This window comes from Diceros bicornis, chromosome 20 (genome assembly GCF_020826845.1).
Source record: "Diceros bicornis minor isolate mBicDic1 chromosome 20, mDicBic1.mat.cur, whole genome shotgun sequence".
NCBI lineage: Eukaryota > Metazoa > Chordata > Mammalia > Perissodactyla > Rhinocerotidae > Diceros > Diceros bicornis.
Genome location: NC_080759.1, coordinates 57,795,973 through 57,940,151, shown reverse-complemented (window position 1 = coordinate 57,940,151; position 144,179 = coordinate 57,795,973). Strand labels below are relative to the sequence as shown.

The 144,179-nt window shown below is 42.7% G+C and overlaps 1 protein-coding gene across 1 annotated transcript; it reads left to right on the top strand.

The window, feature by feature from the left end:
• The first annotated feature begins 29,795 nt into the window (after window positions 1-29,795).
• ICE1 (interactor of little elongation complex ELL subunit 1) lies at window positions 29,796-91,103 on the top strand. Its single transcript, XM_058564378.1, has 19 exons — window positions 29,796-30,090; window positions 43,705-43,763; window positions 44,366-44,400; window positions 46,959-46,977; window positions 47,750-47,861; window positions 49,660-49,736; window positions 50,715-50,752; window positions 52,712-52,794; window positions 53,012-53,051; window positions 53,136-53,192; window positions 59,911-59,997; window positions 63,136-63,545; window positions 66,008-70,822; window positions 72,049-72,217; window positions 75,411-75,571; window positions 78,242-78,432; window positions 80,341-80,447; window positions 87,360-87,458; window positions 89,676-91,103. Exons 1-19 carry the CDS (start codon window positions 30,007-30,009, stop codon window positions 89,855-89,857), a joined length of 6,825 nt encoding a protein of 2,274 aa, XP_058420361.1. The 5' UTR covers window positions 29,796-30,006; the 3' UTR covers window positions 89,858-91,103.
• Window positions 91,104-144,179: the final 53,076 nt, after the last annotated feature.

Sequence of the window (144,179 nt, the reverse complement as noted above, 5' to 3'; positions counted from 1 at the left end):
AGGAGACTTGAACAGACAGTCCAAAAGCTGGCTCTCCTATACAGGGACTCACCTCTGAGTAGTAGGACTTAAAAACGATGAATTATTCAACAAGTGGAGTCAAGAAAACTGGATAACTCTTTGGGGAAAAAAGTTATATCTCCATTTCTCATCTTATTTGAACATGAGCTGCAAATGGAATACAAATTTAAGTATAAAATAATAACCTCTAAATATACTAGAAGAAAGCATAGATAAATATTTAATCTAGGGTTAGGAAAGGACTTTTCAACATAAGCCCAGAGTGAAACCATAAAGAAAAATATTGATGGACTTGACTATATATATAGATTTCTATACTAAAGAAAAACTAAATGAAAAGGCAAAAGACAATTTAGAAAAAATATTTCTAACGTTTACAAAAGACAAATGATTAGTATTCTGAATATAGAAATGAATTAGAAATGACTGAGAAAAAGCTGAATTCCCTAAAAGGAAACTATCAAAGGGCATGAAGAGGCAAAGTAAACTAGAGCTTAAGTAGCCAATAAAAATGTGAAAACATATTTGACCTCGCCAGTAGTGAAATAAATGGAAACAAAGTAATGAGATGCACATCCATTAGGACATAATAAAAAAGAATGAGAATCCCCCATGCTCCATATGGTCGTGGGAGCTGGGTGGATCCAAGGCAGAGTAAATTTCACGAAGGCGATGTTAAGAGAAAAAAAAAAAATCAAAACTCAGCAATAAGCAAAAGGATGACTGTCTTTTCAAGGATAAACTGGGGGGTTGTCTAACAGTCACCTAAAGTCTGTCTGATTCACTAGGAGTAACCACCTTTGGTTGACATTATTTTCTATTGATTAGGATATTTCACGATTCTGTAAGAGTCCATGTTAACATATAACAAACTGATAACAATGCAAATGATTCTTGTCCAGTGGCAATATAGATGAACAATGTCCAGTAGACTTGGAAAGGATTACAGCCCAAGATTAGAGCTGCATGTGCACATGACTGAAGACCCTCCTTCCAGGGTTTTGCAATGCTTTTGGGCAGTCTCTCCACTTCCTTCTGTACCAGCCTTCCCATCTTGCTGGTTGTCTCACTAAATGAGACGTCTTTCACATAGGCTCGCTGTATATTTGTATGAGAATTGTGTTTTTAACTTTTAAAAAAATGATACTTTGACAGAAATTTGGCAAAAATATATCAAAGTTCTCCAATGGATGCCTCTTCTCCGCAATAGGTAATTTAGCATGTAGGAATTTACCCTCTGGATGTAATTGGATAGAGGTGGAGAGACAGCTATAAGGAAGTTCAGGCAGCTTTGTCTAATGATAGTCAAAAAAAAGGAAACAACTTACATCACTTGTTCTCAACCTAGGGCAATTCTGCCCCCCAGGGGACATACAGCTACGTCTGGAGACAGTTTTGATTGTCATAAGTAGAAGAGGCTTCTACTGGCACCTAGTGGGCAGAGGCCAGGGATGCTGCTCAACATCCTACAGTGCACAGGACAGCGCCACCAGAGAATGACCCGGCCCAAAATGGCAATAGTGCTGAGGTTGAGAAACCCTAACCTAAATGTCCAATGGTGGGGATTAATTAGGTTGAATCAATTAAAGTGTAATGTTTTGCAATCATAAAAAAAAACTATGATATTTTCAGTATATAGTCACATTTATGTTTAGAACTTAGGTGAAAAAATAATTATAAAATTCTATTTGTAGTGGTCATATGGCTAGAAAAAATATAAATATATTAATAAAATACATGCATATTTATAGAATATATCTTTTATGTTTTCTATAGAAAGAATACATTTTTATATATCTCTATAGAAAGTAGCATATAAATGAAATATATATGTATACACATATTATATATACACATATTATGGTATTTATTCTATGCTTTTCTCAATTTATAGATATATGTCTGTGCTTTCTTCTATCATGCTCTGAGGTCTGAAGTTCTGTCATGAGAGTATTGTCTCTAAGTGAAGAAGCTGTTCTAATCTGTTATAAATCTGTTATAATGCATGTGCCTAGAGGAGATGGGGTGTTGACCCCTTATCAGCTGTGTACCCTGCCTATGAGTTTTTTGACTGGATCAAGTGGCCTGCCTGTCACTCAGCTCCTCCCTGAGGAGCAGACAGCTTTGGTGATGAGGCAGGGACTGGCAGCTCCAGTCTGGGACTGCTTCTCAGAAGGGTCCATCCCTGAGCAGTGCAGGGAAGGGATGGGGATGGGTGTCAACACAAGTCCTGTTGCCTTCCCTCAGGCCAGCCCTGTGGGTCTACTCTCTGAGTCAGCCTGAGAGCAGAAGGCGCAGAGAGATGGGAAGACGCAGGACTGTCTATCCCAAATCCAGCCTCCAATCCTGGCTCTGCCTCTGACCCCTGGTTCCTCATCTGGGGAATGAGTGTGTTGAACTAGCAGTCTCCAGGGATTTTTCACTGCTCTGATCTCTGAATTCCTCATCCTGGATCTATCCCCAAGATTTCGCAATGAATGAATGGTTTCCATTCTCACCACTGACGTGCCTCTTGAAATTTCTCCCTTGGTTTGATGACTTTCTTCTGTTACTTTCGAATGATCACTGGCTCCAGGGAGGAGAGTTGAGGTAAAGCTCTCTCCAACCACTGAATCCCAAAGGTCCCAAAGAAATTTCTTCCTACAAAGCATTCTCAAGGTCTGGGATGTGTGACCGCAGAAATCCAGAGGGTCAGCCAGCCCTGCTGCTGCCGTGGGAAGGAGGCGGCGGAGGAGGTTGGCTCTGTTCTCGAGTTTTTTAATCTTTAGTTGGTTCCGATCCTTCACTTGATAACATAATTTTCCCCTTATTCCTTAAAGCCCAATCAATCTTTTCCACTCTCCAGCACTTTATTCTGGAGCAATATGATTTTTGCCAGATCTGTTAGTGCCTGCAAATGTCTACCTAAGACAACTATGTGATTTAAAAAATGCTGAATTCTGTAGATGCTTTGAAACCAGGTGTCTTTCACTCCTTATTTACATTGGGTTGAGCTGTGAGGTATGATTGAGAGAGAAAGGAACACCTTTGTGAATAACCAAAAAACCCCACAATATCTTTGGCTTCACGTTCTTGTGTAAGGATTGAGACCAGGGCTTCTCAGCCTTGGCACTGTTGATGTTTGAGGCCGGACAACTCTGAATGCGAAGGGTCTGTCCTGTGCATTGTAGGACATTTCACAGTGGTCCTAGTCTCTACCTACTAGATGCCAGTAGCACTCCCCTACCCTGAGCAATGTGACAATCAAAACTTCAGAGATGTCACCTCATAGGCCACATGGGGTTCTATCGGCACAGTTGGCCAATGGCCTCCACTGTTAGGTGGAGAAGGAGCTCTAGAAGCTCCTCTCTCTCCACTGAGAGTGAGTACTCTACAAGAATGTGGTTGGGCCCAGACCATATTTCTAAAGAGGCATCAGTCACGTTGAGCAGTAAATCATGATGGAAGGAAGCTGCGATGGTATGAAAACCCTGGGTCCAATGCGCATTTAAATATTGTAAGTCATCATCTCTTCTTGGCAGAAATAGTAACAATTAGGACTGATTTTATTTTTCTCTTTTTATTTATTCACGTAACTTAATTTTCTATATTTATTCTTTTGTAATTTTTAAACACTTAAGAAATGGAAGAATTTATACAGATGTTTAACACACTCTTGGGTGATGTGGCAGACACACCCTAAGGTGACCCCTCCCCAATGATTTATGTTCTGTATAATGCCTTCTCCTTGAGTGTGAGTGGGTGACTTACTTTTGGATGATAGACTGTGGCAAAGGTGATGGGCTGTCACATCCATGGTTATATGTCATGTAAGACTCTGGGGAAGAGAGACTCTCCCTTGCTGACTTTGAAGAAGTGAGCTCCCATCTCATGAGATCACCTGTGAGAGGGCCATATGATGGAACTGTGGTGGCCTCTAGGAGCTGAGAATGGTCCCCCAGCTGACAGCCAGCAACAAGACGGGGGCACTACCACCTCAGGGAACTAAATTCAGCCAATAGCCTGAGAGAGCTTGGAAGTGGACCTTTCCCCACTTGAGCCTCAGATGAAACCACCACCCTGCCCACAACCTGATTGCAGCCTGGTGAGACCCAAAGCAGAGGACCCAGCCGGCTGTGCCTGGACCTTTGACCTACAGAAAGCATGAGATCATTAATGTGTGTTGTTTTAAGTCACTAAGTTTGTGGCGATTGGTTACGCAGCAATAGATAACTAATATGGGCAGCTTCTCACTCCTTTGAGAACACATGAGTCAAATAACTTTCATAAGTATTGCAGCTATCTCTATAGTAAGGGAATAGTGAGCCCTTAGTTATCGTAGATCTGAAGGATCAGAACTTATAAATACGTTACAAGAAAAAAGCAGCCTCCAGGAGCTGGAAGCTGGCCTGGCACTCATAACTATGCATGGTGCGCTCCTATTGAATTTAATGCCACAGAACAGCAACATCACAGAAGGCCACTCTGGGAGCATGATGGAGTAGGCAAAGTAAGGAGTCCTCCGTCATCACGTCTGAACACAAACGCAAACAAGAATATTGTCAAAACCACAAATTCGACTAAACATCCCTCTATCTTGGCTAATAGGCATGACTGTCACTTTGTTTTTAACCAGTTACAGCATTAGCCTCACACCCTTCTTTTCATCTTCTAGATGAGAATTCTGAAGACATCCAATCATAGAATTACGCCCCGCTCCCACTTCCAGACAGTATTCAGTCCTGAGGATTCCTTGCACCTTCTCCAAAATCACCCAACACAAGGCAAATCCTACAAGTTTTTGCCGGCTCCCTCTAACTAAGATGCTCCATGGTCCCCACAGCTTCCAGTCTCCCTCGCTGTAATGAGGCAAAGGAGCCACCTGTGTTTGAGTCCAGGTGTGTTCCTGGTGGTCTTTGGATGACAGCATTACTATACTATAACCAAAATAATTCTGATGCATTCCAGTTTTAACATAAAAATTAGCAAAAAATAATAATTTAAAAATAGCCCACACCAGAGATTTCACAAAATAAAAGTAAAATCCAAGGCAATTTGTAGTTAGTTCTGTGATCTACCTTGTTGGTATTTGCTATCATCATTGATTTTTGTAATAAACCAACGAACTAAAACTGAAACTAATGAACTTCAAAGTCTTGAAACATCAAGAACCATTTAATATTCTATATTTATATATATACTGTGTATACTATAATTACATTATAATTACTATATACTATAAAGCAGGAAATTGTAATTGTGCATTTTAGAAAGATTTTGGCCAAAAAAGGAGGAAGAGTAGAGGATTTTATCTTGATAATCAATTGCCCAAACATTTTGGTAAATTAGGAACTTGCTGCACTAAACAGAAACAGTAGATAGGTTTTTACCTCAATTCCACTCATCATTTCCCACCGGAATTCTCTGAAGTGGTGACAATAAACTGTGCCCTAGAACTTCAGCAAAGAAGAGCCTTCTGTAACTGCTTTGGGGTGTCACACATTCCAAGGATGCCCCCAAGGCCAGCCTGCCCAGTGCCAGCGCTTCCCAGGCTGCAGTGGACAGTGATCACCATCCATGCCAAGTCTGTGCCACCTCTCAGCCGTCGGAACATTGATCATCCAGCCTGATCCAGCTGCTCAGACTGTCCGCGCTCCTTTCCTCCACTCTGCTACCAGTCAGTGACTGCTGAGTCAAGTGGTTTCCAGTTCTGGCGTCTTGCTGTCTGTCTCAAGCCTGGCCCATCATTGTTTTGTGTCTCTATTGCATGCAATGCCTGGGGGGGTGGGGCTCAGAACTACTCACTGCCAGAAGAGAATGGGTACCCAGAGAAGGAGCCTGGCACACCTGAGGGATGAGGGCTGCCACTGCTGCAATTTAGAAGGAGCCCCTTCGCGCAGGGGCATCGGGGGCGGGTGGCTGACCAGGTGAGGGCTGCCTGCAGTGTTAGCGGAAGACTTTCCTAATGATGGCTCCATGAGTTCCCTAAAGATTTTTAAATGTCACTTGTTCTTACAGTGAAGGGAAACCACTCTCTTATTGTGTAGGAGAGGAAATACGTCTCATTACAGCGCTATAACAGAATTCTGGAAACCTGCTTTGAAGAATGTCTTTTTTTTAATAGAAATATAATTAACATATAACATTATGTTAGCTTCAGGTGTACAACATAATGATTCATATTTGTATATATTGTGAAATAATCACAACAATAAGTCTAGTTAACATCATCACTACACAGTTACAAATCTTTTTTCTTCTGATGAGGACTTTTAAGATTTACTCTCTTAGCAGCTTTCAAATATACAATACAGTGTCGTTAACTGCGGTCACCAGGCTGTATGTTACATCCCAGGTCTTATTTATTTTATAACTGGGCGTTTATACCTTTTGACCTCCTTCACCTATTTCACCCACCCTCCCACTCCCTGCATCTGGCCAATCTGTGTATCTATGAGCTCATTTTTTTAATTTTTAGATTTCACATGCAAGTGAAATCATACAGTATTTGTCTTTCTCTGTCTGACTGATTTCACTTAGCATAATGCCTTCAAGGCCCATCTATGTTGTCATGAATGGCAAGATTTCATTCTTCTTTATGGCTGAATAGTATTCCATTGTATAAATATATACCACATTTTCTTTATCCATTCATCCTTTGATGAACACTTAGGTTGTTTCCGTGTCTTGGCTATTGTATATAATGCTGCAATGAACATGGGGGTGCAAATATCTTTTCAAGTTAATGTTTTCATTTCCTTTATATAAATTCCCAGAAGTGGAATTGCTGGATCATATGGTAGTTCTATTTTAAATATTTGAGGAACCTCCATACCGTTTTCCATAGTGGCCGAAATAATTTACAATCCCACCAACAGTGGGATTTTTTTCCCCTTTTTTCCACATCCTCACCAACACTGATTATTTCTTGTCTTTTTGATAATAGCCAAGAATGTCTTTTCTTAATTAAATACCCTAAGTAATTAGGACAAATTACTTTAGTCTGGAATAATTTAGATCTTCAAAAAATTTTTCAAAAGTTTCTGAAAACTAAGGAAAAAGGTAAGGATCAAAATCAGATTTTATAGAAATGGCTCATTAAGAAAGCTTTTGTAGAAAATTTTCTAAATAAAGTAGAACATTTTGACAGAAAAAAATATAGCACAAAAATTCCATAATTCCATGCATCCTCAGACGTCATTTAAAACTATTAACACATCTGGGGCACATTTGAGAAAACAGGTGTTACATAGAAGAGGATCTTAAGCACAGAAAATTTGAGCTAAACCATTGGGATGATGCAGTATAACCTTGTAAAGAACTACTGTCTTCATACAGATGGCCAATAAAGACCAAGATCTCCATTTATCTCAAGTCCTGTGAACCTCATTGGTGTGAAGATGAAAACCACCTTCAAAAGTGATTTAGACTAGCCAGGCTGCATTCCTTATGTGTGCATCCCTTATGCAATTCCTAAATATCTAAAAATGTAAATTAATTGTATTCAAGAGGCACTTGGTGGCAGTCTATAAGATGTGTGAGGAAAGCCTGTGGTGAATTGTTTTGAGTATTAGGCTGGCTTCCCCTAAGCCATCTCTTTTGTTTGTTTATAGTGGATTTTCATGGGTCCCAATCTAGCTGACTAACGAATGTAAGAAATAGGTAAGTTTTCTCTTACTACTTTTGGGGCTTGTGATGACTAACTTCATGTGTCAACTTGGCAAGGCTACGGTGCCCAGCTGTTTGGTCAAACAGTAGTCAAGATGGTGCTGTGAATATTTTTTTATATGTGATTAATGTTTACAATGAGTTGACTTTAAGTAAAGCAGATTACCCTCCACAATGTGGTGGGTCTCATTCAATCAGTTGAAGGACTTAAGAGCAAAGACTGAAGTTTCCCTAGAAGAAGGCATTCTGCATCAGTACTCTAACAGAGAAACCCTGCCTGCACTTCCAGTCTGCTGGCCTGTGGAATGTGGACTCAAGCAGCAACATCAACTCTTACCTGAATTCCCAGCCTGCTGGCCCATCCTGCAAATTTCAGCCTTGCTGGTCTGCATAATCCTTAAAGTCTCTCTCTCTCCCAATGACATCTATCTATCTATGTATCTGTCTACCTATGTATCTATTATCTATCTTTATCTCTATCTATCTATCTGTCTATCTATGTCTATCATCTATCTATCTATCTATCTATCTATCTATCTATCTATCTATCATCTATCTATCTATCTATCTATCTATCTATCTATCATCTATCTATCTATCTATCTATCTATCATTTATCTATCTATCTATCTATCTATCTATCTATCTATCTATCTATCTATCTCCTATTGGTTTTGTTTTTCTGGAGAACCCTGACGAATACAGGGCCTGTAGGTCATTTCACGACTAAAGGTAGGACGGTTCAGTACTCTCATTTTCCATTACATTCAGCTAAGTGTTCATATCCGGCTCCTTCCCTTCCTCACTTCCTCTGGCCCCTTCTACTCATTACAAACTCAGACCATTTCTTCTGTCTTTGGGTTACATATCCAGGGATAATGAATTATGTAAGACTAAGACATAATGAGGAAGATCACTCTACTGCCATTAACATTATGTAATTAATTTAAAAGCCAAATAAAAATAACTTTGGGGCTTTTTACTGTTTGGAATCGTCTGTTCAATTGCTTTCTTTCACTGACGAAGCATTTTAAGACCAGAATATCTGGCATGGTAGAAAAGCTGTCTCTCATTCATTGAGCTGATAGTCAACACATCATCATGGAGGCCCTGCTGAGCGCTCAGCACTGTGCTCACCTCTGTGTCCCAAACAGAGTTGAAACAGACAGATAGCCTGCCCATATGCAGTTTTGTAGACAAAATGCAATACCCAGTATTAGGTAGAGATATGATAATAATAATACTAGTGCTTACTGACTGCTTATTATATGTCTGACACTGATCTAAGTGCTTTATATGAATTGACTCACTTAACCTTTGTAAAAACCCTAGGCAATAGGTTCTGTTTCTATATGTACTTTAAAGATGAGAAAACTGAATTTATTAGCTTCCTGTTGCTGCTGCAACAAATTACCACAAACTTGGTGGCTTGAAACAACACACATTTATTCTATTACAGTTCTGGAGGTCAGAAGTCCAAAATCAGTCTCACTAGGCTCAAATCAAGGTGTCAGCAGGACTGGCTCTTTCCAGAGGCTCCAGAGGAGAATTCATTTTGTTGCCTTTATTGGCTTCTATGGGACACCTGTATTCCTGGGCTCGTGGCCCCTTCCTCCCTCTTCAAAATGCCTCTCTCCAAGTTCTGCCCTACCTTCACATGGCCTTCTCCTTATCAAACCTCCCTCTGCCTCCCTCTCATAAGAATACCTGGGATTACATTTAGCGCCCTCCTGGATAACCAAGGAAAATCTCCCATGGCAAGATCCTTGACTTAAGCCCATCTGTCAAGTCCCTTTTGCCATACAAGGTACAGAGATGGGAGGTGGATAACTCTAGGAGCCATTCCTCAGCCCACCACACCAAGAGGACACTGAAAGACTAGGTGCTTGGCCAGGATGACAGCATGGTAATTGGTGGAGTCTGGATCCATAGCCAACACTTTTAATCCCCCTGTATGTGGCTTCTAATGGTCCTCAGAGACACATGTGTTCAACACAGAAGACAGAGAGGTGACTGAAAGGACTCGGGCATTGTGGCATTCATGCTGCTGAATGCTGGTTCCCTGAAAATCCCACCAGCATAGGCTGTTCACAGAACAAATCTGACTTCGTGGCTCACACGGTACAGGTGGGCACTACCTTGACAGTCTCAGATCTGCCTTGGAGGAGGTGGGACAAAGGTGGGATATTTATGAGGTTTCTGGTATCTGGTTTAAGGCAGGCCTTTCAAAGGGGAGTGGGGCGTGATTAGGATTGGTTAAAGTTCCTGATATAGCAGTTTGGGAGAGGTAGACTTAGCAAGTCCTGAGAGCATGTAGTCACCCAATGTTATCTATTGTAAATATCCATTGCAGCCTAATGTCCATTTAAATTAATACTGGGGAAGTTCCTGAAATTAGCAATAAAATTATTTGCAAGTTTTATTTTCCTGGGCAAGAGTCATCTCGAGTAGTAAAGTCAGGTTGATTAAGACAGTGGAATAGTAAATTGATGTTAATGTACACAGTCAGTCATCTGGGTATAAATGGTTCTCAATATTTGGCCCACAAAAAATAGCCAAATGAATCCGATTAAAGCAGAGCTTGCCAAGGTGTGAGCCTTTTACCTCTAGGAGGCCCCCACTTCATAGAAAACCCAGAAGTCATCCCTAAAAACTGAGACAGACCAATGGTGAGGGCAGGAGGGGGTCACCTGGGTAATTTGCAAAGAAGGCAGCTGTCAGAGCAGAACATTTTCTCCGCATGACTTCCAAAACTCACACCCCAGATGGCTTCCAAGGGTGTGTTCAAATGACAGAAAGTGTGGAAATGGAGACGAGAAGGGAGAAGAATTCCTTAAGTGACAACTGCAGGTGCTCCAAGTGGTCAGCCACAGGGCTGGGCTGCACACCCCCTCACTGTGTGGGAATGTCTTGTTGCCCCGGAGAAGCTGGTGTGCCTGGTGCGAACGCTAGGGCAAATTCTCATGCAGGCAACATGTGAGTATTTCTTTTTTAACTTAAAAAAAAAAAAACTAGGAGAGTATTTTGTTAACCTTGTAGACCTGCTTCCAATGAAAGCTCAGCCTGTGGCAAAGGACTAGAGAGACATCTACAACTACTGAATTTATGAACATGTTGTGTCTTCATATTTTAACATCTGTTCCTTACTAAGCATCTATTTGTTGGTCAGGTACATTAGATATGCAACTGACTAGACACAAAGGAAAGTCTTGTTGCCCCCATCTTATAGATGTGTGAATAAAGACCCTCCCAGAGGTCAAGTGTTTGGCCACGACCACACCGTGAGTGACCGTGTCCTAAGATTCTAAGTCTTTGCATGGTACCATACTGCCCCCTGGCATTTCTGGAAGCTGCTGTTTGTTTCCTGTTGTATTCTGTAGGGTTTGCACAATGTCTACCTATAAATGTACATGTTGACATAAATCCTCCATTGTACTGTATGTGTTTTTATTTCTGTCCCACGGAAAAGAGAAGAAATCCATCCCGAGACAGCCCTCTTCCTTGGAAGTACAGATTGTTATACAAACTCTTCTCTGCCCTAAATTCCCACAACATACAGTGTCCTTGGTGCTCAAACTCTGTTTCTGGAACTTAAAGACCCCATAACCTACCTTTTTTTTTTTTTTTTAATTTTTTATTTCCATCTGCCTCCTTTGCTTCTTTTTTTTTTTTTTTGTGAGGAAGATCAGCCCTGAGCTAACATCCATGCCAATCCTCCTCTTTTTGCTGAGGAAGACTGGCCCTGAGCTAACATCTATTGCCAATCCTCCTCATTTTTCTCCCCAAAGCCCCAGTAGATAGTTGTATGTCATAGTTGTACATCCTTCTAGCTGCCGTATGTGGGAAGCCGCCTCAGCATGGGCGGACTAGCAGTGCATCGGTGCACGCCTGGGATCCGAACCCGGGCTGCCAGTAGCTGAGCGTGCGCACTTAACCGCTAAGCTACGGGGTCGGCCCCACTCACCTTTTGTTTAATATTTTCTCATTTTTCCCTATACAGCCTTCCCTCTAGCCATGTGCTATTACTCTTCTCCCCTCATTGGGCCAACGCTTTTACGCTGGGTACCTTTGCCAAAGCTGCTCCCTCTGCCAGGAATGCCCTAGTCCTAATGGCTCTGCTCTGGCAAAATTCTTTCTCACTGTCCAGCTTACAATTCTAGGCTTATCTCTTTTGTATAACATTCCCGGATATCCGGCAAAACTCCTGCCTCCAACCTCTCTGCCTATTACTGCCTCTGCACCTCTCTGTTCCTCTAGCACAGTGCTCACTGCAGAGCATCTCAACATGCGAGGTGCTTACCAGGCCAGAAAGTGCATCTCCTCCATCTCTATGTCCCAGAGCAGTGCCTGGCCTGGAGCAGATGCTCAGTCCATGCTGTTTGATGAACAAAAGTGGGGCAGGCACGTGTTGATTTTTAATGCAAACTCTTACTTTTCTGGGGAGATGTTCAGATGAGGCAATCTTGCATTCTATTCCTATAACATATGGGAGTTTTATCAAGACTAGTGAAAAATACGAATTTCCCCTCAAAAAGAATAGGCAAGACTTTTGGATGAGCAAATTGGAAACATAAACTCTGGCAGGAACAAGAATTTTTTGGCTGCTTCTTTGCTAAATTAGTACCACTTGGTTCAGACAATAGATCATATTTGTCAAGCTTAAAATTTATTGGATTCCTTTTGCTTCTTTCAAATTTTAAATCGATGACTTAAACATACTTCATAAAGAAAATTACACTGTCCTCTTCACCTTGTTATTTATCAATGAGAAACAAGGTGCTTTACAAATAACACTGCACTTTGCAGGATTTCTGTTAAGTGAATCAATATACATACTCCCACTTTTTGGGCAGAAAATATGAAAACATAAGCAAAAAAAATATTTTTAAGCACACAAAAAATGCATAGCAAAGTTGATATTAGAACATAAAGTATTTAACATCATCCTCCACGGTTGATGGCATGAGCTATACTTTCCCGTCCATTATTCCCACGTGTTCATTTCCATTAAGTGATTAAGGATTAAAGCCTGCTCTATGAATGGATTTGTGATGTGCATTGTGGAAGACAGTGATGGCACATGGCTCTAAGCCTAGATGCCCTACCCATTAAAGGGTGTAGAGGGGCTCAAGACAACACACAAGGCAGTGTGATATTTAGTGCATGACTCAGTTGTCTTCCAAATCCTGTAGGAGTTCATAGAACAGAGCACGGAGAAGGCGGGACTTGGGCAGGAAGTCAAAAGTGGCAGTCCTTGGATAGAAGAAGTCACGGGCAGGCAGCACTCTCCATGAGGGAGACGTTTGGAATGAGGGCACAAGGTGAGATGGTCCAAGGAGCGATTGGCAGACTGAGGGTGGACTTAAGGTACTCATTGGTAATAAAGCTTCAAAGAGCTTCTGTAACACTGGCGGGGGGGGGGGGTAATGTTAACCCCATAGGGACTGGGACTTTGTCTTGTAGGTTACCTTAGTGACAGAGGCAAGAGAATAACTTGGTTTTAAAAAAAAACTGCTTTAAGAGAACTAATGTGTAATGCTCTAAAAGATGAGTGGAATGAGATGAGTTTGAGGCTGTATGAGTTTGAACAGATGGTAGAGCTCCTTGCCTTCTCGTGCTTCAAGTTTCCCTCAAAGTTGATAGGCTTTCAAGTTACTCAATAAATGGGTCAGAACAGTACACCCAAATGTGGTACACTCTACCTACAAAAAAAAAAAATCTGTCCAAGCATTGATCTTCTTGTTTGGTGGTAGGATCTCAAAGACCAAGAAATTGTCTTTTACTATCCCATGTTGGGATAGACCTATAGAACCTTCACTGGGTGGGTAGTGGTCCCTGCAGATTTTTATAGGTTTTATCTCACTTGCCCTATCATGCATGTGATGGGATATTTCTAGCTCACCAAGTTCAGTAAGCATGACGCCGTCAATAGATTGAACCAATATGGTGCCCTGTAGGATGGTAAGATAAATTCTCTGTGACTAAATTGTGATAGAGAACGAAAATGATGATGTAGCTCAAAGGTAAGAGTCCAGAATATCTGACACATTTTGCTCAAACTAAGCTTATATTCTTTTTGCCCTAGTTTAGCATGTTCATAATTAATTCATTCCAAAACATATTACCCAGGCTTCTTCTCATGTAATCAAATATAAGCAAATTTTAATTATTTTGATGAGTTAAGTCTTCTCCTCCTGGGTCAGATTCTATACTTTGCCTCTAAGGCATGCGGAGATCAGATTCTAATTATAGGTCTAGAGGCAATGGTGGGAGGTAGGAACAGGCTTGGGGGGAAGTAGCATTCTTTTCAAGGTAACTGTGTCAGATGTGGATGACAGTGACCTCATCAGACAAAGAAAGAGGAACTTCTTTTAGCAAGGGACTCTCCCCATTCTAATCCTCTAGTTTTCAAGAGACACACCAGAAAGAAGATGAAAGGTGCTGCTGTCAGTCACCTCTGCCACACTAAGTCATGGTTAAACAATAACATAATATCTACTTTAATTTTATGCAGCCTTTTTTCTTGGATGTGATTTGAATTTATTTACCATATGTATCATTTTTCTTTCAAATATAAAGGTTTGCAAACTCAGTACCACTGGAGAAGTTTGTTGTTGTTTTCTTCTCTGCTATTTTGTCTACAATTTGATTTAATTGCCTGGTTATAGCTACTTAATCAGAACAACTAATCTTCAGCTGGGCACTTAACTAAATGAGTGCTAAGCAAGCATTTTTGCTCATCCATTTAAAATAATTACTTGTATTGGGCCAAATTCTTTGTTTCTATATGATATTCATATAAAGCTCTTTAAATAAGTATCCAGGTATAATTCAATCAATTTCCCAGTGATATTTGACTTTTAGGCTTTTTTAGGTCTTCCTTCTTGCTCTTTTATAGCTTCAATGACAGACACTCTTAGCTCCTAACTCTTGGTTACCTGACTCAGAAGTGTCTGAGTCTTTGAGGCTTAGCTGTGGCTCACCTCTAAGGCTCTACCAGGAGACTTGGTGAGCTTGTACCACTACGTCCCAGCACAGGGCCTGGCATGGAGGAGAATAGTGGCCCAGAAAATATGCCCAATGAATGAGCAAATTAAAGAAATCTGCCTTCATGCTCACTCTCCCAAATCTGGTTTCCTTTACAGCCTCCACTATGATCAGTCAACTTAGCAATAAAGGGAGCCATTGACCACCCATGGGCTGCTCCTCTGTCCTTTCCACAGAGCAGAAATCACAAATGGGCAGTGTAGTCACAGACAGAGTCCACTGGAATGGCCACTTGTGTGAGAAGCACACTCAGCATGCAGTCTTCTACCTTGCCTAGAAGCACCTGATTCCATTTAGGTATCTGGCCCTTTCCCTGGGGGAGATACCTGTGCTCCTGGCTGTCTGACAGAGCATGTGACCCAGCTCCAAGCTTCTTCCAGCCACGGAGGCCAGTTCAGGTATGAGCACCTGACCTAAGTGAGCCAGGATTTTGTTTGCTAGGAGTAGGAACAGATATTCTCTTTCCTAGTGGATGAGAACCCAGAGAAGTGCAGAGCGAGGAGCTGCTATAATCCATCATGTGACTGTGCAGAGAAGGTCTGTCTGATCACTGAAACAGAGTTGAAAGGTCAGATCCATTGAGCCCTGGATCTGACAAGTTACCTGAGCCAACACATTCCTTCTAAATAAAATGAGGTTGGATTTTCTGTTTCTTACGACTGAATCATTTCTAAGTGATAAAACTACTGGGCTTCAACAGAACCTTAAATAATTCTGCCTACTCAAAAGTTCCCATGATTGTTAATATTTTTGCAAAGAAAAAGGAAGCGTCATCATCATTTCCCCTTTCCACTTCCCTTCCACATACCCTTTGAATTTCTTAGTTCTTGAAAACAAGGATAGACTTGACAACCTGCAATTTGTCCTTTCAGAGCTTAAGCGGGATGTGCTCTGTCTTCAAAAAGTCCTTCTCAGGTCTTACTTCTGAATTTTCAGAGAGATTTCATCTCATGCTTAAACAGATATTAATTTTTTTTCCTCAAAACCCATAAAGTTCCTTACTGGACAGAAAAGCTCTTCTTTTAATAGAAATTCAGAATATAACAACCAATTTAACAGGATACAACCAAGAGACATTTGGGGTTCATACTTTCCTATCTTTTTCTTTCAGTGAAGAACGTTAAGCTATTTTTTTCACTTTAGTATACGTTGAATGATTGTCTACAAGTCTTAGAGCTTCCACCACATATTTGGAACGTATTGTTCAAGTTGAGTACCATTTTTCTTTATGTCAGGGCTTGAGGATGAGGCCAAAAGAAAATTTCTGGCCGAAGATGTTTGATATCATTTTATCTAAAATTCAAACAATTGCTAGACATTTATTCTAAATGAAAGACTTTTTTTCCCTCCTTGGCAATAATTTTCTGCCTGGATAAATTACAAAATGTGCTATATTCTCATGATTTTAGAATAAAACAATCCAACTCACAATCTGAACACTTCATTTTAGAAATAAGGAAGTTTTGAGAATCATGGCTTCTTAAGACCAGTAAGAAATTCAAAACATTACCTTTCAAAAACTTTTGTCATTCTGGGGTCCAGATAATTTTGTTGTGTGATCTTTCCTTGTTAAATCCAGAAAGGAAATAAACAACCTCTTTCAAGTTATGTACATCTTTGAAGCAACACATCCTTGATTTCCTGCCACAGTTGATTCTTCTTTCCCAGCTCAGGAAATGACAGCCAGTATGCCAGTGTATTTCCATATGACAGCCAGAATGAAAGTTTTTAATGTAAATTAGATAAGCCCACTCCATTTCTTAAAACTCTTTAATGGCTGCCCACTGCACTTAAAATCAAAAACATTTCCATCTCACAAGCTTACAAGACCCCATGTGATCTGGTCTGTGCCCACCCCCTCACCTCAATTAATCAACACCAAGTGGCTCCTCATTCACTACACTCCAGAGACTGAGCTGATTTTCATGCTTTAATATGTCAAATTTACTTCCGACTTGGAGACTTTCTATTGTTATTCCCAATGCCTGCAATTTTTTGTTCTTTTATTTTTTTAATAGACTTTATTTCTTTAGAGCAGTTTTAGGTTCACAGAAAAATAGAGTGAAAAGTACAGAAACTTCCCATATACCTCCTGCCCCCACACATGCACAGCCTCCGCCATTATCAACACCCCACACCAGAATGGTACATTTGTTACAACTGGTGAACCTACATTGACACATCATTATCACCCAAAGTCCATAGTTTACACTAAAGTTCACTCTTGGTATTGTACATTCTATGGGTTTGGATAAATGTATAATGACATGTATCCATCATTACGGTATCATACAGAGTATTTTCACTGCCCTAAAAATCCTCTGTGCTCTGCTTATTCATCCCTCCCTCCTCCCAACCCCTGGTAACCACTGATCTTTTTACTGTCTCCATAGTTCTGCCTTTTCCAGAATGTCATAGAGTTGAAATTATACAGTATGTAGCCTTTTTAGACTGGCTTCTTTCACTTAGTAATATGCATTTAACATTCTCCCATGCCTTTTCATGGCTTGATAGCTCATTTCTTTTTAGCGCTTAGTAATATTCTACTGTCTGGTTGTATCACAGTTTATTTATCCATTCAGCTACCGAAAGACATCTTGGTTGCTTCCAAGTTTTGCTAATTATGAACAAAGCTGCTATAAACATCCATGTGCAGATTTTTGTGTGGACATGTTTTCAGTTCCTTTGGGTAGATACCAAAGAGTGCAATTGTGAGAGTTCTTGGTTTTCAATCTTACTAGGTCACACTTTTATTCAGATAAATATTCATTTATTCATTCATTCATTCATTGTTCCAGTAGTCATTTGTTGAATAACTGCCATGTCGAGGCCTGATCTGGGACCCGGGGACATGGAAGAAACAGAAAGCAGGTCTCTCCACTATGAGACATCTATTCTGGCAGAGGGAGGCCGCCAACAAGCAGACGGAGGATGCCAGGTGGTGATGAGAGCTCAGCGGACAAGGAAGCAGGGAAAGGGCAGGTTGACAAAATTTGCTGCTCTGGACAGAATTGTCAGGCAGGCCCCTCTGGTCGGGTGGCAATGGAGCAGAAATGTGAATGAGGTGAGGGAGAGAGATGCTGGGGAGAAGAGCATCTTCAAGAAGGAAGAGTGACCTTGAGGTGGGAGGGTGCTGCCACCACGCTGCAGCCAGGAGCCCCCCGCACTTGGTTGGGGCGCACAGAAGAGGGGTGGGAATGAGAACAGAGAGGCCACAGGTCTTCTAAGACCCCTTTATTCTCTCTTGGTCCAAAGAGGAATCTGATCTGACTTATGTCTGAAAACATTATTTGGACAAGTACTGGGGACAGACGGGGGGCGCACAGATGGGAGGTGGACGGTGTGCATGATGCAGAGACATGGGAGCTGCACGTGCTTTGACTGTACACCCACCCAGCTGCCCACGAGCTGGATGAGGGGTGAGGGAGGAGAGGAGTAAAGGATCCTCCTTGGCTTTGGGCCTGCTATTAACCAGGATGGAGACATTTAGGATGCCCACCCTACACTGCCAGGAGAGAGCACACAGGCAGATGAACACAAACCTCTAATGTTTAGGCCAGAGGCCCAGGCTGGAGCCTGTTAGCTGGGACTTAAAGCCACACAACTGGAGGAAATTGCCCTGGCAGTGAAAATGAAGGAGGAAGAGACAATGGAGGACAGAGGTCCAGGGCACACCCACCTGTAGAGCTGGAAATGTGGGAGGTGCAGAGGGTCCAACAAGAGAGATGGAGAAGGAGCAGCCTGTAGGTGGGGAGCATCCAGAGAGAGGGGCATCCGGAGGCCTGGTGAAGACGTGTGGTCAAGCAGGAAAGGGTGATGGATAGCTGTGACAAATGCTGCTGGAAGTTGTGCACGACGAGGACTCAATGTTGCGATGTGTATCCTCCATCTTTAAAAATCTCTCCCCTGACTCTACATTTCCCCTTCCAACCATCAAGAAAATTAAAGAAGCAACTACCGTGATGGAGAGCAGTGGTTCTCAACTGGGGATAACTTTGTAGGCTCCCCCAGCCCCGGGGACATTGGGCAAGGTCTGGAGAGAGTTCTGATGATCACAACGGGGTTGGTGGTGGAGTGCCACTAGCATCTAGTGCAGAGTGGAGGGATGCCACCAACCATCCCACAGTGCACAGGACAGCCCCACAACAAAGAGTTTCCCGGTTCCAAACAGCAGCAGTGCTGGGGCTGGGAAACCCCTATGTGGAGTCAGAATTTGCAGTTTGTGAATTTTGATGCCAAGCGACTCACTTTCGGAGTAGCCATTCCCTTCAGGTCCTTCTAGCAGACCCGAGATGGAAAACACGCCTAGGGCCAAGCTCACAAATGCACGAAAATATTTCCTTGGATGAGACCAACAGGGCATTTTGTGCGAAATCTTGAATAGAGTTCATCAGACTTCATGTTTAATAATCATAAAAACTTGATGGTGAGATGCTGTTTAATCTGAAAGCCAGTTTAGGAGATGTTTTGGTTAAATGAGCAAAGACAGTCATCTTAAGATGGTGACAAGCAGCGATTCTATGAGAGAGACAGATCACAGGAATTAGAGGCATCAGAGAAACAGAAATCATTTCCAGAGTCGGTCCTCAGAGAGCGTGAGGATGTAGGACAGGCAGGCAAAGGCTGCGGGACTTAAACCCCTTTGGTGCAGAGGGCACAGAAGCTGCAGGGGGTGGGGCAGGACAGCCAGGGTGGGGCAGGACGGCACAATACCTATGCCGAGAGAAGGATGCGAAGTAGTCACTGTCTCCAAAAAGTAGTAGAGCAAAGAATGACTTGAACTCATTTGAAAATCATGGCTAGAGGTTAGCAAAGGGTTAGACTATCTGCTGAACCTAATGAGGTGGCGGCAGGACACTGGGGTGGCATTAAGCTATTGGGAAGCTCTGCATGGGCTGGCTAGGGGCTGAGGAGACAGGGAAGGAGATAGGCAGGAGTCCCAGCAGGGAGGACAGCCACCCGGGACCCGACGATGCTGCTTCTCACCAGAGGCTTTGATTCTCGGGAAGTGGAACAAGGAAGTCCAGCTCAAGAGGAGCAGCACCTTCCTTGGGCAATGTCCCTTAGAGACCCCTCCTTCAGGCTTGCCTAAAAGGATCAGGGATCAGAAGATCTACACCTCCAGGCAGGTGCCAGTGGACTGGCCTACGGTGCCATCTGTTCCGGATCTCTTACCCGTGGATCCCTTGTGGAGGTCTGCCTTGCTCCTGTCACCCTGTGCTAGAACTCATTCTCTTGGCCTTGAGGTGGTAAGAGTGGAAGGTCACTTACAAAGCATCTGACTCAGACATGCCCTGGTGGGTTTCCCAGGGGCCGAGCCCCCCTGGACAGGCCTTGGCTCAGGCTCCGGCAGAGCCATGGCTCTGGGAAAGAGGTCTCCAAACTTCTTTTGGGAGTGAAGTCCTTCCTTTAGATGATATCTTGGAGGAATCCTAGTAGCAGACTTGCTCTGGCTGAAGTGGGGATGGGGGGACCAGATCCCCACGAGAGAAGCTGCCTCTTGTCCTGACAGTCTCTCCTTGACCAGGCCCTGGTCAGGCTCTTCTGAACTCTCTTCTCCATAGGCCCTGACTTCTGGGCTTCTATGTTCATCTCTGCATTGTCCAGTTTAAGCAAGAGTCCCGCTAAGTCAGTTTAACCAGAATCCCCCATCCACAATACCTGACCCTCCTCAATATCTAATCCACCACCCCCAGGAGATGTCTGGTTGCCCTGGCTTGTCTTCAGCAAGAATCCTCTTAGGTCCATTTAGCTGGAATCCGCCTTACCCCTGATGTTTTCTCTTCATAGTTTTCATCCACTGACCCCCATCCTGCTCCTTGGCCATAAATCCCCACTTCTCCCTGTTGTATTCAGAGTTGAGCCCAGTCTCTCTCTCCCACTGCAAGACGTCACTGCAGTGGTCCCCATACCTATCACGATGGTCCTGAATAAAGTGTGCCTTCCCGTTCTTTATTAAGTGCCAGGAATAATTTTTTCTTTAACAGTTAGAAACATATTTTGTCTTTAGCAGTTTCTCAGAATACCCCAGGGTTCTCTGGATTCTTATAACCATGGCTCCAGGAGAGAGGAGTAATGGACAACACGGGTGGGAGAGGTCATGTGTAACCAGAACTGTGAAAGGCTTAAACAGACAGACAGAAAGGAGAGGCGCAAGACCTAGAATTATGGAGTCTGGTGAAGGCAAGAAGTCAATCAGTCAATGCCTTTGGATGGGCCGAATGGTAGTGGCTTCTTAGAACAGAAAAGGAGGCGCTGGACTAAAGGGGATATGCCATCCTCTGGTATGTTGAGTCTGAAAGTGATGGTGAATCAGCCCTGTGACTCTGGCTCAGAGGTGGTGGGACCACATGGTGTAAGGAGGGCTGGGAGCAGGTCTGGTTGGAAAGAGGGCAGCTGGCAGGGCTGCTTCCTGGGTGTGCAATCCACGCTCACAAGGGCCCTGCAATTGTTTTGATGCTTTGCTGTTGGCATCTTAAAAGTCTTAATAAGTTTTGAACAAGGGGCCTGGCATTTTCATTTTGCACTGAGCCCCCAAAGTTATGTAGCTGATCCTGGTGCTGGAAGGAGCTGGAAGCTAGCTGGGCCTGTAGTGTAGGTACTTTTCAGAAGCAAGCCTGGCGATGAGCATCCAGGCAGACAAAGGGGCTGTGTAGGAAGCTGGGGAGCAAGCTGTGTGAGGGCAGGGAGGTGCAGCTCATCTCCCCCTCCCTGAGGTTCCCCAGGTGCCTGCAACAGTGCCTGGCACACATTTCTCATTCAATCAACATTTACTGATGATGAATGAATGCTGGGGAGAATTTAAAAAAAAAGGTAAATAAAATGTGGTCTCTGGTCTCAATGATCACATAGGTGAGCAGGGTAGGCAGACCCACATTAACTTATAACTGTAGCATAACACGTAAGTGCTAGAAGACCCTACTGGAAAGCCCTAGATTCTAGGTGGATGTAGGGATAGGCAGGAGGAAACCAGGTGGGGTGAAGGTGAGGGGGAGTCTGAGGAATCTTCAGAGGAGAGGTGACATTTCAGGCAAGTTTTGGAGAAAATAGGGATTCTCCAAACAGACAAGGGAGAGACAGTTCCCCAGACAAAGGACAGGAGGTGTGAAGCCACACGTGTCCACAGGGCTGTAACCTCAGGGACACACTAGAAAGGGGCATTTCTTTCCATGTCACTGAATACTTTTTGCAAGCCTACTGTGTGCAGAGTATATGCTGGTTTCCGAGAGACGGTAGAAAATTATAAAACCGGTGGAGGCCAAGACGGGACACAGAGTGGTGCAGCGGCCCCTGCATGCCCCTGGGGCTCGAGGGTACATCCAGCTCTGCCACTTCCTCCATGACACGGGAGACAAGCCACTCAGTCACTCTGTGTCTTGTCAAAATTGACCATAGTGGAGCCATTTCTAAACGGAGTCGGAGCTGCCTTTCCAGAGAAACTGCCTTGCTGTCTTGAACCTTGCACTGGGCCAAACCTTTGGACTGGGCCAAAATGGCTACTGTTTTACAAGCCATTATTTGAGACGTCAGCAGGAGAACGGACATCTTGATCACAAAACCTGCAGATTGTGGGCTTTTTGAAGATAGCATCAACAGTTGATCAATGTTTAGCTAAGACTAGCTCTCTGCCTCCAACTCCAATTAACATTCTTTATAATACAACCTCCATTCTTTGCCTTTAAAAGCCCCTGACTTTTACGCCCTAGCAGGGCGTAAAAAACCCACTGTTTGGGTTTCTATCTAAATCTCTCCTCCCCGAATTGCAATTCTTTGATCCCAAACACACAAACACCTCTTAACCTGGTTTCTGTTTTTGAAGGTTGACAGTCTCAGATACTCAGTTGTAAATCAGCATCCACTTAGAGTTGTTGGAAGAAGCGCATTCATCCACTCACAGAACACACACTCACTGCGAGCCTGCAACGCGCCCAGCGCTGCTCTGGGCTCCGAGCTTCAGGAGCTTCGGGAAAGACAAGCTGGACGAGTGCCCGCTCTGCCCTGCTCACATTCTAGAGGGACAAGTACAATGCCTGCATAAAACAAGGCACTGCAGATCCTTTACATTTGTTTATTTTCTTCCTGGGAGCAATGTGATACTAATCTGAAGGAAGTATAAGCATAATATTTCTGGGGTCTCAGGTTTGGAAGGTCTGACCAGGTCACATTTGGGCTGAGACTTGAATGATGAGAACCGGCCAGCCACAGAAGATTCAGAGGATGGTAGGGGCATGTGCACAAAGCCTGGAATGGACCAGATCCAATGGAACCTTTTACTGTCCGTGGAAGGGAGTCTGACTTTGTTTCTGCTGGCAGGGGAGACAATGCATTTGGATCCTGAGCCAGTCCACCTCTCTCCTCTCCACTGCGTCACCCTCGTGAGCAGCCAGGCACCGCTCAAGGCTGGGTGGCCAAGGCAGCAGCCGAGCAGGAGCAGCAGCTTACTGCAGTGAGGGGCTCCTGGGGCGATGCAGGAGCTGGTGGTCCTGGGATGGTAGTGATGGCTGTGGAGGGAGAGGCGGGCGGCTGTAGAGACAGCACCAAAAAGACTCGGTGATGCTGAGATGTGCGGAGGGGTGAAGCGAAGGAAGAGAAGGATCAGGAATGATATCAAAATAAGACAATAAAATGAGACATGCAAAACAATACCAAGGAGATTTTCCAGAGGAGGTGACTTCAATGGGCCTTGAACCAGTAGGATATAGTACCTGGGATGGCAGGTGGGTGTCACCTGCAGGCTAAGTGCAACCACTCAGAGTGGCTGCACAGAGTGGTGCACTGCACAGGGTAAGCCAGGCATATACTAAATGACTGGTCTCCACTGAGAGGCATGTCATGAGGGAATAGGAGGCCGGGTGGTGAACGTAAGAGGCAGACGTCTGTAATTGGGAAGGGCAGCCCCAAGCAGGGGCCATCATAGTCACTCCACTGATTGATTTTTCAATCCCTGTTCCTTACAAAACTTGCTCTCCAGGGTCTCTCTTACCCTAGACAACATCTTGGGCACGTAGCCTTTATGGTCGCTGTCAGACAACACAGAGTCCAGTACAATTTACTGGTCTCTTATCTCTTATCTTCAATTTGAAGCTCCTCCCCTCCACCGAGCTAGGGTCTGTTCTCAGATGCCAGCAGGAAGGGCAGGGGTGGGAAAGGCCTGAGAGGCTTTTCTTTGCTCCAACATCACTGGCTCATCTGTGATCCCTCCAGGGTTGGGCTGGAACGACAGGATTAGGAGGAAAAGGTAGTTTCTCATGGCTAGTGTTGTTGTGACTTGGGTTCATGAACTGCTCAAATCATAGTGAGAGGCAGGTGGGTGGGTTGATGAGGCAGGTCCCTCTGTGCAGCTCTGCAGGGAACTTCTAGGCTGCAAGAAGCTCCTGCCAGCCCTTGGGCTGGAGAGAACCAAGGGAAAAAGATGGAATGTGCAAAATTTAGACACTTAGAGGACATGCCCCCAGAGCTCAAATTCAGACACTGGAGGAAGTGTCCTGCTGGGCTGGTGATGGGGTCTCTGCGTTTGGAGGCGGTGAACCCAAATTTTGCTGGTGTCTCAGAGGGGATGCTATGAGGCTGGTTCTGCCAGTGTTAGAGAAAGTGCAGACTGGAATCAGATGCTGCTAGGTGGACGAACTGCCCCTGTCAAGGTACAAAAGCAAGGATGGGTGACCCTGACAGGGCCAGAAACAAACAGGACAGAAAAGGGAGGCATAGGTCCCTTCTCCCTCCTCTCACCTTCTGAAGATCAGTGGGACTGTCTACTGGCAGAGCCTGACAGACAGGCAAGGCAGCCACGTGGCTCCGCAGCCCCAGCATCACAAGGTAGAGTGCAGAAAGGCAGCTTTGGGGTTGAGAGACAGTAGCTTAATCCTGGGCTCAGCGCCTGGGGTTTGTAATAAAGAAAGTCACAGGTCCCAAGTGGCGTCTCTCCTGCTAAAGCCCATGATACCAAACCTAGATTTGATACCTCATCTAACTGCAGTTTCAGCCTCTCCCAGAAATGTAATCTTATCAACCAGTTCGGTATTTTCTGGTCAAGGACAATCTGTCACATGGGCCCTCTCCACCCCCCAGAGGAAGACGAGGAAATCTGCTTGATAAAACTCTTACCATTCCCTTCCCCCCAAAATAAGATGTCCTGGCCTAAAAATAACCCTTGCTTTCTTTTCTTTTGCTCATAGCTCCCTTGCCCCACTCTTCTTCCTATAAAAACTTTCCACTTTGTACAATCCCTCGGAGCACCCTTCTAGATGGGATGGCGCCCGATTCAGGAATCGTCAAAATAAAGCCAATTAGATCTTCAAATTTACTTGGCTGAATTTTCTTTTTTAACAAGTTCTTCTCTACTCCCGTCGGCAGGAGGTGAAAAGAGTGTGGCAGGGTCTCTTGCTGTTGACATTCAATCAGCAGAACTTAGTCGCACCCCAGTCACAAGGAGATTGTGGAACTCCTGGATGCCTAGGAACACCGGACACAGGTTTCGGCGAGCAGCTGACACAGTCTGCCGCTGGTGCAGGACACAGGAGGCGGCCGTGGGACTCCTCCAGCCGCGGACATCCCATTGCAGTTCTTCTGATGGTGGAGGTAGGAGCAACACTTTACTCCCAGCTGCCTGCTTCCTCTTTGCTTTGGCCCTGGGCATCTAGAACACCTACTAGGCATCTTTCCTCCCTCCTGGCTGTCCTCTTGGGTCCCTGGACAGCTCCCATTGAGAGGCCCACGGTATCTAGTGCACAGAAAACCCTACCTGTGTTCAAGGCTGGTGAAAGGGCAGCTGGCTCCCTTTCTACAGCCTCAGGCATCCCCCATCTCCTTCAGCCTTCCCACGGTCCCCTTGGAATCAGTCCAGGGCACATACGTAGCTCTGAGTGGATCACTTCACAGCCCCCTCACTGGCCTAAGATGAAGAAGAGACACTTCCCCTCCCTTTCCTTCCCTTTTCTCTGGGGTGGGTGGGATGTGCCCTGGCACACCAAGCCCCCCTACCACCTTCTCTGAGCCCCCACCTCCCTTCTCCAAATCCCAGAGACCACAGGAAGTGTCTCCTGGAACAATCTCTTACAGCTGCCCCATGTTCACAAAATAGCCCACAAGGCAGAGTGAACCTGTGCTCCCTGAAGAGCCATTGCAACCATGAAAGTCCTTTAAAATTGTGCTTCGTCTTTACCAATCATGTCAGTTTGCATTCTATTGCAGACTATGCTTGTTTCAAAATAAAAATGGATTCTTCCGATTTCTGAGTAAACTCAATCTTCCATGAAGAAGCAACGTTTACCCCCGACTTTGCATCACTTGAAGGGTGAGAGCTGGGGCTGTCAGCAAAGGCACAGGGCCTCCTGCTGATCCCTGGGGACAAATCAAAACACCGTAACCCAGAATGGTAAGAAACACTGGAGCAGAGGCAGCTCAGGAGCAAGCAGAGTGGACCACGAACAGGAAGATGGTTCCCACGAAGTGCCTTCTACCCTACGATGCCTCAGAAGACGGCCTCGCTACTCCCCTATCAAGGGGCTGATGTGTCATAAATATGGCTGGAAATTCTCTTTATGTCTAAAACACACACATGGAAAGACTGACATCTTGTGGGCACATGTTAGCATTACATCACAGGTCTGGAAATAATTATAACTCAATCAGATAATACCACTGAATTGTAGACTGCTAGAGTTGCAAACTACTCCATTAAACATCTCTCAGGGTTTTAAAAGAAAGAAGAAAAAATAGTTTATTTTTCTTATGGGTAAATGCATCAAATGAACGGAAAGCTCTTCATAAAGCAAAATACAGAAACTTCCAAAGGACAAATAGCTTTCCATCTTGAGTTCATAGGATAAAAACCTCCTTGGCTTCTAGACCAAATTTATTAGCCATTTCTGCAGAAGCACATGTTATTAAATTAACCAGTTTAATTAACCTCCTAGTTATGTTATATTCCAAAGCTTTAGTTTGGAGATGTTATCTGCAAGGTGATGATGAGCGCATGGGGCCAGAATTGAGACTTTTACAGCCAGATCCTCTAAACAACTGCCTGGACTCCACAGGCACAGGGAAGCCCCCAAATCAGAGGCCAGAATCTAGATATCCCTCCAGGTCTCAGGACACTGATTAAAAAACACAAAGTTTTCCTTGGAAGTTTGACAACAAAAATGCTAAAAAATCCCCCTATTTTTCTATGAGTAGGTTGACGATGTGTTTGTTTTCCAAAACAAATAATGCCATCAATAAATTGTCAATAACTACTCTCTGATAGTAGATCCCACCGATCGGCTCTGTCCTTGTTACTCTTCATTTTACAGCTAATCCTCTGGAAGGAAATACCAGCTCACACAGGGCACTTGCTCGAGAATTTAAAGCCAGGTGTGAGGTTCTAAAGTCATTGTTCACCACCTTCTGTAGTGTAGACATTTGCTTGTTTGTTTCCATCACAATGACAAAACAGGTGTGGCCCAATACGTGGGAAAGCAGAAAAATGTAATTTTCAGCATTCCTCAACTAGAGGCCTACATCAATTTCCATTATTACCTATAATTACACTTGTTTTTGTGCAGCCGCAAAGAATGATTTTTACATTTTTAAAGTGTTCTTACCAAAACAAAAAAAATGACAATGACAAATATGCAGCAAAGACCTGTATGGCCCAAAAGGCCTAGAATATTTACTACGCGGCCCGTTACAGAGAGTTCGCTCACTCTGCATTGCACAAACAAGACTTGTGTTTCTTTTTTCAAATGTTTTAAGAACTGATTTTGAGAAAGGCAATAGAAACAAATGCACGTTCATTCCTGAACAGAAAAGTGCTTATTCTTTTATTTTCAATTAGTTGCAGCAAATTTGATTCACTCTGACATTCATTGAGCACCTACTGTGTACAACACTTCACAGGGATGAAAAGGAAAACTCACCTCTAAGACATAAAAATCACTGTAACCCAAGACAAAATGTGACGTTATAAAAAATTACTGAGGGATACAGGGCAAAAACGGAGGTAGGCGTTACTTGGGGTTGTGGAGGTAAAATGTGGGGCCTGGAGGAGTAGGTAGGTTACAATGTGCAGAGCTGGAAGGAGCGTGTTCCAAGTGTTAAAAGCAAGAAAACAGGCCCGAATGGAGTCACTTATGCTTAGCCCCACATCATCAAGCCGAGATTTAATACTTAATTACAATTTCAGCTTTCCCGGAAATGGATCTTAAACTGGTTAATCAGGAACCACATGATCAGCACTAGTGAGGTCATCTGCCTGCTTGACCCTTGCCCTCCCCTAATGGAAAGTGACCTTGGTACACCAATCCACTTTTTGCTAGTATAACTTCCTCCTTCCTGCTCCCTTCTCCCTACGAGAGTCTTTCATTTTGTACAGCATCTCGGAGCTCCTTTCCACTTGCTAAATAGGCTGCTGCCTGAGTCATGAATCATTGAATAAAGCCAATAAGATCTTTAAAATTTACTCAGTTGAATTTTGTTTTTTTATCACAGGCAAGGGGAAATCAAGGGCAGGGGTGCAAAGGTAGTAGTGAGAGTCCCAAGTTCAGGCCAGGTAGGTGTGCTGTAGTTGTGGGTGGATAGTGCAGAGAGAGATAACTCTCAACGGTAAGCCTCCTCCACTCAGGTACTCTCCTGAGTGAAAAACATGCCTTTGGGAAACCTTAAATAAAAGGGAAATTACTGTGAAAACATATTTGTCTGGGATCAAGCCAGAAATGGACAGTTACCAGGACCCACACAGGTTTGCTCTCTCCTTTCTCTAATGGGTCACATGGCCTGTCTTCCAAGGTGCCTCTGCTCCAGAGCTGGGGATCTTCTCACTTCTCCTCTCTCTTTTAACTGTACTCTTGTTTTCTGCTCACGGGTGAATGGATCAGTCAGAGCACTTCCTCGAGTCAGGTATAGGGCTGCCTTTGGTGTCCACGACAGGAAATCTGGCTGTTGGGGCTGGATACCTGGTCCCTCCACTCCACAGCAAGTGTCAGCCACAACACATGTAAGCAAGGGTAGGGACGCGATATTTGGAGAGGAATCCAGAGTTCTTTCTTGGAACGGATGTTTCCAGTTGCAATTTCCATACTGAGGATTTAGGAAGTTGGTCATGTCTGGACATAAACTAAACACACACAATGCTTGTACTGAATGCTAAGAATTTGGACTTTTTAACCAGACGTCGGGAAGCCACAGGAGGTTTCTGAGTAAGGTACTGATGGCAACCAGCTGTGATTATTAAAAAGATGATTCTGGTGGCGGTGGATACGGCGAAACACTTCGGTTTAAGCGGAGGATCAGGGCCTGGATTTATCCAGTAATGGCAGCCAGAGAGATGATTTTTCTTGTTTTCCTTCCCAAGAGGTATTATAATGGACTCGGTAGAGTCTGGCTGTTGACCGTGGGCGGCGGCGGGTGGCTGAGGATTCGGCCAGGCGGGGCGCTTTGCACGCAGTGGGTGGCGGGGCTCACAGCCACGGCTCCTGGGGCGCCGCGGGGATGGGTCTGGGGACGAGAGCCGGGAGCGCGGGGTAGAACGACAAGGGGACCCCAGCAAGCGGCGGGAGCCGCCGGGAGGAAAGACGTGCCCGGAGGAAGGCCCGGCCACCAGCGCCGGAGGCCACGACGAGGCGCTGAAATACACCAGGCGCGGCTGCAGCAACCGCTCGGTGTCCACTCGCCGCGCGGGACGTCGGGAACGGCAGCACTCTTCTCGTCCGCTGACCGGACGGACTCGCACGACCACGTTCCTCCTGGTCGTAATCCCGCACTTACCAGTCCCGGTACAGGGTCCTTTCAGTCCTGGAGGCGCCCGGAGTGACGTCATCGCGGGTCACCTGCCCTTCGTTGAAGGTTTTAGGTGTCTATGGAAAGTCTATCAGGCAGAAAGCCGGCAATAAAAGAGTAACCCCTAAACACTGGAAGGAGTGCACCTCTGATGCCTCATTCTTCCTGATATTTCCTAGTGGGCGGCTCCCCCGCCGCAGCGGAGAGGTTCCTCTCCCCATTTTGATCAGGCAACGCCTCAGACAGCCCCGCACCGCGGCGAGGGGCGGGGCGAGACAGGGCGGGGTGGGGGCCTGGCTGGGCTGCGTCGCGCTCGGGGGCCGCGCCGGGTAGTGCTTCTCTCTGGTGCCCGAGGCGGCTCTGGCTCCGAGAGCCTTCGGCAGCTCCACGGGGACTTCTGTGCACGGATGGACCCGCCCGGACTCGGCGGGAAGCGGCCTGGCAGGCGGCGGCCCCGGCGGCGTCAGCAGAGGCAGGACAGGGCCGAGGCCGCCGGTCCCTGAGGCGTGCGGGCCCACCGGGCCCGGCGGCGGCACCATGATGCCGGGCGAGACCCACTCGGCAGCGCCCGGGACGGCGGCGGACCTCTCCCGGTGCCAGGGCTGCGCCTCCCTGCAGCAGGTGCGGCGCGTGCCCGGGCCCGAGGGCGCGGAGTGGCTCGGCCGACCTCCCGGGGCTCGGGGCTGCAGGGTGCGGCCGCGCTCTGCGCGCTGCTCCCGCTCCCCTGCAGAAGCTCCCCCTCCTTCCCTTACTGCCCCGTTTTCCCCTGCGGTTGTTTTGGGAACGGTTTCCTTTGCTTTATTTGGGCTTGGAACCCAGATTCATTTACTGGGATGCGGTGGTGGTAGGGGTGGGGTGAGCGAGTTCTGCAGGGATCCCTCCTTCCCTGACTCAGCCTCAGGGCTCCCCAGGGCTGACTTTTAGGTTGGTGAGGGATGGGCGAAATGCTGAGGGTAATTACTTCTTTGAGGACAAGGTTTCTGATTGTTCTGGTGCATCCTTAAATAGTTCATCCCTGGAGGCAGGATCTTAGGCGACTTGTGGGTTGGCTGGAAGGGCCATTCATCAATTAAAGGCATGCAGATCCTGGAAATTTTTAACAGCAGCGTGGAGTGTTGTCTACAGTGAAAGACAAGGAGTTACTGGTGTCTGGCGCCCGGTCTTGTGCAGTAGTGGAAGTAGTCCCAAGTACTCTTTACAGCCAGGGCCTCCTAGTTGTTTGATGTTGGGAGTCTAACTTATAAATATCAGTGTCTACACCCCCCCCACCCCGCCCCAGGAAGATCAGTGCTGAGCTAACATCCCCGCCAATCCTCCTCTTTTTGCTGAAGAAGACCCGTTATGAGCTAACATCTATTGCCAATCCTCTTCCTTTTTTCCCCAAAGCCCCAGCAGATAGTTGTATATCATAGTTGCACATCATTCTAGTTGCTGTATGTGGGATGCAGCCTCCGCATGGCTAGAGAAGCGGTGCGTCCGTGGGCACCTAGGATCCGAACCCCAGGCTGACCAGTAGCGGAGCCTGTGCACTTAACTGCTAAGCCATAGGGCTGGGCCCAAATATCAGTGTCTTTAATGGTAAAGAGGAACTCTCCACCACCTTGCCTACTAAATGTAATTATCACATAGTCTATCTAGTATTCTAGGCACGAGGGACATAGTGGTGAACAATATAGATAAAATCTGTTCTCATAAGTAATATATATATCTACAAATAAGACTTTAGAATGTTCTAAGTGTTAGGAAGAAAATAAAAGAGGAGTTGGAATGGTGGTCTTGTCTCCAGCCAGGGCATTTTTGAGGGGGTGAAGTTGGGAGATCCGCATGATGAGAAGGAGCAGGCTGGAAGAGGTGTGGGAGGAGATTTCTAGATAGAGGGGTTAACAGGTGGAAAGGTTCCTGAGGTGAGAAGGAGCAAGATGTCTTTGAGGAGCAGAACAAGGGCTGGCTGGTATGAGCATAGTGCAGAGGGGAGAGGAGCTGAGGAAATGAGACCAGAAAGCAAAGGAATGTAGGCCAGATAGGCCATCAGAAGAAGCTTTTTTCTTTTTAAGTGTTAAGATCAGGGAAGAGAGAAAAGGGAGTCATATGCTGGCACTCTGGAGTAGAAGGAGAACTTATAGTAAAATCGTTGTCTGAGTTGAGCTGCATTGTTTTAGCATTTATAATGTGCTTTTATTTTTTTCCCTCAAAACCCCAGGAACATAAGTGAAATTCTCTTCAATCTTTAATAGCTTATATTTATTCTTTAGGCTAGTTGATCCTTTCAACAAATATTTATTGATCACCTGCTGTGTTTTAGGCAGTGCCGTTACAACCGTGGGGAAAAAAGAGAAATATCCTTGATCTTTTGGAGCTTCCATTCTAGGAGGTGGGGGGAGGAGACAAATTAAACAGGTTATGTGAAAAGGTAATAAAAACATTGGAGATAAATTAAGCAGAGAAGTGAGGGTGGGGGCAAATGGGTGAGGAAGGGGCCAATGGCTGGTGCAGTTTAAATAGGGAGTCCTGGGAAGGCGTCACAGAGAAGGTTATATTTGAGGTGAGGGGGTGAGAGAATAAGCTCTATAGATACATTGAGAGAAAAGCCTCCCAGCCTGTGGAAGGATCAGGTGTGGAGGCCTGACATAGGTACTCTGCTTGGAGTGCTTGGAAAGAGCAAGGAGGCCATTGTGGCTTGGGGTGGCGTTTGAATGTTGTCTTAGTCTGCTCCAGGCTGCTAAACAAAGTACCATAAACTGAGGGGCTTATAAGCAGCAGAAATGTATTTCTCACAGTTCTGGTGGCTGGGAAGTCCAAGATCAAGGCAGTGGCAGATTTGGTGTCTGGTGATGGCTTGATTCTTGGTTCATTGTTGTCTTCTTGCTACGTCCTCCCATGGCAGAAGGGAGAAGAGAGCTCTCTGGATCTCTTTTAGAAGGGCACCAATTTCATTCATGAAGACTCTGCCCCTCATGACCTGATCACCTCCCAAAGACCCCTCTGCAAACACCATCACATTGGGGATTAGATTCAGCATATGAGTTTTGGGAGGTATATAAACAGCCTATAACGGGGAATCTGATGACGTCAGAGGAGGACCTGATTGTGTGGACCCTTATAGATCATTGTAAGGATTTTGGCTTGTGCTTTGAAAGAATAGTGAGTCATTGGATGCTTTTGTGCAGAAGAACAACTGGTGTGAATTATGGTTTTCAGTTGTGGATCTGATCTTTCAAAAATCTGGTCTACACATAGTAGTCCCCATCTTAAAGAAGTTAGAAGGAGCAACTGTATCCTTCTAGTTGCTTAGGCTAGAAACTAGATGTCTTGCTTAGTTTCTCTCTCTCACAACCTGCATCCAATCCATGCTCTGATTCTATTGGCTCCACTTGTGTTATCCATGCACGTCTCACCATCCCCAGTGCTTCCACCCTGTGTGACCCGCTGTAACCTCGGCCTAGAGACGATTGCAGGAGCCCCCTAATGAGTCTCCCTCCTTCCACCCTTGCCGTGTTCCACTGTTGGTTTTCAAAACAGCAAGAGGAGTAATCCTGTTAAATCTCTAAATCCAGGGGTCCGCAGACTTTTTCTGTAAGGGGCAAGATCATAAAAATTTAGGTGCTGTGGTCTTTTTCCCAGCTACTCAACTCTGCCATTCTAGTGTACAAGCAGCCACACACAATACTAAAGGAATGGGTGTGGTTGTGTTCCATGGGAACTTAATTTACAGAAACAGGCCCAGGGCCTTAGTTTGCAGACCTCTTCCTTAGATCCAGACGCTCCATTGCATTTGGGTGTTCCATTGCCTGGAATACCTTTATAGGGGAAGAGGGTGTTTAGTTGTGAGTAGAGTCTAAGAAACAAGTCTTTAATATTGCAAAATAAGGCTGGAAAAATAGGTTCATGGCAGATTATAGAGGACCTTGAATGGTAACCACTTTAAAGTTTTGTGCTTATTTCTGTCAGCATTATGGGGTGGTGAAGGGTTTTGCGTAGTGACCATGGAAGAGCGGTGCTTGTAGTAACAGTAATAGGTGGTGGTGCAGGGTGGATTGGAGGACGTGCAGCCAGCTATGATCAGTTATTTTACTAATGCATACTAGTGATCATAAAAGCCTGGATTAATTGAGGTTTCCTGGGAATGGGAATAGAGAAGAAAAAGGTTCTAGGTAGGAGAAACTGTGCAAAGAGTGGACGTATCTCCAGTCAGGGAAATAGAAAATGAGAGATTTAAAACCTGAGTGACTATGATAACTGTGGTAGAGGTAGCAGAAAGCAAAACCAAGACAGAAAAGATGCTGGAAATATGGGACTGAAGTTTTGGAATGACCTCAGAACTGGGGGTGTTCACCTGTTTTGGCATTTGTTGTTTGTGGAGCGCCATGCCTCCAAGGTACCTTAGTATACTTCCAAGAAAATAGGAAAGAGGCCAGGTTATACGAGTGCTAAGTTCATTGTGAGAGTTTTGTTTGTGGGGGATGGGGACAGGAGAATGGAGGAGTATGTTCTGTCAGTTAGAAGAAACTTGGAAGACCTTTGCGGCAATTCACGGGGCTGCATGCCATCGTGAGGAGTCAGTGAAGAAAAAGTAGCTGGCTGATGAGGAAGGCGAACATGGAACTGTGGGAAAAGGAGAAACAGAGAGAGTTAGAGAGTTCAGCAGGGAGTGTGTAGGAATCAAGCTTGGAAAGAGTGTGAGTTGAGAACAGGCGGTGGCGTTTGTCAGTTAGTGGATCAATGACCACCCTTAGGCAAGACCTTTCTGCATGTGTTACATAGTTCCTTAGCAGGTTCTGTCCTTCCGTTAACTTGTGCGAGAGAGAAACCAAAGAGGGTCCGTGCAGAGGGAAGATATGCTGCTGTGTAGTTTTAACACACTGAAACTTCTGGATCTTGCAGAAAATTGACAAGCATGTTACAGGCGCCTTCCCTACAGGAGGCACACACGTCGGCGCCATGACTTCATTCTGAACCATAAAGGGAGCCTGTCTCTGTCCTGAATTGAACAGTGTGTGCCGGCACTGGAAATCTTCCTTCATGTCTTCCCCCTCCCTGCCCTCCTTTCTGTAGTGGATGAAGAGATACAGTGCCTGTGCTGAGATGATTGCATGATTCAGAAGTGTACAGATTGACCACATTTTATGTACCCTTTGTTTTGTAGTCTCACACATTAGTTTATCTCTGTTTTCTCACCCTCATTGATTATAATGGTTTATCGCTTGTCTCTAGCCCAGTGTTCATATGGATTGCCGAGCTTGGGTAGTCATAAACCAGTGTGGATCCTTATTGTGGTGGTATTATGTACAATTAAAGAAGTCTTAAGTTGAGTGGTTTTAGGTCAGGCTGGCATAAGTTGCTTTATTCTGGTGAAGGAGAGGCCCCCCGTTTTTTTTCTTTTACCAGTTTCATTCACTGCAGAGCAAAATAATTTAACTCTCTTGGGAATCCAGGTGAGCGTTTGAGGCACATGGTTATACTGTTTAGCTCATGTAACTAGAATAGATTCAGAACAGATGGGGTATTTGGCTCTCCTGGGAGCAGATTTGAGCCTATTATTTACATAAACTTGTGCTAGACTCCCATTGATAATTGCTAGTGGTTTGAACTTCATTATTTGGAACTTGAAACATATTTTCCCTTAGACATATTGATTTGTAAATGGTTATATTACAAGGAATGCTCATAAAATTGTAATTCATTCATTTAGCAAACTATTGAGCATGACTGTGTCTGTGCTGCCATGGTACGTTTTGGAATACAGTCATGAGCAGAGGAGGCATGGAGTTCATGTTCTAGTTGAGGGTACAGATGAGTGAGAAAACAATCACAGGATAAGTATGAGGTGAAAAATACCTTCTTGGGGGACGTACACAGTACCCTGGGAGCATCTAAGGGGGCAACTGAAGTCTTCGTAGAAGAAGTGAATCTAAATTGAGGTCTGAAGGATGATTTGTAGCTAAATAAGAGGGAAGAGATGGAGGAAGAGTGTTGTGGACAGAGGGGACGTCGTGTGCAAAGACGTGGAGGGGAGCAAATAGTTTGTGATAGATCAAGCACAAAGTGAAAGGTAAGGGCAGCTAAGAATGCGGCTAGAGAGCCTGGGATCTGCCTTCCCATGAATCAGAGCCACTCAGCTGGTGTTGGTGGATGAGTGTGCAGGGAGCATAGTTGGAGAGGCTTGGGCAGTCCCACCGTCCTGCCTGGTTCCACTGCACACTGTGCCAGAGGAAAGCACATGGGGGTCCTAGCTAACAACTCAGGAAGCACACTCAGCTCGGACAGAGATCGGTGTAGATTTTAATTTTGTGTGTGTGTGTGTGTGAGGAGATCAGCCCTGTGCTAACATCTGCCAGTCCTCCTCTTTTTTTTTGCTGAGAAAGACTGGCCCTGGGCCAACATCTGTGCCCATCCTCCTCCACCCTATATGGGATGCCGCCACAGCATGGCTTGCTAAGCAGTGCGTTGGTGTGCGCCAGGGATCCGAACCGGCGAACCCCATGCTGCCGCACCGGAGTGCGCGCATCTACCTGCTTGTGCCACCGGGCCAGCCCCAAGATTTTAGTTTTTAAATAAGAGCAGTTAATAAAAAGTTAGCAAACAGGATGAGGAAATGTGGCTTATCCGAGAGGATTCAAGCCGAACAATTAGCCACATCTCCCCCAGCAAAGTAATTAATGTGATTAGTGTGATTTTTAAAAATAATTTATTTTGAAATAATTTAGAACTTGCAAGAAAGTCGCCAGAACAGTGCAAAGAATTCTGGTATTCTCTTCACCCCATTCACGATTTGTTAAGATGTTTCTGCCTTTGCTTCATCATTGGTGTCCACACACAGACAGTTTCTCTCCCCTTCACACTCCAGGGTGTGCTTCCCTGAAATCCAAACACTTTCAACATAATCAGCCCACAGCCGTCTAAATCAGGATATTAATGTTGGTATGGCAGTTCCGTCCAATCCGTGGACCCATATAGATTTTGCTTACTGGCCCAGGAATAGCTGTTTCCCTTGTGGTTCAAGGTCCTGTCAGGAATATGTGTTGTATATCATTGTCATATCTCTTCAGCCTCCTTTATTTAGTCTTTCCCTGTCTTTCATGCTCATGAAAGTTTAAAGAGTAGAGCCATGTATTCTCTGGAGAATGTTGGGCAAGGTCTGGAGACATTTTTGGTGGTTATACTGTGTTAGGGATCCCCAAGACCACACCCAGGTTCAATGATTTGCTACGAGGACTCAGCATATAGTCCTGCTCTCAGGTGTGGTTTATTACAGTGAAAGGATGCAAAGCAAAATCAGTGAAGAGCAGGGCGCGTGGGGTGAAATCGGAAGAAACCGGTGAGAGTGACTCAACTCCATGAATTCCTGCAGCAGTGCCTTGTGACACACCTGTGAAGTGTTGTCTACCAGGGACGCTCATTAGACACCCGGGGCCCAAAGATTCTGTTGGGTGCGGTTATGTGGGCACCCTCTGCCTGGCAATTACCAGGGTTCCAGAATCCCAGAAGGAGGGCAAGTTTCAGCATTAACACATCGCACAGTGTAGGCACAGGGAACCACTCTTACCAGTTTGGGGAATGGTGGGAACCCTCCAGAAATCCAAGTTCCCAGATGCCAGCTAAGGGCCTGTCTTGCAAGCAGGCCTTTCTAAGGACTGCAGTCACAGGTATGCTATATTAACTCTTTTCTGCACACATACCTTGCGGGGGGGAGTGGTCTGGCCACCTAGTGAGTAGAGGCCAGGAATGCTCCCAAACGTCCACAGTGCACAGGACAGCCCCAACAGAATCTTCCAGCCTGCAATGTTAGTAGCATTGAGGTCGATAACAGGCAATTTACCTATCCAATTATCATCTTTATGTTTACTTATTTGCTGTGTATCTATATGTTTTACTTATTTGTTTAGTATTACTATTTTCCTAACTACACTGGCCATCTCCTCTGTCCACCTCTGTCAGCCTCAGGCCTGCTGGCTTGCTCTCTGCCACCCCCTCGTAGCTCACCCTGCGTGCTCAGCCGCTGTGTTGATTCCACTTCCGCAAGAAGGAAGGGGAAGATAGGAAGCACAGAGTGGATTTCTTTTCTTTTTCTCAAGTGCTAGATGTTCACAGTGACATTTAGGAGGATATTGTCTGGGTAAAATTAAAAATGTGCTATAGAAAAGGAGTAAATGGGAACAGAAAGTCTGAGTAAGAGAATGGGCTGTGCTGGGGACAGTATTAGTGAACAGGTGAAATAGTGTCAAGTAGAGCTTGAGGAACCGACCAGAGGGCAGAGAAAAGCAGAGGATGGTAGTTAGAAGAGAGAATTGGGAGTAAATCTAAGCTTTTCAATAGATGTAATAGAAGTTCCAGAAGAAGAGAGCAAGACTTCTGGAGAAAAGCGATCATCAAAGAAACTGCACCACCTGACCTTTCCTGGAGAGGAAGAACACCCAGGAGCTCCTTCCTTCCCTAGAGGCTAGACAGTAGTAGCCCACAGTGCGTGCCCATGTAAGCGAAGATGGGTCAGGGGCCCTAAGTGCCCTCCACCTAGACATAGCCTGCTGAACGGTCACAGTTCTGAGACTCATTAGAGACCTTGGTTGCAACCAGCATAAGTGACATTTGACTAAGATTGGAGGAAAACAAAAGAATGTGTTTGTGTGTGTGTGTGTGTGTGTGAGGAAGATTAGCCCTGAGCTAACCTCCCTTGCCAATCCTCCTCTTTTTCCTGAGGAAGATTGGCCCTGAGCTAACATCTATGCCCATCTTCCTCTATTTTTTATACGTGGGACGCCTGCCACAGCATGGCTTGATAAGCGGTGCGTAGGGCCACATCCTGGATCTGAACCCACAAACCCCAGGCCACTGAAGTGGAGCGCGTGAACTTAACCATTGCACCACCTGGCCAGCCCCAAGAAGAATGTTTTATTAGGGTACTGCAGCATCTGACCGTATTTGAGCTGCCACACAACCAGGCCTTAGAAAAAAAATTAGTCACGGAGTAGAGTGCTGTAGGAAACCAAGAAGTTGCCTTCACTTAGTCTTTTTTTTTTCCCCTGTGTAATGGTATGTTTTGTGATTTTAAATTTTTATTTTTATTAGAGTTACATGAACATAGATTAGAGAGACAGCTAGATATACAGAATTTGTCAAGACAGCCAGCAGCCCCCACCCCCTTGTATCCCCCTTCCCAAGAGACGCCACTTTTAATTGTTTGTGTTTCGTAATGAACTTGCACGTCATGGGATAATAGACTTGTATTTCTACTTCTTGTTTTCCAGTTTTAGGCATATCGTTCGATTTCTGACTTTGGAAAGTGAAGATTGGGGTCTTTTTGCCCTGTACCCTATTACACCTGAGCCTCATCGACCACCCCCCCCCACCCCCCCATCTCGTTGTAGTTATGATTTCGGTTCGGTCAGTATTCAGAGTTGACATTATTACATTATTATGTTATTCAGAGCTAAACTCTGGAGTAAATTACGATTACTTTTCCTTTCCTGTGTGTTTTCTTGTTTCCCTTGATTAATGATTACTTCCTTAATCCAACTTACTCATCTTGAAAATGTTAATGAGTGCTTACTATATGCCAGGAACTGGGTTAACACACTTTAATAGGCTCATCCTATTTAATCCTGATAGCAAGCCAGTTATGTGACCTCCCAGTTCCTCCTTATCTATGAAATTGGAAATGGTACTGAGGCAGGGAGGTTAAGTAAATTTGCCCAAGGTCACTCAGCCAGAAAGTGGTGGAACAGGAATTTGTATCCAGCTGTGTGTGACTCTAGACCCTGAGGTTTCTGGAATGTCTCTGGCATAGTAATTGACGTTACATAATGGCATCTGGAAGCAGAGCGGGGAAGATGAGATGACTAGCAAAGAACTCCAAAGAGAATGGGAAGAAAAGAGGAAGAGACTTCTGTTTAAGAAAGTCATAATTTAAATGCATGACGAAAACCTACATTCACTTGCAGTTCTCTGCCAGTTAGGTAGAAATATCTTCTTAACGTTTTCATTCCACCAGATATTCTGTGGTTTTCTTAAGGGAAAAATTCCCTCCTGAGCCTTCAGACCTGCTGTCATCTGGTGCACAGCTGCCTTCCTAGACGCCCTTTTCCTCTGTTCTGTGTCCCACATTGTCCTCTCTCAGTTTACTCCATGATTTGGGTGGAGCATGTTCACATCCTTCAGAACCTCCCTGAGCGAGGATGTCTGGGAAGTAAGCTTGTGGAGACTTCGTAGATTTGAAAATGCCTATTTTACTGTCACGATTGGTATCTTGTGCAAAATTGGACCTTGGAATTCATTTTCCTTAAATTTTGAAGGCTTGCTTTCTAGATCTCTTTTGAAGGCTGGATTTCTAGGTCTCTAGATTGTTGAAGTCTGAAGCCATTCTGATGCCAGCCAGATTCTTTGTATATGGCTTTTTTCATTTTATTTTTCTCTCAGGATTCTTATAGGATCTTTGCGGTGTCTCTGATGGTCTGAAATTTTCTGCTGATGTTTCATGGTTTGGATCCTATTTGTATTCCACATAGTGGACCCTTTCAATTTGGAAACTTCTAGCTTCAGTTCTGGGTTTTTTTCCCTTGAATATCAGTGTTTCTTTCATTATCTCTGCATCTTCCATTATTCTCTCTGGAACTTGCTGTTGGGCTTGTGGGACCTCGGGCACTAACTCTGTTTCTTTCTTGATTCGTTCCCATCTCTGTGTTTTGCTTTATTTGGGGAGAGTTTTTTTCAACTTTACTATCTAATCTTTTGAGTCTTTCATTTTGCTTTCCTGTTTTTAATTTAGTTATAACAGTTTTATTGAGATATAATTCACATACCATAAAAGTCATCTTTTTAATGTGTACAGTTCAGTGGTTTTTAGTATATTCACAGTTATGCAACCATTAACCACTATGTGATTGTAAAACATGTTCCTTGCGCTCCCACCAAGAAACCCTTTAAGCATTAGCAGTGATTCCCTGTGTTTCCTCCCACCCCCACCTCCCACCCCCTAAGCCCTGGCAGCCACTAATCTACTTTCTGTCTCTGGGTTTGCCTATAATGGACAGTTCATATGAATAGAATCATTCAGCATGTAGCCTTTTGTGACTGGCTTCTTTCACTTAGTGTAATGTTTTCAAGGTTTGTCCATGGTGTAGCATGTATCATTCATTCCTTTTCATTGCCAAATAATCATGGTGTATGGCTGTGTGACATTTTGTTTATCCATGCATCAGTTGATATACGTTTAGTATTTCCATTTTTTGGCTAGTGTGAATAATGCTGCTATAAATAAGAGTGTATAAGTTTGGCATGGACATATGTTTTCAGTTCTCTTGGGTATATACGTAGGAGTGGAGTTGCTGGATCATATGGTTAACTCTGTTTAACATTTTGAGGAACTGCCAAACAATTTTCCACAGCAGCTGCACCATTTCATATTCCACCAGCAATGTTTGAGGGTTCCAATTTCTCTGCATCCTCACCATCACTTGTTATTGTCTGTCATTTTGATTTTGGCCATCCTAGTGGGCGTTTATGTTTTTAATTTTTAAGAGCTTTCTTTAAAAATTCCTAAGAGCTCTAAATATTTTTAGATATAGCTTCTTGTTCTTATTTCATGAATATAACATCATTTATATAAGATTATATTAATATTTTTGAAGTTTTGTCAGTTTTTGTTTACTACCGGTTGCTTTGGCTTGTTTTGTTTTGGTCTCTTTCATGTGATGAATTTTTCTCTGATGTTTGGAAATCGTTGATCGTTTGTTCATATTAGAGCAGAAACTGATATGCTGGCTGGAAATGCTGAGTGTTTGGGGCTTCTGGACCCTGAGCTTCATTGCAGTAGGTCTGGGTGGACCATTTATTGATGGAAGAATATGTCCTGTCAGTACCTTTAGATCTTATCTCTAGGCTGGTCAGATTTCCTCAGAGAAAGTGCTTCTAGTCTCCTGCCTGGAGGCCAAAAGGATTGGCTGCCACTGTCTGGGAGCTTAATGGAAGAGAAGGAGGCGGCCAGTCTCCAGTCACTGTGAATTGGTGTACCTGGGCCCTCTGTTTTTGGTTCAGTCCCCCTGCCCCAAGTGTTCACAGTGTCCCAGGCAGAGACTTCTTCAAAAAGCAAACCTCCTTCTGCTGGATGGGAGAGGAGCAATTTCCTGGAGGCATGGCAGAGAGGGGGGAATTGGAGGATTAAATGCTTATCAGAAAGCTTGCAACCAGTTCTCATTTTGGCGCCATCCCTGTTCTCCTGTCTCTCAGAGGAACCGGGAGTCACTGATCCCCAAGTTTGTTGAAGTTTTGCAGTGTGAATTGAGTTTTTTCTCACTTTTCCCCACTGCTGGCTCTCTTGGGTCTGTAAATCAGTGCCCTGAATCTGCTTTCTAGTGTCTATTTGTCTTTTGTCCTGTTCTTGTACTTGTGGGTTTTGCCTTTGGGGGAAAAAAAAATCTCTTGACTGTAGTTTTAGCTAGTTTTAGGGAAGGAGTAAAAGCAGATGCGTTATCTTCTGCTCAGAAATCTGTTGCTCTGTAGATTTTATTTTGTATTTAATGAAAGATTTTTTTTAATGTGGAAAGCCAAATACACTAATGCTATTGAATAGTCCCTTCATTGTTCTTTTGATTTACAATGTTTGGAGTCTCCACTATATACAATAATAAATTTCAGAGTAGTTAAAGATATAAATACACAAAGTAAAGGCATAAAAGTACTAGAATAACATGTAGAAGAATCCTTTTATTTTAGCATTTTAGGTGGGATAGAGCCTTCTAAATATATCAGGAAACTAAAATTTCTAAAAAGTGACAGATTTAACTGAATATTTAAAACTTCTGTATGCTATGTGGTTATATTTTAATGATCAGTTGGCAAACATATACATGTATATATTTATAACATGTGATGGGAGGTTACTGTCTCTCAAATATTGCAGCCCATAAGGAAAGTGTACCCACACCAATAAGCAAACAATATTGAGTCTATTAATAAAAGGAAAACTATGAATGGCCAGAAGAGATAAAAAAATTTCTTGATATCACTCATAAAGAAATGTAAATGAGAAAGAAATATGACTCTAAGATTATCAGAGCTCACAGACTATCACTAATGCAGAGAGCCTATTTGGACTTTATCCTAAGGAAAAATAAAAGTGTCTCATGGAGGAACAGGCAAGGACATTCATTGCCTGCTGTTAGCAAAGACTGAAAGGGGCCCAAATGTCCTTCAGTGAAAAATTGGTTGAACTGAGTACATCCAAATATATTTTACATATGCAGTAACAGTTCTGAAAGGATATACACAGAAAGTCACAGTGATTTTTGATAGGTGGTGAGATGACAAGAGAACCGATACTATTTATATATTTTAATGTGTAAAAATTTTATTTTAACAAATATGTTACACGTATGACTGCAAAGGAAATGCACATGTTACCATAAAGGAAAATGTTACTGTAATTTTTAAAATCATTTGTATTATCTAGAAAAAGACACTTTGGGGATAATCAGTGAAAATTGAGCACAGTCTGGATGTTATTATTGAATTATTACTTGGGTGTGAAAAGGCTATTGTGGTTATGTTTAAAAATAAGTTCTTATTTCTGAAGTGTTTACCAAAGATAAAAGGAGACATTAAAGGCGAAGTCATTTAAAAGAAAAAAAATCTGCGTATTTTAAATCTTAGGGACATTGTGAACAGTGTAACTAATGTTGTTTTCCCTCTCAAGTTGGTAGCAATAATTTAGAACCAAATTTGTAGTTGGTCCCTAAAGTTGAGTAATATAGATCCTTATAAAATGAACTTTTCACTTAATCTCCACCTCATTTTAATATTCCTTTTTGTCCTTCCCGTGGTATTTTTTTTATTTTTTGCTATTTTTTATAATTTATGTGTCTTTTTGGGTTATCTTAAATCCTTTCAGAAACAATGTAGAGTACAGTGTAGACTGATGATTAACAGTAATCAGTGAACTAAACTAGTGACTTTTTATTGAGCCCTCCCTGTGACTAAGCGCACACAGTCAAAGCGTCTCTTCAGATCCTTGGCTGTTAAAGGGGCACCAGCATTCGGACAGAGAAAGACATTCAGGGGGAGAGAGCATGGGCTCACAGAGTATGTCTGTGTGTTTATACACAGTGTAAATAATAGATGTACACACTTCTGTGTTAATGTAATATATTAAACAATAGGTTTATATTTTATACTAAATTACAGGAAAAATTGTTTAATTATATGCTATAAAAACAAGTAGCTGACTGTAGCTTTTTTTTCTTTCAGAATTTAAATGAATATGTCGAAGCATTAATTACCTTGAAGCAAAAAATTATTAATACAGAGTGAGTATGTGTTCATTTGTTTGGGCTGAATTTTGTGAACCTGACAAACGAGTTGGAGCAGGTGGTGGTGGTAGACCCCTTTGGCTGAAAGGAGAACTTGAGTTTCTCAGTCTGGTGCCAGCGTGGTGTTGATTATAGTGCAGCTTCTTGTGAGCCCTGCCTGCAGCAGGAACCTTCTCTTACTGGTCCACAGGCCTTTACAGTTAAGGCTCATGGGTTGGGAAGTGATTTTTGCTGTTGAAGCTGTTTTCTGTCCTCAGAGCCTTCTTAGCCTTAGGGCTGGACCTCAGACACAGTATTCCATGGCCGTGCTGTGAGAGTTAATTGATTGTTTTTAAATTCTGTAAAAGTCTTATGACTTCATAGGCTAAGATATTACTTAAATCAAAGGAATTTTTAAATTAAAAGCTCATATCAGCACAGTGCTTTTAAGGAATGTAAGGTATATTTACGTGTGTGTGTGTATGCATATATATAATTAATTAAGCATAAATTTGTTATAGGAAACCTAGGAAGAAAGGGTGCCCTGCATATTTGGAAACATGATTTTAACATTGTATGTTTTTTAGATATAAACAAGTAACTTCTTTTCTTTGTTGCAGTAATTTGTTAACAGAATATCAGAAGAAATGTGATGATATCCTTTTACTGGCTTTTTCCTTTGAATTTTTGAATTTGCTTATTTATAATTTCTTAAAGAGATGTGAGAATTTCTTTTCATAGTTATATTTTGGAAGGCAATATTTATAGGCTCCATTGGGGGTACTTCTAACAAGCATAGTAAACAGCTAGGTTTTACTCTCAATACGTGTTTAATGATAAGTTCTAAAATAAGGAGACTAAGTCTTTATTTTGTTTTTGTTATCAATTTTGATTTTCTTAAGGTCTCATAAGCTTTTTAATGAGTAGGTCTTGCATTTGTACTGAGGACGTGATATATGTTCTTTAGATTTAGGAGGAATGTGAAGCTGAATATGATACCATCAGAATGTCATTTTGGAATTTCTGCAAGAGGGGCACTATAGGAATATTCAGAGTGTGGGAAATTGATTTGTTAATTATTTTTGTGATTTGTAGAGAATTACTGTATATTAATACATTAATATGTTAATATAGTGTAATTTTGTAATCACAGATAGTTCTTGGGCTTATAGTCACCATTTGTTCAGTAACCATTTAGAGCGCCTGTAGTTAGTTGGCCTCTGATTAAATATTTTCTTGGCAGGGTGAAAATAGTGTGTATAACTTTGATCCTTCTGCATCGTGTGATAATACTTACCTGAATTAAATCTTTCTCAGAAAAACATAAATTTCTCCCATAAAAATAAAGACGTATATACTTTTAGAGGTTTACTGAAGTGCAGCTTCAGTGTCAAGATTGGGACAGATTCTGCTATTTAACTTTGTCAGTAACTTGAGGCCTGCTTCAATGTTATTTCTAGGATCCCTGAACTTATACGTGGTCACCAATTCTTTGTTTGTGTTGGTACCATCATATCTAATTTGTGTGATTAGAGTAATAAAATCAGGGCAGAGCATTTAGATTTATTTTTAGTATCTGAATTTTTACATTCAAAACTATAGGTTGTTGAAAATTTCTTGTGCTTTAATTGTTGAAACTATCAGTCTGTTTACCTATAAATGTATATTACTGCAAAAGTGATATCTTTGATTATGAATGTTGTGTAGAAATAATTATTACAACTACTTGTAGTTAGGTAAATAGGGAAATAGGAAATTAATTCCAATATTAGGAGAGCAATGTGTTCATTATATGCTTTTTTGGAAGAAATGGCATAACGTTTTGAGGTAATTACAGGTAACCTAACAGGGAGATTATTGATTTAGTTTTCTAAAATTTGACTACAAAATTTTTTAAATCAAATTATTAAAATAATTTATTAAAAATTGATAAAATTTTAAATTATTCTTGAATTCCCATTCTGTGATGTGATAATGAGCTTCAGCCTCAGCTACACGTAAATATTGATATTTAAAAAAAAAACACATTTGCATTTGTCCAAAATATATATTTGTTGTACCTCAATATGCAGCAGTTTGCCCTACAGCCTGAGGTACCAATGTTGCAGGTTTAATCTGGGTTTCTATAGAACTTGATTCCTTATGTTTTTTTGGTAATTCTGACTGTTTTGTTGTTTATCAGTTCCTCTTACTACAGGGCAGAGAGTATATTTTATTTCCTCAGATGTTTTTTGAACTCTTCTTTTATGCAAAGACTGCAGTAATTTATTTTTATTTTTTAATAATTTTTTTTTTTATTTTATTATTATTTTTTTTCTTTTTCCCCAAAGCCCCAGTAGATAGTTGTATGTCATAGCTGCACATCCTTCTAGTTGCTGTATGTGGGACGCCGCCTCAGCATGGTGGGAGAAGCGGTGCGTTGGTGCGCGCCTGGGATCCGAACCCAGGCCGCCAGCAACGGAGCGCGCGCACTTAACCGCTAAGCCACAGGGCCGGCCCAAGACTGCAGTAATTTAGAATGAATAAAATATACTCCTTAATCTTGAGAAGCTTACGTTCTAATGGAGGAGGACACAGATGTGTTGTGACAAACACACATTTGCTATATTGTGATATGAGTAGGAATTTACAGGAGATGAAAGTTAAAGGAATTATTTTTTGCTATTCTGGAACATTTTACTGTCACCATGAGATGGAAAATGAAGTTATCAAATTGTGTAAATTGTAAAGGTGAGGGGTTATCTAGATTTTATGTTTGCCCTGTATTTCTTCTCTCATTACTCATTAAGTATAGTTATCTATGGTATTAGTTAAGTACATAACTCTGGTTTGCTGAAATTATGCTCTTACTATTTGAGGAATGAAAGGTTGTTTGGGAATTCAGATATATACCGGATTCAAGGTATTTTCCGTTAGTTGCATATTGCTTTGTCTTTATTCTTGGAATTTAATCAGTTATATATTTAAGCAATTACCTTTTTAATTTAGAGAAGCAGATATTTGACTTTTGGTACATGTTATGGTAAATAGGAACAACTCGGTAAAAAGCTTTATCACTATGTTACGGATGGAACTTTGAGTATTGTTTTCTAGGAATTATGATCTTGCCTGTATACATATAACACGGATTATTCAGATAGTTTTAAAGTGAGTTTTATTTTCAGACAAGTATCAGTAGATAAAATTCTCAGAGTTTTCTTTAACAAGTTTTACAGCTGCAGTTTGCAAGAAGGTAAGCTAACTGTTTTCATGGTGGATTTGGGGTAGACATTTATCAGACTCAATTTTTAAACAGATTCAAACAAAGCACCACATAGGACTGATCCATTTTTATGGAATGTTGCGTTGATGCTCATAATAAAAGACGATTCACATGTTCCTTACTATTAAATTGTTCAAATGAATGTCTTACTAAGGTCTTAAATCACGGCCTGGTGTTTGACTTGAGTTTTCAGTAACTTTTACTGACCATGTTACCATTGAGATGAAGCTTATTGCTATCAAATTATTGTTGTCTCTGTGAATTGGACTATTTAATGTGGTTGTTGATCTTGTATGTCTTAATCTAAAATAGACTTACGTAAAAATTTAGCAATGTTTCATACTCGGATTACATATATCACTTAGAAGAAGGCAAAATGTGGTTATAAACTAAATCACAAAATTACCTATCATTTAATTTGAATAAACAGAGATGAGTTCAAGATTGGAAGAGCCAAAGTATTTGGCATATTGTCCTTTAATATATTCTCCAACAGATTGAGAATCTGGTGTAGTTCTCAAGTAGCTTTTTGATATAGTTTTATTAGAAATAGATTAAATGCCAAAGAAATAAAAAGCAATATGAAGATTATGTTGGTATAAATAGAATGCATTTAAAAAGAGAGATTGTTTTGCTCCTTTGTTGTTTGTTAGGAATAAAATCGAAAATCACCAGTAGATATATTTAATAATTCACTATAGATACTTTTTTATGCTAATATTAATGCATTGTCCATTTTTAGAGAGAATAGTACTCTGCATCACCAAGTGGAACAGATGCTTCAAAAAATTTCTCCTCTGCAGAAATGTCAAGAAGAACTGGGATCTTTAAAAGCAGAGTTAGAAGAGAAAAAGGTAACTAAAGTAATTTTCCTACAAAGATTTATCTTCAGTAAATTAAGATCTGTTTATTTACTGAAATTGGGATAAATGGACATTTTATGTCTTAACAAAGGAAATAAATGCTAGTCAAGACTCTTTAAGTGTGTTACTACACTTAGAGGCCATTGAAGTAGTTGATGAATGGCTTGGTCCTTACAGTAATTATTAACTCTGTAATGCTGTGTTAGTTGCTCATGCTTTTTGAGAGATTCAGTAGAGACGCCTTCTAGCTGTCAATTTTTATGGCTCTATGTGTCCTGCATTGATTGCTTTTTTACGTTTTTCTTGCTTTTTTTTTTTTTTGTGAGGAATATCAGCTCTGAGCTAACATCCATGCTAATCCTCCTCTTTTTGCTGAGGAAGACCGGCTCTGAGCTAGCATCTATTGCCAATCCTCCTCCTTTTTTCCCCCAAAGCCCCAGTAGATAGTTGTATGTCATAGTTGCACATCTTTCTAGTTGCTGTATGTGGGACGCGGCCTCAGCATGGCCGGAGAAGTGGTGCGTTGGTGCGCGCCCGGGATCCGAACCTGGGCTGCCAGTAGTGGAGTGCGCGCACGTAACCGCTAAGCCACGGGGCCTGCCCACGTTTTTCTTGCTTGAAGCATAAAATAACATGCAAAAATTCAAACTTAAAGATAGAGAAATCATGTTCTTTGTTTCAAAATCAAGTTGCAGTAAAACACTTTGTTTAAAATGCTATAAACTTGCTTTGCTATATAAATTTTGTTTTACTTTTTACAGGAATCTTAGAAGATAATTCGTGGCTTTTACAGTTAAAAAAAAAACTCAAGCCAACAAAGTTAGCTGGTTTGCATGTGGCAAGTCGTAGCCAAGCTGCAATGATTCTTGGCTTCTCGACCTGTTCTGTCATTTCTTTTCATGATAGTATTTGTGCCTCTCAGTCTTCCAAGTATGCCATTTTAGTAATGCCATGCACCTATCTGAATGAAGTCTTACATACTTTAACAGTGACAGATTTTCCAATTTCTATAGAAAGTCTCTTATGTATTTAACTGTGCAGTGAAAGTTAAACAAACAACTGTGACATTGAATTTTGTCTAACTGTGATTATATAATAATCTCATCAGCCATATCTGAGAGGAAACATGAACATTGGAGTCAGACCTGAATGATAAAACCTAATTAGTCACTCATTCACTGTGACTTTGGAAGAATAAGTTAGCTTGTGGATCCTCTGACCCCTCATGTATAAAAAGGGGTCATAAAATCCATCTCTCTGAGCTCTGGCAATTAAAGAATTATCATAAACACATTATACTATGGTGTAATGCTCAATAACAGTTTCTTTCCCATTCCAGTGCCATCAAGGTTTATATATTGATTGGTATTAACACATTTTTCCCAGTTAACATTAAATATAATGATTTGTTTTATATTTTGTCTAGTAGTAATGATAGCTTGTATTTATTAAGCTCTAAAACTGCTTTAGGTTTTGTTGAATGTTAATTGGTTGAGACAAAAATATTAGCTATTCAATATTACGAAGATTTGGAGTTACCTTAAAATTAGTATATTTTAAATTTTATAGCTTTGATTAGACTATTAATCATATGACAGCTATAAAGGATCTGGTTATATCCACAAAAATGTTCAATGAATTGTACTTTTGTTTCTTGCCTAATATATTTATTCATTTGGTTAGTTTCATACTGTTAAATGATAATAATTTAGCTTATCATGGTCAGACTGTGCTATCACTGATGGTTTATAACTTTCAAATTGACAATATATATCTATTTCTTCTTTAGAGTTCTCTAAAGTTGTATCAAGATACTCATCAGGAATATACTCGTGTAAAAGAAGAATGCTTGAAGACTGATGCTCAGTAAGTGGTGTTAAAATTACTGTGCAAATAGGGTTTTCATCTTTGAAAATAGCTAATCCTTAAATCAGTACTGTTTCTTTTTTTTCTGTCTTTGGGTTTGTTGGCTTTAATTAACTGTGTGATATTGAACTAGTTAGTCTCTCAGTCTTAGTTTCCATATCTGTAAAATGGAAATTATACCTACCTTGAAAGATTATAAGGAGGGTTAAATAAGCCATTGTATGTTAAAGGGCTGCATGGAGGAAGAACTTAGAAAGTCTGTAATACGTGCATGCATGCGTATCTGTGTGTAAGAAAACATAATTATCAACTCCTTTCTTTGTACCAGTACTTTCACAAGTATCATATGGAATGGGTGTTTTTGTTAGCATTAATAAAAATGGCTATTCAGAAGCATCCGCTTGATTATTTTGAAGTTGAATATTATGTTCACATTATTCACAAAACTTGAGAACTACACATACAATGATTTAGTGTATATGTGATATGGCAGTAATTCAGACTCTTTCTCAGAGAGTTACCTGCCTTCTCTGACTCAGAAATCCATCTTAAAACAAGTAAAGTTCTCCAGCCACTGCCTCCTGTAAAGTGGTGTTGTGAACACTCCTGCCCTATGTGCTGCTAAAAGGAACATTGTCTAATTAGACACTGGACTGACTCTGGGAGACTATCTGGACACACCAGCTTGCCTCATAGGTGAGGCCAGTGCAGTTCCGGGAAACTGCCAGACGTGGCGTGGCAGAACAAGACAGCTTTCTGTAATCCGTTTTACAACTATTACACACTAAGTGGCATACTGTTCTTAGGTTCACTCTGCCTTCAGAACAGTCACTGGTAATGTCAGTGGTTGACGGTAGATGCTTGTGACTGACATTTTCTTTGTTATATAAATCTCAGTAATTAAAAAAAATATGTACCAGACATTGTAAATATATTTGTTTTTTTTTACCATTTTAATTTGTAAAATTGTATTATTAGGAAGAAGAAACTAGAAGCCAAGGTGAAGAAGCTGGAAGGTAATTGGCACTGTTGTTTCTAGCTAATAGAAGTCATTGGTTATTATACAAATCAATGGTAACTGTACATTGCTGTAGTATTTGATCAAATAGTTGAGTTGTCATAGTTTTTGATGGTGGATCCCTGGATGACTGCATCAAGGGTACCACTGGGAAGAATTTTGAATGTTACACTCTTTTAGGTTACCAGATGGTAATGTGGAAATGGAATGTGTTAACTCCTTGAAATGTTGTTGCACTCAAAATAAAAGCAGTCCATACTTTTACTATAAAAAGTAGCATCAGTAAAAGGATTTAATTTTGAAAGTTGACTCTCTTGGGGCTTTCTCATTTTGTCCTAATGAAGTAAGTGGTTAGTAGAAAAGCTTACTACTTTTAGTACCAAAAAACTTGATGTATTTAACTAGTTAGGACATACCCATGGAGCGATTTCCATGAGCTTCCCTACAGTGGGGATTGTCAACTTTCTCCCTGGTCTCTCCTCACTCCATCTTCTGGTTAGGGGCTCTGGTCTACACTGAGTAGGCAGAGTGCAGATGTGGCATGTGAGGATCTGGTATGTCCTCACATGGCAGCTAATAACGCTTTCAGGAATTGAACTCAAGATCTTTTCTTTTGTTTTTTACCTCTTCTTTGGGTGATTGAGACATGGAAATAATATCAAGTAGAGATAAGACGGGCTCTGCCAGACCCAGGCCTGCTGCGTGTTCCTCCTTCCATGCCAGTGTGGGCTTTAGCGGTCTTCCACCTGCTCTGGCTCACTGCCTCTACTCTTGCTCTTTCATCATGCTGATAGTGCTCTGCCCCAGAGGATGGCTTATTTTTCACTTAGAGTGTGAAGTAAGAATTTAAATTTAGTTGGGCATACAGAATAGAAGTTGCTGAAAATATTTCGAGTTGTTAATTCACCTACATGGAGTCCAGTTTTTTAGACTTAAACTATAAATATTTTGGTAACAATTTTCCTCTGATTTAGTTGTTGCACAAACATTGACAGTATGGCAGTAAGTACAACACCACTGTGTTCTTTCTAAGTATTGCCTTCTCTTTCTAGTGTGGAGATAAGTGTCTTGAAGGAAATGTTTTTAAAGAGATCTGAAATGCCTGTGTGACTGTATGCAGCTTTTAGAACAAAATTCCTTTGAAGCAAAAGTGTGGCCTTTATTTTCCATGTGACAAAAATATCTTTCCTTAGTAAGTGATATGGCATAATAATTGGATAAAGAAACAGTCAAGCTTATTAGAGGAATCAGCAAAAGATTGTTACTATGGTAATTTATGAGATTTTACATTTTATAGCAATTGTGTATGAACATGCTCAGGTAAAGTCAATGCTGGTCAGATTCTTAATCGTATATATGAACCATTTGGTGCTTTAGCACCAAAAACTGGAATGTAGAATTTGCTGAGGATCCAGAGAAGAGCTATAAAAATACCTTGAAAGTATATCTATAATAAAGATATTAGCACTTAGAACTATTAATGTGTTAAAGAGAATTTGAGGAAAGAGTAACAGTTTAGTAGGCCTTGAGAAGATTGGCCCTGCCCCCAAATAACGAGAATGGTATTAACTATATTCTGAGATAAAACCACAGTTCTGAATCTCTAAAATTTAAATGTTGCTGATTGTTGAAGAACACAGGGAACCGTGGCCTCTGCCTCTCCAAAGGTCTCGTGTGTTGAATTCTTATCTCACTAGAGGGTTTGGGTTGGCTTATGCTGGGATTGGAAAGGATTCTTAGGTTTTATAAATAGTTTAAACAAAAAGTTTTCCTACGTTTATCCCTGACTGATACACTACTGAAGGAACAGTAACTTAAAATTTTATAAAATTTGTTTCCAAGTTTTAAGAAATGAGAAAAACTCTCAATAGATTAGATTTTGAGTATTTCATCAATGGCAGTTGTAAAGTTGGTAAATTATTTTTCTCTCTTACTTCATTGCACTCTTAAAATAAAGAGGCTGCCGTCAAGCAAACTCAGGACTTCAAGCAACTGAAGAATGAAAAGAAAATACTTGAAAAGGAATTTAAGAAGACACAGGTAATAAACAACAACAGTGCACACACGTGTTAAATTCCTAGCTTCAGGGCTCCTTAGCATCCTCCGTCCATGTAGTGTGTCCTAATCACACGGAGTCAGGATGAGGCCACCCAATGACAGCAGTCAGGGGTGCCTGTCAGGTCGCCCTCTTGTGTGAGGTCTAGAGTGGCTGCACTCCGTATCCATTACAGACACTCTTAGTGTTTTGTTTTCACAGGAAAGGCTTGATGAATTTTCTAAACAGAAAAATGAAAAGGGTGAGTATTCAGTTAATGTTTACTTAAAAATTCTGTTTTGACATGCAATATTCCTTTTTAACTGTTTTTTCCCCACGTTTTTAGAGTTGAGACACATTGGAACACAAATTTCAAGTGATTCTTATGGAAGCATAGATAAAAGTGAGTACATTAGAAGTTTTGTTTTAATTTTTATCCATTACTGTTAGTGGTTTGGGAGGTTGCTTGTCGCTCTTACCTATAATTGTGGAAATTCCAGGGCTTGGTAGATGTTTCATCTTAGAAGCAGCCATCTCCTATATCATGTCTTCATTAGATCTGTGTGTTAGATCAGCTTGCTGTCTGCTAAGACAATACAGTGAATGAGAGTCAAAAAGCAATGTTATTTTGATAAAGGAAAAACTGGTTAGAGATATAATTTCTATACTTTTCAATAAATAAGTATAGTTGTCTCATGAGGTTACAACTCATCAAGTTAATTTATTAAATTTCTTAGATGCCAAATATATAAGCATTGTTAAAGTCAGGCAGGGACACTGTGGAGTCAAAGCCCTATGGTGTATTTTTGGAAGACAGAGGAGTTTAGGGAAGGTCAAAAGTTAGAGGGAGAAGTCAAGCAGTAGTCATGGAATGCGGGGAGCACACATGTCTAAGTGCACGTTGTATCACTGAGTGTGTCATTGTAGATGACTCCCTTCTCTGTTTACTTTCCCTTGTGTTTTCCTTCTCCATTTTTGAAAAGGAGATTATGAATTTCTGTTCTGCCTATCTCACATTTTTTGGTAGTGATAAATTTAAAATGGTAAATAAGTAAATAATGGTATTTTTATGTCACTAATGTGTTATTTTTCCTCCAAATGGAAATTATGAAAACCACTCACATTGTTTTGTGCAAGTATACAGTGTTTCTTCAGAAGTCTCCTTTACCTTTTTTTTTTCCTTTAAATTTTTTTTTTTTTAATTCAGAGCGAAAGGTCATCTTTTTCTTGGCTTAAGGCTTTAATAGTTCATACCTTTCAGTTGCCTGGGCACTCATTTTCTTGTTTATAACTATTACTAATATGTAATTCTCTGTGCTTTTGACTCTTCTTCCTACTCTTAGGTGTGGACAGTGAGACTTTGAGAATAGATATTGCTAAAAGGAACAGAGGACTTGGCCACACTTGCTTGCCCAGCTCATAGGCAACTGTTGAATTTAAACATCTTCCCTTTTGGACTGACAGATTTGTTTTAGGATTTGGCTAGTCTCAGGCCTTACCATTTAAAACAGACCCTTCCGAAACCCTCCCCTTAGTTGCTCTCTAGTCTGACATTCTGTTTTATTTTCTTCAAAGAACTTGTTACAATCTCAAGTAAGATTATTATTTTTTTTTAATCTACCCTCACTGTGAGGGCAGGGATATTGTCTGTACATTTTACTTTTTCCAAATAAATGAAGTCTTCAGGAATCTGCTGATTATTTAGCTGTGGACCTTGGTGGGTTTAATTCCTAATTCTTAAGTATATCTTTAACACTTTTTTCTGTTAATATTTGACTTCTGAAAGAGATTTACAAGTTAGAAAGAGTATTAAGTTCACTTCACTTTATAAAAGATTGCCTGAGTGCCACATTTGCCTTTCACGGTCACATTGCAATAAAAATGGTAGAAAGTGAAAAATAGTTAAAAAGTTTACCGCCAGTGGAGGAAATGAATGAAGATGTAAGGCAGATGGTATCAATTGGTGATGAAACCCAAAATTACAGAGAAAATAGCAGCTGTCAAAAAACAAGTTTTTATTGCAGAAGCCCTGTGTTTCCCCAGATCACAGTTGACAGGGAGAGGGAGGAGGAGCAGGACAGTAGCATTCTACCAGGTAATTGATTAAGGGGTGAAAAGTGTGCATCCTTCTGGTTTCAGAAACAGTTTCTGGCATTTGTCCACGGGCTGTGGCTCAAAGTATAGTTCTCCGAAGTGTTATTTATGACACGAGAGGAACCCAGAGTAGATGTGGATATCAGAAAATTGGGTAATTTTGGCTGCTTTGAAGGATAACCCCTCCTGTTCCCAGAAAATGAGATATTTATGTACTCCCTGTAAATCCTCATGACTGTATCCACTCTGCCTCCCCTCCTCCTAAAGGCAGGGTCCTGCAGGTTCATAAAAGGAGAACTTATGTTTATTGCTAGAGGAACAGGACTAACAATGTAGGCTGAAGAAGTATACTCTGGCTATCAAAGATGTCCTGCCTAAACTTTCATCTAAAACTGAGAGAAAACAGTGACAGGAAAGAAGAGCACGAAACTCAAGGAGAACAGGTAGTGCCTGAGGAAACAGTATTAAATCATGAACAAGAAGAAAATGTTAGAAGTTGAATTAGTATCCTTAGAGAAAGTCTAAGAACATATCCATAGGCTGTTGCTATGAAGTCAGAGTTGAGGTTCTTGAATATCAATTCAAGATTGTAGAAATAAACCCACTAAAAAGGCTAAAGTGTTGAATGGACAAATAGAAGGTTGATCTAATTAACTAAGAGATTTAATTGTGGACATCTCTGAGACTGTGGTGCAGAAGGACAAGGAAGTTAAAAGTTTTAGGGAAAATGAAAGAATCTGGAGGATAGAGCCAGACGTCATAATAGTCATCTGTTAGGACTTCTTAGAGAGGAGAACAGAGGCGTAAGGAGAGAAGGTGATCAAGAAATAATAGATGGAAACTTCCCGGAGCAGAATACAAATGTCATATTTATATTAGAAAGGCCTCCCAAGTGTTGAGCGTGATTTTTGTGTATGATCTCCACTTCTTGACATGTTCATAGGAAATGCATTTAAAATCAAATGAAGCAAAAGATTGAATTTTCTATGGATAGAGAAATTCCAAGCAAATGCTAACTTGAAAGCAGTAATATAAGGCAAAAAATAATTCAAGCCTAGAAATGAATTTACATGGATTAAAAGGGCGTATCTAGATTGATTAAAGGTACAGTTCACCAAGAAGATGTTACTATCATGGACCTAAGAGCATGAAACTGTGTCAGATAAAACACATGGAAATTCTAGGGGGGAGCAGCCAAATCTGTTCAGCATGGAAAACTTTAATACGTTTCTCTGAAATAAAAGAGAATAAAAGCAGACAAAATAGGAGATAGAATTAGAATCATGATCAAAACCTATCTGGTAACTGAACACAAATAAACCTATCTGGTAACTGAACACAAATAAACACAGGCAAATCCCTCTGGGTTATGGAGAAAATAAAAACTGAAATACTAAACTGTTTTGGAAATGAACAACAATAGAGCAGTATTTATTAAAATCTTTGAGATATTGCCAATATGGTATTCAAAGGACTGATTTGTGGTCTTAAGTGATTATTTTAGAAAGTAAGAATTACAGAAAATGAAGCAAGAATTACAGAAGAATGAATGACTAAGGAGGTAAGAAAATACAACGGAAACCTAAGAAAAATAAAAGGAAGGAATTGATGAAGATGAAAACATAAGTTGATGAACTAGAAAACAAAGCAATTGATTTGGGACCATTAAAGCTACTAGCTGGATCTTTGCAATGCTGGTGAAACTGACAGCTCTTTGGGAAGTGTGATCAAGAAAGGAAGGAACAAAAACTCAATAGCACCAAGACTGAGAAAGCTATAAAACTGCAGTTGGAGAATTTGTTAATTCACAAATTTATATTCAAATTTGATCATGTTCATGAAATGGACCATTTTCTAGGAAAACATAGTCAGACTGATTCAAATTAGTTGTTGCAAACCTGAACAGAAAAATAACCAGAAGAAATTTTTAAAAATAGTTAAAAGATCTAACACCATAAAAGATCCAGAGGGCTTACAGGTGAGCTCTATAAGTCCTTCAATGAAAAACTGACATCTTTATTATTATTTTGTTTTATTTATTTATTTATTTATTTTTTTGTGAGGAAGATTAGCCCCGAGCGTCGCCAATCCTCCCCTTATTTTTGTTGAGGAAGACTGGCCCTGGGCTAACATCTGTGCCCATCTTACTCCACTTTATATGGGATGCCGCCACAGCATGGCTTGACAAGCGGTATGTCGGTGCACGCCTGGGATCTGAACCTCGGGCCGCCGCGGCGGAGCACGCGCACTTAACCGCTACGCCACTGGGCCGGCTCCATGTTTGTTTTAGAACTTAGAAAAATATGATGCTTTCTGTCTCATTCTCTTAGACTAGCGTAACCCTGTACCAATTAATGATAACGTGCACGCACATCCTCAAGACTCAGAACTCTGTCATTTAGGAATATAGCTGCAAAAATACTGAATAAAATTTTAAGAACTCAAATCGAGTCATTTAGAATACAGACTAATTGTGACTTAAGGATTTATCTCAGGAGTGCTACAACAGCTAGTTAAGAGAAAAATGATATGATCGTCTCAGTTCAGCACCCGTTCCTCATAAAGAATATTTCATGAGGTAATAATAGAAAAAGAATCTTGAACTTGAGAATAATGAATCATTAAGAGCATAGTTATTACTGTCAGAAAGAAGGCAATCATGCTTTTTTGTTACCTTCATTCTGTTTATACTGGAGGCCCTAAGCAGTGCAGCAGAGCAGACACAAAAGAATAGGAACTATAAATACTATTAAAGAAGAGTCAAAATTGTCATAATTTTCAAATGATATGACTATCTATGTAGAACATTGGAAAGACTCAGCTGGAGAACAGAAGTATGGGAGCTTGGGAAAATGGTGATATATACAGTGAACACACACAAGGTACCATTATTAGCCTATTGGAACAACGGTGGAGTAAGAACAACCCATTCATTCTCAAATGGCAGCAGAACCGTCAGATATCAGGAAAAGACCTAAAAGCAGTGTGTCATGCCTCTGTGAGGAAAATACAAAACACTCTTGAGAGCATTAAAGAAGACCTGAACACGTAAGTGAACATTATGTTCCTGGATTGAAAGACTCAAATACAAGGATGTAAATTTTCCCCAAATGTATTTATAACTATACAGTCTCACTCAGAATCCCATTGAGATTTTATATGGGAAAGGAGAAGCAGATGGTGAAGGCTTATCAGGAAGAATAGATGTTCAGAATAGTAAAATTTTTGAAAAGGAAAAACCTGAGCAAGACTCAGGGCCTGCACAGATATTAAAACAAAATTCTAGAGCTGTCGTGATTAAAGGAGCATAAGCATGGTATTCATGTGGACACTGACAAATCAGTGGAGTAGAAAAGTCTGGAAATACTCATAGATGCCTTAGATTTTGATAAAGGAAGCGTTTTAAATGATTGGAGAAGGTGTGCAGTTCACCTTAACTAAGGTTTCTCTTCACGACTAAGTGATGAAGCCACACTGAAGACTTTTTTCTGCTTTGCTGGAAATGTATTTTTTTTTTTTTTTTGGCACGTTAGAAGTAATGAATGAGTGCTCAATTAGAATAGACATAGCTCTGGTTAATCTTCATAAGAATAGAAAAGTAACTTTTTTTCTTTTTTTTTAAGGTTCCTTGTTTGCTGCTTGAGGTATTCGTAATAAGCAGGGATCCTGGTCAGGTCATTAAGCAAAGGGGATTACAGTATTTGGAAGCAGGCTTTTGGGTAGGTTAAATCACGATGTAGACAAGCCGCTTGGTCACAGAAGTTTGAAACCAAAAGTGGATGTGCTCTCACACGGTGAGAGGTGGATTTGGCTCAGGAAAGGTTGGAAATGTCCTGCTTTTCAAACTTATCTGTTACTCTGCCCCCATTTGTCCTGGTCCCTTCTGTGGACTTCATCTTTTGGGGTGATGCAGTTTACTAGCTGAAATAGGGCTGACCTGTTTCAAAATTTGTGATTCCTTGGGAATATTTTGGTTTAAAAGGTTGATCTTTTTAGTCTCTCTAGAACTAAAGATTTCAGTATTTTCAATAAATACTTCATGTTAATTTAGGAACTTTGAGGTGGCCTGAAATTGCCTAATACTTAATGCTTATTTTAGATGAATTTTAATTAGTGTGGGTTGTCTTTTTATGCATATTTGACCGCAAGCTATTCATGCTTATATTTTTCGCTTTGGAGGGTTTTTGAGAATTTGTATACTTATTAATGTTAAACTCACTTTAAAACCATGGTATAATATTCTTAATGTTATGTGAATTTCATTAGGCCTGTCTTATTGACAACTAACTACCCTTGGCCTTTCAACTTGGACCGGTGGTTCTTAACCATTTTAGGAATCCAGACCCGTTTGAAAATTTATAAAAATTCCAAAGCTTTCACTTTCTTTATAAAAGCATTTGCTTCTCTCTGTGTGTCTGCTCATGTGTGTGATTCTCTCTCCCTATCCATATGTTTATATACACATTTTTGTCTCCCACCCCATTTCCCCTTAAGACTGTTCATGGATTTTCTACCATCCCTGAAGCCCCAGGTTAATTACAGCAAGGTCAACTGATGGCTTTTCAGATTACCTCATGTAACTGAGGGGGTACCTCTCTACTGTTCTTCATAGAATACAGAGAGCCAACATCTCTTGTATAGGTCATTATATTTGTGCTTCCTTCCCCCATCTCACATCTCTCTCTGTAGAAAATGTATAGACCAAAGATTTATTTGTTTCATGCATACATACAGGTGATTAAGGCCTTTTAACAAGTAGATGTAGTCCTTTGAGTCCCCTCCTCAAGCCCCCCCCCCCAAAAAAAACACCCCAAGCCTGTATTTAGCCTTCTGTGGTGTTAGCTAAAGCATTGCAGACCTTCCCTTCAGTAGCTAACTGAATCATGCGCAATGGTTGAATTTGGGGAAGATGTTTAAATTACCTAGTTTTCCAAATCCCTAATAAATCCTAATTTCACAGGGGTATGTTTTCTCCTTGTATACATTGAGTCAATGACATGACTTTAATACTTTACTCTTTTTCACAGGAAAAGTAAAACTACTTCTGAAGGAACTTTGGCTCTGTATAAACACAACACACAGACTACCTGGTGAAGGCAGCAGGTGTGTCCCAGGTGAGAGAGAAGCTTGCAGAATTACATTTCATATGTGAAAGTAGAAATGTTTACCATGGGCATTGTATGCCTTGAGTTTTTAATATCTCCTGAATCTAACATTAAAAGAATGAAATAAACTATAATGGGTACTTTTAATTACACAAAGCTTGTTTTCCTTCAGTGTGACTTATAATCTCAGTAAATGCATTTGGCATTTAATTTTTTAATAGCAGCTTTCATCAGGGAATATTCGTGGAAGGAAACTTAGTGGAGGCATATACGGCAGATGTTTGTGGAAGACTGAGGAGGCACAGTTTTTTCTAAATCATTTCATGAGTTTTGTCGATCTACCAGCAGTTTAGCTTAATCTGTTTTTCATGTACCAGTTTCTTTGGTTGAACTTGTAGTATATAATTAAGTGTATATCCGTAGTCTCCTTTAGGATACTGATAACTGTCAGATAAAAACTGTCTCCTTTCATGCCAACTATCATGTCAGATTACTGTTGCACAGCACAATTAGCTAATGCATTTTCAGAGATTTGACTTCCTCTGTGGTCTGTCTTGATTTGCAGTGAAAAGTCCTAGAGACATTTTACCATGTACTCAGTTATACTCCATTCAGTATTTAAGAATTGGAAATAGATACTGGTCATCCTGGAGTGAATGGGGAGAAAATAGCCATCTTACATAAGATTAAAGTGCTTCTTACTTAACATATTTTTAAGTTTAAAATTCTAATTTAATTCTAATTCTATAGAATTAGAATTCTATATAATATATAGATATAGTTATTAATATGTAATTAATAATTAGTATATAATTCTAATTCTATATATTCTAATTCTATAATTCTAATTCTAATTTAATTATAAATTAAATTTATAATTTAATTTCTTATGATTAGCTGCTATGAATTCACAGATCACTGAGTATATAACACTATAGAAACGTGCACCTAGTTTTTCCTCTCAGGCTTCTGAAGACAAAGTTCTCTCAGGAAAATGTTAATAGACAAGTTACTGGTTCTTATTTATGCTATATTCAGAACTTGTGGAGTATGTTTGATGGGGTTTTTTCAAATAGATTTTCTCTTTTAGATAGACTTCTAATGGATTTTCTGTCCACTTCACCTACTGTATAGTAGCACTGATAATATAACCAGGTGGTGCCTGCACCTCCCACATTAGTCTTCAGTTTAGAATTTGTCTGTCCATGCATTCAGGCAGAAGCAGCCTGGATTCTTTTCAGGCCTCTGTATCAGTCAATAGTCTTATTTTATTATAGGCACTTAATTTCATGTTGTTCAAGATGTTATTAAAAGGGCTGTCCTTCATTTACTAATGTGATGTGCTTACTTAAAAACAAACTGTTTTGAAGGATAAGCCTATTACTGTTAACTTTTTTAAGTATAACGGAAAACACGGCATCTTTGGAATCTTGTACCATAAAACACTTATTTTTTAACCTTTTGTTTTCATTTGAGCAAGTTACAAAAATAGTGCAGAGAACTCCCTTAGACCCCTCCTCTAGATTCCCCTACAGTTAACATTTTCTGTCACCAATAATCAAAACCTGAACACTTGGTACAATACTATTAACTAAACTAAACCTTGTGTGCATTTCACCAGTTTTCCCACTAATGTCATTTTTCCATTCCAGGCTCCCATATTGCCTTTAGCAGTCATTCTTTCTTTAATCTCTCCCAGTCTGTCAGTTATCTGTCTTTCCTTGTCTCGTGTCTCTGACACTTTTGGAGAGTACGAATCATTTTGTAGAAAGCCCATTGTCTGATGGGCTTGTCTGATGTTTTCTCGTTAGAGTGAGGCTGTGTATTTTTGACAAGAATTCCACAGCAGTGATGTTGTGCTCTGCTCAGGGCGTTGTACCAGGGGAGAGGGGATGTGGATATGCATTAGCACGGGGATGTTAACCTTGATTGCTTGTTTAAGATGGTGTTTACCAGGGTTCTCCATTGTAAAGTTACTGTTTTTTCCTTATTAATTATCTTGAGGGAGATACTTGGACGCTATGCAAATATTCTGTTTCTCTCCATCTGTAGCCCACTAGTTTTAGCATCCATCAATGAATCTTGTCTGCTACAATTACTACTTTGTCTAATAGTGATTTTTGTATTTCCCTCATTCCTTCTACATTTATCAATTGGAATTCTTCTGTAAGGAAGAGCTATCCCTTCTCCACCATCTGTTTATTCATTCACTTATTTATTTCTGTCAGCATAGTCTCGTAGATATTTATTTTATTCTATGCTTTATAATTCAGTACTATCATTATTTATTTTATTGTTCAAATTGCTCCAGATTTGGTTATTGGCACCATCTTCAGGTTGGCTTCTGGGCCCTTTAGGTGGATCCCATCCTGTTTTGAGTACTTCTTTGCTGTTTGGCACTGCAAGATGTTTCAGGCTCAACTTGTATTTTCCCCTGTCCAGCCCTGTAATCAACCACTTCTCCAAGGAGCCCTGAGTCCTCTGTGACGCATTTTTACAGCTTTCAAATAATACAAATGGTTATTTCTAGTTATTTCCCAGGAGGCACATGGCTTTACTAATAGCACCACTGTAGTTCACCAAAATCGGAATCAAGACTCAAAAAGCACTAGCTTTTTATAGTAACTTTTCTGTTGCATTATAATATATTTGTATGATCTAGTCAAGTCTGTTAATTAGAGCATTGTACAAATATGGTCATGGGAGAGGCTTGATATTGGTTGAGTTTAGATAACTTTTCAGACAGAGAAAATGATGTTCCCTGTCTTGCTATATGTACAAAGCTATTTCTTCCAAATACTGCTGGTTGTATGGAAAGATTCACCGAGAGAATGAGTGAATCCTCAAGGCCCATTACTGCTGCTGTGAATGCCTTCCACCTGTGCATCCTGCTGTTGATGGTCGCAGGGGCATCTCACCCATCCATCTCCCTGTCTTCTCGTCTTGCTTGTTGTGAGGAAAGCATACTTACGAGAAATATGTTCAGGTCTTTCAGGATAATCTTTTTGAAGGGATTGGTTGCCTTTTGAAAAATGTTTCTACTTGGACTTAACAGTGCAAGCATTTTGGACTGTTAGAAGATTTTTATTTTTTACTTTTTCAGTATGGTATTGTAAATATTTGATATTTACTTTTTGTTTCCCACAGAAAAACTTGCCAAAGAAAACCCCACCTCCAGAGAGTCTAGGGAAGATGACGTTTCCCCTCCAGTAGGAGGCAGTCCTCTCAGAGCCTCAGCGGTGCAGACCTGCCTGGCAGAACTGTCCATGGAGATAGAGGGCAACTTCTCAGCGTGTAAAAATGTGGGAAAAGAGGGGCCTGGTGGGGCAGTTTACCGTAATGACCGTGTTTTGAATGAGGACCAGAATCCTGAGGTTTTAATGCAGAGGAATGATGACGACAGTACTGACTTTTCTGATCCTGATCATTTTTTTGATGAAGATCTTCAAGCCGCAGTTGATTTCTTCAAACTACCGCCTCCTCTTCTGTCTCCAGTGCCATCACCCCCTCTGGTGTCCTTACCACACCTGGGCGCATTACCTTCTTCGCTAGCACCTGTGAGTTTGCACTTTGGATTTGAATTACCAAGTGGTCACATTTTCCATCCTAATATATTAGCCAGACTCAAAGAACGTTTGTGGTCCTCAGACCAGATTTTATTAGGAAGTAACGTGAGAATTTAACAAGGCATGCTAGTGCCCTTTGGATCAACATATATAGTAAACTTTTTTCAGTTTATATTGTGGTTGCATTTTTATTTTATCCACAGCCAAATCATCAGTCTCCTGTGGGAGGACTGTGTCTTAATTGTTTGTTCTTATCTCTGGTGCCTGGCCCATAACAGATATGAAATGAACGAATTGAAAACATATTTGTAGGAATGGAGTTTTCTAGAGATGGGGAAATCCATGTGGATAGCATGCATGTCCATTAACCTATGTTGTTGAATTCCCCACTTTCAGTTGAGGAATTCATCTTTTTATGTGTTTGCAGAATGGTTTATTGTAATTTTAATTTCTTAGGAAGTTAGTTTCGATGAAGCAAATTTTGGCTTCAGGAGCAGATAACTGACTCCTTTAAGTCACTTCCTTCATTCAGGAAACATCTTGCATGTCTGTTATGTTCCAGACATGGTGCTGGGCACCGGGAACTCAGGTAGCATAGGCTGTGGTTGCTGCTTGGTTGTATCTTCTTGTGTGTTGGTGGGACCGTAAGGGGGCAGGTGATGACACAGCTGTGGTAGAGCACCACAGTGCTGGGAAACACATCCTGTGGAGAGGATCTAGAGGGGAGCTGGTCCTGAGTGGAGGCCAGGCGGAGAGGGAGGGTAGGAAATGCTGCAGAAAGATAGGATCCCAGCCGAGTGTTAAAGAGGAGGGGGGTGTTGGAGGTGGAGAAGCTGTTTATACAGAGGTACAGAGCTGAGGGTGAACTTGATGCTTGGGAACATTCACACAGAACAGGTCCACAAGGACCCTGTGTGTCTTAAGGACTTTCCATTTTATCCTGAATGCAGTGGGCAATCCTTGATGGATCCAAAAATGTGGACCCAAGGATAGATTTTCTTTTGAAAGTTTTAGTTTAGTCACAGTATGAATAGATAGGGCCTGAGGATAGTCAGGAAAGAGGCAAAACCATAGACAGGGAACTTATTTATCAGCAGTTTCCTTAATTCGTGACAGCGGAACCCAGCAGTAGCGTTGGGGTTAAAGAGGTGGGGAGGTTTGAAAGGCATTATGAGGTCGAGTAAGCAGCGTTTGGTGAGGTGTTCAGTGTGGTTGTTAGGGGACGTAGAGGAGGCAAGGGTGGTGGAAAATAACAAATGTAAGAAGAAACCTTAGTGGGTGGGAAGATAATGTGTAAAATGTCAGATATGAGGTGTGCATGAGGTTTCTAAGGGGATATATGCAGTATGCATTTTAGATCCACGGGCATGTTCTTGGAGGGAGGCTGTGGTGGGACACACGTGTTTAGGACGCATCAGAATTGGGGTGCAGCAGAAACCCTGGGACTGTGTCATGTAATTCAGTAAGAGTGTGCGGAAGAGGATGGGGTCCCAGACAGGATCCTGGGGAACTATCAAATCCATACATGATGAGGTAGAAGAGGAGGAAGAGGAAAGGAAGTTGAAAACAAGTGTTAGGGCGGTGGAGACAACCAGGAGATGATGGTACTCTAGAGTTCAAGGGAGGAAAGAATTTTTATAGTAGGAGTAAGTTTATGTCAGCAGTTGTTGCTCTTTACCAGTCCACCATTTCCCTTACACAACGGGGAGGTAAGGCAGTTGATGAGTTAGCCTGCCTGGTGGGCCACATGATAGGGGCAGTTAACACAGACAGGTGGGGGCTGGTTGGGGGTCACACAGGGTATCTGGAGCAGATATGGAGAACAGGACTGTGCAGGAGGGAGAGTCGTCGGTGCATAAGCTGTTGAAGGGGGGAAACAGGTCTGGTTGATAACATCCAAGATGCGGCATGAGGCGTGAGGAAATGTGTGGCAAAATCTGTCTACAAGATGTCAGCTGGAGGGATGGCCAGGCTTGGTGTGGAGCAGGCGCCTCCCGTGCTGGAGTCAGACACACGTGGAGGAGTGACTTGGAGGTAGAGGGAAAGAGAGGGTTGTGCATCTCGAGTCGGAACCCTTTACCAGAAAATGGGGAAGTAAGAGTTGAGAAGTAGGAATGTTTAGAAGTTAGGAGACCAAACCTTACCCCAAAATGTGTGTGGAGGAGAACTTGGAAGGATCTCTGTTATGGGAGAAGCAGCCTAGTGAGGGAACTCTGGGGAGAGATGGGCGTCTTTAAGGAAAGGGCGACAAAATGTTGTACCCCTAACATTGTAGTTGAGACTCACCCATTAATAGAAATTACAAAGAAACTACCCTTTTCTCAGATGTGTTTTAAAGGATTCTTCAGAAAGCAAGTTTTTTTTTTTTTCCCAATGCATTTAATTGATAGTTATGTTTAGTTGGTTGAATTAGTGTTTAATTAACTAACTAGTATAACTCATTTATTTTTAAGGAAACCTACTTTGGAGAGTATACAGATTCCAGTGATAATGACTCGGCCCAGCATAGAAATTCTGCCAAGTCTGTGTCAGAAGATGAAACACCTGAATCACAGGGTTGTTTTGGCTCACCTAGGAAAACTGAAGAAAGTGGTACCCGGGAGGAGACGCTCAAGTCACATGAAGCCACCCAAACTCTAAGCACATTTGAAGTGAATGAAGTGACGGCTGTTGGGTTCGGGACAGTTAGAGCAACACTGAGAGAACCTTCAGCCACATACTCCTTCGCTCATGAGAAACACTGGGCGGTGGCATCTGAATTCATGAATGATAGAAAAAGAGGCATTTTAGATGAGGCAAAAAGCCAGAGAGAGGTTAGGGAGGTGGGTAAGCCAGTGCAGACTGAGAGCACACTTGGCAAGCCCAGCAGGAGTGTGAGTGTTGGGAAGTTGTCTGGCAGCCTGGCGCAGGAGAGGGGGGCGGCCCCCACGACGCCAGCCGCGTGCCGCTCTCCCCTCGTCAAGATGCCCTTAAATGAGCTCATGGAACACGAAGGAAGACCCCCGTCATCCACAGTGGTAGGATCACCCACATCAGACTTTACTAGGTGCACACTAGCTAATGAAGCCACTTCTGAGTTAGGTCACGTATCAGTTTCTGACCATTTTCAGGGACTGTCTGGAGGATCGGAAAAGGAAAGAGACAATATGCAAGGGTTCATTTCAGGAGAATCACCTGAATCAGAAGATGATGCAGGTCACGCAATGGAGGGACCAGGGCTTGATGTTGAAGCCCAGCTTTCTTCCTCGTCTACCTCAGAAGCCTTGTCTGTCTGCAGTAATCCCCAGTCTTCCTCTGGGTTTGAGTATGGTAATCATACACGTGTTCCTACTAAAGTCATCCCAGCTGAACTGCATTCAGAACAAAAGTTGCAAGCTAAAACTTTACACAGGTTATATCTGCAGTCTGAGCCACCGGAGTGTTCTACAGGAGAAAAAGATCTGGAGAGTAGCTTCCGTGCTTTGAGCCCTATATCGGGAGCATCTAATTTTAACAGTCAGAGTGGCAGTGAGGTAGAATGTACAAAAATTGTAAAAGGCATCACCAAAGTCTGTTCACTTCCTCAGTCAATATTTATGAAAGCTACAAAAGATGGACAATGTGCAAGTCAAGATCCAAGAATTGAGCTCACCCTAAGTCAGTCAGATTTCACATCATTAGTGGAGTCTCGGTCTGGCTTGATCAAGAGTGGTTTTGGTTTTGTTAAAAGCACGTCATGGCACCATAGTGATCTGTTAAGGAGAGGTGGCGAAGAAAGGCTGAGAGCTAAATCAGAACATGAACAAAAGGCCAACTATCAGTTACAACAGGCAACGCTGTCCTTAGAAAACAGAGGATCCACATCCACGCCTGAACTTGCTGGAGGAAGTAATAACGCTGTGGAACTCAAGGCTGCTGCGTCATTGTTACCTAACCAAGTGTCAGTTATCACCAAGCAGGCCAGACCTGAAACGGTGACAAGTGCTAGATCGGGACACTTGAGACCACATAGGAATGAGCCTGCCTTAGCTACAGAAAATATGGATAATGGGACAGGTCACGAGTCATCTATAGGAAGATGTGGTGGGGAAAGAGAGGACACAACATGGAAAACCAAAGAGGTGGCTGCTGCAAAAAGGGCTTCACCAGAGGTTCCCACCTCTTGGAGAAAATTGGATTTTGATTCTCCAAGTGGTTCTTTACCAGTAGAAGATTCTTGTTCCACAAACGGTAAATTATCTTTCTCTTCTGACAACGTCCCGATCCAAAACCGAGAAGTTGTGACAGAAGCTGCAGTGCACGATGAGGTCCAGAAGGGTCCCTGTCTTCATGCCACAAATCCGGCCTTGACTGGGGTCAATGCGGATAAACTTCTTCCAGGCACAGAAGTGCCAGTGTCAGGAGGTTTTCCTGTTGAGGAAATGTCCTGTGGCGACACAGTCGGATCTGGTGGTGAGGCCCTGGCCATTTCAGAGGACTCTCCTAGTGCACAGCAAAGCCCAAAGGAGCCTCTGGAGCTGCCATCTCAAACTCCTGGCAGTGCTTCTGAAGTTTCGGGCACCACGGGGCCTGCTTTTTCATCAGTGACTGGCAGAAAAGATGAAGAGACACGTGCTGTCCCCCAGAGTAGCCTTCCTGGTAATCTGTATTGTTACACGGGCATTCGGGAGGCAGCGGGTGGCGACACTGAGGTAGAGGAGAGTGAGGCACCTAGCTGCAGTGAGGGCGAAAATGAGCCTGAAGCTGTGATGGGGAATGGACAGCAAGGCGCTGCGGATGCCTCTGGAAAAGATGCAGGAGCTGTGGATGCTGGTGCGGCTGAGACCAGACCTTCCATAGAGGTGGGGTATCTGACCTCGGCTCTGCAGGATTTTAACATTAGTACTTTTTCTGAGATAGACACACTTTCCACATCAGAGGTCGTTATGTTTCTTGAAAGTTGTCAGTTAAGAGATTATAGTTCAGGGGACTCTGTTTCAGAATGTTCTAGCAAAGGAACCCTAAATAAAGACAAGAACAAAGACTTAAGGCAAAGTGAAATATTAGGAGAAAAGTACAGAAAGCTACTCTGTGAAGAAGAAACACTGGAAACCTCCGAAGAGTGGATGGAATCAGAGGAAGATGATTGTCCTTTAAGGGACACGAGTCAGCTCACGCAGTGTTCTTTGGAAACCCTGTCTGAGGTGCTCACCAAGATTGGACAGGAACTTCAGACCAACCATGATGACTCCAATGGAGAAGATGCTGGTAATTTACTGCTCTTAGATGTCCATGACAGCATGACAAGGGAAGATGTAAAAGAACAAGTCCCACCTCAGGAAACAGCTGGCTCCTCATCGGCTGCTTCAGATGCACCCCCACCAGCAGCCTGCTTGGACGCCCAGGGCAGTTCCCCCTCTAGTGGTAGATCCAATAATGAAAACACTGAAGGCAGACCTGAGGGTAACTTGGATGCGAGCAAGCCGATGGACAGTGGGGAAGAGGGCATGTCGGAACCAGCAGAGCCCTCGCCCTGCTGCTCCGACTCAGGGGCAGGACAGACAGCCACACACAGTGCTGATTGTGAGGCGGAAGCGACGTTTCAGTGTCAGATAGCTACAGTGACCTCCGAAGTTATAAATGTGCTGATAAATAAGGATCAAAAGCTAGTCATTGAGAATGGAGACAACTGGACCATCATAAATGGGGTAGCTCTCATGCCAAACGTGGACCAGGTTATACTGTGTGGTGCTCCAGGAGACGTGCCTGTTTCCCCGGGTGGAGGAGGGCAGGGAGCTGGTTGCATTTCAGTTACTTCTTTGGAGAAGTCCCCAGAGACCAGTCACCCTGGCCCTCCATTTGAGGAGCCCCAGTGTGGCAGTAACCTTGCGTGTACCCAAGAGGACATTTCAAGCAGTGGTCAGAGTACCAACTTTGATAAAAGTCGTTTACGAAATAGACCTGTTAAACCTAGCGTGAGGATTAGTTCTCAAATATATGATCAAAACTTTGAGTCTCCGATTGTTGCATCTGATCACACTTACTATAACTCGAAGCTAGAGCCATTTGGCAAATATAAGAATCGATCAAAGGTTTCAAACAAGGATCAATCAAACAAACTGGTAAAGACTTTAGCATCTAGCCGAGTTGAAACAAATCAGAGTGAAGTTTCTCAGTCATTTTCAGGGGAAAGAGGTAACGCAAAAACGCAGAGAAATCAAACTCAGACCATTCTAGCCAACGCTGACACATCTACTCCTACAGATTGTTCTGCTGACACGCTGAGTAAGATACGGCAGGAGGTGGGGCCTCCTCTGCCCCCCTTGCTTGCTCCTTTGATAGCTACGCCTCCAAGGACTTCACAACCAGTTTCTCCTCTGATATCAAGTTCCAGTCCCTCCTCACCCACCTCTCCTGTTGGCCAGATCTCTCCGTTGTGTGAAATCCCAGTGCCTCCTATGATGTCGCCTTTACCAGAAGATCCGGGGCGCTCCTCTCTTCCGTGCACATCTCCGTCCCCGTCCGCTGCACCAGCAGGTGAGAGGATATTGTCATCTCCTTTGCAGTTTTGTGCTGCAACCCCAAAGCATGCGCTTCCCGTGCCTGGCCGCCTCCCCCCCTTTGCATCAACCCATACTGCTGTGGCAGGGCCCCAGGAGAATTCCGTTAAAATCCTTGACACCATGTACCCAGAGTTATCTGCCAGGGCCCGCACCCTCAACATCCTCAAAGGGAATATTCAGCTTACTCGAAGTCGGCCTGCTGACTGTAAGCATTTACCAGGGCCTGTCAGCGCTATAACAGGATTCAAAACAATCACGTCAACATCAACCGCCTTTGTTAAAACAGGTAGCAACTCTGGTGGTGACTGTAACCAAGAGAAGTCAAGAGATTCAGGGGCTCAACAGGATTCAAGTGGGAAAAGGACGTTGTCAGTGTCTACGTTGAGGAGTGCTAAAAGATTGCGCCTGGACAGCGGGTCCCCAAAACCAGAAACCGGGAGCACCCCCACAAAAGGAGTCAACAGGACCCTCCACAGGAATCTCCCTCCAGCTGAAGTTGTAACGACACAGCAGGAAAGAAGTTCTGTTCCGACTGTAAACACAGTTTCACAGTTGCCTGTAAACGCCAAAGACACTGTGGAGTCCCACGATAAAGCCATAGCTGTTGCACTGAAGAAGATCTCAGAGTCATCTTTTGATCTTTTACCCGTCATTCGTAGTCACGTATATGTGGGAAATATCTCCAAAAAGCCTGTAATGAGAGATCAAGAGAAAGAAGTTGTTTATGAATTTAGCACAACAAAGAAGGTATGTGGCTACTTTTCTCTAAGTGCACTAAGAATTGCATGTCCTTCAGGACAGGCTGTCTGTCAGCAGAAAGGTGGATGACCCTAAATGGAAGTTTTGTTTCAGAGATTGACAGTTATCCATATAAACATTATAACCTACACTTTATTTCTAGCCAGCATCTTATGCATTTGAGATGTGGTAAGACACTGGCAATTTGATAATTTGTATTCATCAAGTAACTTAAAATTTTAAGGAAAGAAAAGTATCTCTCAGGACTAAAATTGCACATTTCCCATTGATTCTGGCATGTTAAAAGCTCAAAATGATTTGCTTCAAAGCATCAAATTATTATCACGTAATAGAGCCTTTTCTGTGAATGGTATTATATACACATTTAAGTGTTTTGAGAGTTTGAGAGTCTTTCATGTGGGTTTCGCCTCTCCCTTGTCAATGTATGTCACAAATCAAAGGAGAACAGATACTTAGTTTCAAGATGGGGGAAAGGAGGCGGCGGGTTGTGCAGGTTTACATACATGGTTTATTAGGGCTTTTATAGGTTTATGTTTTCTCAATGTCCATGTTGATACTTTGTGTAGATGATTTCCAGTGCTCGATGGATCATACTTTATTGGTTATCTGCACATCCTTGGAGCCATAATGGTATAAATATTTACTTTTCTTAGATCGCTTACCTTCAGAAAGCATAAAGAGCAGTACATGGAACTTTGAAAAGATGTTTATTTTCAAATGAATGAATGTATCAAATTATTTAATGCTCCTCTTGTAGAGTAAGAAAAACATTACCCAGTATTTTAAGACCTAACCAGTATAAATGTGTGGAGAGTACATTGGAGTTTAGAAAAGGAGAATGGGAGTAGAATTAGAATGGGTTTCATATACACACTCTCACACCCACCGATTATCATAGCAAAACCAAGAAATTATCATTTATTGGCATGGTGGTAGTGACAATAGGCGACCAGGCATGTTCAGACTTGCCATCTGGTACCTGCAGCACCGCTGACCACAGATAGCTGACAGGTGTGGGATTTCTCATCTCCCAGAGCCTCATGGTTCCCTGCTGAGCTCATCACCATGGTTACAGTGGTCCTCTGCCTTCTGATGGGATGGAGCACTCGTTTTATTTTTCCAATTGATACTTAATTTTGTAGCTTTTAGCTATTTTTTAGTAGGCTAAAGATAAATATTGTTGTACATTGCCTTTTCATTTTTTTCCAATCCAGCATTTAGCAGAGTGCTTGCTTCACTCGGTTCTCTCAGAACTGAAAGTTCAGAAGACATCTCTGGAGCACAGTTACATTCATGCCCTCTGCAGAGTGTATGTGGGTGTCTGTCGGCAGCTCGGAGACTTGGAAAGAGCTCGCTTGTTTTGCTACAGCCTGCTTAAGGAAGGTATGCTTAGATGGTGGCATTTTTGTGTTGAAAATATGTTATTGCTTTTTTACCTCCTTATACTTAGATCTGTATTTTTCAGCTAAGCAATTGCTGTGTATCTTTTAAAATAGTGTTATGTTTGTGCATTTACGGGAGGGCGTGAATAGCCTTAGCTGTACCTAGGTGTGCCTGGTTTTCAGTAGGAGAGTCTGACTTAAAACTCACTTAGGCTGGCACGTGCATTTGCACTTGGATATGCTAGGGTCTTGCTCACCCACGTATGTGTTTATTCCCTGTGCAGCTACTTTAGAATCAGGTATAGTTGGCACCAGAGAAGGGAATGATTTTAAAGGCAGCGACAAACCACACTGCTGTGGCACTAGCTGGAAAGGGCAGAAGCTGTAAGATGGGTTCATAAGCTCATGCAAAGAGGAGTATCAGAGAGAACTGGGGGAGGTGGGACCGTGCCTTCCTTGGATTCTCTTCCCTTTACTGCCACTTCGTCAGGCTCTTCCAAGGGATCAGATTAGGAGTCGTTCTTCATCATATCAGATCATCAGTGGAAACATTTTAAAATGGTAAAATGGAGGGGCCGGCCCCGTGGCATAGTGGTTAAGTGCACGCGCTCTGCTGCTGGCAGCCCGGGTTCAGATCCCAGGTGCGCACCAACGCACCGCTTGTCAGGCCATGCTGTGACGGCGTCCCATATAAAGTAGAGGAAGATGGGCACGGGTGTTAGCCCAGGGCCAGTCTTCCTCAGCAAAAAGAGGAGAATTGACATGGATGTTAGCTCAGGGCTGAACTTCCTCACAAAAAAAAAGAATAAAATAAAAAAGGTAAAATGGTATACAAATGCAATTTAATATTATATCAGAAAGTTATCTGGATTGCAAATATTTATAATCTTTTATCATCATAATGTTTATGGGGCTTATAAATCAGGATAATTGAATATATTCATCACTTTTAGAGTTGTGAATGACGCTTCTCTGTTTCAGTTGCGCTCTTCATTTCTTTATTTACTCTTTCAGTCACCGATTTATTCAACACATAGTTACAACTGCATGCTAAGTGTTAAGGCTTCGATGGTGACTGAAACCAGGCGGATACGGCCATCCAGTGGGGCCACTACACGATGGTAACATTACACAAGCACACATCGGGTTTATTCAGTGGTGGGCTGTAGAAAGGAGAGAGACTCGGATTCTGCTCAGCACATGCTAGATTTCTGGTTCTTCCTCAGACATGGCCAGCCCGTTCTCACCTCAGGCCCCTGTGTTACAGGCTTCTCTCAGGAACCTTTTCCCTCAACCTTGTTATGGCTCACTCTGTTACCCCCCGTACTCCCTCAGTCATTCTATATCCCTCCTCCCCTTTTTTTTTAATTACATTCGTAATCTTTTTGTTTGTTGTCTCTCTCCTCCGCTAGGTTGCATACTCTGTAAGGACAGGAATGTTACTGTCTTATTCCTACTGTATCCCCACCCCAGAAAAATGCCTTGTACTCAATCATTAAGTGTCTGTTGAATGAATGAATTTTGGTGAGGAACGTGGATTTGAGAGAGTCTGAGGGGTCAGGAAAGCTTTCCTTGTCAAAGTGACTTTTGAACTTGAGATGTGAAGATGCAGAAGAATACATAAGAGAAAAGTGAGGGAGAGAATTTGAGGCAGAGGGAACAACATGTGAAGAAATCCTGAGATAGGAGGAGGCATTACCAGATAAACATGAGATTTTAAAAATAACAGATCAAAATAGCACAGTGAGTTTATGCTTTGAGTTACCCACTCTTTAAACACATTGCAATATTAGATAAACCAGAACAGAGAAAACTAGAAAGATGTGGCTTCACACCAAACAGGATAAAAATCTTCATGTCAACTGGTACAACCACATTGGAAAACACTTTGGCAGTTTCTCATAAAATTAAAACATTCATTTATCATATGACCCAGAGGTACTTATCTGATAGAAATAGAAACATATCCTCACGTAGACTAGTACACAGATATTCATAGCATCTTAATTCATAATAGCTCTTAACTGGAACCAAATGTCCATCAGCAGGTGATTGAAAAACAAGTATGATATATCAAGCAATTGAACACTACTTGGCCACACAAAGGAATGGACTACTGGTGCATGCAGCAGCATGGATGAATCGCAAAGACATGCTGAGTGAGGAAGCCAGACAGAAAAGAGTACATACCATACGAATCCATTCACAATATTTGAGAAAAGGCACACTAAAGTGACAGTAAGCAGATCAGGGTTGTCTGTATCTGGGGTGAAGTGATTCACTGGAAAGACTCAGACCATGGGAGCTTTTGGGATGATGGGCATGTTCTATATTGATTGTGGTGGGGGTTACATGGATGTATTCATTTGTCAGAGTTCATCAAACTGTCTGCTTACAAAGAGTATTTTATTGTTATGTAAACTCTACCATGATTAAGTTGATTAAACAATCAAAAGAGATGCAACAGTGTGGGAGAAAGTATTTATAACAAAAGGATTATCATCCTTAATTTATAAAAAATATCTCTTCAGGGACCAGCCCGGTGGCACAGGCGGTTAAGTGCGCGAGCTCTGCTGCGGTGGCCTGGGGTTCGCCGGTTTGGATCCCGGGCGCACACCGACGCACCGCTTGTCAAGCCATGTTGTGGCAGCGTCCCATATAAAGTGGAGGAAGATGGGCATGGATGTTAGCCCAGGGCCAGTCTTCCTCAGCAAAAAAAGAGCAGGATTGACAGATGTTAGCTCAGGGCTGATCTTCCTCACAAAAAAATAAATAAATAAATAAAAAATATCTCTTCAAATCAAAAGCTTTACATGTTCTGCAAGTAAGATGTAATCTTGTAAATTCATAAAAAATGGCCTGTAATGACACTTACCAAATGGGAGGTTTCTGGTATTGGGGCAGTCTGGAGAGAGGATGTTTGCCTTCTTTTAGTGTTTTGGAGTTTACTGCTCATTATGTACAATGGTATACTCACATATTATGTTTCAAATCTAATTAAAGGAAGTTTTCCAAAGGTGGGGGAAGAGAAGCAGATTTGAAATAACTGAGGCCAGAGCTTCGTCTGGGCCATCTCACCGCAGCTGTACGAGGCCTCGCAAGGCACAAGTGAAATTACTGAAATTTCTTCTTAGTTTGTAATTTATTCACTTGATCAGACATAAAGGTTTATTATCTTGTTTTCTTTCTTATAGACTTTCCAGAGTCTGAAAAATTGACTTTGTTCATTGCAAATATGTGGCATGATGTGTTTATCTCTCAATCGGTGATTAATAAAGCCATGCAGTTAGTTGCCAGGCAGCGTGCTAAAGGAGAGGTTCTGAACTGTTTGAGAGCTTTTCTCAATTGGGAAAAGGTGAGGTTTTTTTTTATTTCTTGTAATACCATGCTTGTAGATCTTCCATAAATGTTATTTGATTTTGTATTTAGTTTTGTATTAGTTCATAGTTATTTTAGAGATATTATACTTCATATTAGATCTTTTAAAATGCCATTTTAGCCTAAGCTTTTGCGTTTTGTTCATTAGGTACGCATCAGACATTCTGGGAAGAATTGTAGACCTATATATTGTGTTAATTTAACAAACTTTATTTTGTGTGCTAATTTATGACTGATGAAATCCATATGTGTGTATTTATGTGTAGAGGGCTCGGAGGAGATGTAAATTATTTGCTTCTACAATAGGTACTCAGAGAGGTGACATATAGCCACAATTATTTGCTTCTACAATAGGTACTCAGAGAGGTACCATATAGCCTAGGTGTGGAGCAGGCTATACCATTTGGGTTTGTGTAAGTACACTCTGTGATGTTTGCACAACAACGAAATTGCCTAAGGACACATTTTTCAGAACGTATCCCATCATTAAGTGACACATAATTGTATAGTGCAAGACTTACAAATTCTCTCTTACAGAATTCAACAGATCTGATAGACAAAAATAAAGACATAGCAGAACTCAATAATATAGCAAGTAAACTTGAATGAAGAATATTTATTTTTTTCTTATGTCTATGGCACACTTACAAAAACTGGTCATGAATTTGGCCACACGAAAAGCTTAATTTTTAAGAAGTAAAGATTCTACCCTCAAAATTCTCTGGTAATAATTCAATAAAATTAGACATAAATAATTTGAAAATTCCTTAAAAATTTCTTGGAGATTGAGATACACAGTCGTGGAACAAATAGAAACTCAAAAGTAACATCACAATCTTTTAAAAGTCATTGAAAAGGAAAACCCTTCACACCAAAGATCTCTAGTTTTTGGGAAACTTATACTCATTAAATAGTTTAAATGTCTTTGTTATTAAATACTAAAATTGGCTGATAATCATCTTAAAAATTAATGTGAGAAGGAATCTAGGAAAAAGGAATATAATTTAAAAGGTAGTAATAATGAAGTAGAGAATTAAAAAAAGACAGAAAATAACATTGCCTTTAAAAAATACTAGCAAAACAGATAATTCAGATTAATGAAAAAATGGAAAAGCAAAAATATTCAAGGTTTCAGAATGAGAAGTCGTATCTAATAGATAAAGAATAAAGAATGAGAAGATGACTACCTGCAACTCTGTAGCAATAGATTTGGAAACCTAGGATGATTTCTTAGCAAAATAAAAATGATCAAGATTGGTTTTAGGGGTGGAACACTTGAATAAACTAGTTGATTTCAATTATCATAAAAGAGGTTGAAAAGATGATTAAAAATTTGCTATACAAAAAGTACGTATAGGTTTCACCAGAATTTTATCTAATCTTTAAAGAACCAGGTAATTCCAGTCTTTTTCAGGTATAAGAAAAGATTGAAACCTCCGTTTGATTTTTTTTTTTTTTTTTTGGCTTGAGGAAGATTAGCCGTGAGCTAACGTGTGCCAGTTTTCCTCTGTTTTGTATGTAGGACGCCACCACAGCATGGCTGACAAGTGGGGTAGGTCCGCATCCAGGATCCGAACCCCTAAACCCTGGTCCATCAAAGCACGCCAAACTTAACCACTACACCACGGAGCTGGCCCCCCTGTTCACTTTTAATAACAAACCCAATAAAAAAATAATACAAGAAAGAAAGAAAATTATAGAACCACTCCTAGGTATTTATCCAAGAGAAGTCAAATTTATGTCCACACAAAGACTACTACATAGAGGCCGGCCCCGTGGCTTGGTGGTTGAGTGCGCACGCTCCGATGCTGGCGGCCCGGGTTCGGATCCCGGGCGCGCACCGACGCACCGCTTCTCCGGCCGTGCTGGGACCATGTCCCACGTGGAGCAACTAGAAGGATGTGCAGCTGTGACATACAACTATCTACTGGGGCTTTAGGGGGAAAAATAAATAAACAAACAAAATCTCAAAAAAAAAAAAAAAGACTACTACATAAATGTACAAGTCTTATTAATTTTATTAATTATAATTAATCATGCCAGCATTATTAAGTATAGCCTAAAGCTGGAAATAACCCAGATGTGTTTCAATAGGTGAATCAAACTATGGTGTATCCATATAATGGATTACTACTCAGTGATAAAATGGAGTGTTCAAACTACTATTACATGCAATAAGGTAGATAAATATCCAAAAACATGCACTGGTGTGAAAGAAGCCCAACAGAAGAGTCTAATACTGTCTGATTCAATTTTAAGAATTTCTAGATAGAGCAGACTGATATCTAGGATCAGAGAAATGACAGAATTTAAATAATTTTTAAAGGTTTAAATTTTTTTTAGTATAACTTGCTTTGTAACTTTAATTCTCTGATTTGAGTTAATGAAAATTTGCATTTCTATCTGGATTCCAGCTAATCTCTTTTCTGATTGACTGGATTTTGCATCCTGCCTGGAGCTTTGTTATCTGGCCTATTAACCACCATTCTATCATCATTTTATGACTAGTATTATGACTAAGATAATGTCTTTGAAAATTAATGATTATTCGTCTGATGCATGTTACACTCTTTGAGATTACTAACATACGATGTGTTATATTGGAGACCCTAAATTTTATTATGTTTTTCCTTTTTTCATTTGCTAGAATGCTCCTATAGATGTTGGCTTCATGGTTTCTAAGCTGCTTTTGACCATACAGTTATGTCCAAACACAGAATTTCAGTCCAGTGAACAATTTGGTGAAGATCTAAGTGAAAACACTTGGGAGTATGTACTCGCCATTGATCTGCTCTGCTGCCATCAGAAGTGGGTCTGGACACATGATCACATCATAAGGTACAGGGCTGTTTTGCTGACTTAAAACAGAGTTGGCTTATTTAAATTGTGAGATAGTCTTTGAATGATTGCTCAATTGTGGTTTGAATCATTTTTGCTGTTTTAAGGCAACTGAAACCATTTGCAAATGACGTTTTGATTTGCATAAAAGTTAATAAAACTGCCCTTAAAATACTTGTATCACTGTGACATCCCTTGCTTTATCTTTTTGTGGTACCTGTCCCTACTTTTCCTTATATTCTTTTATTACTGTCTCTCTCCCAAGGAGAAATGAATCTCAGGAAGGAGGGATTTGGGTTCACTGACACATCCTCAGTTTGTAGAGCAGTGCCCTCACAAGGGAGGTGCTCAAGGAGTACGTGTAGAATGAAGTGTAATGATCGTTTTTTAACTTACAAAACTCTGGGAAAACCCACATGAACAGAAGTAGTCCAGATTCCAGGTTAGCAGCTTTTCTCTCCTGGGGTTTCTGGAGAGAACTAAGCCTGATAGTCTCAGGCATCTATTTTATGTAATGAATTCACTTTTCTCTCTCCATCAAGAGTTCTGGCACTAGCTATGTACAGTCTTTGGGAGAATGAAGAAAATAGTCACTCAAATAGTTTTTCTGTAGATCTTAATTTTCTTGGAACCCTAATTGAGAGAGACTGGTTTAAAGGAGTTTATGACATTAAAAAGGATTCACCAAAGGGTGGATAGCCCATATCTTTTAGATACTTGAGGAATATATTCAATGAGAATTTGTTCTTTCTTTTTTTTCCTCCTTAACACCAGGGAAAGATTATACATCTAACTGTCAGACAATAGGGAATTGAGTTATGGTCCATCTATATAATGAGACACAGCAATATTAAAATAATAGCTATAAATGAGTTTTTGTGTATTGACATGGAAAATATTTCACAGCTTATTACTAAATAAGAAAGTGACAGAACAGTCTCTCCAGTGCTGTCTCTGTAAAGGTGTTTGAGTGCCCACTGTGGGCCTCATTTTCTTGACTCTTCATGGGAGCCCAGAAGGCAGGAGCCCTTCTGTCCCCAGTGACGGATGAGACCACCGGGGATGGCATCAGTCAGGGTGCTTTGTCCAAGGTTCCCCTGCTGGTGGTGAGGACAGAGTGTCCAATATCAGGCTCTCTGCCTGAGCAACTCCAGACCCTGGTTCCTGAGCACTGTGGTCTCTTTGGCCGTGTTTTTGCTGGCATGCATACATAGAAGTATGTGGAAGGAGAGAAGAGGGATGGTACCTGAGAATGTATTATCTGGGGCGCTTTTAACTTACCGTTTTCTTTTGTTTATCTGTATTTAAATTTTCTGTTATAAATATCATGTAAGAAGTAAATATATTGTTGAAAGAAGAGAAAGTAAAGCGGAATTGGCACTGTTTTCAGTCAGTAGAAAGTGTCTTTAATCCAGCTGAAGTGCGGTTTGATTATTTCCTCTGGTTTAGTTCTCTTTGCAAAATGTGGCCTATTTGTCTTTGTTCCCCCCAAAGAGACTGTAGGCTTCTAGAATACAGGTGCTGCGTTCACATCTGGAAGGTCCAAGTAGAAATCCACACTCCACCACTTCCAGTTCTGTGGCTTTGGGACATTACTCATTCAGTGTCTCTCTGCAGATCCTTGTAAAAAGGGTGAAAACAAAGACTAAAGATGCAAGCATGGCTATTTGTAGCCTCTGTTAAGCCAGTGTGGACAAGATGTGAATATCCTAAATAGTTGGAGAAGATGTGAACGTCCAATGTCTGTTCTCATTTTAACTTGGAAAGTTACGTCCTTAGGGGTTACTCTTCTTCACTAATAGTCTCTCTCTTATGGACCATTTTTAAGATCAATTCTTAACATTTGAGCGATGATGAGCATGTGTATTTTCATATAGGTATACATGTATATATGTTGTTGTTTTGCAGTAAGGAGCTGTGGCCTGTCATGGATAAGTGGATAAAGTACAGAAAGGGACATGCAAACATCGCACACACTCCTGATGTTATCATTGCTTCAGTCCTGAGGCTGATTGGTGAGTTGTCTCTTGTATTAAACTTTTCCTTATTATTGATGATATCTTGATGGGGGAATAAGTATACAATAAGATATGTTGACTGAAATCACACCATAACGACTGATTTTACAACCATCAGAGTAGATACTTTTGAAATTCAGTCTCCTTACTTGTACTCTTTCTTTATAAATTAATGTTTGTTCATCTTTGTTGGAGATTAAGATTTTTCACATTAGTACATTTTATTTATAATTAAGCTCTTCTCAGATAATATGCACACATGCTCACACTTATAAATTGCTATAAATTATACTATAGTCTCATTTGGTTTCTGAAATAAGGATATTCCCCACTCCTTGGACCCCAATTCTTTTCATACTTGGATCACTTTATGCACTTCCATAATTGGGAGCTACAATAGTTTTGTTTTCCTCTAAGCTGAATATGCAGAAATTAAAATCGTTGTTTAAAAGTGTTTTAAATGAAACATAAATTTCTTTTTAACTTCAGATCTAAAGAGGACCTCAATGGCCATTTAGTTCTGCTCCTCCCTATTACCCACAAATCTTTATTTTTTTTTTTTACTTATTTTTTCTTCTTTGCCTCATCTCTGACAAGCTGCTCTCCAGGCTCTGCAGAATCATCAGTGATGAGATCTATTAATTACTAGAAGGCTCTCCTTATTTGAACTCGCTCTCTATCTGCAATGTGGATTCAGTGCCCCTGGGGCACCCAAAGCTGGGTTGATCTGGTCTCTGTGTTATGGCCCTTTAGATCCTTGAAGATAGTTATCATGACTTTTAAGTATCTTTGTAGTTTAATTAATGAAAACTTCAAGATAATACCATTTGAGATAAGGTTTGAGAATATTTAAGTTATATAAGTAAGTCTTATAAATAGATCACAGTAGGAAATAGTCTCTGGCTAATTTTGCTGTTACATCCCCAAATATGTATTCTTGCTCTGTGCATACTTTACATGCAAACATAGGAACATTGTTCTAAGAAACTATATAAAATGGCTGAAGACAACAACCTGATTTCGAGGTAGACATCTAATTTCACTGGAAATGACCAAAAATACACTTGGAGTGACCAAACAAGAGTGTGTGAGAATCAAATGATTGCTGAAGACTGTGTAGGAGTTGGAAGAGAGATATGCCAAGACAAAGTCACGGAACTGGAAATGAATAACTGTGCTCAGAGGGTACTGTCTCAAAACGTATTTTGCTGGGCCAGCCCCGTGGCTTAGCGGTTAAGTGAGCGTGCTCCGCTACTGGCGGCCCGGGTTCGGATCCCAGGCACGCACCAAGGCACCACTTCTCTGGCCGTGCTGAGGCTGCGTCCCACATACAGCAACTAGAAGGATGTGCAACTATGACATACAACTATCTGCTGGGGCTTTGGGGAAAAAAAGGAGAAGGATTGGCAGTAGATGTTAGTGCAGAGCCGGTCTTCCTCAGCAAAAGAAAAAAAAGGAGGAGGATTAGCACGGATGTTAGCTCAGGGCTGATCTTCCTCACACACACACACACACACACAAAAACGTATTTTGCTGAATTCCTCGGTTCAAGATACCCTGAAGAACGATTTCAGTCCCAATTTCTGTTCCAAATAGGAAGTAGTAAGGACACAGAGGGCCACCAATGGCATTTTCAGCAGTCAGGGGGCATCTGTATTTCTGGAAATTCTGGTTTAAGTCCAGCTTCTCTTATGGATTCCAGAAAGAATGTTCATACTTTGAACTAATTTGTTCTAAATTGCAAAATCTTTTTGAGAATTTAAAAAATTAGGAGAGACATTATCACGTATGTTGACCTAAATGAAATATCTGTGGAATTTTCAAAAGAATGTAATGCTTTTTAAAGTCAAATATGATAATTTTTGCTGTTATTGCTGCATTGGTTATCTGTTTATGTATTTATTATTGTAACAAGAGAGGAAAGGATTGTGGCAGGCTTTATTTCTAGTGGTTGACTCTGTCCTAGTGTGTGAAAGCAGTCTCTGTTCATCTGTGGTGGAGGATCTGCCTTACATCTAATTCTCTCCTGCACTCATCTTTTATGAATCTGTACTTATCAGATTTGGCTGTTTGTCCAAATTGCCTGAGAAGCTTTTTTAAAAATACAACTTCTCAGGCTCCAAACAAAACTGCACAAGATTATATAAGTGCTTTCAAATATATACCTTAAAAAGTAACCCATATGTGAATTCAGAAGAATATGTTAATAGTTTATCTAAAAACAGGAATATATAATTGTAGGGAGAAAATCTGACTTTGAGGTTTAGTCAAACTCAGGCTAGTTTATTCTTTAAATCTTTAAAATTCTGGCTTTTGAGAAAATAGTTTATAACATTTAATAATATATATTATTTAGAGCAATATATGTATACTTACATAGTAAAGCATGATATATAATACAATTATATATGTTATGGGAATAATTGACGTATAATTAATATAATTAACAATACTGTATAATAAAATGATAATATGTCAGTAGATAAATGTGGTTCCAAGGATGGATAACTAGAAGGGAAGTGTAATGTCAAAAATAAGAGGAGAGTCAGGACTGGTGAATCCTGCTTAGTTCTGCAGATGGACCAGGGCAGGCTGAGCTAAGGTGCAGCAAGAAGACAGGTGTAGCTTTGCTCCTTCTGGTTGTCTGTTGGTGCTGGAGGCCCTGAGCAAAGTACTTGTTGGGTGCTGAGGGCATAGTGTTGGGGCAAGGCTGACGGGAAGGGCTGAAAGAAGTGAGGCCTGCCTGCTTTTTAGGCCTGGCAGAATTCAGAGAAAGGGTGTTAGGGCTGGATGTGCATGGACTCTCCTGCACGCAGTTGTTGGATTTGAAGTTTGAACTGTTTCCAAGAAGAAACCTAGAGAACCTTCTTGCAGTTTCTGAAGCTGACGTTGACTAAAGGATTTAACAAATAAGTTGCAGGCCATGATTTAATAATGTTAGCTGAAGTAACACCCTAATCATTCATAAAATAACGGAATTGTCTTTGTTCTTAATTCCAAATTTGCAAAATCCTAATTAATTCGATTTTTACTCCGTGGGAAATAAAACATGCTCTCTGTCAAAATGATTCAGTGTTATCTAATGTTAAATTGGGATGTGAACATTGCTATTAACCAATGGTCCTATATGAATATTGAATGGGCTTTCTTCTAACCTCCCTTAATGATAATGTATTAGAGACCATTTTGTGGAATGTTTGAATTGCTCTCGCTTCATAGGAACGTGGAAGAGTGATGGAACCTGCTCCACTTTGCTCATTTCTTGGCAGAGTTGAGACCTGGAAGGTTAAGCCCTTGTCTGAGGTCACTCAGTGGGAAGGGAGCAGAGCTGGGGCAGAAGTTTGCCTACCGCTGGATTCTGTGGAGTATAAGCTAAACCACTTTTGCCCCAAATAGCTTATTAAATCCTGAAATGCCCCACCTAGTATTTCCTGGAGCCTAGAAGCTAGGATAACACTGTTTCTTACAGCATGTTTTATAGGTCCGCCTGAAGTAACTTTTACTTGTCGATTTGTATCCTTTCTCTTGCTAGGTCTTCCAGCGTTTCTTTGGAATTGTCTCAACTCATCCTTTCTTTAGCACACTTGCATCTAAAATCCTGAGTGAAACCCCTGGGTGACTTTATCTTGGTCTTAGTTCTGCCCTGTAGACTCGATCACCTTCCCTCAGGCCCCCAGCTCTCCTCATGCTACCTTGAGGGTGCAGTGGAGTGTGTTGTCTTTGACATTGAGATTAATTCAGCATTTCTTATTTGTATTTTAATATGACTAAACCACCCTGGACTCACTTAGATTCCTTCTATGTGGGGGCTTTTCTTCCCATCAATTTAGCAAATTTGTCCATCATTTTCATCAAGTCATCATATATTTAAGTTTTTTCCCCAAACCATCTACCTCAGACTTATGATTTCCTCTTATTTTATCCCTGACAGCTCTGTTAATTTAAATAACTTTTAAAACCCAATTCATTAGGCACTTTTAATTGGAAGAAAGGGAACCATTATAGTGCAGTCACATATTACCTGGGAACACACACATCCCATGGCCGAATGATCGCATCGCTGTGTTAAGCACATGCCTTGTTCATTTCTCTGCTATTAGTTGTGTTTAGAATACACTGGATAGATTGTCTCAGAGGACAGATCTGGTGGCATGCAGTTAGCAGCAGCAGCTTGATCTAATTGCAAGGAGATTTTTAAGAGTGGTCAGTAACTTGAAATTTCTGATCTCTGAAGTGCATTACTTTGCAACCTCAGGGAAAAACTGTGTAGGAATTATCCAGATTTCCAGTTGCATCCTGGATTAGGAATTATCCAGGTATTCATCGATCAGAAGGAATTTACCGAATGTCTGCTATCTATCACAGCATTCAGGGTGCATGTAGCTTGCACTAAGCTAGTTCCTGTAGGAGATACGATGTAATAAAAGTTCCTTCAGTGACCTGTGCCTCAGTTTCTCCATATTCAAAATAGAGATGAGGCTGATGGACTCATGTATAAACCTGTGGGATGTTTGTAGTGTTGAGAGAGAACACGGACACTGAACAATGAGCGTACAGGGTAATGTTGTCATAAAAGCACAGGGAAAGAACTTGGGTAAAAGCATATCCAAGGTATGTCCCTGAACGCTCCTCCTGTGTTATGTAAGAGAAGGAGCAAAAGAAGATACAGCCTGGCCTTGGGGGAGGGGAGGATAGTTCTGCCTTGAAGCAAGCTAGTATCCACAAGATCGTTGGATACAGGAAGCATCCAGATGAGTGGGGACCAGGTGAGTGGTGACATCCTGTTGGCTTTAGTTCCTCTAGTGAGAACCCCCAAAGAGCTGTTGTCACTGCAGGTTATATCTAGCAATTATTAATGTATTAGAAATTAAAGCTGAGAAATTTTAAAAGTATTTAGTTATTCATTTAAAATTAACAATAATAGACTCATGTTAACATAAGTGACATTTTTAATGAAAAATAACTATATCTCCAAAATAAACAAAAAATAACAGTGAGACGAATAGCATTGTCTTGTTGCACACCTCTTTACTGTGTGGATTAATAGAAGACAGCTGGTTTCTCAGATCTGCTCTGCATTCAATCTCTTGCAATATGTTGTTTTGGATGAAGTATATGAAGAAAATCCAGTCTCACAGAGACATGTAGTGGATAAAAGGAGGAGTATTGTATAGCCCTTTCGGATAATCGTGGACATTCATCCTTCTTAAACGCTGGCTGCAGTGTAAAACCTTTCCAGTTAACTTTCCTGCTCTGTTACCCTACAGTCCGTTAGTCTAGCTTGCGCATGGAGGGGATCTTTTGCCCATTCGTGATTTTGTAACATGCATTGCTCACTGGGAAAATACTGATTTGCACAGATCTTCCATATGTCAGCAGTCTCAAGAAAACACATTAATATCATCACTGATCTCATCAGAGAAGGCTTGAGTATTTGAAGCCTGTCAAGCTCAGGGTGGCTGATGGAAGATTTTCTAAAATTATGATTTTGCTTAAAAGCTCAGATTTTATTTATCATTGACAACAATGACAAATTTCCTTGCAGTGACAGGCTCACTTTATTCGTTTTTGAGCAAATATCTGCCTCAGTCTGAATAGTCATAGTTTGTCAGTCATTCTTTCAATGAAAAGTGAGTGTTTCAAGGAAAAAGCACCTGGTCCCTTCCCAGCTGGAATAGCTGCACAAGTGCTTTTCCTCGAGATGGCCAGTGTGCCTGGGCGTGCAGTGGGGGTGCTTCCTGTGCACTCCTGCTCCACCCACAGAAGATTGTAGAGCTGTATGTGGGAGGGTCTGGATTTAATGAGAGTAATTGTGACTGCCTCATCAAGGACATTCTTAAATGGGATTTTTTCTAAAAGAACGACCCCCATGCAGCGTGTTGTCACTGCCTTGAGGGTCCTTGATCGGCCATTGGTTTGCACTGTCGGTCCCCATCTCAACACTGGGAAGAGGGCACATAACTGCTTAGCATTGTTGTGGAAGTAGTTTTGACCTTGAGGACTCCAGGGGGTCTGCGGACCACCCTGGAGACGTTTCGGTCAACAATGGACCGTACATCTGATGGTGGTTCCGTAAGGTTAGTACCATACAGCCTAGGTATGTAGTAGGCTATACCCATCTAGGTTTGTGTAAGTCCACTTTATGATGTTCACACAAGGACAAAACCACCTAATGTTTCTCAGAACGTATCCTCATCTGTAAGTGACACATGACTACATTATAATAGCAAAGAAATATACCAAAAATGCACGTTTCAGTGGGGCCAGCCCGGTGGCATAGTGGTTAAGTGCGCACGCTCCACTGTGATGGCCCGAGAGTTCGCAGGTTTGGATCCTGTGTGTGCACCGTCGCACCTCTTGTTGAGCCATGCTGTGGCCGTGTCCCATATAAAGTAGAGGAAGATGGGCACGGATGTTAGCCCAGGGCTAATCTTCCTCAGCAAAAAGAGGAGGATTGGCATCAGATGTTAACTAGGGCTGATCTTCCTCACCAAAAAAAACAAAAATGTGTGTTTCGTGGGATCGCAGTCTTATGTTTGGACTGTTAACCTAATAGAAGTTAGCCATTTCACATTGCGCATGCTGAAACTGAATATTCTTCTACATTCCATTTACTTAACTAAGAAAGCAACACATTGTATATCGTCTGTATGTGTGAATAAAAAAAGAGATGACTAGTCATTTTGGTCACCCCCTGTGAGACAAATGGTGCTTTGTTGAGTCCTGATGCTTAACTGTTTAATCTGTTTTTACTTAAGAATGGGTACCCACTTTAACTTCAGTTTAGGATCATTAAGCTTAAGGTACATAATGTTATATAAAAGAAAACGTAAATTTTAAATTCTTATGGAAAGTTAATCAACATTTAACCAAAGATTGTTTACAGTTTGGTTGACGTTTTTTTCCTAGGTCGCTTGGGCCAATTGGGTTTGAAGGAGGGGTTTCCATCTGCTGTGAAAAATATTAGTTCGGTTATTGGTATGTTTATACAACATGCCCAGGATGAAGGTAACACTTCTGTTCATTTGGATTATGTTTCAATCACTTGCATTCCTCTTACTGTTGTGTGCCGTGCTGTATGCCTCTCACTGCCTTATAGATTAGGAGATACAAGTAATTTTAAAAGCTGCAGTCTGGCTACATTTTCAGCATTGACGTTTGAGTGTGTGGGTTGGTGTTGTTTAAATGATGGTAGTCCGCCCTATTGGGCAGTGCATCTGTAAGGAAGAGGAAGCTCTCTTCTCATCCTGGTGCTCACATTCTGTCTCAGAAACTCTGTGCTGTCTTCACGCTGCCCTGTGATCTCTGACAAGTGACTTAACCTGGGCAGTCCCAGGAGGCCCCCGGCTGAAGCTGTGTCATGATGACCAAATGAGATCACGTATATAAAGCAGCAGCCCCAGTGAGGTACCAGGTATTATTGAGTACTCAGCATCGAGAGAGAATTTGGGAAACTGAAACCTTGTGAGCAAGTATTCATAGATTTCTTTTTAATTTACATACCGCATAGCATGTAACTTTATAGTGGCTTATTCTTTTGTGGGAAGGGCTTAACTCAAAGTAGCCCTACTAAGTGATGAGTCTTGTTTCTCTTTAAATGTTATGCAATCAAGGAGTAATGTAGTTAAACACTTTCCCCTCAGAAATACACAAAGTGACATCTGAAATACTGCGTTACATCCAAGATAATCTTAACATGGTAGGTTTTTTGTCTTCAGCTTTCAGGGTGAGACTTGGTAGGTTGGGCTTAATGAGAACAGTTTGAAGGTTCTTTCTCTGAAGAACCTTCTTTGATTTTAGGATAGCTGCTGAGGTAATGCACATGTCTTCCATAGGAAAATGTGATTTTTACAGTCTAGGTTGTTTATTGACTATAAAAGATAGTAGCTAGAAGAGTGGCTAATGAGTTGTCTTGCCAATGCGTGCTGGGTTAGGCATTTCCTAGAAGCAACATGAACCTCCTCCTCAAGAAGAAGGAGAATACGTTCACTCTGGGCCTCCTCTGGGTTAGGCACCTTGCTTGGCCCTGCCCCACAGCGTCCCAAGGGATCCCTGGGACAGCCCTCCGAGGGGGTGGTGTTGACTTTCTTTTGTAAATGAGGAAACTAAAGCTCCCACGAGTAGGGTACTTTGCTTAAGACCTGAAGTTGGTCAGCACCACGCCAGCTTGGGGCCCAGGTCTGCCTGATTGCAGAGCCCCAGCTCTTCATGCAGGGCCACGTGTGCTTGCTTATTAACGTTGTTCTTTAAATGGCTGTGTTTCTCTTGCTGTTAGACGTTTTTCTTTTTTTTTAAAGTCCTTATTGTGTGCCCTGCTCTATGCTTCTGTGATTGCCTTGTAGATTAGGGGGAAAAGTAGGCAGTACTACCTACATTTTCACCATTAACATTTGAATATGTGGGTTTTGTAATGTTGTTGTTTATTTTAAGTAGTAGTAGTTTTCCCTGTTGGACATTGCATCGCTAACAGAAATCTGCTAGTTAATAATACATTTTAATGAAATAACTCCTATTTTTTTTTATTACTTTCTACATTTGTTATTTTGCACAAGCAGAACTCTGAAATTTTTTCAACAAATTTAAGTGAATTAAACTTTAAAACTTAACTAAATTAAATTTTAATTAAATAATTCCCAAATAAACTTATGCTAAATGAACACTTGAATATGCCATAATCTATAACCTAGGTATAATCTACAATCGTATGCTATAATCTCTAATCATATAATCTGTTATATGAAAGTATGGCACAAAAATAGTTTTTCATTTGATCTCCTTTCATTATGTAGTTCATTTGCAGAGTCCACTTATAAACACTTCCAGTGGATACTTAACAGAGTCATTTATTTGACAAATGCTTTGAGATCCAACGTTTTATTAAAACTTAAATATGGGTGTGTGATCCTTCTAGAACTGCTTTGGAAAGCTTAGTGTTGCTCCTGAGGGCAGTTGAGGCCCTGGGCCCTCTGCTGATGCTCTAGCTGTCCTGGGGACACAGGCCAGCACCAGGAACCTGCATACAGCTCTGCCGCTCTTTTGGTTTTTTTACATTTGTAGACGAGTCTTAAATTAATTTTTTCATTGTGGGTTTTTTCTTTTATATTTAATTTTCTTTGCTGGCAGGAAGTATTCTGTATTTGAATAGTATTTTAGTACATTACAACATTTAAGTTGTGAATAATAAACATTTTCTTGTGTGATGACTGATGTGAAAATTCTTTTCAGATATACCATGGGGTATACAGCTAGCAGCTGTGTACGCTCTTTGTGACTTGAGTCCCAGCAATCCAGCGGAAATATCCAAGATCCTAGAAGCTTGGCGCAGAGAGACCTCTCACAGTGTTCCTTCTGCAGTGGTCAGTGCCCTAGAGGAAGTCAGCGCTTTGTGCACAGAGGAGCTCGGCTAGGCCACGATGCATCAGTGTGTCTAGAGAAGTGCCTTTCCATCTCTGAAGGATAAGTAGGTTATAGACCGAGGTTTCACAGAGAAAGACATAAAGAGGTAAAATGCCAAGAGGATCTCCTGCCTGTGGCAAAGACAGGAGAAACCAGCAGTGGCCCAGCTCTTTCCCCCACACCACATAGATTTCATTTATGGCTGTTGTGATTACGTGATGTATGGATTGTTTTATTGTGTCTTGGTCAAACAACAAAAACTTGAACTTAGCCCTTTTTTGCTGCAGAAAGTGTCCTTTTAGTCGCTTTTTAAAATTGAGTGGCGTTTTATAATGAATTTAATATAAAAGCATCAATTTGGTTCGTGAGCTAATTTTGGACTTTGCACTCAATTGACTGACTAGGAAAAAATGAACTGGCTAAAAAAGAGCTAGAAGTCTCTTCCACTATCTTAGCTAGAAATGGGCTACAGAAGTTTTCCTCAAGGTACAGTGCGTACCTGATCAGAGTCGAACACAGGGAGAGCCCTTAGAAACTCACTAATGCATTTTATTCACATCTCTAAATTTCCTTAAAAATATTTAAGTGTAGGTCAGGAAAAGGACAGCTGAAGAGAAGTTCACCTGCGGGTTTTTATATCAACGACATGTACATAAACGATTCAGAGACAAGCGCAGGCAGATCTCTGTGTGTGCCGTGTATATATGGACAGTGCTATAATGTGTTTCACATTTGATGATATTCCACTTTGGGAATTTTAGTATTTGTACATAGAAAATGGGTTTAATAACTCACTGTGGCTCTGATTTGTCTTATATTCATCATTTCTTAAAACTCTTGTATGTGTTTTTTATAATAAAAAATAAAAGGAAGCCATGCACATTCTTGTTCTGATCAGTAAAGAGTGACACTTGGCGTTAACTTCTGCTCTAACCAAAGAGAAAGAAAATACTCGACTCTAACCGAAGATAGAAGAAAATGGCCGTTCCCAAGGAGACTTCCCTTCTAGACAGAACCTGTTCCGTTGCCAGTGTGTAACTGGTTTTGGGTTTTCTCTGAGATGCTCTAGTGATACCAGATACCAGATGAAATTAAGTGCTGATTGTCCCTCAGGATTGGATTGATTTGTCTAATTACGATTGCTGCTCTTTAAAAATTACATCTGACAACTGTTTTGTTGCTCCTTCTTCCTGTTTTTTAAGTAATTATAACAAACATAACTGAGATTTATAAACAACTCTGCATTGCCCTCTGGAAGCTTTTTGTTGGTGTGTTCCTTCTTTCTACCAGTGTTTAGTGAGCATGTGCTCCATGCCACGGGCCTTGCTGGGAGGAGCTGTGAACAGGCAGCGAGGGCCAGGTTCTCAAAGACCTGTGATTTACTTGTAGAGAGAAACCCCAAATAATCACCCCAGTAAGTCAACAGTCAAAAATTGTGGTGAGTGCAGTGAAGGGAACATGAGGTCTGCAGGAGAACAGCAGACACTCCCCTCTTTCTCTGTGCTGATCAAGGGTCCCTCTGAGGAGGTGACATGTGAGCTAGGACCTGAGAGGAGGGAGCCAGCCTTGAGAGTGGGGGACGAGTGTCTCTCCTGGACAGGTGAGTGCGACTCTGAGAGGGAAGGAGCCTGTGTATGCGGAGAGGAGGCTGGTAGAGCCAGAACACACTGTTGAAGGAGACAGGTGTGTGTTTGATTATGCAGGTGACTGCCAGTCACTGGGGCCTGGGCAGCCCTGGGCTTATTTACGCTCATAGGGAGATTGGAGCAGAGGTGTCATATGAGGTTACAGCTCCCTGGGGCTGTTCTGTGCCAATGGGATGTGAGGAGGGCTAGAGGTGAAGCAGAGAGAGCTGCCGGGAGGTAGAGGAGAGAGTACAGTGGTGGCAGTGCAGACTATCAAGGGTAGATGGATTTCAGGTATGTCTTGGAGGTAAGACATACCTCCTAATCATGCACCTAATCAATGCTAAGGTCATGAACTGGGGTGAGAGTCAGGTAGGTTCAAGATTCCCAGGTTACTGAGTTGGGCACCTGGGACTGGGGACAGGTGCACAGGTTAGGTGGTAGGAATCACAAATCCTAGGCATGTGTTTGCAACATGGAAAGTGTGAGACATCCAAATGAGGGTGGCAGGGAGCTTTTACAGGCAAAAGTCTGGAGTTCAGACAGGATCAGGGCAGAAGTAGGAAGTTGATAGTCTGTGGAGGCTATTGAAAGCCCTGTGTGTGTGTAGTCACCTAGGGGGAAACATAACTTCCCCACTTTTCAGGAGCTCCTGTAAGGTGAAGCTGTGTGGGGAGGGTGGACGAGGAGACCCAGGCAGGGTGGAGGTGGGGGTATAGCACCTTTGCGACTGTTTCCTTGCAGAGCCAAGAAGGCAAGGAGGCAGGCAGTTGGCTACCTGAGCTCGGAGCCTGTGGTCAGGTGAGGGGAGCTGAGGACACAGTAGTTGGATTTTGTGTCTTGTGGGTCTGGGTGTTGGAGTCCTTGGTGTATGTTTCCCACATAGCAGTGGGCTTAGCGCTGCCAAGTGCAAGAGAGGCAAGGCTGGGAGAGGAGCAGGTCTGCAGAGCCTACAGATTTTGGAAAATCTGCCTGGTGGGTGGATTTGTCCTATGGTTCTAAACATTTCTTAATCTCAGCAGTTTCATGTGTTTTTATTGGGCAGAGAGTAGGTCGCACCTGCCATCTTCTGCTGGTTGCCATTCGTCTGGCCCCCAGGGGGCGTGGAGTTTCCTTGTCAATGTCCACTCTGGGCTGTGGCTTGATCTTAGTGGCCTCGACCTTGCCTGTGGTGCTGTGTCACCCTCAGAGGGGGAAGCACTTTTAAGCTGTTGTTAAATTTAATTTCTGGTACCCAAGCAGAACATTGTTGTAGGGTTTTATCATTAAAGAAAAAATGAATAAACACAAAAAAGTGAATAAACATTTGAACCTGGAGTTGGGTGGGGCTTCAGGCCAGGGTCCAGGTCTGCACCCAGGAAGCACACAGGTTCCGGGCAGCCCACGCTGGGTCCCGTGCAGCTTAATGAGCAGCCGGCTGGCCTAGCACGCTGCACCTGCAGCCACTCTGGTGCTGGGCTGCGCTCTGGTCTGGCCACACTGGACACAGGAGCCTGAGGAGCTCTTCCGAGTGGGGCACTGGCGGTGAGGAGGGGTGATGATCAGTGTGGCCAGTGAACTTAATGGACGTCAGAACCTTGTCCCAGTGCTCCTGCCTAGGAAGTCCCGGCTTTTCATTCCAAGCACAAAATCAGCCTGTGTGTGATACTTGAGATGTACTTTTCCACCCTGAGAGTACTTGGTCACCTTGCTTACTTTGTTTTTTAAGAGCAGTTATGACAGTGTAACTCAGATTTAATTTTGAAAGAATGTGCAACGGGATTTTGTACTTGGGGATGGAATGAATTGCCCCATGGCCATTAGAGGGCGCTGTAGATGCACCGTGAATTACAACATCCAGACTGCAAAGGCTCTTTGCTGGAATGTCGCTTGGCTGCCCAGGTTACGCTCTGAAAGACTTTCTGTCAGGGAGGCATGTTTCCATTCATATTTTGGGCCTTGAGTGGAGTTAGTATTACTGCTTTTCAGCTCATTATCTCCAGAAATAAGTGGGAAAAATGTGTGTAAAGGATAACATGTAAAATCAATGGTATTTAAGAGCATAATCCCCCCCTCCCCAAAAATACAGAAGCCAATACTTTGCCCGTTTGGTCAGATTCTTTCCTGGATATTTTTTAATGATCCTAAAGCAAAATGCTTTGACCACCACCCCACCCCACCCCCCACCCACAAAAAACAAAGTGGCCACGTCGGTAAGTGCCAGGGATAGTGGGTGGGAGGTTCTGTGTGATTTGTGCCTGACTAACCTGTCATGTATAAACAGCAGCTGTCGGGGCTGGCCCCGTGCCGCAAGTGGTTACGTGCACGCGCTCCGCTGCAGCGACCCGGGGTTCACCAGTTCAGATCTGGGGGCGTGGCGCACTGACGCACCGCTTGGCAAGCCGTGCTGTGGCAGCGTCCCATATAAAGTGGAGGAAAATGGGCACGGATGTCAGCCCAGGGCAGTCTTCCTCAGAGAAAAAAGAGGAGGATTGGCAGATGTTAGCACAGGGCTGATCTTCACAAAAAAAAAAAAAAAAACAAACTGTCATCCTGCCCAAATTGAACATGTTCAGTTCTTTTCAAATAACATTCTGTTGTGTAAAACCATATTTTAAAGACTGTAGTGTGAACACTGCTCATAAATGTGAGTCTAATCAACCAGCCTCATTAAGACTAAAGATGCAACAAAGAGTTCAATGAGGAATGTTATAGAAATTTAGGGAAGTTTCAAGAGTAAGACAGCACCATTAACTTATGCTCTTTCCTCTCTTATTTCTTCCTGTTTGCCTGACTTTCTCAGAGAAATTCAATGTGCATGATTGTGAAACAAACAGGAAGTTCCTTTTCCCTCTCTCTAAAGAGAATTTTAAGGAAGACCTGTTTTATAGCATGGTGTTTCTGTCTTACTGTGCTCGGGTTCTTTTTATGAATTAAGGAGCCGTCGCTGTGTTGCAGTCAGCTGGTTTAGCACAGTTATGTAGCTCTAACACCGTAGGCAAAGATGGGACCGCGAGTGAAGCGCCAGTGAGAGATGGTAGAGCTCAGTTCTATGAAAATGAAAGCCTCTGCTTGCTTTTACGAAGGACTTTGTGTTTTTGTGAACAATGTTAGGACCAGGGCCCCCTGCCTCCCATGCCCGGCATGCCAGTGTTCTCACTTGGAACCCAGCCCTCTCCGAGGTGGGCTCCGATGCTCCTGCTGGCATGGGTGGTGCAGCCCAGCACCTTCCAGGGCTCTGTGCACTGGGGGAAGAGGGAGGGCAGGCCTGGCAGGCTATTCCCCAGACCAGTGGTCTTCAAAGAGCAGGGCCTCCCCCCAGACCCACTGAATGCCAAGCCGGGGTTGTCTGGTGGCGAGTAATGAGCCTCCAGGTGAGGTGCGTGCCCCCAGTGGTTGGGGATCCCTTAGAGCTGCTGTCCATCTGTCCTGCCCTGGGCACCCGCCCTCTGCTCTGGGCTCCCCCTGCCCTCCCAGCCGTTCTGTGCTCAGGTCAGACCCCAGCTCTCTAGCTAGCCTCCCCGTGTGCCCCTCCTGATCCACTGCAGGGAGAGTTTGGGAGGAAAAGGAGGTGAGAACCTTCACTTCCTTCCACCGTCTAGAACGGAATCTAGTCCTTGTCAGTTTTTGTTTTTAATTTTGTATGTAGTCTTTAAGAATGTTATTTTTTCTTAACACATAGTCATTAATTGCTGTTCTGAGATAATCTCACGCTAAGACACGAATGTACAACTGATAAAACTCAAGAGGAAACTGGGGAATCAAAATGTAAACCCTGAGCCCACCACACCTTTGGCATTCACATTTTTATATGTAAATTTGTATCATATCCACTTTTAATAGTTTACATTGTAATCCAATGAATTTTATTATTTTATTTAATCTTTTCATGTTAATTTTGTACTAGATGCATGTAGTAAATTAAAAATTAAAGCAGGCCGCATGCTGGAATGTCTATCTCCCTTGCCCCCGTCGCCTGGGCCCTGCTTTCCCGAGGCAGATCTATGGGCTGGGCTCTCGGGCTTCCTTCCAGGGACCCCCAGGCCCACGGAAGCCTAGGAGGTTGTATGCCGTTGAACATTAGCGCCACACCCACTCATCTCTACTCCTTTCCTCTCAGGGTCCCAGAGGTTAACTACAAGCACGAGGTGGCTTGCTCCCATCTTCCCGCTCTGCTCCTCCCTGCCCCTGTGGAACTGGATCCTGTGTGCGTGTGTTTCCCCTCGGGAAGTTGTCTGGTGGAACTTCCCGGTGAAAGGCCTGGTGAAGGGAGGGCTTCAGGTTATTTGAAGATCTGCGTCATATTTAACCATCAAAATGTTGTTAACCCTCAGAAACTGAAATGCAGAGAAGTCTGGAGGGCTGGCTGTTTGCTCTGCCTTAGGATTCTGGATGCAGGAGCTCCCACTGGGTTACTCTCATCTTATGCCCTCTTCCGCCCCTGGGAGGGAGGAGCGCGATGCCTGACCCACAGTCAGGGTCCTGCTGGCCTGCAGGGTCTCGGCTCTGCCCTCCACTGGCTGGCGGGGTCACAGGGCGGGCTTTCCTGATCCTGCAGTTCTGGAGGGAAGGGTTGGCAAGCGGGCAGCGTGTTGTTGGACCTGAGGCCACGTCCTCTACCCAACTTTCTCCCCAAGGTGGCTTGTACACCTGAACTTCTACCTTGGGTGGTTCCCCGAAGTCCAAGCCAGCACCAGGTGGCTAAAAATGCAGCAAAACCTCAAATGAAGTGACCATTGTGATTTTTAAATAATAATCACATTTAAAGTTTTGTGACAGTTCTTAAAGAAAAAAACACCTAGTAATGTTTCAGGGGTTGGAGTTTAGAGGCAATGAGTGTATTGCTTATGATGAGGTAGCCTTGTGTATGAGGGAACCCGTGTCACTGTCTGTTGCTGCACACGGTGTTTAAGGCCACCTTATCATATGGACTTATGGAAGGGGACTGGGGCTTGGCAAAAGAATTGAGAAAGATAAGGCCAAAACCATGTGTTCCAGGCACTCTCCCCTTCCCAGGGCACCTCTCCCAGCGCATCCCTCCGTGGCCCAGGAACTGCCCCCGCATGCAGTGGGGAAAGCCCCACTTTGGCCTGCGCATCAACCACTAACGGATAATCAAGAACTTGCTTTATTTTAATAGAAAACAGCAGCCATGTTTGCAAATGTTTGGACAACCCAAATGTGACCTCCAGGAACTTATTTCATAGGATGACTTGGTGAGTGCTCAGTCTGTTCCTGTGGGGAGAATGGTCTCCTGACCTGTGTCTCTATAGTTTTTTGACTGGTGCTTTATCTTTGGGGAAAAAAATAAGTCTTTAGAGAAAGGATAAAATCTTTGACAACAAGGGCATTTAGCCTACAGGGGTTTCTTTTGCTAAGTGGAGCCCCCTGCCAGCCCCCACAGCTGACCTGGGCAGAAGAAGGTCAAAGGGAAGGCTCTCACTGCCCTGTGTCTGCTGAGCACATGATCCGAGCCATCCTGTCCTTCCAGAAGCTCCCATCAACAATTCAAAGGCTGGCATAATTTCTTCAGCTTCTGCTTTCACATCACCTCTGGGATATTGGAGAGAAGAGGAAAGAGACTCCAGGGAAGAACCTCCTCTTGTAGGGCATTTTCTGCCTCCGGAGTCTAGTTAGTGTGGAAACATCTAGAAGAGCAGAGCTGGGTTCTATGGTGGCGGCAGCCTCTCTCTGCTCTGGAGTCACGATATCTCCTCTAGAGCTGTGTGGTTGGCTGATGGAGAGACCGAGAAATCCAAACACAACCCTTTTCCCCACCTTAAAAATGCGAAAGCAGTGCTTTAGAAAACTTGAGATGCCCACGTGCAGTCTGTTCAGATGCCATTGTCAGAGCTGTTCTTCCCACTTGAGAACCAAGGAACATGTGGTGTCGTCCTGGAAAGCCACCTCGTGGAGGAAGGAGAAGTGTGACTCCATCTACGCAAGGTGTCAGACAGCCTCCTCCTGAATGCCGTGACAAGGGCCAGCCTTTCTCTGTGTAGTGAAAATCTGTGTGTTCAGTAGGCAGCGGAGCAGAAAATACACTTTTCAAAGCACTCGGTCTTGACGCTTCCTATTTTGAATTTTTAAGGAGACTGGATTTTAGCTCCTACCATCTCGGCAATCACCCAGGATAATACTTATAATGTGTCTTTCTGTTCATAAAGCCTATTTGTTTAGTGATGAGGAAATCAGTTTTCTAGATTTTGATGCAGTTTTGAAATGCATAACTTTAATTTCTAATTAGGAACATTGGCATTGAAAAAACTAAAGAGAAATACAGTTCCAGAAACTGCAAGTTCGCTGTGCTTTTTCTCGGCTTTTTCAGCTGTACCTCGCCGTGTCTGAATGCACTTAAGAAGAAGGAAGTGTTACTGTGCGTGGCTTGTTTTCTTCGCAGGTCCAGCTTTGCATTTTTCCTTTAGCTGGCATTCCTTCTCACTCAGATTCCACCATATGACCCAGTGGAGAGGAAGGGGAGGGAGAAAGAAATCTTCAGATAAGAAACCCTTGTGCATGGCTCCTCAAATTGATATTTTTTAATCCCATACAAGTGTTTTCAGTGGAAAATACGTGGACATCATCAGTTCCCACACTCCACTCCAAGCTGGAGGCCTGCAGCCACCTTACGTTCCCAGCAGGGGGCGCTCTGCACCTTGCTCATGAGCCCAGAACCGTCCACCATCCTGAGGCCCTCCCACACCAGACATGTAAACACAGGTGCTGGAGAGAAAGAAACAAAGGACCTCAAGGCATATTTCAGATGAACCTGATGTCCTCGTTTATCCAAACGTGTTCCTGGTGTACGTTTTAAGAAACTTCTGCGGAGCAAAGGCTGCAACAGGTAGTGGCAATGCTTCCAAGGGAAGCATTGGGAAGGGCCTTCCAGCACAGAACTTTTGAGACAGCGTTGAGAAATTACACCCTTCCTTGTTAACATAATCACAACGCAACTTACCTGGAGTCACTGGGGTGAAAACAGGGCTCAGAATAGCGATGGCTCCCAGATGGAGGCTGAGTGGGGAGCGTCCATCTTCTTCCCTGACTTCCTGTGGATCTTGGCGTCCTTGGGGCTTGTCTTTTGTCTTAGTGTAGCAGTGATGAAACAAGACATCTATACCATAAATAATATTGTTGAGTCATCCAAGAAAGTTTAGTGGGGCTCAAAACTTTGTTCTATAGAAAATACAAACAATGCCCCTGAAAAATGCCTGTTCAGATCATGAGACTTTGAGCTCAGGAGACAGTTCAGCTCAGGAGACATTTCTGTGCGTTAGCTGAGCCCACGCTGCATTCGGTTCTCTCGGCGGGATCCCAGTGGTTGGTGAGTTGACAGCACTGGTGGATCTTGCACCACTGGGATGGAATTACTTTGCTGGCTTCCTTTTGCGTCTATTATTTTCTGGTTGTTGTGGTTGTTTCTGGGTTTTGTGGGTTTTTTGGGGGGAGAAGGGGTATTTGCTTTGAATGTTGAGGTCATACATGGATATCACAATATTCCTTGTTAACTATTGAAGTAACTATGTGCCATTAATTTCATTTGGTTAACTTAAAAATTTTTGCTTGATAAAGAGTTTTTCAAAAAGTACTACTTTTTTTAAACAGAAGAATATTATATCTCTGTCTTCCTTAGAACTTGATGGAAAATCAGGCACTGCCATCACTGTCACTTCTTCTAAGGCTGACGCACAGGCAGGCTCGGTGACCTCAACGTCAGTGGAACTGTGGACTTGGAAAGAGCACTGAGGAGAATCATAGAAACCCGTTGCTGGGTCTCGTATCCTCGGGAAGTGCGCATGCCAAGGATCAAGTGTGTTTCCTGCATCCCAGATCCTGGGTTTCACTGTGTTAGACTGAGCAAAGGCATGACAACAGGTGGCAGAAAGCTCCGACTTGGTTTACAGCCACTTCCATCATCTCTCGGCATCTCTTGGAAGAAGAAAGATGCTGGTGGCCCCTGGCTAGCAGAGCAGGACGGCCAGCTGGCTGTACGAGGCGGGTGAATACAGGGCGGCAACAGTGTGCTCAGCCACACAACCAGACCCAGCCACAGCCTGTCCTCACAGTGGCCCTTCTGCAGGGATCTCACCCCCCGAGTCTAAGGGGCGAGGACCGGGGGTTACAGAGCAAGCTGCGGCAGAGAGAGAATGCAAACTGGGTCTCTTTGGCTTCAGTCTAGAACCTGCCTTGTTTTAATGCCCACGCCACTGCCTCACTTCCCCCATTGTGTATGTCCACATGTGAGGGTTCTCTTCTCTGTTGACAGGGAAAAACAGCACATATTAAGAATTTCAAGGGGCTGGCCTGGTAGTGTAGTGGTTAAGTTCGCACGCTCAGCTTTGGCGGCCTGGGGTTCGCGGGTTCAGATCCTAGGTGCTGACCTACACACCACTCATCAAGCCATGCTGTGACAGCATCCCATATACAAAATAGAGGAAGATGGGCACAGATGTTACCTCAGCGACAATCTTCCTCACCAAAAAAGAAGAAAAAGAATTTCAAGGTTACTCCCACTTTATTAGATAGATTTTACCCCAGACTATCTCACAGCATTTCTGTATAATTCCAGATTTGATTATGCACTTTGCTTCTAAATTATTAGCCTTGCACAGACTTATTCAACCTTTTATTCACAAAAGTCTCTAAGAGGAGTTAACACCAGACAATTTCTAGTCATCATTTAAAAGTATATATTTCTGCCCAACAATTAGGTTAAAATTAGAAATAATTGTTAGGTATTTTTCTTTAAATCATAAGGACTTGTTTGAAATTTAATTTGAGTAAAAGTTAAGTTTGTGGTAATGATAGATTTACTTTTAAACTTAGTAATATCTACATTCACATCAATATATACCGTCACCAAAATATAGACTAACATAAAAATAACTTTAACACAATATTTTTAAAGTCTCGATGGGCCAGTGGCCTGAGGATGGAGGGGAGCAGGCTTTCCTCTTCTGCATCTCTGCAGGGTGGACATCCAGATGAGTGTGTAGCTACCATACCCAAGAAGGACACACATCCCCCCCACTCATCCAAATCCTGAAGTGGGCTTTACAAATGTGGCCCTGAGGGCCACTGGAAACCTCAGGAAAGCCACATCGAAAGAAAAGATAAAGAGGGAACCCTGCAGAATTGCAGACTAATAGCATGACTCAAAATGCTGAATAAAATATTTAAAAGATAATGCACAGTTGCCCTGGCGAAGGCGAGAAAGGACGAGGAAGCTGAAATCCACGGGAGGAATCACAGGAGCATTTGCCCAGATGGGAGTGGTGGGCGGGCAACCAGCCTCGACTGGCACGCAGACTGCGGTTCACAGGCCACGAAGAGGGCGAAGGAGACGAGGCTGGGGCCAGAATAACAGGCTTCACATCATTGACAGCCTGCCTCCTACAGCCAGGGTGCACGTAGGGAGGACTCTGGATCAAGCCAAGAGAAAACTCAAGAGCGAGAAGGTGGGGATGGAAACCCCCTCCATCCACCTGAGGGCGGAGCGGCCAGACAGACACTCCACAGTGTCCTCTCTGAGGGTTCCTGCTCTAAGGCTGGCGCTCACGTGAGGTGGGCAGGAATGGACACCACTTGTGTGGCCCCAATTCCCCCAAGTTACTTTACAGTGCTCCCGGTTTAGTAGTACTGCATGTGCCTGGAGAAGACAAAGGCAGATCCTCATTCGAGGAAAGATTTTTTTAAATCCAGTCCTTAAAGAATCGCCACAGATAAAGCTCCAGGTAGCATGAATTCATAGTCATACCCACAAAACTACTAAACAAATCAGGAAATAAAAACTCCCATGAGTGAAACAACACACTATGTTGGTAATCAAATATATAGACTTTGTTTTGTCAGATTTAGAGTACATAAGTGTGTTTATGAGGGGAATGATGAAATATGACAAAAGAATAAGAAATGAAAATTTATCGGACAGCAGATTTAAACAAGAACAAAATGGAACTTTAAAAATAAAAAGATACACATACACACATATATATTTCAAAACATAAAGCCAAGGGACAGGATAAAGACAGATTAAAAGTTACAAATGATGAGATCTTGGTATAAGATTGGTCTGAAAATAATTACGCAGAAAACAACTTAGACAAAATGATAGAAAATAGAAGCTAAGAGACGTGGAAGATACCTCTCTGGTTAGAATGTAGAAAATGACAAGAGACCATTGCTCTCAATAACCCAAACAAGATGTATAAGCCACAAAAGCAGTCTTTGTAAATCAATCAGAGAGCTAAGGATGGAAAAAAAATAAATAAAAACAAAAACAAAAAGCCCAGAACATAAGTAAGTGAACTACTAAACTCCAGAAAATGGCAATTTTTTCGGAGAAGAGAAGAGACCCATAGTTACTCTCATTCTTGGTGTAGATGCAAGAGAAGAGGGTTCTGCCATAGATGGGGATAAGGAGAAATTAGCATAGATTTTAACACACTTACAATGGCTGCATGTGGCTGACAGACTAGAATTCCAAGCAGCCCCGGGCACAGCGCAGGTCTTTCCCACAGGCCCTCATATGCTCAGGGTCAGTATGCCAAAGGCCAGAGGCCCAGGCAGCAAGCTAGGAGACTTCCCTGAAGTTCATGGCACCTCCCATGTCCAAGGCAACACCTGCAAAAGGAGGAGAGAAGCAAAGCATGAGGACTGAGATGCATCAGCCAGAGGCATGCTGGATTTTCAGCTGCCAAGGCCTGGTCATAAGTAAGAGACCTGAGAGAATCCCCCTCTCCCCAGACACGCGGGTTTTCCACCAACAAAAACTGCGAGTGAGGCAGGAGAGCTGAAAGGGACTCCTCCAAAGCCTTCCGGGCAGAACAAGATCCCACAGGTGTCCAAAAGCTGAGGCTGGACCAGAAAACAAGGAGAACTCCCCAGCAACGTGCAGAGCTGTCAGCTGAGTTGTGAATCAGAGAGAGAGCTCTCAGGGCGTGGAAAACTGGTGGTTTGGGTAACATGAAGAAATTTGGGAAATCTTGCTAGTGCCCAGATTCCAATCACTGCAGAATGCAAAATCCTGAGACCCTTCTCAAAATGTGTCAGGCTAGTGGTGAATTGAAGCACAACATACTTGCCAAAAAGCTCCAACCCAGCTTAACTATAGAGCAAATTTAATCAATTTCTCTAAACCAGTGGCCTGACACAAGAAAAGAAGTGCCCTTTTCTAAAGGGAAATTTTGTTTACTTCAGTCTCGACTGATATCTCATGATCAAGAAAGAAAACAGTTAATAGACGTAGAGCAGTAGATGGCCCTAATGTTGGAATTATTTGACAGGGACTTTAAAATAACTAGAAACATGGTAAATGATCTATTGGAAAAAGTGTACATTATATGTGAGGAGATGGTGAATTTCAGCAGACACATAGAAACTATAAAAACAAATCAAGTAGAAATGCTAGAAATGAGAAATACAATGTCAGAAATAAATATTTTATTGGACTTAGTGATTCAGCAGAGGAAATAATCAGTGAACTTGAGGACAGGTTAATTGACAGTATCCAAACTGAAATACAAACAGGAAAAATAGCAAACAAAAAAATAAACAAAACAAAATCAAAAAACAGAATAGATGAGTATCTCAATTTGTGGGACAATATCAAATGGTCCACATATGTGTAATTGAAACCTAAGAAAGAGAAAAGAGATTGAAGCAGAATAAGTATTTAATGAGATATTTGCTCAGAATGGTCTAAAACTGATGAAAGACATCAACCCACAAATCAAAAATGCTCAGAAAACACCAATCAGGAAAAATACAAAGGATACACACACACACACACAGCACAGATATACAAACAACTTTCAATCTAGAATGTCTGCAAAAACAGCCTTAAAAAATGAAGATAAGGTAATCCCAAAATTTTACATCCTGTTTAATTTCATTCTTGAAATGGCAAAATTATAGAAAGGGGAGAAAGATTAGTGGTCACCGGGGTCATTGATGAGAGCAGGGAGGAGAGAATTAGGTGTTACCAGAAAGGGCAACATGAGAAATCCTGCAGTGATGGAATGTTCTGTATCTTGATTGCAGCAACGTCAATATCCTGGTTAGGGTCTTGTACTGAAGTTTTGCAGAATATTATCATTGGAGGAAACAGTAAAGGACATAAGGAATCTCTCTGTATGTCTTACAATTGCATGTGAATCTACTATTATTTCAAAATAAAAGATTAATTATAAAATGGAGGTAAAAATAAATACATTTTGAGAAGACAAAAGCTAAGAGAATTTCTCTCCACCAGAAAAGTTCTCTATAGGACATACTGAAATAATTTCTTCAGGCTAAAGAAAATTTATGTCTGCTTCAACCCTGCATCTGTAGGAAGCAATGATGAGCATCAGAAAAGGTACATATTTGTATAAACATAAAAGACATTATAAATGTGTGTGTGTACTCTTGAAACTGTGCATATATATCCAGGAATGGTAAATTTCATAACTTAAGTGGAGAGAGAAAGAAATTAAGGGAGGTACTTTGATCTGGAGAGTCTGGCACATGTGCTGTGCTGCTCAGAGGAGGGATAGAAAGGAAGTGCTGTTTTGTCAGCATGGAGACACACAGTGATAAATAAATGTGTTTGGTAAGTCCGGGTGGTCCCATAGAGGAGCTTGAAATGCAAGAGGAGGACTTGGATCTCATGAGGTCAGCTAACATTCCCAGGGGTATTAAAGCCAGTTGTCAAAACCTGTGTTAATAGCCAAATTGAGGAAAGAGTGTATTGTTGTTCTATATTAACACCTTGTAATTCAGGTTTTAAAATGTTCCTTGTATGAGAATCATTAAAAAAAAAAAACTTTAATCACTAATTCATTCCTTACAAAACCTATTTGTGATAGATCGTAGACCTAAATATACAGTCTAAAATAGGAAAATGTAGAAGACTATATTTGTGATCTTGAGGTAAGAAAAGATTTGTGAGACAAAAGGCATGATCATAAAATCAAAAATGATAAATTAGACTACATCAAAGTAAAAAAAATCTTCATCACAAAACATTATCAATAAAATAAACAGGCAAGTCACAGACTGTGAGAATATATTCCTAAGACAAAGTGTTTGTATCCAGAATATATAAACAACTCTCATAACTCAATAATAAGAAGACAGCACAGTTTTACAAGAGACCAAGGCAAACAGGCACTTCACAAAAGAAGAGAAATAAATGGTCAATAAACACACGAAAAACTGCTCAACTTCATTCATCATCAAGAAATTGCACATTAAAAACCCAGTGAGCTATCACCACATCCTCCACTAGAACGTATAAAATGCACAAGGTCGACCAAAGCAAATGCTGGCAGAGAGGTGGGACAACGAGCCCGCTCACGTGTTGTTGGCGGCAGTGTGAAATTGTACAGCCACTTGGGCAAAGTGTTTCGTTAAGTGCTAAATAAACTAATATCCTGTGACTCAGTAATGGCACTTTTAGGTATTAGTCCAAAATTAACATTGTATATCCATAAAAAGCCTTTAATAAGGTGTTTGTAATAGTGTCACAATAGTCACACCTGGACTGCTGATCAACGGAATGGGTAAACTGTGCTTTGTTCATACAGCTGAATATTGGTCAGCAATAAAAAGTAATAAACTACTGATACACACACAATGTGTGGAAGTACGTCTCAAAAAAAATAGGCTGACTTGCATAAGCCAAACACAAAAGTACATACTGTATCATTCAATAGGTATAAACTTCCAGAATAAGCAGAGAGACCTATAGTGAGGACATCAGATCATTGCTTGCTTCAGAGTGGGTGGGATTGATGGGTAGGGGAATGAGGCAACTTCCTGCTCACGAAAATCCTCCATGCCTTGATAGATGGTCATAGAACTAAGCTTATGGAATAGTCCACTTGAGATCTGAGCATTCCAATGTGTGGAAATTACATTAAAATTTTTTTTTCTTGTGTGAACTCGAATAATTGTGCCACCCCTCTGGGCTGAGAGAGTTGAAGTTGCCCTCACAAGGAGGAAAAAGAGCTGATCTTGAGAACACCAGTGGAACAACTAGCTCTGCCCCTACCTTAGGCCCTCCACCCTCTGCAGTTTCCTATCACCAGCAACTCCCTCTGGTTCATGGACAGTGGGCTGAGGGACCCAGGGGCATGGCTGCTCTCTGGGGAAAGATGACTGTTTTACCTTGTGGAGTTCTAGAAAGAAGGAAATATATACCAGCAGGGATGGTTAACTTTATATGTCAACGTGGCTAGGCCATGGTGCCCATTTTTTGGTCAAATACCAGTCTACATGTCACTGTGAAGGGACTTTCTAGATGTGATTAATAGCTATAATTAATTGACTTTAAATAAAGAAGATTATCCTTGATAATGTGTGTGGGCCTCACCCAATCAGTTGAAGGCCTTAAGAGCAAAGATTAAGGCTTCTCAAAGTAGATGCAATTCTGCATCAAGACGACGACATAGAAACCCTGCCTGAGTTTCCAGCCTGCCGCCCTATGGAAATTCAGACTCAAGACTGCAACACCAACTTTTACCCAAATTCCCAGCCTGCCCTAAGGATTTCAGACTTGCCAGCCGCTACAATCATGTGAGATAATTCCTTAAAATAAATCTCTCTTGCTCTCTGTATATATATAGGGAGAGCTCTGTATATATATATGTATATACACAAATAAATCTCTCTTGCTCTCCGTATATATATATATATATACAGAGAGCTCTGTGTATGTATATGTATATACACAAATAGATATAGATTAGATATATATATAGATCTGTAGATATAGAGGTATATTTAGATATCTAGATATCAATATATAGATCTCTCTATAGATAGATTCTCTGTCTCTATCATCTATCTATCTATCTATCTATCTATCTATCTATCTATCTATCTATCTATCTGCATTGTATTAGTCCAGGTTCTCCAGAGACACAGAACCATAGGACATATATTAGTCAGGAATGTGTAGTTCTATGTCTCTGGAGAACCTGGACTAATACAATATAGATAGAATTATAGATATAATCTATATATATCTATAAATATATGGAGAGATTTATATTGATATCTATTTATCTACATAGATCTATATGTATCTATATCCATCCATCCATCCATCCATCCATCCATCCATCCATCCATCCATCCGTCATATCGGGGTTCTCCAGAGACACAGAACCACAGATCCCTGATAATATATGTCCTATTGCTCTGTGTCTCTGGAGAACTCAGACTAACACAGCAGCTATTTCCCTCTGTACCGACACAGCATCCTGATTCAGAGGAAGCAGGTGGCCTGGTGTGAAAGGTCATTTATTTAGAAGGAAACATTCCTGAAGTGATAGATGAGGATGTCTTCCAGCTGGCATATTTGGGGACAGGGGCATTCATATTTCTGAATCCAGATTCCCTAAAACGAGGTGCCGTATTGCTCATCACATAATTCTTCATGATGTACCTGTTCATTATTCCTGGATGAAAAATAGTGGGTGCTGCAAAGTTGTTAAACTGCAATCTCTCCATTTCAAGTTTGTGGGCTTTTTAATCACCATGTGCCTCTTTCTCCTAAGGGCAATTACACTGTTGATTTCTCTAGCATGAACTCGGCAGGTGGGTGAAGGTCAGGTTCTCACAGTCATTATGGGATTAATTGCTCGATTCTCACTGGAACCCCAGAGTGAACGGGTGTGGGGGCTTTGTCCACCCTGCCTGGACCACACCACCTGGTCCATGCCAACACAACGCATGCACGGTCCCACTCACCCTCATGGCTGCCTGCCCCACTCTGCCCCTCCCCTTGGGATGCAGTCAGCCCTTTGCTTCTGTGTCTCCAGATCAGAAGCTCCTTTCCATCGTCACACCACTGCCTCTTGAAATCACACCATCCTCCGTGCCATATGGGGTATGGTGGACGGACTGTAGAATCCCATGATGGGTCCCAGATGCAGCCTGCAACCCTCAGTGTATCAGATGTCGCGGGGTTGTCATGGCACGTAGTTAAAGAGGACAATTGCATGCAGACCGGGATAGGGCACAGGTTCCGGAGCAGAAGGAAGGTAGAGGTGGAGGTCTTGAGGAGGAAGGGTGGGAGGAGCTGGTCTCCGCTTCCTCATAAGGACCTTAAATTATCCTGCTGCCCACCACAATGGACCCCACCTGCCATCCTCCAGACAGGTGCATATGCTCCCACCCCTGGTATCCCCTCTGTCTCTTCTCTTTTCTTTCTTATCAAAGGCACAGACGAATGGAGGGCCTGGGGAGGCCTGACACCCCTCGCCTTGGAGCTGATGGGCACCGCCTTCGGTCTCATTGTCACCTTGGATCAGCTTCCTCTGCTGATCATTGGTGTGTTAATTTCACTGTGTCTACAGATCACCGGCCTCGATTTTACCCGTCACTCTGGGTTGACCACTTCGTGGGGCCCATGGGGAGACACCATCATTTTCTCTCATTGCATCTCCCGCCTTGTCTCCTCCCACCCCCACCCCCACCCCACCTGCATTGGGAGCACCCCACTGGGTGCGCTTCCATCCCCTGTGACTTTGCTCGCAATACCCCATATCTAGGGGTTCCCTTCCCCCTCAGTCTCTTGGGCAACAAGTACTGAGCTTCCCAACACAGCCGAAGGCTCACCCTCTGCAGCCTTGCTCTCGCCCGTCCTTGAGGAAGCTGCGTCCCCGTGCCCCCACTGCCCTAAGCCCTGCACTTTGCCCTTCGTTTCTGGAATGAAGGCCCTTCATCTGCTTCCCTCCTGGACCTGCTGCTCCCCTGCGGCTCTCAACTGGAGCCTGGGCTGTGTGTGCCTGAGAACTGCAGAGAGCCACATTCAGCAGTCAGCGTCAATTTCTCCAAGAAGAGTTCCAAATTATCTGGAAATAGCACACTGTAGCTGGCTTCCTATGAGCCATAATAATTTCCTCTGTGGTTGATAAGAAGGAGATTGGAGGAGAGGACACAGTGCTGTGGGGGAACGATACGGAGAAAAAACGCGAGGGGCTCTGAACTCAAGTGCAGCTCAATTCCTACAATCGACTTGTAATTTATCTATTTTCCTGGGATCAGAAAGTTGCTTGCAAAATCATTAAGTCAAAAAGAACCAAACATCATAAAATTGAATAACTTTTCAGTACTATAATAAAAATCAATATGCTGCAAGTAGTTTCAGAAACAACACCAGCTTCCAAGAATAAATATTTATCAGGATGGCTACTTATACATTTTTAAGGATCCTGCGGAATAATTTAATGGCATGTGTTCTACGGTCCATTCATTTTGTTGTTTCTGAGCCTCAATTTTAAATGTGGTAACTGCTGATAGGAGAGTTCGTGGGAATGGTTATCTACAGGTTTCTCCCTGTAGCTGGAAATATATATTTGGGGATTGTCGTGTGTTACAAAATTACGTCGAAATAAAGAAAGCCAATGTTCTGCCATAACTGAAGACAGATGGAGCGAAGGGAAGCCGTCTTCTATTGACCCACTTCCCTGTGCTAGCCCTGTTCTCCTGGCTTTACAGATCATGCGAAGTGGAGTTTAGAAGATGTCGTCATGGGGCCAGACCTCGGAGTGTGAAGTGCTGTGCAGCCCCTGACCTCACCCACAATTTGACCTTGGCAAAATCTCTTCAGATCTCTCTGCCTCACTTTCCTCATCCATGAAACAGGCTGACAACAGAACTACCCATAGGCTGTTTGAGAACTGGAGATAGTGGGTGTGAAGTGCTTAGCACAAAATCAGTATACAGCAAATGCACAATAAATGTTCTATGTTTCATTTCATTCTCCCAATAAGCCTTTTAATCTCCATTCTAAAAACTGAATACTTGAAACCGCTCCTGCGTTCCCAAGAAAGCAGAGCCTGGGGACAGGATCACGTGCTGGTGCTGTGCTGAGGAGAGAGAGATGAGGGCATGAGGCACAAGGGGTGCTGTCTCGGTTGGCTGGGGCTGCTGTAACAAATTACCACAGACCAGGCAGCTTAAACCACACACATTTATTTCTTGCAAATCTGGAGACCCTGGTAGATTTGGTACTGGCAACTGGAGAGGTGCCTGCAGATTCGGTGAGGGCCGCTTCCTGCTTTGCGTACGACCATCTTCTTATTTTCTTCTCACGTGATAGAGAGAGAGCAGCAAGAGGAAGCAAGCTCTCTGGTCTCTTCTTACAAGGACACTAATCCCATCATGGCAGCCCCACCCTCAAGACCTCATGGAAACCTATTGCCCTCCCAAAGACTCCATCTCCATATACCGTCTCACTGGAATAGGCTTCAACATATGAACTGGGGGGGACATATTCAGCTCATAGCAGGTGGGGGCAGAGCCAGGGAGAGCCACAGCCAGGTAAGAGCTCGGCAGGTGAACCTCTTCTGCTCTGCAGAATGGCTCAGGCGAAGCAACCCATGGGAAGGAGAAAGGAGGAGAAATGCTCCTGTGTCCCGGTTCATGTTGGCCAAAGGTCCCCCCAAGTTAACTCGACTGGACCTCCCTGGAGCAGCTGCTCCGGAACAAGATCCCATGCATATGACGTTTTAACCCGTTCAGGAAGTGGTGGCAGTGCCAGAGATGTGGGGCAGGCAGCTGGTCAGTCTGGCTGCTTAGCACTGGGCAGCGGTGATGGTGCCGGAGAGGTGCTCTCCTCTCGGCAGGCAGCTGGGGGCCCAGGAGGATCAGGGGATACCTTATGGCTCAGGCAAAGCCAGGTGCTGGGGGGCCTGGAGACGATGGCAGTGAGAGGCTCTGAGGAAGGCAGGTGACAAATGTGATGGATGCAGAGAAGCCCAGAGCTTGTGCAGAGAAGCCTAGCGTTGAGTTGTCATGGCACTGAGTTTCAGCCCAGGCCACGCAACCCATGGACTGCCCTGTGCCAAGACCCAGGGACGTTGCCCTATGTACACTGAGGACCGTGCACAGGCAGACAGCACAGGCCTGCAGGTCAGGCTGGACGTGCTCTCAGGGGGCACTGACTGTGGGCTGGGCTTTGGGGTGCTGACTGCTACTCGCTGTGGAACCAGTTCTTCATGAGGAACCTCAAGGGCAATCCAAGGAAAGTGCACTCTGCATCGTCTTTGCCCAGCGTAGACGCCGCAGGATCTGAGTGAGGGGAGCCCAGCGCCTCCACCACGGGGTTCCACAGCCCCACAGAGTGCTTCCATCGCTAAGCGTCGGGGATCCGTCAGTAGATTTTACTGCTTGGCACTCAGAGGTGGGTCTCTGCCATAGTCTCCCTTCTTCTGATAAAAGCCCCTGTATTTCCCCCTTCTCAGTCTGTTCAAGTGGATCAGGTGCATTGGCTCCAAAGGCGGGCCCTTGACCCAGGCCTGCTCTAAGGGAGCACCAGAGGGGCCATGATCAGTTCTAACCAAAAGGCTCAGTTCTTGGGATTCGGGGCAATTCTTGGGGAAAGACAATTCTCGCTGGTGGACTTGGAGTTTGGAGACTGTTAAGCCGGACCCGCCAGACTGAGAGGTGACAGCCGAGCCAAGGAGAAGGAAATGCAGAGGGGAGCAGAGCCCAGGGAGAGGGAGGCCTGGCGCCATCTTGTGTGCCCTGCATCCAGGCATACTTAAGTATAAACCACGAGTCAATACATCTCCATTTTGGTTAAGCCAGTTTCATTTGGGGGCTTTAGATTTTGCAAGATCCTGTCAAATAGTCTCTTGTTTTGTGAAACAGGCCTGATCTGCAGCTGTCTCCAGGGAGATGTTTTTCATGATTTTATAACATATGGGAGAAATAGATCCAAAATAGTCTCCGAGTCAGTACGAATTATTCATGTAACAAACAGATGTGATGTACATATAAAGATCTCTATTAGGAGAATAAAATATTTTAGTCAAAGTTTTATTTCCACATATTTGGAAAAAGTAATAACAATAACCCCTCATAGACCCCTGGAGGCCCAATGTGGGCAGCATTTAGAACTGACCTTCTCATGCAGCCTTAAAGTGAGAGCTGCCCATCACCCAAAGCAACAAGACTCTTTCCCCTTGCAATTGGTGTGGACTTTCTGAAAAGCTCTCAAGGAAACCACGAATGTTTCATTTTGACAAACGTTGAGTTTCCGATCAACTGAATCGGAGCCCGGCTTTGTGGGCCCTGCCTGTTTGAGATGGAATTTCACCCCCAACCACGTGGTCGTCATTGAGAGCAATACACACACCATTTTGTTTTTAATTAGACTTGTCTAATCTGTTATATAAGTTAACTGTGGTTTGCTCTTCACACATAACTCTTACAGCTCCTTGTCCCTCAGAACCAGCTAGAATTCTGAAGCTGGAACCCAGAAGAGATGAGATATACCCTGCCACCCTTTTCTATGCTTTGGACAATTGGTATTTTTTAACCACTTTATTGATGTATGATTTGCATACAAAAAGATATATGTGTTTAATATATACCACTTCATGAGTTTGGAGGTAAGTATGTACTTGTAAAACCATCACCACAATCTACGCCGTAAACACATTTATCACCTCCCAAAATTTCATCCCTCCATATTGCTGTCTCCTTCTCCTTCTTCTTCTTCTCTTTCTCCTCCACTGCCTCCTCTTGCTGCTTCTTATTTTGTGTGAGTCTCTGATAAGAACACTTAACATTAGATCTGTCCCGTTAGAAATGTTGGAATATACTACAGTATTGTTAACTCTAGGCTCTATGCTGTACAGTAGATCTCCAGGATGTATTTATCTTGAGTATAACTGAAACTTTATACTCTTTGACCATCACCTCCCCGTTTCTTCCTCCCCTCAGCCCCTGGCAACCACTGTTCTACTCTCTGCTTCTATGAGTTTGACTTTTTTTAGGTTCCCTTATAAATGAGATCATACAGTATTTGTTTTTCTCTGTCTGCCTTATTTCGTTTAGCATAATATCCTCCAGGTCCATCCATGTTGTAGCCAATGGTAGGATTTCCTTCTTTTTTAAAGCTGAATAATACTCTATTGTATATGTATACCACATTCTCTTTATCCATTCATCCATGCAGGAACACTTGTGTTGTTTCCATGTCTTGGCTATTGTGAATAATGCTGCAATAAACATGAGAATGCAGATATCTTTTCAATATCCTGTTTTCACTTCTTTTGGATGTGTACCCAGAAATGGGATTGCTGGATCACTTCGTTAATATTTTTAGGAAACTCCATACTGTTTTCCATGGTGGCTGCACCAATTTACATTCAAAATTGAGATGTGTCGAGTTGCTCTAAGGGATTTTAGCATTTCCGGCTCTGTCATCTGATGGGCAAGAGATAAAAAAGGAACCATCAGGTGGTGCTGATTTCATGGATAATCAATATGCCATGTGGGGTGATTTAGAAATAATATTTGCAAAGCTGTGGGATGAAGTGGAGAGAGGGTCTGATGATCAGAACACCTAGTTTGGATTCCTCCTCTGTGACGTTGGGTAAATTGCTAGTCCTCTCTGAGTTGCAGATTCTTCATGAGTAAATTGAGGCCACTATCACCTCCCTCCCTGTTAGTGTAAGTAAACACTCAAATCATGTCAGTTTTCTTAAATCATGTTCACCGAGAACATTCCTGCAAACAGAAAAGAAGTCCAAAAAAAGACTCTGTGTGTCAGTATTTATTTGGCTCTGAGCTTTGTTCTCACTGAGCCTCCTGAGAAGGAATCCAGGAGACCCTGCAAAGTCGCCCTGCTCCCCAGTTGTCCCTGATCTGCCCCGCTGTGCCTTGCCCCCTCTGCACTGCGGTGAGCCAGCACGGAGCCAGGACTGTGCACAAACATGAGATTGCCCATCAGATCTCACTCCTCTCCACGCATCTAAGTCTGTAGGTCGCCTGGCAGGAGCACGTGCTGTTCATCTTGGGCATGGACATGTTCTTGCAGCATCCGTTGGCTGTGAAGGTTTTGTACTCATCTCACCCTCTGCCACCTCTTCAAGGGGCAGAATTCCTCTGCTATATTTCCAGAGAGCAGGTTGAGCTGGTATTCTGCATTTGGGAATCTTCCATCTGTTGGTTCCCGTTGTGTTCTGTGGGCCCAGATGACATCAACTGGATTCCTAGGCTGAGGATTACAGACCCACCCTGGTCTCGTGTCATCTCCTCCGTGGGACCAGTACCCATGGACCACTCTCCTGCTCTCTAGGGTCTTCAGGCAAAAGTCCCACTTTCTTCTGCTGTTCCCAGAAGGCACAGATCTGAGATGCTTGCCACCATTCTCCTTCTCATTCTGCATCTCCTCCCGCAGTTTGTTCTTCTATGATTGGGATCCATAATTGGGCACAATGTTCCAGGTATGGTTTTCAGTATGACATGGAAGGGGTCAAGGGATCAAGAATGGCAGTCATTATATCTCGTCTAGAATTTTAAAAGGCGAGAAGAGAGAAAGAACTTGGATCCTACAATGATGCTCACAGACAACATATTGAAATCTCACTAAGTTCTGAGCACCGTGCTAAGGCTAAGTATTTTATATGAATGACCTTCTTTGGTCCTCCCAGTGCCCCAGTGAAGTGGGTATATTTAAATCAGGAAACTGAGGCACAGGAGGTCAAGTAACTTGCCCAAGGCCACATCACACAAGGACCGTGGGCCACTCATCCAGGACAGCGTCATGGATGTCCTGCTCAGTCGCTCATTGGGTCCACATGTATGAGGTGCCTACCTGGCCGCGTACCAGCACAGGCTTCACCTGCACCCCGGGGGACGTGGCTCACTGCTCCAGCCTGGGCGTGGCTTTTATGTCCCAATTCTGGTGATGATATAGCTGCCCACGTGCTGTTCCTTCCAGTACTGTGTCATCTCTACAGTGATCTAGGGCCCTGTTAGTGGTATTGACGAAAAGGCTGCAGAGCCCAGCCAGCTCCAGCCATCAATGGGCTCTCTTCTAGTGAGGAAGTCCGATGTTCGGCTGGTAGAAGCACTGGTGTGTCCTACAGCTGTTTAGGGCTGGCATCAGTTTCACGGGAGAGTGTCCATTCTCGTTGGTGATGTCAGTGTTATACAGTTACCAAGTATTTCAAATATGACATCTCTCACCATGACGGATAACCTAGTTCCTGTTATCATATACAATCGATCCTCATTATTTGTGAATAATTTGTTATGAATTCCCCTACACACTAAAATTTGTTTGTTCTGTTTGGACAAATGAGATGTCCTTTGGTGGGCTTTCTGAGAAAGCTTTAAAAGGCAAAGGATAAGCTTTTGCTTATCCTTCTTGTGGCTTGGGACTTGGATGTGATGGCTGGAACTGCAACAGCCATCTTGTAACTGTGAGGGAAAGCCAAGAAAATAGCAACGACTCTGTTCCCGATGTAGTTGAGTCACTGAACTAATGCCAGCAACCACCAGTTTCGGGAATTCCCAGAAAGTGAGAAAAACAAAACTGCTAGTTTTTAAGAATAACTAAATGTAACATAGGAGCTGGTTGATTGTGACCTGTGGAAAAGGATGGGTGTGAGTGCTAGTTGTACAGTGTTCTCGTGGGAGTGGAGATAAACACGTGCATGGTCATTCCTGCCTGTGAGCCAGTATCATGGTGGACTCGGGTGCCAGAGGCTCTCTCCCATGTAGATCTGACCAGGCATCTGTCTGTCTGCAGGCAGCGAGGGTCCCTTTCTGGTTCTCCCTGTTCCCGGCCAGCAGTTCATGGGCAATGTCATAACCAGGAAGGATCTTATAACCCTACCAACTGGTTATTTCATTTTACAAAGGAGGAAGCTGGCTCTTAGGCAGGGGCAGTACAGAGAGAGGCCTGTATCACAGCCCCCGGCCTGGCTCTGTCACCTGCAGGGATATGACCACCTAGGAATATGACCTCAGGCCACTTAATCCACCTCTCTGTGCACAGCTTGCCCATCTGTAAAATGGAGAGAACAAGGATTACTGTAAGGGCAACATGAGTTCATGTACGTACAGCGCTGGGAACGGTGGCTGGCACGTGGTAGGCATCAAATAATAGAAACAATTCTTACCCACGGAGGACGACGCCCATGCTTTACCCAAAGCCCCTCAGATCCCTCGGTGCCATTTTACCCCCCACCCCCTTCAGGGCCATTCAGTGGCCGGCAGCTGTGGCTCTTCCCTGAGGCTCCCGGCCCCATCCTCCCACACAGCGGGCAGTGCCCGGGGTTTAGGCACTGCCACCCGCCCCAGGGCTGTTGAGCCCCGCCTCCGCAGTGGGAGCTTGACAGTGGCTTCCCTGTTCAGGCTGGAACAGCGCTGACACATAACATACACTCCGGGGTCCCCAGCGGGAGCAGGCCGGAGCTGCTGTCTGCGGGACTTGGCTTAAGATCTCAGCTTGCTCGTGTCCTTCTCATTCGTGTCCAGCTCCTCAGGCCCTGCGCCGTTTTTCTCTAGGACTCCTTCTTCTCACATGCGCATCACTCCTTGTCCCGGGCCTGCTTCTCAGGAACCTGACTGTAAACATCACCACAGGCCACCAGGTCCAAGCGGGGGACCCTGCAATTGAACCCCATCTGCTGCTCTGTCCTTTGTCACGCTGTCCCTTCCATGCCAAATCTCATTTCCCGTCCTGGCATGCAAAAACCCACTGTGGCGCGGAGAGCGGGACCCACTCACTGGTCCCTTGTGGGGCCAGCCCTGTGCCCTCGCACCAGCAAGCGCCCCTTGGGATCTCACCAAACTGTGTTAAAAGCCACCATGTTGCTTTCTGTTTTTTTCAAAGGTTCTCGAAAGAAATCAATCTTTCCCAAATGGGGAGTGTCGGTCTACGTGAAAAGGAAGCAAGCAGCCGTCTCTTCAAAGAACATCTGGACACAAGAGAGAGGCCTGTCTGTCTCCTCTGGAGCACTGATGTAAACAAGGGGAGATTTCTTCAGAAACTGGTGTTGGAGGTTGCCCTCAGGTCCCCTGAGACCTTCCAGAACATTTTGTTCTTCACAGGGCTGTGTTAGGTTTCCTCTGAGCACTGTAGGTGGTGGGATTCAGGTGGGGGCACCTGATAATTAGGGTGGAGGGGTAGATGAGGGCGAGGCACCCAGGCGGGCCCTGGCACAGCCCAGCATCCCCACTGAGGCGTGACGGGCCGTGGGGAGAGGCCCAGGTGCGTGGGGCGCCCACTGATTTGAAATTGCATTATGTGGCAGGTGCATAATCTCTCCCTTCAGCGTTGGCTACCCATGTGTGGACAAGGTGGACTTCTCTGGGACCGGGGGTTTGAAAACTGGATATATTAATACCTTTTTGTCGGAACTGCTGTGCTAATGAACTAAGAAAACACACGGAAGTCATGGCTGCACATCATAGATCAGCGTACAAATACGTGACCCCTGGTGACGGACGGTCCACACCTGACGTGTAAATATCGCTTCCATTGTAAACTAGAATATTTCATCGTCCCATTTCCCGGTCAAGCAGAAAATAAAAGTTTAATTTGTTTGTATATGTGAGATGTGTGTGAACCTGAGTGTGATCTGGGGGAAGATGTGTCTTCCTGCGAATCCAGGAGCGTCGAGCCCCCTGAATTACACAGGCCCTCAAGGCCAGCACAGAGCTGAGCCTGGATGAACCCGATTATTTTATCTGTGGTTCTCCTCTTGTTCAGAAGACTTAATTGGTGGTTTATCTCATGTTGTTCTTGGAAAACTGGGTAGCTGACGATATCCATTGCAATCATGAGATGCATTCTTAAGCAGATATTTATTTACTTAACATGCTACTGCCTGAAACGAGTTCTCATAGACCAGATGCTTTTATCGCAGGGCCTTGGTATCTGGGGTAAAAATAGGACAGTGCAGCAGGCTGGCCATTAAACAGGGGGATTTCAAGGAACACACTCTTTAAAATGCTGTTTTGAACATTCTCATGTCTTATTTCCAGGAGCTACATTTACCTGAAAGAAGACGAACTGTTCGTTGTTTTGGAAAACAATGGTAAGGGTATTTGAATCTGTTTGGCGAAATTCACTCCCATCCCGAATATTTTTTTGTGATTTTTTTCCTAATGCTATTTATCTAAAGCATCTGTTCTAACCTCTAGCTACCTTCTGAGGAAATTATGGGATGATAAACAAGGTGGGAATTCTATCGTAGTGACACCACTGGTGAAGATTTCTGTTTTCTCATTCTCTTAAAGACTTGTCTGGGTTTCTTCATTTGACCTTAGTCTAATCCTCAGACACAGCCATCTTGACACCCCATCGAAGCTGAGTCACATCTAGCACTCTCTAATACTCAACCCCCAATGAGCTCTGACTGAGCCTCAGAGTCCTGCTCAACACAGTGATCCATGCAGCAGCTTGGACCTAATCTCTGCTTTTGATTCTTTTCTTCTTTAAACATCTTAGCCTTCCATGGTTTGAGTTTCCCTTCTGCTACATTATTCCATCTCTTTTATGCTCCATCTCACTTTTTCTCACTCCCTCAGGCTTGACAATCCCCCTTCTTGCTTTCTCTCTTCTTCTAAATCATACTGCATCTGTTTTTGTATCTTGTGCTATAACATGCGTATTATTCTAGCTGCCCTTGTTGTCATTCCACACCTACATGTGTTTCTGAGACAAAATTGTGAATTTTATGCTTCAAATTAATATTTTTCTTAATTATAAAACTTAATTTAGCTGGAGAAGGCACCATGATACAGCCATGCTCGTGTATTTTTGGTGTCACTCTAAATTGTTGTAACTCTGAAAATAAATTTGACAGCATGCTTCCAGAGCCTTAAATCATTAATTCTCTTTAACCCAGTGATTGAACTTCTGAAAATCTATCTTTTAAAACTCATCCCAAACTCAAGCATAAAATCACAAAGATATTCATGACAGCATCATCCATAATTGCTCCAAATGGAAAAGAATCTAAACATTCTGTAACAGTAAGTGGCTTTAAAAATGAAAGTGAATATACAGAAATAATACAATGAGAGAACTATTAGTGTAAAATTGGGTGAGTGGTAAGACAGGAAAGTTGCATAAGGACTGACAGAGAATACATGGTCAGGACAGAAATTGATTGAGAGGTGGGACTCTGGATGAGTTTGAGGGATGTGGCCAAAAGTAATGGTGAGTGTTCTGGTTATTGACTGCTGCATAACAAACAAGTCCAAGCTTAAAGAGGTGAATCAGCAATCATTTTATTATGCTCACAAATCACGTGGGTCAGGAAATTGTATAGGGCACTGAAGGGAGGTCTGGGGTCTCATTTGGAGAGACTTGAGTGGCTGGGCTGTCCTGAGGCTGGGGACTGGACCTGTCTGGAAGCTTCTTCACTCAGACATCTGGCGCCTGGGCTGGGATGTCTTGAGGGCTGGGCTGTGCTGGGACAGTTGAGCGGAGCACGTACATGTGACCTCTCTATGGGGCTTGGGCTTCTCACTGCTGGGGGCTGGGTTCTGAGAAGGAGCATTTCAAGAGTGAGGGTTCCAAGACACCACATGGAAGCCCATGACTTTTATGACTTCAATCCAGAAGACACGGTGTCCCTTCCACCATATTGATTGACTGAAGCAGCCAGAAGCCTGCCTGACTTCAGGGGAGATGACACAGACTCAGCCCCCTGAAGGGAGGAGTGTCAAAGAAGTTGAGATCTTCTTTTTTGAAACATCACATTGGGAGAGGGGTAACGGTCAATTTTGCTTTTGCCTACAAAGACCTAAGCACCAAGACACAGTGGATGGAGGAAATGTCACTGTTAAGAGTGTCCATGGATCAGAAACCTTAGAAATTAATAATGCAACTAGTCTCTCTCCCTCTGCCTGGCGCACATGGATTCAGTCTCAAGAGAAGAGCTCACAACACAGAGGGGCTTTAATGTCAAAATGCTTGATGCAGTGGGGCTCTCAGATCTTGTTTCCAGGAGAGATACACAATAAGATGTGCAACAGTCCATGTTGGACAGTCTGAAAATATTTCTATTTAAAGGTGGGAGGCGTTACATCAAATTCTTGGGTTCTATGATTCGTTTGTAGAAACCATTTTCTCTTTTTAACCTTTGAAGATTTATAAGCAGAAATTAAAATCCACACCATGAGTTCTGAGATAAATTGACTTATTATGTAATGCTTGATATATACAATCCATGAAAGGGTCCAGGAAATGAACGTGACTACGTGACAGACCTGGTTTGTTCTTATCCATCTGAGGACTCCAGGAAAAAAATAATATACAGGAACAGAGTCAATCCACAAAATTGAAAGAAATACTTCTCTCTTTCTTTTATTTTTTTTTGCTTTCTTGAAGGTAAATTTTATATACTTATAAAAATGTAATTCATGCTCATTCAGTCTTCGTGCTGAATGATTATGTCAAATCTCCTGATTCAGTGATCCCTCACGATGTTTTCTGTGTGTCTCTCCAATGGGATGTATCAGATCCTGTCTTGGACTATAGTTACTTAGACATATATCTATCCCCTCCTAGATTATATTTTAGTATATTCTATGCATGGATTATATTCTAAGCATTTAGCATATGACCCAAGTATATATTTTTTAACTGAATTGAAATACTCTTTTTCTGCCTTGGTTTTGGTTATGCACAAAAATTAGCAACTGACGTTTTCAATCACGAAGGCACCTTTTATATTTCTTTATATGTTCGTGGTATTAACTACCTATTCCATTTGTAATATGAAAAAAGTCTACAGTATTCATGATCATTGGTAATTTTAATCTTTTAATTATGTTTTGTAACAGAATCTAAACTACATTTCCTCTTTCAACATGAAGGGACAGAACCGTTTAGTCTTTTCGCGGGTATTTACTGCGTTCTTTGAGAGCAGGGCTGTGACTATCACTGCGTAGTCAACACCCCACCTGATGCCCTGGGCCTAGGGCACCTCCTGTCTCCCGCACAGCTACAGGAAGGTTGGACAGGAATGGGCGCGATGGTCAGTACGGAGCTGTGCATAATGTGGTCAAAGCCTGTTACTGTGCTGTAGTGCAATTTTCTTACCTGTCAAAGGGGCTTAATGATACCCGTCTTACCTCCATCATAAGGTTGTTTTATGAACAAGTGAGAAAATACTGACGTTCCCTACATGCCGGAGCGATTGTGGAGTCACTGTCAGCGCACACATGTTTTAATGAGAGAGGTGGCAAATTCAGAGCACCCGCTCTGCTGCTCTGCCAGGCCAAGCCTAGGGTGGTACCACTCCTTATAGCAGCACCATTGTCACTGACCTGGATTCAACCTCAGAGTCTTTCTCAACACAGTGCCACCTGATTACATTTGGCACTTGAGAAGAATTGTTTGGGGGAGTTTGTTTTCCGAGTTCAAGACGCATCAGGTGGAGAGCTTGCAGGGTTTTCCTGTTGTTGTACCCACATGTCTGTGAGCACATCTCGGTTCACTTGGATGGAGGCAGCTCCCCACCCCTTCCTCTGGTTTTCACAATGAGCTGCCCTTCTTCACCTCTTTACCCTCCTCAGCACCCAACCCTCATGCGCAGGCCGCTCGATGGGTCCTGAGAGTGACGAGGCCTTGGGTAGGGAGACGTGCCCAGGTTGACTCTGAGCAAGGCTTCAACCCTTCTCCAGGCTGGATCTCGAGAGGAAATGGGTAGTAATGAGGCTCTGTAAGATGGACTTGCTTGATTACATTTCTCACATCTGTCATTTTGCTTTCTTAGTTAAAGTTCCTTTTTTTTTCCCCGAAAACACATTATTAAGTTTGAGGTTGGTCGAACATCTTGAAACCACTTATCCTACCCCAACTGCTACTTGGAAACTTATAATTAACTAACCTGGCATCCTTTAATGAGAGAGGTGGGCGATTTCTAAGAGCACAATGTGATGAAGCCCGAGAGAGATTTCCCAGTTTCATAAAAAATTAGCTCTTTAGGCCCTTCCTGACACTAAAGGAAGCACCAAAAAAAAAAAAAGCTTCATTAAGGAGATGATCTGAAAGAATGTGCTTAAGGCACTGTACCAAGTCATGGGTCTTTTTCCCTGAGGGTCCGGCCCAGGGAAAGGTGTCTGTCTGGGCATCTGCCATGCTGATGGGCTATGAAAACACGCAAAGGAATCTGTGTGAAGCTGCTGTAAGCAATGAGGAAGATAATTCTATTTCTGGAAATGGAAGACTAGATAATGCAGACCAACATTCCCACCAAGAAGAATAAGGAAAACTGACCACACTATAAAGGAAAGAGGCTCGTCTGTTTGTAGCCAGCACAGAGCTCCGCAGACAGTGAGGAATTGAGGCCAGGATCCTGGAAGGAAGGGAGGCGTTGAGGAAACCCCGAGTTTAGGGGCCACTTTCCCCTCAGGCACCTGTAGTAGCTGAATGTCTGAGTATCTGCACAGAGCTTTCAGGGTCTCCCAGGCCTGGGAGGACAAAAGCTGACATCAGAGGCCATCGTGAAAGAGAAGTCCTCAGAAATACCACAGGCCTTCAGTTGGGAACCACAAGGTAACGCTTAAGAGTAGGGCTAACCCAGAAAGAGATCGGGTCTCACAGAGAATGAAGCCCCCTGTGAGTTAGCCCCACTCTGACCGCATGTCTGAGGAGAGAGTAAGTCTTCCCGAAAGAATGAGAACATAAACCAGCACCTCACATGGTCTCTAATCTCTCGTAGCTCTAAATGCATGTTAAAATCTCATGTCCTAAATGCAGTTAAAAATAACACAGGTGAAAATAAATAAAAACAGATCAAAACCAAAGAGAAAAATCTAGACAATAGGAACCGAACCACAGGAGATCCAGATATTAGTATCATCAGACACAGACTTTAAAATAACTGATGAATATGTTCAAGAACCAGAAGACAAGTTGGAGAATTTCACCAGAGCTCTAGGGAACAGGTGAAAGAAAATACCCACACTGAATCACAGAGGGAGTAAATGACGGACAAGACGGCCCACGCTGGCCTCCCTGCTGGTCCTCACACGCGCGGCTCCACCTGAGCCTCGGGCCCTTGGCCTCTGCTGCTCCACCTGCCCAGGACGCTCTCCCCGCAGAGCAGCGCGCCCTGTCCCTGCCCCGCTCAGGTCTTCCCTCCTCAGGGAGCTTCTCCGGCCCTCAGATTCGCTTTCTCTGCCTTGCCTTTCTCCTGACCGTCTTCACTACTACACAGCACAGTGTCTTCCCTGTCCCACTAGAATAGACACTCCACATGGGTGCCCTTTTGTCTGGCTGGCTCCATGCTGGATCTCCGTAATGGTCCACGTGGGGCATGGAGCTTGTGCTCAGGGAATATCTGCTGAGTGAACGAAGAATGATTATAAAGGTCCTAGAATAAGAAGGCCCCCATGAATTTTATTGCCCTTCCCTTCCTCCTCCAAGCATTTTCCCAGGAGGTGAGTAGATGGGCCAAAGGGATTGGTGTCCCTGATTCTTAGAACCTACCCTAACCTGACCCCGGGAGGCAGTGTTCAGAACACCAGCCTCCAGCCTTATTTCACAGCAGAAATGGCTTTCCCGGAGGTCAGGGGCAGAGCTGGGACTCTAACAGTCAAGTTTACAAATTGAGAAAGGAAACTTCTTCCCCAGGACCATGGAGCACAGGCACCTGATTCCCAACACTGTGGGCACTCACAGCTCCAGGCAGGCCTCGGACTGGGATGTCCAGTAGTGGGGGAATGGAATGCACCCGACATGCTGTGGGTGTCGGCCTGTGCCCTCTGCATGAGAGATCCATCCTGGTGTTAGGATAAGGCCCAGCGCCCCCCTCCTCCCTGCTCTACCTGGCAGTCTGTTTGGTCCAGTGACTTCTGCACAAGTTTGCATGTTTGTCCCTGTCTGACGCACAGCTGGCTTTAGTCTTGATGGAAATTTTATCGTCATAAGACTAACAGAGCCACAAGGAAACACTTTGGAAGACACAGACACAGGGCAGGCTGAGGGCAGAAGCCGCCCTTAATAGAGGGCAAGGAAGCGTCCCCATGGCTTAACTCGGACTACCGCTGCAGACCAGCCCCACGCTGGCCGAGCCCAATTCTCGTCTGAGCAACCGATGTGGCAGGGGCTGTTTCCACTGGCCACTCCCACTCAGGCTGAGGCTATGGCCCTGCAGCCATGGCCAGAACACACAGGTCTGGAACAGCTCTCACCGAGGGAGGCCCCAGCTCCTGTCAACATGTTAGATGATTGTTTTATTTTGGGATATAGAATTGTTCCTCCCCAAAGTCTAAAGCCAGGTCTGTTTAGCCTGTAGCACGATCCCGTTAAGGCCCTCCGTGTGTCCACTGCTGCTCCTTAAGCTGAGGTTCTGGTGAACTCTGACCTCCTGAGAGAGGGTCCCTCAGGTGAAGATGGGCACCTGTGCCTTCCGAGGTCTGGAGGGCCTGAGAGTGTGTGTGGTCAGGAGTGCCTGTGTCCTCTTGGCTCTTCTGAAGTAACTGATAATCAAAATAATTATTTGGAAAAGAAATAGGCACCACCAGAGAGTTGAACACTATTCTGTGAGACGCGCAGCGTCAGAGGAGGAAGCCCTGCCATGGGCCCTCGTCCAGCGGGCAGGCTGGAGGGGCGGGGAGGAGGAATGGGCTGGATTTCAGCACACCTGGGGCTCAGGGCCCGGTCCGGGGGAGGGTCTGTGTCAGCACACCTGGGAATTCCAAGGTGCAGCAGCTCCAGAGGTGACCACACGGGGGGGAGGAGACAGACAGACATTTGGAGCTGACCGTGTTGGGTGCAGTGACAAAGGGGCACTGGGTTCTGGGGGGCCCAGAGGCAGCCATCCAGCCTGGCCCGGAGTGGAGAGAGGCCTTCCCACAGATCAGCCTTGCACTAGGTTGTAAGTGATGACAGTTACCAGGAAAGGAGACGGAAAAGAGAATTCTAGTCTCCTACCCTCACTGAAAAGAAAAGAATAAAGAATAAGTAAACATGCTGAATGAAACACGCCACTCTGGGCACGGTCTCCACGCTGTCTTGGATCACTGATGTAGACTTTGGTTGCTGAGGGAGACGAAGAGAGAGGGGAGGTGGGAAGGACCCAGGTTTGAGAGAACCGTGGGGACCAGGCTCAGTGGTCTGAGCCACTTTCTCCTGTGTCTGTAGGAGTCGGTGAAGGCTGAGCAGGTGAGGGCAGCGAGCGGTCTCTGTCTGGAGAGACCCATCTGGTTGCGACGCAGAGACAAACAATGGAGGGGAAAAGGAGGGTCCTAGGATCCGTCGGGACCGCAGCCAGGCAAGAACACGTGGAAGGGACAGCAATGCTCGTAAACAGGTATGATACCCACCAGGCAGGACTTTAACCTGCACTGCAGGGCGTGGATGCAGACACAGGGAGCCGTGACTGAGAAGTGACGATGTGAGAGAAGGCCAGCTCGTCGAGCAGCAACTTGGTGCTGTCCGTTGAATTGTGTCCCCTGGATGGATATATGCAAGTCCTAACCCCCAGCACCTGTGAATATGACCTTATTTGGAAATAGGGTCTTTGCAGAGGTAACCAAGGTAAGATGAGGTCTTCCTAATTAGGGTAGACTGATGTCTTACGCAGAGAGAAACACGGAGACAGAGAGACACACAGGGAGAATGCCGTGTGGCCACAGATGCAAAGATCAGCAGGATGCAGCTGCAAGCCAAGGAACACCAAGGATTGTCAGCAGCCACCACAAACCAGGGAGAGACCAAGGATTCTCCCCTGGAGTCTTCAGGGACATGCTGACACCTTGATTTCAGACTTGTGGCCTCCAGCGCTGGGAGAGAATAAATTCTGTTGTTTTAAGCCACCAAGTTTGCAGTACTGTGCACAGCAGCCCTAGGAAACTAACACGCTTGGCTATGAAGTGGCAACGACAAGGCTTAAGATCTAGAAGGCATGGAGGATCAGGAAGCCTTATGTATGCACTTACAATGGAAGAGACCTCATTCGTACATTGAAGGCAGAGTGGAAAGGGCCAGGGCATGGGAGTAGGGGAACCACTGGGAGAAAAGTGACAGAAGTAATAGCAGATGTAGGGACAGCCTGAAAATTCCGGAATATCAGCTAAAATCCTTTTACTGTCAAATGAAAGCCATCTCAGGCCTTTGAAAAAGCAGGTTAGATGATTTAAGAGAAATCGTTTTCCATACGCCTGATCAAGAGTATGAGGAACACATCACACACGGCGGATTGACGGGACTCGTGGTGGCACGCGGTGGAAGGAACAGAGTGTCTGTCAGAACTTGGTGCCTTCTCAGGTCACTGAAGGGGTGCGTTGTTTCATCTACTCTGGTAGTTTCTTCCCTTCACAGATTTCAAAGGACACTGGAATGTTCTGTGTTTATGGGATCCTGGAAGGGGGCTGGGTCTGTGGACTCCATTCTCCAGATGGCTAAGGGACGTGGTATTGGTTTCCTGAGGCCACTGTAACAAAGTGCCACAAACTTGATTGTTTAAAACTACAGAAATTGATTCTCTCACAGTTCTGGAGACTCGAAGTCTGAAATCGAGGTGTGGGTAGGGCCGTGCTCCCCATGAAGGCTCTTTTCCAGCTTTTGGTGGTCAATCCTTAGTGTTCTTGGGCTTATAGACACATCATCCATCTCTGCCTCTGTCTTCACATGGCCTTCTTCACTGTGTATCTCTCCTTTCTCTTTTTATTAGGACACGAATCATTGGCTTAGAACCCAGCCTAGTCCAGAATGACCCCATCTTAATTAATAACATCTGCAAAGGCCCTTTTTTCGAATAAAGTCACATCATGAGGTTCAGGGTAGGTGTGGGTTTTGGGGAGACATTCTTTAACCCAATTCAGACTTGATAAATACTTCCTCAAGCTACGGTCCCAAGTTGCAATGCCCCTCAGCTGTGTTCCTCTTGCTCAACTGACTTATTCTTTTCATAATTAAGACCTCCTTCAGGTAGTGATGGGTCTGGTGGTAAGGGCCATTTGAGAAGAGTAAAACAACTAGAGAGAAGACAAAGTTCTGTCTGCACTCACACGTGTCAGTTTTAAAAAAATAAAGAGTAGCTTGGAAACATGGCTATTTATTTTTTTCTAGTCTAGTTGGGGGAAGAAATCGCGTGGGAACTCCGGTGACAATGTGCGTCTTCTGTGCCTCACCCGTCTTCCATGAAGTCATGAGGCTGACTGTCTCAAGCGCCCCAGTGTTTTCCTCAGCGTCACTCCAAACAGATCGTCTCTCTCCCCTGCTCGGAAAGAAACTGCACTGGCTCCTGTCAGCTTCAGCCTGGAATGGAGTTGTTCTCTGTGCATTTCTTTGTAGGATGCTCCCTGATCGCAATCACAGAAGCGGATGCACGGCCGATAGTTTTTTTAGGCATCGTTATCCACTGGCCTCCACTATCCGTTGTTGTTCTATGGGATACGCCAGGTGGCAGGCAACGTCGCCTTTAGTTGTGGGTGTGAAGTCTTTTCTGACAGTAGGTAAATCTACAGTTATAACCTCCTTGGACACATTGGTTTCTGCTATTCCATTCATGCTTTTATGTCCTCGCGTTTTAGTCATTGTCCTGACTTCTCACGTCTATATTGTAAAATCAAGTTTGCTTGTTATCGGCCTCAGGCTTGGTGGCCTTGAACTCCTCGTTCCCAGCGTCAATGCCTTCCAGGGCTTGTGTTATGTGATGGCTCCTGTGTCACATCAGGCCTATTCTTCCTTTTTCTTTTCTTTCCTGATTCAGAAAGACAGAACTATTCAAGTACTTTATTGCGAAATTAGGAACATATAGATTGTTTTTCATGAGTGCTATCTTTTCTAAAGAATGTAAGATTAAGGTGCACACATCTGCAGTCTGTAAAAGGCCTTGAGGATACATCTTTTCAATAAAGAGATTGTCTTTTTATTTGCTTTGATTAAAAACAGCAGCATTCCCTGCTGCCAAATAACTCATCTGGGTTTCATCTCATCACTATAAATAAGCGGAACAGACACGCATTACAATGAGCTTCATTCAAAACATCAAGGAGAAAGAGTCTCAAAATTCTCCCTGCGGGCCGCAAGTCAGTTGCACTTTCAAGATCACAGGCAGCCAGTTTCTTAACATCTTTATTCTCAGCCATCTGATCACACCACCTCCTGGGACTGGGGTCCTCCTGCCTTGTGTCCATTGAGCTCAAAGCCGTGCATCCAGGCTTGTCTATGGTGTGTCTGGATCACATAGTGCACAGTTGAATGTTGACATGCATCCCTGCCATTTTCATGTGGTCAGAGAGGGAAGACGCACCACTTTACCACTGCCTCTGTGATGGACATGCCTAGGCACGTTTAGTTCCAGAGGTCTGGTGTGGAGCACTCAGGAATGTAGGAGGTTGACAAAAAGAGAAGGCAGAAGCAATCTACCAGCTCTGGAATGATGGTGATGGTGGTGGTGATGATGATGGTGTTGAGGGTGATGACAACAGTGACAGTGATGGTGACGGTGGTGGTGATGATGATGGTGGTGATGGTGATGACAACAGTGACAGTGATGGTGATGATGACGGTGGTGATGTGATGGTGGTGATGGTGGTGGCAACAGTGACAGTGATGGTGGTGATTTGATGGTGGTGATGGTGGTGACAACAGTGACAGTGATGGTGATGATGATGGTGGTGATGTGATGGTGGTGATGGTGATGGTGGTGATGGTGATGACACCAGTGACAATGAGGGTGATGATGATGGTGGTGATGGTGATGAGGACAATGATGGAAGTGATGACAATGAAAATGATGATGATGGGGATGCCTGTCATTTATAAAGCGTACTCTGCTTCAGTTTCCTACCTCTAATTTAATCCAATTTAAGCCTTAAGCTATGGTGTAGTTACTATTATTAGCCTAGTTTGGTCAACTTGGAAACTCTTCTTAATGGAATCTTACTCCTCTTGTTTGGGACAGTTCTTTTGGAAAAGCCACCACGTGGACTCTTGGAAGGGCCCTCTCATGGCTCTGTCCTCACAAGTGTGGTGTTGAAGTCAGGATGCCATCCTTGTCATATGACTCCATGAGGTGGAGAGGTTGAGACTGAAGACGAAAATGTTTAGAGGAAGGTAAGAGCAGATGAAGAGGGCTTAATACGCCAGCCTCTGCCAGGAGTATCACAGTGCCTTATGCCATCAAAGTTAGGTGGGATCTCTCAGGGTTACTCATGAAGATGTGGGTTGAGGCAGGACTATCACTGCTGATCAGCATTTTACTGTTTCCTGAACTGGACAGAGCTTCTCCTGACAGACCAAAGAGAAAGAGGCCCAAGCGTAGGGCAATGATTCCCCAGAAGACACCAGCAGAACCGGCCTTACGTACTTATTCTCAAAAGCCTAGAGCTGTAAGATGTTGTCTCTCTGAAGGCCCCTTAATCACTCAAGATCCCAGAAATGCCTGATCTGGGACAACTTCTTAGGGAGAGTTTGACCACCTGATTCCTTATCAGATCGTTGTTTTACTGTGGTTCATCTACTCCCAACCCCAATGAGAGTTCTGACTATACAACCATCTACATTGCATTTAAAATCTATATGAATAAGGTCATAAAATTGTAATGTTTCACGCTTACTTTAAAGAATGATAAAATGCTCTATATTTCATCTTCCAGATCGTCCATGTTAAAATACCTGCTAAAACAACCATAGTTTTGTGGTTGCACTGAGTCCAAACTCTAGGTGTTTTGATTTAAAATTACATGTTCTTTTGTCTACTTCATGGAAGCTGCATATATATCTATATTTCTGGGCCAAAAGACACACCTGCTCTATAATCAATGCTTGGCAGGTCCTTGGTGAATGACTTAACGGAGGACCTCTTTCTTCAGGGTGGGTCTGCCCCTCTACTCTCAAAGAACTGCAATATCCATTTTTTTATGCCCAAAGTTCCATTTATTTATTCCATAAACTTTTGTGTTTTTTAGAGCACCAAGTACAGGTACCATAAACAGAATCTATTTCAAATCACACATGTTAAAATCTGATCAAAAGGGTATGTTAGAGGTTTCCAAGGAAATTATTTCCAACTTCAGCTACCAAATTGTGCCATTCTTATGCTTTCAAGTTTGACATTTGAAAGCACACTTCCCCCTTTTTTTAACAAAATATAACACATGTACCTAAAATGTACAAATCATAAATGTGCAGCCAATGAATTGTTACCAGTTGAATACCCCTGTGTCACCAATATCCAGGTCAAGATACAGAACATTGCCAGGACCCCAAAAGTGCTACTCATGCTGCCTCCCATTCGCAACTAACCACCATGTGACTTCGAACATCTTAGATCAGTTCTGCCTGTTTTGGAATTTACATAAGTGGAATCATATGGAATAATTCTTTTGTTATTGTTTTTTATTCATTCAGCTTACATTTGTGAGATTCAGCCATGTGTTGTATGTAGCCGTTTACCATTTATGTATACATTCCACCACTGAAGGATACTATCATTGTTTCCAGTTTGGGGCTATTATGAATAATGCTGACGCAAATATTTTCATAAACATCTTTCGGTATAGACAAAGAGCGTAGTTGTTGGGTCACAGGGCAGGCGTTGTTCAGATTCAGTAGATAATGCCAAACCATCTCCAAGCACCTGTGCCAATGCTTGTTCCCATCACTCTTTGAATTTATCTCTTTTGGAGGATGTGTTATGATGTTCCACGGTGGTCCTAACATCCATGTTTCCCCAGATGGCTAATGAGATTAAACACATTTCAAGTGTTTATTAACCATGTAGACGTGCTCTTTGATGATGTGCCTGTTCAAGTCTCTCGCCTGTTTTTTCCACACAGTTGTCTGTCTTTTCTTTTTAGTCTCTGGGGTTCTGGATGCGAGGCCTTTGGTGGTTATATGTGATGAGAATACCTTTTGCCTCTCTGTACCTGGCCTATTTCTCCTTTATTAGTGTCTTTTTTGATGAACACACTTTCTTAAGTTTAACACAGTTCTATTTATCATTCTTTTCTTTTGTATCTTTTCCTACTCCTAGGTCATGAAGATATTCTTCTGTTATTTTCTAGAACCTTAATTGTTTTGTACTTCACAGGTGTATCTGTAATCACCTGGAAGTGATTTTATGTACTGGGTGAGGTAGGGATTAGGATTCACTTTCTTCCCAGTGGATAGCCCATGGACTCAGCACCATTTATCAAAAAGACCATCGGGTCCTCCTCACTGTCAGTGTCACCTTTGTTAGCCAGCAAGTGACCGTATTTAGCTGCTGATGCCACACAGTTTTCCAAGAGGTTATTCCCTTTTTAAAAGTTTTGTTTATCCTTCTGTCACTACCAGAATGTCTTAATTATGGCCATTTGACAGTAAGTCTTGATGTTTGGAAGAGGTGCTGTTCGTCATTTTTCTTGTTAAGATTGCTATTTTTATTGGTTCAGTATTTTTTAATTACTCCATTCCCGACCCCTATTAGCTTCGTAATTATATACTCTTTTTAAACCACGGATTACTCTAGAGAATGCAACAGGCATCCTTGACTTATAAAGTCTAATATAAGTCAATACTTTTACTTATTTCCACCCAGTGCAGGAAATTTAGGATGCTCTGACTCCGTTCAGCCTCCTCCCACCTTATGCATTATTGTTGTTGTTTATTTTAATTCTGTATTATTATTTTATATGGACAATTCTGTTTAGATCCATTCACATATTTGAAGTTTGCACTCCTCTTTCTTCTTTCACTTGTTGTCTGGAGACTTTTTTCTTCTACTAGGAGAACTCCTGTTCGCATTTCTTTCAGTGTGGTTCTCATGCAGACAAATTCTGTCCATTTTTGTTTGTCTCAACATATTTTAATTTCACTTTAATTTTTGAGATATATTTTTCTAGTATGTAAATGAATTTAAATTCTTGGGTTTTTGTTGTTCTTATTATTTGAAGACATAATTTTATTTTCTGCTGGCTTCCATCATTTCTGTTGAACAGTCAGCAAGTCTTACCGACATCACTTTAAAAGTCATTTCGTCTTTATTCTGTGCCTGCTTTTTCTTTTGTTTTTATATCTTTCTCTATGTTGTGTCTAGGCGTGGTGTTTTTGCACTTATTCGGTTTGGGGTTTGTACAGCTTATTGAATATGTGGCTTTAGGTCTGTCAACAGTTTTGGAAAACTATCAATATTTCTTCTGCCTCTTTATTTTTCTCTTGGGTTTCTGGGACTTCAATTATATGTAGTGTAGACCTTCTCACCACATACCTATATCTCTTATGTTCTTTTTGTAGTTTTCATTATATTATCAGGATAATTCTTTCTGACCTATTTTTCAATTTACTAACTCTATCTTCAGCTTTTTATAATTTTCTGTTAAATCCACCAACATAATGTCATTGTAGTTTTTTAGTTCTAGAAGGTCCACTTGGGCTTTTAAAAATAGTTTCTAGCTCTCTACAAAATTCTCTACAAAAATAGTTTTTAGGGCCGGCCCGGTGGCTTAGCGGTTAAGTGCCCGTGCTCCGCTACTGGCGGCCCGGGTTCGGATCCCGGGTGCGCACCGACACACTGCTTCTCCGGCCATGCTGAGGCCGTGTCCCATATACAGCAACTAGAAGGACGTGCAACTATGACGTACAACTATCTACTGGGGGCTTTGGGGAAAAAAATGAGGAAGATTGGCAATAGATGTTAGCTCAGAGCTGGTCTCCTTCAGCAAAAAAACAGAGGAGGATTAGCACGGATGTTAGCTCAGGGCTGATCTACCTCACAAAAAAAAAAAAAAGTTTTTAGTTCTCTACAAAAATTCTCAGTCTAGTCTTTGTTTCCTTAAACATCTTAAGCCTTGTTATTTTAAAGTCTAAGTCTGATATGGCCATTGTCTGGATCCCTTACGGGTCAGCTGTTTCTCTTCATTGTAAATAATGCCTTCTTATTGCCTCCTGCATGGTCTTTTTATTTTTTTTGATTTTGTGTTTATTGCACTAACACTGGTTTATAACATTGTACAGATTTCAGGTGTACATCATTATACTTCTATTTCTGCATAGATTACATCATGTTCACCACCCAAATACTAATTACAACCCATCAGCACACACATGTGCTGAATTATCCCTTTCGCCCTCCTCCCTCCCCCCTTCCCCTCTGGTAACCACCAATCCAATCTCTGTCTCTATGTGTTTGTTTATTGTTGTTATTATCTACTACTTAATGAAGGAAATCATACGATATTTGACCTTCTCCCTCTGACTTATTTCACTTTGCCTAATACCCTCAATGTCCATCCATGTTGTCACAAATGCCTGGATTTCATCGTTTCTTATGGCTGAGTAGTATTCCATTGTGTAGATATACCACATCTTCTTTATCCATTCGTCCCTTGATGGGCACTTAGGTTGCTTCCAAGTCTTGGCTATTGCGAATAACGCTGCAATGAACACAGGGGTGCATGTACCTTTACAAATTGGTGTTTTCAAGTTCTTTGGATAAATACCCAACAGTGGAGTAGCTGGATCATATGGTAGTTCTATCCTTGATTTTTTGAGGAATCTCCATACTGTTTTCCATAGTGGCTGCACCAGTTTGCACTCACACCAGCAGTGTATGTGAGTTCCCTGCTCTCCACATCCTCTCCAACACATGTTGTTTCCTGTCTTGTTAATTATAGCCATTCTGACGAGCGTGAGGTGATATCTCATTGTAGTTTTGATTTGCATTTCCCTGATAGTTAATGATTTTGAACATCTTTTCATGTGTCTGTTGGCCATCTGTATATCTTCTTTGGAGAAATGTCTGTTCAGGTCTTTTGTCCATTTTTTAGTTGGGTTGTTAGTTTTTTTGTTGTTGAGATGCATGAGTTCGTTATATATTTGGGAGATTAAGCCCTTATCAGATGTATGGTTTGCAAATATCTTCTCCCAATTGTTAGGTTGTCTTTTCATTTTGTTGATGGTTTCCTTTGCTGTTGAAGCTTTTTAGTTTGATGTAGTCCCATTTGTTAATTTTTTCTGTTGTTTCTCTTGCCCGGTCAGACATGGTTCTTGAAAATACGTTGCTAAGACCAATGTCGAAGAGCGTACTGCCTATGTTTTCTTCTAGAAGTTTCATAGTTTCAGGTCTTACATTCAAGTCTTTAATCCATTTGGAGTTAATTTTTGTGTATGGTGTAAGGTAAGAGTCTACATTCATTTTTTTGCATGTGTCTATCCAGTTTTCCCAACACCATTTGTTGAAGAGACTTTCTTTTCCCCATTGTATGTTCTTGGCTCCTTTGTCAAAGATTAGCTGTCCATAGATGTGTGGGTTTATTTCTGGGCTTTCAATTCTATTCCATTGATCTGTGTGTCTGTTTTTGTGTCTGTACCATGCTGTTTTGGTTACTATAGCTTTGTAGTATATTTTGAAATCAGGAAGTGTGATACCTCCAGCTTTATTCTTTTTTCTCAGGATTCCTTTAGCTATTCGGGGTCTTTTGTCATTTCATATAAATTTTAGGATTCTTTGCTCTATTTGAGTGAAAAATGTTGTTGGAACTTTGATAGGGACTGCATTGAATCTACAGATTGCTTTAGGAAGTATGGACATCTTAACTATGTTAATTCTTGCAATCCAAGAGCACGGAATAGCTTTCCATTTCTTTGTGTCTTCTTCAATTTCTTTCAGCAATGTTTTATAGTTTTCAGTGTACAGATCTTTCACCTCTTTGGTTAAGTTTATTCCTAGGTATTTTATTCTTTTTGTTGCAATTGTAAATGGGATTGTATTCTTAATTTCTCTTTCTGCTACTTCGTTGTTAGTGTATAGAAATGCAACTGATTTTTGTATGTTGATTTTGTATCCTGCAACTTTACCATAATAGTTTATTACTTCTAAAAGTTTTCTGGTGGATTCTTTAGGGTTTTATACATATAAGATCATGTCATCTGCAAATAGTGACAGTTTCACTTCTTCCTTTCCAATTTGGATCCCTTTTATTTCTTTTTCTTGTCTGATTGCTCTGGCTAGGACTTCCAGTACTATGTTAAATAGAAGTGGTGACAGTGGGCATCCTTGTCTGGTTCCTGTTCTTAGAGGGATAGCTTTCAGTTTTTCACCATTGAGGATGATATTAGCTGTGGGTTTGTCATATATGGCCTTTATTATGTTGAGCTACTTTCCTGCTATACCCATTTTATTCAGAGTTTTTATCATAAATGGATGCTGTATCTTGTCAAATGCTTTCTCTGCATCTATTGAGATGATCACGTGATTTTTATTCTTCATTTTATTAATGTGGTGTATCATGTTGATTGATTTGCGAAAGTTGAACTATCCCTGCACACCTGGAATAAATCCCACTTGATCATGGTGTATAATCTTTTTAACGTATTGTTGTATGCGATTTGCTAGTATTTTGTTGAGGATATTTGCATAGATGTTCATCAGTGATATTGGCCTGTAATTTTCTTTTTTTGAGTTGTCCTTATCTGGTTTTGGTATCAGGGTAATGTCAGCTTCGTAGAATGAGTTAGGGAGCTTCCCCCCCTCCTCAATTTTTTGGAAGAGTTTGAGAAGGATAGGTATTAAGTCTTCTTTGAATGTTGGGTAGAATTCACCAGGGAAGCTGTCTGCTCCTGGACTTTTATTTTTGGGGAGGTTTGTGATTACTGTTTGGATCTCCTTACTGGTGATTGGTCTATTCAAATTCTCTACTTCTTCTTGATCCAGTTTTGGAAGGTTGTATGATTCTAAGAATTTATCCATTTCTTCCAGATTGTCGAATTTGTTGGCATATAGCTTTTCATAGTATTTTCTTATAATCTTTTGTATTTCTGAGATGTCTGTTGTAATTTCTCCTCTTTCCTTTCTGATTTTACTTATTTGTGCCTTCTCTCTTTTTTTCTTGGTGAGTCTAGCTAAAGGTTTGTCCATTTTGTTGATCTTTTCAAAGAAGCAGCTCTTGGTTTTATTAATTTTTTCTATTGTTTTTTTGGTCTCTATTTCATTTATTTCTGCTCTGATTTTTATTATTTCCCTTCTTCTACTGATTTTGGGCTTTGTTTGTTCTTTTTCCAGTTCCTTTAGGTGCATTGTTAGATTGTTTATTTGAGATTTTTCTTGTTTGTTGAGATAGGCCTGTATTGCTATAAACTTCCCTCTTAGAACCGCTTTTGCTGTATCCCATAAATTCTGGCATGTCATATTTTCATTTTCATTTGTCTCCAGGTATTTTTTGATTTCTTCTTTGATTTCTTCGTTGACCCACTCATTGTTCAGTAGCGTTTTGTTTAATCTCCACGTATTTGTGGCTTTTCTGATTTTCTTCCTATAGTGGATTTCTAGTTTCACACCGTTGTGGTCAGAAAAGATGCTTGGTTTTATTTCAATCTTCTTAAATTTATGGAGACTTGTTTTGTGGCCTAATATGTGATCAATCCTGGAGAATGTTCCATGTGCATTTGAAAAGAATGTGTATTCTTCGGTTTTTGGATGGAATGCTCTGTATATATCTACTAGGTCCATCTGTTCTAGTGTGTCGTTTAAGGCCAACGTTTCCTTATTGATCTTCTGTTTGGATGATCTATCCGTTGGTGTAAGTGGAGTGTTAAAGTCCCCTACTATTATAGTGTTACTGTCTATTTCTGTTTTTATGTCTGTTAATAATTGCCTTATATGTTTAGGTGCACCTACATTAGGTGCGTAGATATTTACAAGTGTTACATCCTCTTGTTGGATTGTTCCCTTGATCATTATGTAATGCCTTTCCTGGTCTCTTTTTACCGTTTTTGTTTTAAAGTCTATTTTGTCTGATATGAGTACTGCTACCCCAGCTTTCTTTTCATTGCCATGTGCGTGGAGTATCTTTTTCCATCCCTTCACTTTCAGTTTGTGAGTGTCTTTAGGTCTGAAGTGTGTCTCTTGTATGCAGCATATATATGGGTCTTGTTTTATCCAGTCAGCCACTCTATGCCTTTTAATTGGAGCATTTAGTCCATTGACGTTTAAAGTAGCTATTGATAAGTATGTACTTACTGCCATTTTTTAACTTTTTTTTTCTCAGTGTTTTAGTAGTCCTTCTCTGTTCCTTTCTCCTTCTATACAGAATTGATGGTCTCTTTAGTTTGACCTCTGTCTGAAAGCTCTACTCTTTAACTTCCCTCCTCCCTCCTTTTATGTTTTTGATATCATATCTAACCTTTTTTTTGGGCATTTTTATCCATTACATTCTTATAATGGAAATAGATAATTTTTCCTATTTGTAGTCTTCTCTTTTCCCCTTAAATCAGTCCCTGTAACATTTCTTGTAGCACTGGTTTCTTGGTGACAAACTCCTTTAATTTTTGCTTATCTGGGAAACTTTTTATCTCTCCTTCCATTTTGAATGATAACCTTGCTGGGTAGAGTATTCTTGGCTGTAAGTTTTTTCCTTTTAGCACTTTAAATATATCATGCCACTCTCTTCTAGCCTGTAATGTTTCTGCTGAGAAGTCAGCTGATAGCCTTATGGGGTTTCCTTTGTATGTAACTTGACATTCTCTTGCAGCTTTTAGGATTCTCTCTTTATCTTTAATTCTGGACATTTTGATTATGATGTGTCTTGGTGTGGGCCTCTTTGGGTTTATCTTGTTTGGGGCTCTCTGAGCTTTCTGTACCTGGATGTCTGCTTCCTTCCTTAGGTTAGGGAAGTTTTCATCTATTATTTCTTGAAATAGATTCTCTGCCCCTTTGTCTCGCTCTTCTCCTTCTGGGACACCTATAACACAGATGTTAGTGCTCTTGATGTTGTCCCAGATGTCCCTTAGACTGTCCTCACTCTTTTTAATTCTTTTCTCTTTTACCTGTTCAGCTCGGGTAATTTCTTCTAGTCTTTTGTCCAGCTCACAGATCTGTTCTTCTGTATCCTCCACTCTGCTTTTGAGTCCCTCTAGTGAATTTTTCTTTTCCACTATTGTATTCTTCATTTCTGATTTTTTATTTTTTATATCTTCCATTTTTTTATTGACATTCTCACTGAGTTCGTCTATTCTTCTCTCAAGATCAGTGAGCATCCTTAACACTCTTAGTTTTAACTCTCTGTTGGGTAGGTTGCTCATTTCTGTTTCACTTAGTTCTTTTTCTGGGGTTTTGTCCTGTTCCCTTACTTGGAATGTATTCCTTTGCCTCCTCATTTTGCCTCTTTCCCTGTGCTTGTGTCTATGTATATGGTGGATCAGCTATGTCTCCTGCTCTTGGGTAGGTGACCTTATGTAAGTGATGCCTTAGGAGGCCTGCAGTGTGCTTCCTTCAGTTCTCAATGTTCCAGGGGTAACCCCTATGTGGGCTACATGTGTCCTTCTGTTGTGACCTGTTTGCTCTCCCTGTAGGCGCCCAGGGAGGCCGAGTTATGCTCCCGGCCAGCTGTTGTAGTGCTCAGCTGCTTGTAGTTCTTGTGGTCCCTTCAGTCTCTTTATCAGGTGTGGGGAGCGCCAGCACAGTTAGCTGCAACTTCTAATACAACATTTGTGTTGCAGTATTTCTTTTAAGTGAGTAGGCCCCCAGCATGGCAGGTTGTTAGGCTCAGGGGCTTACAATTGCTATAAGCCTCCAGCCTTTAGGTCTGTTGTCAGCTCTCTGAGGATTGCAGCTGGGTGGGGCTGGCCTCAGGCACAGGAGCACCCAATTGTTTCAGGCTTTGGAAGGTAGGGCAAACCCCCTATGTGGGTCCTTGAGAAGCACAAGTCTTCTGCAGCTGACAAACCCTGCCACCCACAGGTCCACACACACAGTCAACACACTCCTGCCCCGTGTGCGCGCCCCTACCTCCCGAAGCGGACCCAGTCTCTCCACGGCGGGAGCCCCACACACTCTGCCACTGCCCCACACTCTCCACCCGCTCCTTGTGCATGCTCTGCCCCACTGAAGTGGGCTCAGTTGCCAGGCTGCAGAGAATCCAGTCACCAATCTATGCAGGCCCACAAGTTGCCTGATGGCTTGTTGTTGGGTGGGGCCAGTCTCTAGGGTGGGCCCTGCCCTGGCTGAGCTGGATTAAATAGGTGCTCTAGTGGGTGGGGGCAGACCCAGCCTAGCAGGCCTCAGGGAGAACGCCAATGGTGTCTGTGTCAGCATGCCCACACCAGGCCACAACAATGGCCACCCCCAATGTCCCTGTCCCTGGAGAGGTCTCACATCCCACCGAGATGCACCCAGGGCCCACTAGGTGAGTCTCTTTTCACCACAGCACTGTGCACCTTTCTTTCTGGTGATTTTAGGTTGCTTTCTGAAACGGGTGAGTTTGCACATGGGCCCTTTAAGAGCCGGTTTTAGTTTCTTTGTGAACCAGGTTTTCTGGGGTTGCTCCCCAATGCTTTAGTAGCAGGCAAAGTCAGATATTATGCCACTCGTCTGGATTGTGCTGGGTCCACAAAATGCCCACAGCTGGGGCGCTCCCCGGCTCAGGGCCCGATCTTCCAGGGAGGCTGCGTACCTGTGAGCTGTTCCCGGGCTGCTGTGAAGCTGGCGGCTTGTGAAGGCGGCATTTTTCCTCTCCAGAAGGGAGTTTCTGCCTCTTCCACCTCAATTAGGATTGTTTGTTGTTGCAGGAGTTCCTCTTATCCAGTTTTCAGTTCTGTCTCAGGGGTAATTTTTCCACGATTAGTTGTAAATTGGCTGTGTCCACGGGAGGAGGTGAGTTCACCTCCTCCTGCTTACCCCACCATCTTGACTTCCCCTCCGCATGGTCATTTTTGACGAGGTGCATTGTATTTGAAAGTTGTAGAGAAAATTTGAGGCTCTGGATGACCTCTCTTCCTACACAGAGGGCTTCGGTTCACTTCTGGAAGGTAACCAAATGAGGGGAGTTGGAAAATAGGGATTACCTTGACTCTCAGGGATGGGCATGGCTCAAAGCTTGACTAGTTTTTTTCTGAGGGTCAGTCTACTTGTGGTTTACCCTTATTGCTAGGTTTTAACCCTTTGATGTCCCAACTCAATGCCGAGGTGTTGACAGAGCCGTCCTCTGTGCCTGGAGTGCCCTGAATTCCAGTTTCTGTCCCCATCCCTGGAGTCTGTCGATGGTTCTGCTTGTCTCCACATGTTCTGCAGCTCATTTCAAGTTGAGGAGAAGCTTCTAGGGTAAAATGACCCTAAATGCCAGACTCATCTGTTTTATTTCTCTCTCAAACCTCTGTTCCATAATTTTTTTTATTGCTGTGTTGGTTTTATGACACCTTTAAATACATTTAAACAACATTTTCTCAGATTTTCTGGTTGTTCTCATTGGGAAGCATTAGTCTGGTGGTAGTGGAGCTGGAACTTGTCTGTATAGTAATATCTTAACCATATGTTAGATAAATCTATTTCATAGGAATTTTTCACATAATGTATGGGAAAGTAATTGAGCCTACCAGGTAGCTGAGGTCCTTTCTCCCCAGTCTCCTTCTCTATGGCTGTGATCGTGCTGGAAATGACAGCTTTCAAGTAGAGACTGCAATCCTTTTGCTCTAAAATGTTGATGGCACCTGGACACCCTGCCAACTTGATTGTGTTTTCTGCTAATAACTGCCTATGAAATCAGCATGGAGATGGTCACCCCCTTTAACACTGTGCTGGACTATCTGGCTGCTCCTCCCATGTCTCCACCTGCCCAAGAAACTCTGCAGAGTCTTGGCCATCACTACCTGCCCCTCCTTCCTTGAAGTTCAGATGCTTTTATTGCTCAGGTATCATCATTACCCTCATTTGAGTCTGCCTTTGTTATGCTGCACAAGGCAGATAATGACTGAAACTCTTTCTGGGTCACTTTTGCAGCAACCATTTACTGAGCCATTACTGTGTGCCTGACACTGCCCGTAAGTGCTTTCCTTATAGGTCTCAATTACCCCTTCTTATACTGTTCTGAAAGTTTCACGTTTGTGTGCTCACTTTACCGATTAGGAAGCAGGCCTGAGGAGATTGCATCGATTGTCCAAGATCTCACAGAGAGCCTGTAATTGAGCCAAGGTATGAACTCAGATTGGGCTGGTGCCAAAGCCCCTGCCCTGAGCCTTGCACTGCACAGCTTTGTTAAAACATCTTGTGCCAACAGAATCACCTCGGTTTCCAGGAAGGACAATTTAGGTACAGAGATGGATTCATTCCCACGAACGAAGAATGTCTAACACCATCTACTTTGATTTCATTTAATGGGACTTTAGCCAAGAAAACCCAAACATATTACCACCTGCAGATAGACAGGTGGCACATTTTACAGACTTTCTTTGCTACTTAACTTTTACCTGTGTACGTATAAGTACAGTCACGTGTTGCTTAACCACGGGGACACATGCAGAGAAATATGTCATCAGGTGATTTTGTCGTTGTGTGAACATTATAGAGTGTACTTACATAAACCTAGATGGTACAGCCTACTATACACCTAGGCTGTATGGTACTAATCTGGTGGGACCACCATAGTATATGTGGTCCATTGTTGACTGAAATGGCCTTAAGTGGTGCATGACTATATATATAAATGATAATTTTATGTGTCAACTTGATTAGGCAACGATACCCAGTTTTTGCTCAAAGACCAGTCTAGATGTCACTGTGAAGGTACTTTTTAGAAGTGATTAACATTTAAATTAGTGCGCTTTGACAAAAGCAGAGTACTTTACCTAATGTGGGTGACCTCAACCAATCAGTTGAAAGTCTTAAGAATAAAGATTGAAATTCACCAAGAAAGAAGGAATTCTGCCTGCAGACAGACAGTCTTCAGACAACATCAACTTTTCCCTGGGGCTCCTGCCTGCCAGCCTGCCCTGCGGATTTCAGACTTGCCAGCCCCTGCAATTGTGTGAGCCAATTCTTTAAAATAAATTTCTCTCTTTCTCTCTCTATATATACATCCTATGGTTCTGTTTCTCTGGAGAACCCTGACTAATACAGTATATATGAATAAATATTTTATTTTTAAATAGATTATTGAGTTAATCCCAAGCCTTTGTAGACATACTCACATTTAACAGACATTATGTTCTGAGAAAAGCTCTATAAGCAGAACATAGTTTTCATATAGAAACAGTGTTCTAATAGTCCACTATTGAACACTAGAACAGTTTTCCAAAGAAACCAATGCCCAATATTATTTTTAGATGGTCAAAAACACTCTATGGATAATGTGCAAGTATATTATACAATATAATTGTTTGTGAAGCAATATAGAAGACATTTATACAATTATGGAATCACGAAAACTTTAAGTGGAGAGAAAACTTTGGTTCTGGCACAATACTTCTCATACATAAGAAAACAGAGAATAAGTTAAGACTTGGGACTGACCCACTGCCTCTCTTGAGGAGACTATGAGATTCTCGAAGTGGACTATGGGCCGTGAGCACGAGTTTGGAAGACTCCCATCTGAGGGCAGCTGTTCAGAGCTTTAGAGCTGCCATGGAACAGGGTCTGAGGCAGCCATGAAACTTCTGCTGGGCCCTTCCCAAAGCACTGACAGACCAAGCCACAGACGGTGGACTCTACCTGCCATAAGCCTGTAAGGAAGACCAGGCATTAGTTGAATGGACCAGCATAGCTACAAATTAGTCAGTCACGTCACTGTGGGTTGAGAGTTTATCGTCAAATGACATTTAAAATTCTAGCACTTCACTCTAAAGACTTAATCATAGAAAAATAGTATAATTTACTATTTATTCTGTAATTTTTAACTATAATTTTGGTACACTAAAACTAGCATCAGGAAAATAGCCATCTGTAGGTGAATTATTAGTGTGTGAACACTTATCCATGAAAAAAATTCCGTTAGAATTCTGAACTAAGGAATTCTTAGAAGCAGAGGAAAGGCCCCGGATAGTGAGGAGAGCTAATCATTACAGGTGCCTGTCTGGGCCATCCACTCAATATTGATGTTTGCATGTAATTATCATAAAAACTCAAAGTAGGTATTGTTACACCTGCCTAGAAATTGTGAAAATTAAGATCGAATAGTTTAAGGAATTTACCCAGGTTCATAGAGCTTGTGAAAGCAACCCATTCCACTAGATTTTAGGCTATTCTGCCATCTTTTATCTAGTACAGGGGTTGGCAAACTTATTCTGTAAATGGCCAGATAGTAGATAGTTGAAGGTTTGCAGGCCATGCAGTCTCTGTCACAACTGCTCCACACTGCCATTGTAGTGAGAAAGCAGCCATAGACAATACATAAACACACGAGAGGGGCTGTGTTCCAACAAAACTTTATTTACAAAAACAGGAGGTGGAACAGATTTGGTTCACAGGCCGTAGTTTGTCAACCCTTGATCCCTCACCTTGTCTTTGAGGATAGTCAACGTTAGCTGATGTGTTTTCATCTCATTACGGTGTGAATGCACATTATGTACATACGAATACTGGATAAACTCCAGCACACCGATAAAGACATTATTTAGTGTCCAAACAACACTGTGCTTGGAGTTGAGAATAGGAAGCTTGTATTCATTTTAGCCTTCCATTGAACAAAGTTGTTTTCCTTTAGTGATGGCATCTTTCAGCCTTGCATTAGACTTCTAGAACATGAAGTAACCTCGGTAGGGTTCCAAGTGTCTTTATATCTAAGGTGATTTGTCTTTCAGATGCTCAGCATGAATTCTCCGGGCTGAATTCTCATTCAATATTGCAGAAGGATGGGGGCTGATTGCTTCCTTATTCTGGCAACCACTGCAGCTGTCATCATGGAGCGAGGAGATGCCTGACTTTGAGTTAAAGAAAGTGCAGCAAACTAGACAGGCCGCCCAATGGACATGATTGACAGGGATAACGGAAGGGGCTCTGGAATGAGTAGGCAGAAGGGATAAAGCATTCCATCCTTGTCAGCTCCTCCCAAAAAGGTAGACTTCAAGGTTGGGTGGAGAAGGAGGAGAGGGGCCACTGCCAGGCTATCAAACTATGAAACATGTGTTTCAGCCACCCCCATAAGCTGGCTTTTGAACAATTGTAAAAAAAAAGTGTTTACTTTAGTTCAGCTATTGTTGGTCTTTGGATCAATGAAGAAAGAAATTAATAGAAGAAAGACATTATTTTACTCTCTGAGTGTGAGAAAACCAGCAAGCATCTAACTTCACATTCTATCCAACTCTGATTTACCTAACCTCTGTCTCATGATGATTCTTTTCAGCAAGACAACATGGTCACTCATCCACTGAGCTCATGTGTCCACATTGTTCTCAATGACAAAAGGAGGCTCAGAATGGTAGTGTGGGCACTGCTGTGCAGAACAGAGCGATTGCCTTTAGAGGCAATCAGCATTCATCAGAGAGAGAATGTGCGCAACCCTAACTCTGGTGGAGGGTGGTGGGGGCCACCTTTCCAGCTGTCTTCGTGGTGTATTCTTGTCTGACTTTGATCTCTGCAGCTGGAATTCTCTGATTGAGGTCCAGACTTGTTTTCAATAGCAGGAGTCACAGTGATAAATCTTTCCTGTTCTCAAGCCACTCATTTGAGGGGCCTTGAAAGCACATTGTAAATCGTGGGGAACAACCGTCTTCAAAAGCCTTCATGTTGAAGGAAGGATCTGTCTGTTGTTAGGAAATCTTCAGATTTCTACTGAATGGTGACATCAGAAACAAAATAGTAAATCATGTTGGGTGTTATGATGGCTTGGGTGGTGCACCAACAGGTAAAATTCATATTCATCCAGGCTTGTGTCAGTCAGGGTCCTGGGAGAAAATAAAATTGAGCTCAGATGGTTCTGGAGACATTGAGGAAAGGTCTGTTCTCGGGGTGTGAGCTTGTTGCAAGGAGACAACAAACGAAGATTACTGTTACTCTCCTAGACCTGGAGGGCTGAAGTGGAAGTGTCTGTCCTTGACAAGACTCTTGTCAAGCTCCTCTCTGTCCTCTTCCCAACTGGACACTGACCTTTGGACTTCCATGTCCATCTTCACATCACCCAATTTAAGCAAAAGTCCTACTAAGCTGGTTTTGCCAGAATCCGCTACTCTCCATGTCTGATCCCCCTCGGCATCCCATCAGGTTCCTCCCCGCTCCATCCGCAGGTCATATCTGATCTCCCCAGTGACCTACCTTCAGCAAGAATCCTGTTG

Coding starts and splice junctions, on each gene's coding strand:
- ICE1 (XM_058564378.1), top strand. CDS start 30,007: ATGATGCCGGGCGAGACCCACTCGGCAGCGCCCGGGACGGCGGCGGAC. Junction 47,862..49,659: donor CAGAGTTAGAAGAGAAAAAG/GTAACTAAAGTA, acceptor TTTCTTCTTTAG/AGTTCTCTAAAGTTGTATCA. Junction 80,448..87,359: donor TTCAGTCCTGAGGCTGATTG/GTGAGTTGTCTC, acceptor TTTTTTTCCTAG/GTCGCTTGGGCCAATTGGGT.